The 144,179-nt window shown below is 39.3% G+C and overlaps 1 protein-coding gene across 1 annotated transcript; it reads right to left on the reverse strand.

Moving 5' to 3' along the window:
* Nucleotides 1-7,338: 7,338 nt before the first annotated feature.
* LOC131245655 (callose synthase 7) lies at nucleotides 7,339-115,963 on the reverse strand. Its single transcript, XM_058245251.1, has 42 exons — nucleotides 115,415-115,963; nucleotides 90,292-90,392; nucleotides 86,002-86,114; nucleotides 85,780-85,864; nucleotides 85,544-85,654; nucleotides 85,283-85,450; nucleotides 85,012-85,101; nucleotides 84,816-84,907; nucleotides 84,558-84,681; nucleotides 56,442-56,576; nucleotides 56,271-56,347; nucleotides 56,103-56,184; nucleotides 54,705-54,827; nucleotides 54,500-54,617; nucleotides 53,936-54,267; nucleotides 53,794-53,846; nucleotides 53,641-53,701; nucleotides 53,000-53,081; nucleotides 52,868-52,917; nucleotides 52,693-52,779; nucleotides 52,379-52,483; nucleotides 52,068-52,159; nucleotides 51,900-51,981; nucleotides 51,621-51,784; nucleotides 51,327-51,450; nucleotides 51,095-51,213; nucleotides 50,883-50,988; nucleotides 50,651-50,802; nucleotides 23,123-23,232; nucleotides 22,893-23,009; nucleotides 22,737-22,802; nucleotides 22,418-22,589; nucleotides 22,206-22,317; nucleotides 11,743-11,865; nucleotides 11,549-11,667; nucleotides 11,288-11,371; nucleotides 10,563-10,675; nucleotides 10,260-10,489; nucleotides 8,531-9,328; nucleotides 8,390-8,440; nucleotides 8,058-8,243; nucleotides 7,339-7,938 (listed from the first exon to the last, which is right to left on the reverse strand). The coding sequence occupies exons 1-42, from the start codon at nucleotides 115,626-115,628 to the stop codon at nucleotides 7,699-7,701; spliced, it is 5,763 nt and encodes a 1,920-aa protein (XP_058101234.1). The 5' UTR covers nucleotides 115,629-115,963; the 3' UTR covers nucleotides 7,339-7,698.
* Between the last annotated feature and the right edge of the window lie 28,216 nt (nucleotides 115,964-144,179).

Below are 144,179 nucleotides of genomic sequence, written 5' to 3' on the forward strand. Positions count from 1 at the left end.
AGAATAAAGGTGCTTTTCTCCTTGTTAATCTTCTGTCCCGATGATTTCTCGTGAAAATTCAGAGACTGAAGCAGCGCGGTAATTGAGGAGATACTGCCATTAAAAAACAGAATTGTATAGTCAGCGAAAAGAAGATGGGATATGAGAGGGTAGCCTCGGGGTAAACTGAAAGGCTGGCATGCTCCCGAGAGGAGAAGCTTGTGTAAAACCCTGCTAAGAGCTTTGGAAGCAATGATGAATATGGAAGGCGATAAGGGGTCACCCTGCCGTAGACACCTAGTCGATTGCAAAAAAAAAAAAAAAAAAAAACAATTTTTCATTCAAAAGAATTGAGAACCAGCACCATTTCCAGCATCTTTGGGCTAATTCAATCCACCTTTGATCAAATCCAAACTTCAGGAGGACTCCAACGATAAAATTCCAATCAACGCAGTCGTAGGCCATTTCCATATCAAGCTTAATAATCATATTTTTCCCTCTAAATTTTTCTATCAATGTAATGCTCCAGATTTCATAACTCAAGTTATAGTATTCATTTCCCTTTGAAGATAGCCCATGTTTCACCATATAATAAACTTTTTTTTTTCCTTCTTAAGATTGAGCGTTGCAACGGAAGAGAAATAAATCAAGCATGAAGGGAAAGTCCAAATATACATTCCAAATACGTAAGATATACAATTGATTGCCCATAAGACACCAATGTCTCAAGATTTACAAATATAGGGAAGTACCAAATCGATATAAGTAAAATCTAAAATCTAGAACCACAAGATCACAAGATCGTTCAGCTCCCCATGCTTCTCATGAGCACCAAACTGTACACCATTTACGTATCTTGCAACAACTGGATATGGTTTGATAGCGTTAATGGTTATCCCAGTGAGATATACCCCTCAAGATTTACAAAACCATCATAATAGTTAAGCATAGTTTGTTAAGATAGGTCTACACTAAACCATTAATAATGATCATAATAAATAATATTACAATCCATCACATTAGCCAATGATAATTTTAAAATAAAAATCATACAAACAATTTATGATGCGATCTTATTTAAATGCATGATTATATGCACATCAATTTAGGAATGCTCATCCAGCTGGCTTTGGACAAAACCCACGAGTAGGGTGAAACTCACATGCAATCTCAAGTGGCTAGTCATCAACAAAAGTACATCAAGTACAGGCTTAAGTGACAAGCTCACACAAATTGGGTCGATCGACAGTGGTCTGGGATGCATGATTAGTCCAATCGTTATTAGTCCAATTATAAACAACCATTTAAAAAAAAACTCAAAGGTCACTATAGGGGGGCTCATCACCCAGTATAGGTCAACTGATAGGGCATAATGTCTCATACCACCATCCCCAGCTCATAAGACTCTAGCAAGTAAGATTTTAATGGTAACTTCTAGAACTAGTGGCTTATCATAATATAACAAGTAAAACTTACCATTACAAGTTTGTACAAAAATAGTCTATCAAAAGCCACATATGGCAAAAATGATCCAGAAATGGTAAGTCTACGACAAAATTCCATCTAATCCATTATACAAAAATGTCCACTAGTCTGGTGACCTTAAAAAAAATACTATCCAATGAACCCAAGTGGCAAAACAGGCCATGTACAATATTGGTAACAAATACACATATAAAGTGCTTATCTTCAACTAGAATAGAGATATTTGAGATCTATAACATATTTGAATACTTGAATTGAAATCCAATCTTCATAGCAATGTCCTATTACAGATGAAGAAAAATAGGTTATGTCTCGTGTGCCATATTCGAGCGCGATTGACAATTTGATGTATGTCATGATCTCTACAAGATCAAATATTTTACATGTAGTAAGTGTTATGAGCAGATATATGTCAAACCTTGACAAGCAACATTGTGAGGTAGTGAAATGACTACTTCGTTATCTATGAGATATATCATACTACATCTTGACATTTTAGAAATCAGAGGGAAAGTAGGTTATGTATATTTAAATTACGTAAAAAAAATATGGATAATAGAAAGTCGACTTCCGATTACTCGTTCGTATTAGCGGGTGAAGCATTTAGTTTGATGTCGAAGCTTAGTCTGTAGTTGCTCTTTCTACAATAAAAGCTGAGTATATGTCAGTAATGGAGGCATTTAATGAAGGTGTTTGGTTGTGTAGAATGATAAACGAACTTGGGCTTCAACAGGAGGTCATGTTAGTTAATTATAATAGTGAAAGTGCGATCAATTTGACAAAGAATTTGGTTTACCATTATAGAATTAAACATATTATGTTTGTCATTATTTTATCCGACAGGTGCTCGAGAAATGTGGTGTCACTCTTGAGAAGATCTATGCGAGCGTAAATCCAACGGATATGCTTACTAAGGTGGTTCCTACAGAGAAGTTTCGATTTTGTTCGACTTCTCTGGGTTTGACGAAAGGTTGATGAAGATGGATTGTGCACGAGAAACAACGATGAAGTTATGATGGAAGACAATTAGAGATAGAGCTTGGAGTAATAAAGAATGAAGATTGAATTCATGGTAGAAATTGTTATAAGATGTCTTATATTTATACATGGAATATGGGCTCAATCAATCGATCACCCTAGTTGATCAATCGAGAGCATCCCAAATTATACAAATTAGTCTCTCCTAGTTGATTAATCAAGAGCACCTCAAATTATACAAATTAGTCTCTGGACAGTTTGGGACATTGTTGATCAATTGAACTGTCGCATCGATTAACCGACATAATTTAAAAAAAATTCTCGTAAACTCTTTAGAGACTTTTGAACTTGTTCGAGCGATCGAACATGTGGAGCTCGATTGATCAAGGATTGCTTCATCAATGTCGATTGATGGTTAGATCAATGGCATGCATAGTTTTGCATAATTACATGATTTGTTTCCTATTTTGATTATAACACTATATATTGGGTCTAATCAGGATTAGGATATTCCAATGCATCATTAAGGATTCTAGAGAGGAAAAGCTAGGGTCTTGAGAAATCTGAATGAGTTCTCATTAGTGTCAGTGCATCCATCTCTTGTAATATTATTTTCGCATTGGATTTACCTGTTATTTTGTGCCATGGTTTTTTTTTTTTTTTTTTAATGAGGGTTTTTCACGTAAGTTCATTTGTTCTGTGTTGTGTCTACGTTTGTTTTCCTCGTGTTTGATTCAAATTCGGGTTTGCTTCCGCCCAATCCCTAACACATCACGCACCGGCCTATCAAACATACAAATGATCAATAGATCCTCACCATCCATAATATTCTTAATTGTAAGAAAGAATAGTACAGAACGACAGTTTCTAACCCCGCTTTCTGTGAATGGTTATCATTCATGGATGGGATTTTCACCATGTGGCCCATCAAGAACAGGACCTCAAGATGATTGGATGAACGGTCTTGACCATCACATGGTGAGGGAGGTTGCAAGCAGCTAAGTTGAGATTTGAGAGCCTCTGCATTTCTCGTTAAAGGGATTGTGGCACAACTTGGAAGCATGCACCAGGTGCGGACTGACCATGGCCCAGCCTTTGGGAACTGGATTGCGTCTGAACCCTGGTTGGACAGTAAGACGTCCGACCAGAGCTCCTGTGGGGCCCACCATGATGTATCTGTTTATCCACGCCATCCATCCATTTTCTCAAATCATTTTAACATAAAAGCCCAAAAATGAAGCAGATCCAACATTCAAGTTGACCACACCAAATAAAGAGCTTGGGTTGCATTAAATGCACAAAGAATTAAATGCAAGAATCATCTCTGGTGTGGTTCACTTGAGAGTTGGATCTGCTTCACTTTTGGGCTCATACCTTGAAATGATCTGAGAAAATGGATGGACAACATGGATAAACAGATAATCACAGTAGGGCCCATAGGAGCTCTGGTTGGACGACTTTCTGTCTGACTGGGTTTGGTTGCAATCCGCTTCCCAGCCCTTGAGGGCCTCGTACTCATGGAGGCCATCATGCAATTGCCCTCCACATGTACATACTTGTACCTAGTCTCAACATGATTATTCATTCATTAGGCTGAGTTTGCCTTTGGCTCCACAACTGAACTGCAAACAATTCAGTTTTACTAAAGATGGAAATGTCTAGAATGCAAATGCAATGTGGAGCCCAGTTACTCAGTAGAATGCTAAGGACATTACAAATCTGGTAATTTCCATGCTGTTAGTGTAAGACTTGTGACAGAAAATAGTTGTAAGACCCGTGACCCCGAAATCTGGTGGATAGTCGTTGACTATAGATCCATTGGCCTCGAGAATGTTTTGACTTGATCATAATGTTGTTCTGTTATCTAGCCGCAAGCCGTATTTCAACCCGATGTCCGAATTTAAGATATGGACTTAAAATTAAATAATCTGAGAAATGACAGTTATGTCCTTATTTTATTTGGCGGAGCCCCACCATTGAGTTTTCAAAATCCGTTAGGTCCGAGAGCCTAACCGTTCTAACCGTAGTCGAGTTACGGAGTTAATGGCGAAAACGGCATGTCAATAGGACACCCGGATTGTAAGTTAAGTATAGATATGTACATATATATTTTGAGAAAATATACTTAAATGACCTCGATGTTTTTAAACTCCTTGGAATACGTTAGTTTCAACTACTTAAATAACATTGTTATATTGCTACTATACGCTTAAATTTTTCAAAATCATCACAAAACATCCCATAACCCTTTAAAACCAATTTCAAGTCTACACATATGAAAACCCTCTTGCAGGATTTTATTTTTCAGCACTCTTTCTTCTTGAATCTGAAGTTGAGAAGAAGAAGAATAAGAAAAGGAAATAGAAGTTGAGATTGCAAGTCACTCATTTGATAGTTCCAGGTGAGTGTATAGATTAAGAGCACGTATATGTGTACGTTGAGGTTTTCTTCAAAACCCTATCGCTGGAATTTCTATTTTAAGGTTAGAGAATTGCTGGATTTTCTGTTTTAGGGTTAGGGTTTCGCTGGATTTTCATTTAGGGCTAGAAAATTGCTGAAATTTCTGTTTTAAAGTTAAATAATTGCTGAATTTTCTGTTTTAAGGTTAGGGTTTCGCTGGATTTTCATTTAGGGTTAGAAGATTGCTGAAATTTCTGTTTTAAAGTTAAATAATTGCTGGATTTTCTGTTTTAGGGTTAGGTTTTCGCTGGATTTTCATGAAATTTCTGTTTTAAGGTTAAATAATTGCTGGATTGTCTGCTTTAGGGTTAGGTTTTCGCTGGATTTGTATTTAGGGTTAATAGATTGTTGGATTTTCTTTCAAAACCCTATAGAAGACTAGCTTTGTTGATTTAAATTCGTTAGGTTATTGCTGAACTTTCTTAAGGTTATGGCTAATTAGATGAAAGTGGATTTTCTACGTTAGTTGATTAGGTTATTAATGGCTGATTAGATGAAAGTCATACGTATTTCTAATGGGTTCTCTCTTTGTCCCTTACATCCGCCCACTATCTGTTTGACAAATTGTTTCAACGAAATATCCTACATCTTTTTAATGTAGTTACTTCTTGAGAAAAAGCATGCTTGTAGCATGAAGTCTTATAACAGAATAAATCCAGGATTGGAATTAGATTGGCTAAGTCATGTGCATATCATATGTATGACTCATAGTTGTTCTATCATTGCATGCTTGAGAGTGAATGATTCATATCATAATATGGTGATCATAGTGGGTTGTGGTACAACACACGATGTGTCTATGATGAGTATGTAAACCATCTAGATATATGATGTATTACATAAGACCCTTATGAGGAATTTAAATGTGAAACTTAGATGTATGAGGAGACCATATGAGGAAGGTCGTCCTATGTTTGTCCTGAAAACCATGACATATTGTGCTTGTATGTGGACTTATGCATATGGTAATTGTAAATGCGATGAAACATACTTTGTTATAACTTTAGTTAGACACCACACTGGAAATATGTAATTTGACAGGACATGATTAGAGGGTCCGTGGGTGAAAGTCCCTAAACCCCGATTGGTACCATTGGGAGCGACTAATGCTTAGACCAGGTGGAAGAACAGAGCGCTGGAATGCTGAAATACCAAAGTAGGCAGCGACTCCCACCGACGCGTGTCGATTGGTTGAGAGGTTTGACCTGACCTGCTTATGGGTAAGCAAATATAGGTTGTGTGTGATGAGCTCGTAAATTATCCACTATTGTTTTGCCGGGCGACTTATTACTTCTCGCTGTTAAGCAGATAGTGACGTTTAACACAAGTGGGTTAGACTAGTTCGGTCCGTGAACTATGTAGTCCCACCTCTGTAGTTGACCACGGTGGAAAAGTCTACATAAGTGGGTAGTAATCATATGCGAGTCCCACCTCTGTTTTAAACCCTGGTGATCCAATTGAGAAATGTAGAAAGTTGTGGAAACGTTGAAAGATTAGGTATTGTATCTTTATTTTATTGTTATCGAGCCAGAAAGCATGTGCATTAGAGGAGCATAATATGAAACATACATTTTCACTGCACACACGCACTCACTGGGCTTAGTAGCTCAAGCTTTCCTTTCTATTTTTTTTTTTTTTTTGTTACAGGTGAGAGTAGAGAGTTGCAGGAGTAGAGGCTACAGTCTCCAATTGTCCTTTTTGTTTTATACATATCAGTGTATATTGTTTTTTTGTAATACCCTGAATATATACATTAGGTATAGTAAATATGACATGGTTTATGTTTTGTTTTTGCCTTGATGTGCTCAGTTGTACACAATAATATATGTTGAATATGATAAAATTTTGAGACATACATGCTTGTTGTCTTTACTTTAAGAAATCCTCCTTGTGGAGCCCCACTTATGGGACTTAGGATGTGATAGTTGGAAGTCCCAAAATCGGAGTTCTACGAAGGCTGTCAACCAAAATTTGGTGTCCCGTAATCATGGATTACCAACACTAGATTTAGGGTCGTGACAGTTAGGCTAGTGATTAAAATTCAATTCAATAGCGCATCCAAATTCACCCCGAATTTGATTTTGCACATTCCCTTCTCTGGGTACAAAGCATACATCAGCTGACATACATGACAAGGGCAGTAAAATTCATTTGTATTTCCTCCCAAGAGATCATGGAATTGGAAGCTAGCAATTGCTAGTTTGGTGTAAGTGAGTAGACCTCTGTCATACAAATATAAATCATGGCAAAACTAGTTGAATGACATGTAGAGACTAATAGATTATTGAGGCCAGATCTTCTACAAACATTTGTAAATTATTGAGGCCAGAAAAGACCAAAATGCCCTCGTTGTAGGGATCCGGCCTCATTCAGTTTTATTCAAGACGGAAATGTCTAGAATACAAATGCAATGCCAAGCCCAAATACTCGGTACAATGCCAAGAATATTACAATTCTGGTCATTTCTATGCTGTTAGACTAATGATTTAAATTCAATTCAGTAGCACACCCAAATTCAACCTGAATCTGATTTTACACATTCCCTTCTCTTGGTTCAAAGCATACATCAGCTGACACACATACAAGGGCATTTCAGTAAAAATCATTTGTATTTCCTCACAAGAGACCGCGTTGGAATTGGAAGGTAGCAATTCCTAGTTAGGTGTATGTGAATAGACTACTGTCCTACATGCATAAATGAATGAAGAAACTGATAGATTATTAATAGCAACTGTTCAAAGAATGAAGTTAATCCTGTGACAGGAGGATAAAGGATCAAACAATAGCTTTGAAATCTCAATTGAAAGCGGGACTATCTTTCTTCCCAGCAAGAATCCTGGAGATCTGAAGGCCTCTACTGAAAGCTTGATTGAAGAGCAAGCGCGTCTGAAACTCCGAAACAAAAGGGAACCATGAGAGTACGACTACGGGCATGAAGAGTATGAGTCCCATCACGTACTCGTATGCTCTTGCTAGCTCCTTTATTGAGTCCCAGAATCCCACAGCCCTCATCAGAGGTCTGCATGCTTGCCCAATCTTGGGAAAAGATGCAAAGAAGGAATCCATGTTAGCGACGATTCGGTAGAAAACAAAATAAATGCAGTACATGTAGCCTTCAGATGATACTCAAGTCAGAAGAAGGCAGAGGGTCTTACAAGAATAAAGGCCCACCCCGTGGGCATGAAGGCAAGTATACCAGAAAATACATCCGCTATAGTGAGGCCACAGACAACAAATAAGACAGTAATGACAGACACAAAACCGAGGAAGAGAAGCCCTTTGAGGATTCTGAACATCAGTTGAAAATCAATGCCAAATTTCCGTCTACCCATCGATACCATCTGAAACCAACAGGTGAAACTGGCCTTGTCAGATCAAAGCGACAAGATCCATGTCACTGGTAAATGGTAATAGAATAACTATGGCTCTATGAGAGAAGCGGAAAGGAGAATGATCTTTTCTACTATCGTGAGTTTAAGGTAAATACCTTTAAAACCACTAGAACAGTTGCCATAACTAACCACGATAGACCATATACCTAAGAAGGAAACAACAGTATATGTGGGTCAGCGTGTAGTCATCAGAAAGAAACAGAAAAAGATATGTTTCTGATGGAAGGAAATAATACCAGCACACTCTTGCTGTGATGGGCTATGTTAAGGTGGTAAACAATTCCATACTGGTAGATCAAGAAGCGCAATGATAGGAGTATCTCAAGCACTCGTCCTCGGATGCCAGTGTGTATCAGGTGCTCCTGTTCTCCATCCCACCAAGATTCCCAACTTCTGTCAGGTTGGATGCCAATCCCACCACGATTACCCATCCACCTTTTCCAGTCTGTCCAGTCATCCACCGTCTTCTGCCACTCAAATCCCGAAGGATTGAAGATAAAAGGTGCAAATAACCATGAAGCAACCAAGAACCACATGGAGAATGTAACAAATAGATACACACTCGAACTGCGGTATGAGTGACCATAAACTTCATATACAACCAACAGTATCATCAACTCCAATCCCTTCACAAAGTGACTGCGTGAGTACAACCTGTAGTTATCAGCGAACTTTGCATGAAACACCACGAACCCACGACCAGTAGCTCTGTATTTAGCACCACCATGAAGTATTGTTCTCCCATAATAATGGGCTTTCGTTCCAAGTTGAAAGGTGAAAAAAACAGAGGCCAGCTGCAGCTGCATGATTATGAATTCACCCAGGGCTCTGCGGAAGCCTTTCTCTAGGCCAATTTCCATCACCATAGGCAGCACCAGTAACAGGCCAAGCTGAAAGGCGGATTGCGAAGCCAAAGCAGTTTCAAGAGACTTGCTCTGCTGAATGCTTGGATTATCTAGAATGGCTTTTTCCAGACCACTCAGAACCAGATATAAGCGTCCATATAAGAATACATAAACAGTAAGTACAGTGACCTGAAAGCCAGAGGAAATGAAGCTCTAAACTCGTCCTTCCTAAATCGAAGTATGCATTGTTCTTCAAAAAGCAGGCCAGAAACACTCCTGTGCTTATGATCCTAACATGGGTACCTTGCTACTAACCCTAGTCACAAGATCAAGGGCCTCTTTGGGATCAAGGAAATATCATGAATTTGGTAAATCCATTAACTTGTCAAATTCATGGATTTGAATTGGATACGGATTTGGCAAATTCTTGGGGATCAAACTACAAATCCATGGATTTGGGGAGCATTTATTGCAATGGTAGAGCATTTACCGTGAAGGAATTGCTTCTTTTTTTTTTTTTTTTGCTTTTATTGGGCTTTCCTTTTGAAGATTTGCCAAGTCTTTTGTTTTGGGGGGGATTGAATTTCCCCCAAATCCAAGGATTTATGGAGGCATGGATTTGGGAAATCGACGGATTTGGCAAATCCCCAACAAAAACAAACAGGGGAGATATGAAATCGTGTATTTCACAAATCCCTGCCTCAAATCCCTCATCCCAAACAGCCACCAAGCATGTGGTGGTGTGGGGAGGGGTAGGAAAGATGCTGTGATGCAGTTCAACCAATATAAGAGAACCAGAATTCAAATTTCAAACTTTTGATCATGCTTTCACAATTTTCTGAAATAATTAGGAGGGAGATGGTACAAAATATGAAAACCATGCTAACAAGAAATATAACCTTAAATTTCAGGAATAAAATAGTAAATTCATAAAACCATATAATGCATGGAGCCACATGGGATCCAAACCTATCTTAAAAAAGTGCCTAGCTGACTAAGATCCAGTCAAGCCAAGTCCTTTGATAGAAGCCTAGTAATTAGACCAGCATGCTACTGTTACTTTTCTGGTTATCGTAATCCTAGAAGCATAGAAGCACACCCATTAGAAAGATATACATACCATGCTACTGACGTAGAAACCAACTGTTGTGAAATAGAAAGATAACATTCTGTAGAAGTCAAATCTGCGCCCTAACCGGTAAACATCACGACTCAGTGTCTGTTCTCCATTTCCATTTGATACCTTAGCTTCAAAGAGTGATATTTGATTCATTCCCACATCACGTCCCTTTCCGACTTGCATATATTCATGATGCGTTACAATTCCTCCACGTAGAGTTGAATTGAACCCTACAGAGATTCATGCAGTTAACTGCTTGATGACATGTTGTAATCTTTTAGTAGATCAGTTATATAGACTTACCTGAAAATATATCCTCGCTTAAATTAATGAGTTTTGAAGCTTTGCTTATGCCACCTCTTGTCATGTGAAAGATTCTATCAAATATATCAGGATGCCCATAGTGAAAGCGGACCCTGTAATTTATTTTTTTTAAATTTTGCAATAAACAATGATCAGCAAATTCACGCAATAATACTAAAAAAATAAAATATCTTTATCCACACAAATAGAATCGAAAACAGTGAGATTTTGAGAAATATATTGATGTATTAAAAGCACATCACAAACGCCAACTGAAGTCACTTTCAATAGGAAAAAGAATGCCATATTGAAGATTACTCCAGACTTTCACTTAATAAATTTACCTGGTTCAGTTGACTCAACAGTAACATATTTTCCAGATGGTGTTTGATTCTTCGTTTTCTTTTAATTTACAAAAGCACATAAGGCAGTGGAATAAAATAAACACATGCCAACAGCATGAACTTGGCCACGAAGGAGTCTCTGGAAATCTTGCAGTTCACTACAAGATTCCAAGACATCATAGGAACCTGCGATCTTAGGAGTCTCTTACAAAGGTGCATGCTGAATAGGTCAAATTTAAGGGCAATGATGGGGGAAAAAAACAGCTTCAAAATACTTGACAGCAATGATCAAATTGTTAAAATGTTTCTAGTTTAATGCAAACCTTTTTTTTTTCTTTTTTTTTCTTTTTTTTAAATTTTGGAAATGAATCAAATCCTTACTTGAGAGGGTTTGCCAGAATTCGCTGCCCAATAGTTACAAAACTTGTCTCTTGATTGGACATGAACCAAGCTAGTGATGAAACACTGCAAAATGAAAATGAGTTTATTGGCCAATCATTAATTGTATACTTTACAGTGCTATGACTATAATTTATGATATGTTTTGCATCTACGAAATCTACTTCTTGAGAAATTTTCAAATAAGACTAGTAAACTCATTAAGAAAAATGGAAATTCACTAGGATATATGTTAAAACTAGCCTTCCAGTAAAAATGTGTTCCCGGAGACCCAATATTGTAGGCTTTCGATGCCCACCACGAGATTTCAAGAACTCCTCCAAGATATTCCTCAGTTTGAAAGCTTCTTCAAGGTAATTATCCTGAAAATATGGTGTAAGAAAACAGTGTAACTTGATAACCACATTTCTGATGGAATGATCTGGGATGGTTGGTACCTGATTCATGTCTATGGTCTGAAGTGCTTCCCCACGTGTGAAAATTATAGCATGATTTTGATTTTCAGGCTTTCCTTCACCAATAGCAATTGGAGAGCCAGGGAGTTTGATTCGGTAAATTTCCTGAGATTACAAGGAAATAGACATTTACAAGGATGAGATAAAGGTTATCATTTGACAATTATAGATGTAAAAGGATGCATCGCTATCTATTATTTACTTCATGAGTTGAGGAATAGCACAACTAAAACAACTAACATTAATACTCAACACCTGATCAATAACAATATCTATTGTGAAATTGCAAATCCATAATTTATCAAGCCCTTTCGTCGTACGCAATTTGATAAAGTCAGTTCAAACACAAATAAAACTAAAAGAAATAAAAGGACAAAACAAAAACATTGCAAATATTAGTACTAAAGAGCTCGTATTCAAATTTATAAATAATTCAAATGCTGCATATATTGGCACCAATTCCAATGAAACCAAGAGAGGACTGCTGAAAAAACTAGCAGTGGCCTTGCATAAGGCAATCCAGGTAGAAAGTTGGTTTTAGCCTATTTTTCATAAAATACACAAACTGAGTAGCTATTTTTTATACATGAATGGCACATGTGCCGCATGATCCCCACGTGTCAATGTGCCACAAGTGAGATCCTGCATCTACAAACACCTCACATTTTCCCCATCCAACCTTCAAGTATCCCACATGTGCCACATGTGCCAACGCCCGAATGTACATACGCCACATGCGCCACCGTGCATGTTCAAGCAACCCACATATGCCACCATGTGTTTTCAAGTGACCCACATGTGCTACATGTGCAGTCTTGATCTACGAGTGTGCCATAGTCCATGTGTCACTGTGTAAAATGGGTACAAGAGCCACATATGCTTGTTCAGTGGGACATTTGTCAAACAACAATCAGTACCTGTTGAACAGCAAAATAGTCTATCCCTTCAAGCCCATTTAGACAAGCCTTAGCTAGACAAATGTGCCCAAATTAGCGTATCCAAACAAAACTTTGATGGTAACCAAACGGGACCTAAGGTACTACATATCCTAGTTTAAAAACTCAGTTTCCTCAAGCTTCAATCAAGTTGCATTCAGGTTCTGTCAACTTTTCTCAGGTGGATCAAATACTTTACTAGATTTGCTAGGTTTTCTCAGTTTGCTTTTATATTTTTTCCTCCTATCTTTTACATTTTTATTAATTTACATATTTAGTAATATATTGTTTATATTTATTAAATATCTTACTTTCAGGTTGATGAGAAGGGATTTTTGTGGCGAGGAGCCAAAGAAAATCAAATATATGTTTTTAGGTTATTAAATATTTATTAAGGTTGTTATTAAATATCATGCTTTTAGGTCAATGAAAAGGGACTTTTGTGGCAAGCAGCCAAAGAAAATCAAAAGTTTTACTTCCTAAGATGGGAAGAAGTGCAAACCTTATGAAGGGAGAGCAGATGTTGGGAAGGTGGGGCACATGAATCTAGTATTGGCAGGCAAGTGGTTGTGGAGATTTGACATGGGAGATGGGAGACTATAGTATAGAGAGATGTGATTGCTTTGAAATACGGGGGAAGGAGGCAGATTGTTGACTAAAGATTCATCTCTATACAGGGCTTCATCATTGTGGAAAAGGGGTTGCTAGGTTGGTAACCAAGTTTAAGGAGGGCATCGGGTTCTTTCTAGGGATGCTAGGAGGATCATATTTTGGAAGGACACTTGGATCTAGGATAGGGTGCTTGAGGTTGAGTTTCCGAGGCTAGCTAGATTATGCACGGAAGCTAACCTCCCCATTGCTAGTTGCTTTTCGTGTTCCAGCAATGAGATGGCTTGGGCTCCCCATGCTAAAGAAATTTGTTAGATGAGGAAGCGGAGGAGTACATTCAGCTTTTGGAGTGGCTTCATCATCATCGTCCTTCTTCAAATGAAAGAGATGTGATGGTTTGGAAAAGGGAAGTGTTGGGCTGGTTTTCGATTCAGTCTGTCTATCAACTAATTCAAGGGCCTCGCCTCGAGATCGCTGCAATCATACCTCCCAAGTTTCACATTATGACACCCCACCTATGGTGGTGGTCTTTGCTTGCTTGGTGGGTAGGAAAAAGGTGCTCACTATTAATAATCCCAAAGAGGAAGATGACGATTCCCAATATTTGTAAAATGTGTGCAAGAGGCGGAGTTGATTGACCATCTATTTACCCACTGTCCATTTGCTAGTGGGATGTGGGCAAATTTCCTTGAGGCAGTTGGAACTTCATGGGTGATGTTGGGGTTTATTCAAGGCCTCCTTTTAGTGTGGCATGGGTGTAGGGTTAGGAAAAGGGGGAGGTTGCTTTGGAGGTTAGCCCTTTTGGCTAGATTCTAGGCAGTATAAGGAGAGAAATAATTGGTGTTTCCGAAATAGGAGTGGTCAATGATGGAAGTGTTTGAAAGGGTTAAATATGATGTTTTATGTATAAAGACCCTTGCACTTGTTGTCGTGCCTCGGTGGTAGACTCTTAGGAGTTTCAACACGAGGTCAGGATAATCCAGGGGCATTTTCATACCGTGCTCAAGTGGGGTAGCCTGTGGGATGCGGGGACACACTCGGGGTGGGCGGCCTGTGTGAGGCGGTACCCATGTGATGTGGGGCCCACGAGGGGGGTTCAGCCAAGGTCCTAACCCATGCGATGTGGGGCCTGGGCCATGAGATAAAGGGATTAATTCGCCATGCTCTATCAGCTCGAGCTTTTAGAGCACGTGGTTAATTGTCCTACATCATTAGGCGGGCCCTACCCATGTGAGGTGATACCCATGTGATGTGGGGCCCATGAGGGGGATTTTGCCGAGGTCCTAACCCATGCGATGTGGGCCATGGGCTAAGAGATAAAGGGATTAATTCTCTATGCTCTATCAGTTCGAGCTTTTAGAGCAAGTGGTTAATTGTCCTGCATCAAAGTGGTATCAGAGCAGGAGGTCTCATGTTCCAGACTCCCCACCGGTGGTGATTAATGTAGCGGTATTTTCACACCGGGCTCGAGTGGAGTAGCCTGTGGGATGCAGAGACACACTCGGGGTGGGCGGTCTATGTGAGGTAGGCAGCTCGTGTGAGGCGGTACACATGTGATGTGGGGCCCACAAGGGGTGTTCGCCATGCTCTATCAGTTCAAGCTTTTAGGGCAAGTGGTTAATTGTCTTGCATCACACGGGTTTGAGCATCCCCTGTGGTGCAAGTACGCAAGTGTGTAGGGTGTGAGTGCATGAGTGTGTAAAAAAAAAGACCCTTGTTGAGGGTTCCCTTTTCTTCCTTACTTTAGTTTTCGTGGTTGTATCTTGCGTTAGTTTCCTTTTTTGGCTTTGCCTCTAATAAAAATTTATCATCTTTCAAAAAAAAAAAAATCGAGCTTTTAAGTTCGACTTCTTTATGATATTTTTTGCCTAGTTTTCAATTCTATTCATCTCAAAGGATTTTCTAGTCAAATCAAGTTTCTGAGTTTTCCAACCATATTGCATGTAGCATGGCATGTCTATAGTGTTTCTTTATTTAATACATGACAACTTATTAAGAACAAGGAACAATTACAAAAGCAAAGCATTCCCAGTACATAAAACCACTCGGCAAAGTCCTTTCTTGGTGTTAGGACATTTTTCTCATTATGTAGGTGTTTATTTGTAAATATGCAAGTAGGGTCATATGTGTAATTTTGTGGTTATTGGGATGTTATTTGTAAATAGAAGAAACCCTACATATAAAAAGATAATAAGACAGAATAAGGCTCTCATGTTTTTGAGCTCAATTTCCCATCTCTCTCTCTCCACAATCTTTTTACATTCTCTACAAAAACTCAATGGTATCAAAGCTAAGTTGCAATCAAGGTTAAAAGAGGATCTCAAGGAGCTGAAGAGGAGAAGGTTTTCCATCCCAGACCCCTGCTGACGTAATTGGTACGGCCACTGAAGCCAGCCGTACGGTCATGTTTTGTCAAATCCCATACCCCCTGGTGCAGGCAAATGAGAGGAGATTAATGGTGATTTTCCTCTCCTTTTTTTTTTTTTTTTTTTTTGTTGTTGAGATCGTTTGATATTTTTCCTGCATTTTCTTAGTTTTTCTGAAAACCAGCCACCTATCGTTCATTCTTCAAATTTCTTCTTACTCAAAGGGTTTTTTATGTGCAAAACCTATATTGTTTGGACCGTTTTTGGATGATCTGCACATTGGAAGTGGTTTCGGGCAGATCTGACGCATATACATGATGGTTTGGTCAAAAATAGGGGCCGGCTGGACTGTTTTTCCTTTTTTGGGCGCTGCACATACACCATCTGTTCGGTGTATAATCCTGCGACCCTTTTATGATTTGTACATCTTGTTACTGATGTTTCATCCGTGATTTCATATATCTATGGATCCCAAGGCTGTTGGACATCATTCTGAAGGACCACTCTACATTACTCCCACCAAGTTCAATGGTAGTAACTTTGTTTTATAGTCCTGAGCTGTCCGAATGTATGTTGTTGGAAAGGAAAAGCTTGGATTTCTCACTGGCAATTCCAAAAGACCTTCCACTTCATCATCTATTGATTCTACAAAGATATATGCGTGAGATTCTTCGAATGCCATCATGATGGGCTGGATTCTCAATTCTATGGAGCCCAGTGTTGCTTCTGCTTACTTCTTTTATCAGACTGCATCTGATCTGTGGAAGTCTCTAAATGATACTTATGGGACTGTTTCCAATAAGCATCGCAAATTCTAGTTGACTACAGAACTTTACTCTCTCACTCAGGAGAATATGTCTGTTACTGAGCATTTTGGGGCCTTGAAAGGCCGTTGGGAGTAGTTAAGTCACCTACAACCTCTAAGTGAACTACCAAACAGTTGTAGTGCAAAAATCGTGAAGACACGAGAAAATGAATCCAAAACTTATAAGTTCTTGGTAGGCTTGAGTAGTGAGTATGAGGCACTGCGAACTCAGTTGGTTGCTACACATCCATTTCCTTCACTACAGACAGCCTATTCCATCGTTCATACTGAGGAGGCACACAAACAAGTGATGAGAACACCAGTTTTCACTCAGGAGAGGACTGCCTTTACATCTGCCACTATTCTATCTGATAGTCGTAATGGTGGCTTGGACACTCAAGGGGCCTTCAACAGAGGACGTGGTAGTGGTTGCGGGAGATTTCGTGCACTTATTGCAATCGATCTGGACACACTCGGGACAAGTGTTTTAAATTACATGGTCGCCCTGTTGCGACTTCTAATGAGGTTGGAGCCACATCTGATATATTTGGTGGCCTTTCTCTTGATCCATCTCTTGCTTCAAATCAGACAAATATTGTCACCATGACTCAAGTTGATGTTCTCGATCTTCAACAACTCCAGACACTTCAGGCCCAGTTAGCACCTTCTGCCTCCTCCTTCATTATGACTACAGGTACTGCATTTCATGCCTCTTCATCTCCTGCGACCTAAATTATTGATTTGGGAGCCTCAGATCATATGATTAGTGAGCATAGTTGTCTTATCCCTTACAGTTCAGCTGATTTCCATTGTCTAGTTCGTCTTGTTGACAGAACCTCTAAACCAGTGGAATATATTGATTGTCTCTTTTTCTCCTTCTCTCACCTTATCCAATGTCCTCTATGTCCCTAAATTTAGTGCACATTTGATCTCTGTTAGTTGTCTCACTAAAGCCTTAAACTACTGTGTGATTTTCTTTCCATCTTATTCTCTTTCAGGACTTGAGTACGATGAGGACTATTGATGTGGGCTATGAGTGTGGTAGTCTCTACTTTTTACGTCAAGGGGAGCTTTCTACTAATAGTGTTTCTGCTCCCTCTTCTCCGTTTATTTCTGCTTATAGTATTTTAGAGTCTCGAAAGGCGTTTGTTGCATTATGGCACGCACATCTTAGTCATGTGTCCTTTCGGACTTTACGTTTTTTAGTTCCTGCATTTAATAAGTTGGATGATGTGTCTCTTCGCTGTGAAGCATGTCAGTTTAGTAAACATGTTTGAACTACTTTTCCTACTGTTGCACAACATACTAGTAAAATATTTACTTTAATACATTCTATGTTTGGGGTCCTAATCCAATTATGTCTCTTGATAGTTTTTTTTTTTTTGGTTACCTTTATTGACGATTTTTATTGTGTTACTTGTGTATACTTGATGAAGTGGCGTGATGAACTTCCACACTTGTTTCGATCATTCCATCAAATGATCAAAACACAGTATGATTGTAATATTATCGAAATTTTTTACCTCTTATCTTCAAAAACATGGCATTCTTCACAGTTCTCTTGTGCCTACACACCCCAGCAAAATGGGGTGGATGGGGTGGTTGAGCGCAAGAATCGCCATCTTCCTAAAGTGACTCACTCACCTTTGACTGATATGAAGATTCCCAAGTCATACTAGTCTACTGCTCCTTTGACCTCATGCTACTTAATCAATCATATGCCTTCGTGTTTTAAATGGTAAAACTCCGTTTTGTACACTCAAACCCGATTGTCCTCTCTTTCTTATTCCTCCTAAGGTTTTTGGTTGTGTTTGTTTTGTTTAGTCACTGGGCCCCAAGAGAGACAAGTTTGATAACCAGTCAATCAAGTGTGTATTTCTTGGTTACTCTCTTCATAACAAAGGCTATAGGTGTTATGATCCATGTTCTCAAAAAATTTATGTTTCCATGGATGTCACCTTTTTTTAAGAATGTCCATTCTTCTCTGTATCAGATTCCATGGATGTTGCTAATATGCAAGTCTCTTTGCATATGCCTTTGGTTGATGCTCCACCTATTACTTCTGCGGCAACACCTAAGCAAATACTCACCTATGTCAGCCGGAAGTCGAGGCCACCACCAATAGTTTCTCTTCCTAACTCAGGTAACTCCCTCATTCCTATTTCTCCATCATCACATGCGGCTTCTCGCACTCATAGTCATCATCCAACCTTACATCCTATCTCTATTTTTCTTTCTTATGCCACTGTGTCTCTATCGTATTGTGCTTTCCTTGTTGTTATTTCTTCTTCTTCTATTCCTAAGTTTGTTCTTGAGGCTATTGTAGTCCCTGAGTGGAAGCATACAATGGAGGCCGAAATGACTGCGTTGGATAAGAATGGCACCTGGGACCTTGTCCCTTTACCCATGGGAAAGCATACCATTGGATGCAAATGGGTATATTCTATAAAGTATCAGCCGGATGGTTCAATTGAAAGGTATAAGGCTCCCCTGGTTGCTAAGAGTTACACTCAGAACTATGGTGTGGATTATACTGAGACATTCTCTCCCGGCCAAGTTAAATTATGTTCATCTGATCATTTCCTTAGCGGCGAATCTCTCCTCGCCGTTATTTCAGGTAGACGTCAAGAATGCCTTTCTTCATGGTGACCTTATTGAAGAGGTGTATATGGATCTTCCGCCTGGTTTTCAGCTTAAGGGGGAGATAGGGAAAATGTGTAAGCTGAAAAAGGCCCTATATGGCCTTAAGCAATCTCCAATAGCGTGGTTTGCACGGTTTAGTTCTGCGGTTCTCTCGTTTGGATTCAAGTGATGTCAGTTAGATCACACTATGTTTATTCATACTCGGTAAGAGGGTCACCATCATACTCATGTATGTGGATGATAGTGTCATCATTGGGGATGACTTGGAATTTATTGAACATACCAAGCAGATGATGGGCAAGGAGTTTGACATTAAGGATCTTGTTCCTCTTCGATACTTCTTAGGGATTGAAGTTGCTCGTTCATCCAAGGGCATCTTCATATCTCAAAGGAAATATATTCTTGATCTACTAAGTGAGACTGGCAAACTTGGAGCCCATCCTACTTCATCTCCAATGGATCAAAAGCACTCATTACATGCATCTGAATATGATATTTTGACTGAGCAAGTTGATCTATTTAACTATCACAAGACTAGACATTACTCAAGCAGTTGGCATTGTCAACAGATTCATGCATTCACCAAGGTCATCTCATCTTAGATGCAATGTATCATATTCTGAGATATTTAAAGTCATGTCCAGGACGTGGCATTATCTATGCTAATCATGACATGTTGATATTATTGGGTACTCTGAAGCTGACTAGGCAGGTTGCCCAACGGATAGAAAATCTACCTCTGGCTATTGTACATTCGTTAGAGGGAACTTGGTGACTTGGAGAAGCAAAAAGCAGTCTGTTGTATCTAGATCCATTGCAGAAGCATAATATCGGGCTATGGCCCATGGGGCATGTGAAATTTTGAGGTTGAGATCCATAATGGTAGACATGGATTCTTCATTTCCTCTGCTAGCCCACTTTATTGTGATAATCAAGCTACTATACATATTGCCTCTAATTTAGTTCTCCACAAGAGGATCAAGCACATTGAGGTCGATATTCACTTCATTTAGGAGAAGATTTCTTCTGGCGTGTTCAGTACACCATTTGTCAAATCAACAGAACAACTAGCAGATATCTTTACAATGGCTCTCAGTTCTCATATGCTACAAGACGTATCTGGCAAGTTGGGTATGATAGATATTCATACACTAACTTGAGGGGAAGTGTTGGAACATTTTTCTCATTATGTAGGGGTTTATCTTTAAATATGCAAAGTAGAGTCTTATGTGTAATTTTGTGTTTATTAGGAAGTTATTTGTAGATAGGGGAAACCCTACATATGAAAAGATAATAAGACAGAATACGGCTCTCATGTTTTTGAAATCCTTAATTCCCCATCTCTCTCTCTGCAACCTTTCTACATTCTCTGTAAAAACTTCACTTGGCACCCAAAAGGAACCATCAACACCTCCAACAAATCTGAAATACCCAAAGCTGTAAATGGGTCAGGTTTAGGCCGAGAAAATACAATTTTTGAATAACAGGCCCATCCAAGCAGGTCAAAATCTGGACCCAATCTAACATAGCCCAGCCCTTTTACAGCCATAGAAAAAAACATAGATAACATGGGCCAATTGCTAGGGGACTCCAGTCCTCTTCAGTGTCCAAGAAATGACACTACAAAAATTGCATTAAACAAGATGGACAAAATAAAGGAAGCTTAGGAGAAACTAAATGACGAAAAACAAGAAAAGCAAAAGCAACAACTGTTCGTTGAAACTAATAGGCCGAGGAGAAGAAGCTAAAACATCCACGGCTTTTGAACCATTACACTAGGAGAGGAGAGAAATAAGAATGACAGTTCACATTGTGCAAAACAAGTTGGAAAAAATCTTCAAAGAACACAAACATGAAACATCAGGAAACTCATGGCAAAAAATCACAAGGGACGTGGAGGAAAAACAATGGAGAATATGAAGTAATCAAATCCATGACACGAGGGAAACTGAGAGAGAAAAAAACATGGAAAATGTAGAAGAAGCACAACAGAGATGGGTAAAAGCAAAATGAAGCATAAGGAATGGTAAGATAAATGACAAAGGAGATACGAGGAGAATGCTAAGGTTTTCCTAACTGTTTCAAAACATTATCTGCTTTTTCTATGCTGGACTATTGTATCTAAACTACTTCAATACAATTCTCTAACAATGTCTTAACGATAGAAAGACAATTTTCCTAGGCATTTCTCAGCTATTGGAAACCATTTCCCATGATGCTCGTTGTTCCCTTGTTTCAGGGAAATTGGATTGCATAGGTTTGTTAATTCTGTTTCCCAGAAATTCCTGCAACAATGAAGCAAGAAACACATTTATTTAATGACACAGTCAAAATTACGAGGAACAACTGATCATCATTGGAAGTGCATTGCGTCAAGGGGGTTTGAGAAGGTAGGGTTTTTAAGCCTTACTATGACACAATGAGGAAAACTAAAATATAAGGGTCCTGTTTCTATTCATTAAAATGATCATTGGCCTTCAGCACATGAACAGACACATAAATGCACGAATATTCACATATATATATCTCTATATATATTGGCTTGAGATTCCAATGGAAGAAGACTCATAGAAGAAGATGAAGAGAGAGAGAGAGAGAGAGAGAGAGAGAGAGTTTTCTAATGTCACATGAAATGAATTTCCAGAAAATGATTATACTTTAATACTGAAGAGGTCTGAGAATAGTTAAATATGTATAATGAAACAAAGAAACAGATCCGTCCTATCACAAAAGATTTCCAAATGAAAACTCTAAGGTGCTGAAAATCAAAGCATGACAATCAGATAAAAGACTCATTTGGTACAGGTAAAATACAGTTCGATTAGGGATAGATTCTCTTAACTTCACACATTCGAACTTCGAAGTAGTCAAGCTGTTTCAAATGGAAGGTTACCACCACATGAAATCAACAATTGATCAATTAAATTCACATTCATGCTCAAACACTTTATCAATTATCCTCTGTTAATATGCATCCTTTTCAGCTTTCAATTAAGACATAGGATACAAGGTCATACTTCCATAACATTCTATACAGGATTTCATAAATATCAACTCAAATTTATTCATAGCTTTGCTGTGTTGTACCTCATCCAATTTTTCGCCTCCTTTAAGAAGAACAGAATAATATACTTTTACAACTTTTTCATTCACCGTCTCCTCTCTCTCGTCTATATATGCGACACGCAAAGACGGGTACCTGTGTGTGTTTATTTTTGGACCAAGAATAGTTCAAAATCAATCAACAGGGTTACATTAAAGCTGATTAGTAAAATCACAAAAGAAATTGCAAATTGTACTTTAACATGAGATTCAGAATGTTCTGATAACAACTTCGATCCCGCATTTCGCTGGATTTTTTCTGTGCTCCATAAACCTGACAGGAAACAACATAGGTGAACTTCATATCTGCAACAGCTTGTGAATGTACGGTGAACTCCTGTTTGCCATGATAATGGCCATCGAACATAACTGCAGAGTAAAAAATGAGAATTATGAGACAGCTCTTGGTCCATTTATTTGTGGGTTGAATAAGCTTTGTGCTGATTAGTGAGTGCAGATTGCAGAGTGATATAAAAGCTGAAGATTGTACAGAGTGGTTGCAAGAATGCCACTTACCATCTCCTGGCATATCCAGGGAGCATTGAAGTTCTAGTGCCTGCCTATAATACATCATCCCTCTCACTGGTAGAAGCAGAATGGACAAGCATAAATAAAGAAGCATAACATGCTATTAAGGCAAGATATAATGCAAAAATTGCTTATAGCCAAAACCTGTTCTAGAAAGTGTTTGTGCTCTATATGATACCCACTGACGAACTCCATCCATAAAAACGGTCTCATTTCCTTGAGCAGAAGCATGTATTCGTTCCAAGAAATTCCCCCATTCATCTAATATATATATATATATAGAGAGAGAGAGAGAGAGAGAGCAATTATTCCAGTTTATACTAATACCAGAAAAAGAAGAATGTAGTGCAAATTTACAACATCAATTGAGTTACCTGGATATATCTTCTGTAGATAGAACAAAACCGATATTCCATCCTCATTGTCCTTGTTAAGTTCCTCGTCTGAATAGAGAACTTCTTCTTTGTAATATGGAGTCAAAACACTAAAACATCCAAATGGAGAAAGTAAAAGTGAGAATCAGAAGGTACTGACCATCTTGATTACTCATATCCATGGTTAGAAAATAACAAGCATGGAGATGTAAAGTTAGAAGCACAAAAAGCACAAATCAAATTAATTTTATTGGTGCAGGGAGTAGAATAATGAGAAGAAAAGAGAAGGGCAAGCAGAAGATTGAAGAAGAAGAAGATGAATGAAGAGGAGAAGGGAAGAAGGAGAGAGAGTTTAGGGCAACAAACTTGTGATAGCCAACAAACTGAGTGAAAGATACCTCGTTTCAACACTTGAGGTCTTGGTATCGATCCCTAGTGGGGGTGGCTAACAGTGAAGTGTCAACTGACAGTGGGGTGTAGTAACAAGCTAAAAAAAACAAAAAACAAAAATTTATGAAATAAAAGAAAAAGTACTCAACAGGATTACAAAGATACCATGCACATGCACACACATCATCCTACACTCCCCCTCAATCTGGAGCATGTATGTCAATCATGCCTAGCTTGGAACACATATGGCGCAAATGATGGTGACCAGTCCCCTTAGTTAAAAGACCAGCCAGTTGATAATCAGACTTCCGAAATGACATAAATATCCCTTTGATGCAACCTTTTCACAAAGAAAACGAAATCAAACTCAAAATGCTTGGTGCGCATGATAAGTAGGTTTGAGGATATGTGAATAGCGGCAAGATTATCACAATGACAAGTCAAAGGAGAGGAAACAGAAAGGCCAAAAGACCTAATTCAACTAGGTTTTTGACCAAAGGAGTTCACGCACACCACAAGCCATAGCCCGATATTTACCTTTAGCACTAAATCAGGCCACAACTGACTGTTTTCCAGATCACCAGATTTTCACCAACCATGGTGCAATAACTAGAGGTAGAGCAGTGATCAGAAAGAGAGCCAGCCCAGTCCACATCCATTAAGGCTTCAAAATGAAGATGATTATGCTTGGAATAAAGAATGCCCCGACCAAGTGAGTCTTTTAAAATTTTCAAGACAAGATAAACTGTGTCTAAGCGATTGGCACATGGTGCATACATGAACTAACTGACTATGTTCACTAAGCAATATTGGGCTAGGTAAAACTAACTCACTATGCTCACTGAGCAATATTGGGCTAGGTAATGATCAAACCGATGAATTTGCAAACTAATCGTTCATAAATGACAATATCATATAACAGTTCATGATGCAAGGACATGAGATGGCCTAACCGTAGATGCATGTATAATCAGGTTGAAGAGATTCAAGAGATTCAAATAATAAAATTAATTAACAAACTGTTTTCAATCAAAGGGATTATGCAAATCTCAACACAAAGATGAAATCATTCCGTCAGGATTATGCCCCTTAGCATAAAATCACGTAAACAGTAAAAAGAAAATGGAGGGGATAGGAATATGAGAATATCCCAGATCTATCATAAGCCAGTCCACCGTCAAGTTTGGATCTGATTCTCCTAACTAGCCATCCATCTTTTCCATTCAAATGAAAAAGGGAATATCCAGAGAGGAATGAAAGATATGAAGAAGAGATGGGTTCGAGATGAAAGAGAGTACGGATTCTAGGGCATCATAGAAAAGAAGATGGTTGATTCTTACATTTTCTTGCACCTCAAAGATCTAGAAAGAAAGAAAATCTGAAACTAGGATGGAAGCCTTAATACCAAAGGGCTAATCCTGAAACCCTAATTTCTTTGGTAAAAGAGGAAGAAAGCATACAAATTTTCATTCATTCAATAATAAAAATATGGTTTCTCACAGTGTATATATAAGCCACCGAAAAAATAAAAAGTGCACTAAAGCCCTTGAAAACAAGGAAAAAAACAAAAAGACGCCTAAAACTAAAACACCCGTGCGACAGGGTGTGAAATCTGCCCCATGGGCCTACGGTCAGGGTGCAGTCATGCCACTCCTGCACTCATAGTGCATCAGAAAATGGGTCTGATGGACCCGACGTCCATCCACATCAACTCCTCCGCTCTAGTACTATGTCGATGACATCTCTTCCTCTGGTACACTCTAAAGGGTGCACCACTGATGTCCGCATCAGTTCACTACTATCAAGTTGCTTGGAGGAAGTGTCAACAGACCGAGCACCAAGAAATCCACTCTCCGGAAGAAGATCAAGAGTGCATTTCCATTGGGAGATCATGTAGCACTATTGCATCTTGTAACCAGTGTATCAAATAGCGTTCGTAGCATACGCTACGTAGCGTAGCGATTTCGCTACGTAGCGTTCGAAATAGCGTTTTTCCCCTGTAGCGCAGCGTACGCTACGGATATGTAGCGTATAGCGCAGGTAGCATACGCTACTTGTTTGGTTTGTTTTTTTTTTTTTCCAGTGCAGGAAACAGTGGTGAACTCACACCACAAGTTAAACTTAAGTTAAAAAACAAAAAACCTAATTCTAAAGGGCTTTCACCCCTAAACCGCAACAGCCGATGCAGCTGCTCTCCCCACCCTTCCATTTGGAGACCCAAAATCTTCTCACAGTGCCAATCCGACGCTGCCGACGTTGCTTTTATCCCCCTTCAATGCTGTGGTCGAAAGTCAGCTGCCAGGCGCAAACTGACGCTGCTAACGTTGCTCGTCTTCCCACTTTTCAATCGTGAGTTGGAAAAACTACTTTCAGAGGCAAACTAATCGCTGTGTAGCTTCAATATTTACAGTTTTCAGCGATTCAATCTCATCTTGAGACAACAATAGGTATGCTCCTTTTTTTAAAAAAAATTCAATGTACAATGAAAATAACTTGGTATTTTCAATTTTTTTTCCTCATTTTTTCCCTTTTAAAATGCTAGTTACTGTCGGTTTGGTGTTCTTTATACTTTTTTCTTCTTTTTTTTCTATGGTATGGCCCACGTGGGCCCTGCTGAGGTGCGTGAAGGGGTGGGATGTGCGTTATTTTCTATGGTGTGGCACACGTGGGGCCCAATGAGGTGCATGACGGGGTGGATTTGCATTATTTTCTATGGTGGGCCCACTATATATATATATATTAAAAAATAGAAGTATTATGTAGCTTACGCTACACGCTACGCTTTTTCGCTACATGCTACAAAGGGTTGAACGCTACACAACACACTACCTCTATTTAAAACACTGCTTGTAACCTCAATGCCCACAAAATAGCGGAGAGAGTCAAGATCCTTATGTTACAATCCCAATGGTTTGAAGAGTCTAACTTGATACGTTCCATGAGTGATGGGGACATCACGCGCACACGCACGCCCCCCTAAAGCACGTACGCAAGGAGGAGGGCCCCACCATCGATCTGGATCGATGACAATGCTCAGGGAGGGCCTCCTAGTTAGAGGGTTGTGTTTTGATTCGTTAGTGGACCCAATAGTCATGTGAATCCCACCATGGGTTCTCATGATCGTGGCCCACTATTCTAATTAATCTAGTACTTTGAGTTTTGCTTATTATTGTTATTAGGAGTATCATGGACGGTTTAGATTGCTTTGATTAGTTGTTATTTTTTATTACTTCGTCGCTAAGTAATTGGTTGCGCACATGGCGCGAGTTTTGAAGTATAGGGTTTTATTATAAATAGGCACCCCTTGTAGTCTTTTTTATTCATTGAAAATTAATAAAATTATTGCGTTTTTCTGCTCCTCTAATTTCTAAGTTGTGGAGATTCAATTGGGTGTAAAACTCTCCCTTCCTCGAAGGGCTGACTACCGTGGTGTGAAGCCACACCTATCCCGATTCGTCCTCACCTTCTCTCCTCCATATTTCTTTTCTCCTACAATCAACTACGCTTCAAATCCATCCTCTATTGCAGCCTTTTTTCTCTCTACAGCAGATTTCCAGAATCTAGCTCTGCAGGAGGGTTGAAACTTCAGTGTAGCACCATGCACAAACCGTGCACTGGATTGAGCTAAAATTTGGAGGTTTTGGAGTCCACCCCTAGCCAACCAGGGACAAGCTGGCCTTTTTCTGAATAGTGGGCCCCACACACGTGCGGCCAGGATCGCACGCACATGCGTCTGGGCCATTGCTGTTGTCCGCACGATTCGCCCCCACCTTCTCTCCTCCATATTTCTTCTCCTACAATCATCTACACTTCAAATCCATCTTCTATTGCAGCCGTTTTTATCTCTACAGTAGATTTTCAGAATCTGGCCCTGCAGGAGGGCTGAAACTTCGGCGGAGCACCACGCACAAACTGTGCACCAGATTAAGCTAAAATTTAGGGGTTTTGGAGTCTACCCCTAGCCAACCAGGGCCAAGCTGGCCTTTTTCTGAATAGTGGGCCCCACACACGTGCGACAGGGATCGCATGCACGTGCGTCTAGGCCATTGCTGCTATCCACATGTGCAGTACTTCTCTGGTTCGTCTCTCTCCTCTCTTTCACTCCTCTTCACCCAAAATCCCTAAACCTAACCCTAAATTATTCAAATTCCCAATTTTATGCCCTTTCTTCAACCTTAGGGTTCCCCGAATGAAAATTTCTGAATCCCTTGGATTGGGGGAATTATTTTTGTGCATGTGTGGATGAATTTACTTCCCTTTGAGTATTGTTTGGTCCATAATTTTTATTGATCCAGCCCTAACATGTGTAGGCCTGGACCCGCATAGATTCCCCATGATTGAATGTTGGAACTTTTCTGTGGGATATGGAATTTTGTGTAATTATTTCTGACTAGTGTGATCTAAAGCCTGAAAATCTCGCATGTCATATTTGAATTTCATGTCCTGCATCAATGAGTCTTAAGGCTTCTAACATATTGATTAGGTTCTTAACAATTGGTATCAGAGCCAATAACACGTCATGTTTTCAAGTCATGGAAGGGGCAACCTGTGGAAAGGGCAACCTGGACCAAAGTGAAAGCCACCACGGGGTGGAAAGGGCTACCTAAGCAACTGAAGTGCACCTACCAAGTGGTAAGGGCTACCTAGATAACTAGAGTGCAACCACTATGTCGTGGAAAGGGCTACCTAGAAAAGAGGCCAAAGTGAGTACCGCCATAGAATGGACCACCATGAAAGTAGGCTACATAGCGTGGTGGAATGTTATGATCCCATTGGTTTAAAGAGCCTGGATTGACACGTTCCATCAATCCTAGGGCTTGCTTTTGGCGTATTGGTTAGGTTTGGTTAGTTTCTTAACACCTTATATCAAACTTTGTACTAAGGAGCGACTTTAGTGACTGGATGCTTTAATATCATCACCCATCACAATGGCATCATCCACATATACGAAGACAATAGAAAGGACTCACATCCCACTTGAAGAAGAGGGTATGATCAACACATAACTGGGAGATTGTTTGAGCCATAAATAGCTTTCCAAAGCTTACAAACAGTTTCCTTCCCAATAACCATAAGAAAGCCAGAAGGAGCCATATACACTTCTTTAAATAGGTCCCATGGAGAAAGGCGTTTTGGACATCAAGCGAATGAAGAAGCCAGGAGAACTTGGCAATTAAAGATAGCAATATATGCACTGAATTCGGTTTGGCAACAAGAGCAAATGTCTCATGAAAATCAACACTAGGGGTCTAAGCAAACCCTTTGGCCACAAGACGAGCTTTGTAGCATTCTACCTTGCCAGTAGGTTTATGCTTGATGGTGAAAAGCACTTACATCTAGAGGAAAGGTTAGAAAGTAAGGCACAATATGATGGTGAGAGAAATAAAAGATAAAATTACCAACAGGATGAGGAGAACATGAGCGCTTCCCTTTTTATAATGCAATAAGAATATCGAGGAAATTAGGGGGGGAAAAAAAACATAACTGGGTTTGGAGCAATAGATTGGAGGGAGCCGTGAAAAGAGACTATTATCCAAGGTATGCCAAATCGGTTACGTATCGGCCGATACGTAACGGTAACGGTGCGAACCATTACCCGTTTCGGGGCCGAATCGGCCGATACGATTTTTTGTACCCGTATCGGCCGATACGGGCCCGATACGGGCGTAACGGCTGATACGGGCGTAACGGTCAGCCGTAACGGTCGAAAAACGGGTATTTTTTTTTTGCATTTTAAGCTCCGTTTTTTATGTTTTTTCGAAACTTCTTGCTTCCAAACTGTTTCTCACTCCTTCTACTACTAATTTCGACCAACCTTGGCTGGATATTTAAGGAAAAAACACATTATATTGCGGATTTTGTTGAATCAAAGCTTGGTGGGCCATTTTTCATAAATTTGTCAAAAATAGGTATTTATACTTTTTTTAATATGTTTTGCTGTTTTAATCATCTCATATGATGTGTTAATCATAGTAGAACATGTTAATATGCATTTTACAGATTTGGGGTGCCATTTAATATTTTTTTAATATTTTTTTCTATTTACGCATGAATTTTGACCCTTTTTTTTAAATTCGAAAAATCAATTTTTAATGGTTGTTTTGTTGTTTTAATCATGCCATATGATGTGTTAATCATATTAGAACATGTTATTGTGCATTTTACAGATTTGGGGTGCCATTTTATATTTTTTAAATATTTTTTTCTATTTACGCATGAATTTTGCCCCTTTTTTTTTAAATTCAAAAAATCAATTTTTAATGATTATTTTGCTGTTTTAATCATGCCATATGATGTGTTAATCATAGTAGAACATGTTAATGTGCATTTTACAGATTTGGGGTGCCATTTTATATTTTTTAAATATTTTTTTCTATTTACGCATGAATTTTGCCCCTTTTTTTTTAAATTCAAAAAATCAATTTTTAATGATTGTTTTGCTGTTTTAATCATGCCATATGATGTGTTAATCATAGTAGAACATGTTAATGTGCATTTTACAGATTTGGGGTACCATTTTATATTTTTTAAATATTTTTTTCTATTTACGCATGAATTTTGCCCCTTTTTTTAAAAATTCAAAAAATCAATTTTTAATGATTGTTTTGCTGTTTTAATCATTCCATATGATGTGTTAATCATAGTAGAACATGTTAATGTGCATTTTACAGATTTGGGGTGCCATTTTATATTTTTTAAATATTTTTTTCTATTTACACATGAATTTTGCCCCTTTTTTTTAAAATTCGAAAAATCAATTTTTAATGGTTGTATTGCTGTTTTAATCATGCCATATGATGTGTTAATCATAGTAGAATATGTTAATGTGCATTTTACAGATTTGGGGTGCCATTTTATAATTTTTTAATATTTTTTTCTATTTACGCATTAATTATGACCCTTTCTTTTAAAATTTAAAAAATAATTTTTTAATGATTGTTTTACTGTTTTAATCATGCCATGTGATGTGTTAATCATAGTAGAACATGTTAATGTGTATTTTACAGATTTGGGGTGTCATTTTATAATTTTTTCCTATTTTCGAATTAGTGACTTTATGTTTTTATTTGCTTATATTGGACAGGTTTGCCTTGGAGCTTCTTAGGGTTTAGTTAGAATATAAAATCATCTTTATTAACATAGGTCATACACTCATACTCAAATCTAATTATCTAGTGTCTACCTAAGCCTAAAGAAATGTCTGGGTCTGGCCAACAACAAGTAAATGATGATATTGGATGGCAACATTGTAAGAGGGTTGGTGGTACTAGGCACCAAATGAAGTGCAAGTATTGTGATAGACTAGTGACTGGTGGAATTACCCGTCTCAAACAACATTTGGCACATCGAAAGGGTCAAGTTGCGCCATGTAGTAGAGTACCGAAAGAGATAATGCTTTTAATGCAAGCTAGTCTGGATGAGTCGAAGGGTAAACGTGCTGCTGTACAAAAGAAGAAAGATGATATTTTGGATGCAGCTCGACAGGAAGTGTTTGGTCCTGAATATATGGGCATTCGTGATGAAGATATTATTGATTCTGACGAAGATTCAGATCGAGAACTTACTATAGCTAGGAGAGAGAGCTTGCGTCTAGCTCGTGAAGAGGAAGAACTTCGCCGCATGTTTGGCACGTATGAGTCAGTGCGTGATACAGGGGGGGCAATGGGAGTGGGAGTGCAATTGCTTCTGCAGGTGGGGGTGGGTAGGTTTGGTGGGTTACGACGTATGTTTGGGAGCCGACGACAGACGTCTTCACATGATGCCCCTATACGTTTGGATGAAGAAGTAAATGAGCCTAGGAGACCCTCTATTGATCCAATCTTATTTAGGAAAGAATCAACTAAACAAAAGAAGATAAAACAAATGTGGAGTAGAACTTTCGTTGAGAAATTAGGTAGAGCAGCAGCAAAGTTATTTATACATGCCAACATACCTCCTAACGCAGCCAATTCTCCATATTGGCAGGTGGTAATTGATGCAGCAGCAGAAGCAGGTGAAGGAATAAAAGCTCCCACGGCTAAGGAGATTAGGGGGAAATGGACAGATGATGAATATGCGGATGTGAAAGCATACGTGGCTACCTTTAAACCTGTATGGCAAGCCAGAGGATGCACAATCATGTGTGATGGTTGGACTGGCCCAACCAGACGCAGCATGATCAACTTCATGATATACTGCCACTTAGGAACTATATACCACAAGTCAATTGATGCCTCAGAGGCAACAAAAAATTCTACTTATATTAATGGACTAATGGATAAAGTTATGGACGAGATTGGAGAGGAGAATATAGTGCAGATTGTGACAGATAATGAAGCAACATATAAGCTTGCAGGACATATGTTGATGGATAAGAGAAAACATCTTTTTTGGTCACCATGTGCTGCCCATTGTATTGATCTTATATTGGAAGATATTGGGAGGAAGAAAAATGTTAAGGAAATGGTCGAAAGGGCAAGGGAAGTGACAACGTTTATTTATAACCATAATCAAGTAGTTGCAATAATGAGAAAGTTCACGAAAGGACGAGAGTTGTTGAGGCCTGCGGCGACTAGATTCGCAACAAACTTTATAGCATTAGAGAGTTTATTCCAGCATAAGGAAGAGTTGAGTGAGATGTTCGCTTCCCGAGAATGGCTCAACACAAAACATGGGAAGAAGACCTCAGGAACACCGGTCGAAGTTGCGAATACCATACGGGACAACAAATATTGGAAGAAGGTCAAGGCGATCCTAAAGGTGATGGAGCCACTAATGAGGGTACTCCGTCTTGTTGAATCTGATGAAGCACCTACCATGGGGTTCCTATATGATGCCATGGATAAGGCAAAGTTTGTAATTCAACGTGATTGTAAAAGTTGGCAGACTTATTGGAAGATGATCGACAAGAGATGGACAAAACAACTCCATCACGATCTTCATGCAGCAGGTTACTACCTAAATCCTAGGTATAGATATGCCCAATCATTTGTTGCGGATGATGAAGTTCGTGTCGGGCTAAAAAATGTGATAAAGAGATTAGAGCCTGACTTAGATCTGTAAATAAAGGCATTAAATGAATTAGATACATTTGGAAATCGCCTTGGTAGCTTTGGAAATACTCTTGCACAGCATGCAGTATCTAGATTGCAACCGGCCGAATGGTGGATTAATTTCGGAGAGAGTACGAAGGCTCTCCAAAAAATTGCAGTAAAAGTTTTGAGCCAGACAACATCTTCCTCTAGCTGCGAAAGGAATTGGAGTTGTTTTGCGCTCATTCATTCAAAGAATAGGAATAGATTGCAGACTAGAACATTAAATAGACTTGTCTTCATGCACTACAATATAAAACTAAGAATGCGACGACATCATAGGAGCATTACAGCTGCTGATGACGGAGACTACTGTCCAATAAACTTGGATAATATTTATGATGAGGATGACCCACTTCTACCTTGGTTGGAAACAAGGGAAAAACAAATTGAAGAGGATAGTGAAGAATTGGAAATTGATGACCCAGAAATACGCAGAGCGCAACAAGAGAGTCGTGCAGATGTGTTGGACCCAGTAAGAGGGGCAGCGTTTATGCCACGTACAGATACGGCTCAAGATCAACAAAAGAGTACGAGCAGTGGTAGCGTGACCGTGTCGGATGAAGACGATGGACCCCCTGCCCCTGGTGCTGGCACTTCTGGTGTTGCTCAGTGCCCTATACAGCCATCTACAGATCACGATGTCGATGAACAGCGACGAGGTGGTACACGAGGTCGGACTTATGAGTGTACCGAGTCACGATATAGCCAGCAGGAGGTGAGTACATCTAGTGGTGCACCGGGTCCGAGAGGTTCGGAACATCAGCAGGCTCATAGTCTTGGTTATTATGATGGATATTCTTATGGTGAATTGAATTATGATGGTTATACTGAGCCTGTTCCATCACATTCATGTTGGAGTAGCCCTCCCGATCAATATCCATATGATTATAGATATCCAGATCCAAATCCAAGTTACTCATCACAGCAGACGCACTCTCAATCTCAAGATTCTCAACAGCCTGAGTATGGGCACCAGTATGGCTATTCGACGGGCACTAGTGGATATCCTTACTCCGGGTCAGAGTCGTTGCCTAATCAGGATCAGTCATCCTCTAGTTTCGTTGATCTAGTATTTCCTTCTGGCACTGGATATTATGGATATGCAGCACCTACACCTATTGGACAGCCTCAGCCTGATGGTGACGATGACGATGATGTGGAGGTCGAGCAACCACAAAAAAGCAGATTTTCATTTTGGTGGTGACTTGTGATTATGAGTATATATTTGTGTTAAGGTAAGTATTTGCAGCAGACAACTCACAACAGTATTATTGCAAGAAGCCATGCACACACTTGACACTACCGAACTTGTATTTAAAATAGCTCCCCTGACAACCAATCAAGTAATCCTTAATCAAGTTGCAGGGGAATATATCAAACACTACTAATTATTTTTTTTAATATTCTTAACTTGAGGATGACAGGTCATAGACAGGAATTACACTATCACAGTCACGTGCACCACACTGCACAGGACCACAGGTATGTTCGAGAAATTCCTCAAAAATAATTGCAAACACCTAATGTAAGATATTTTCATTTTACATTCATTCTAATATATCTATCAGTGATAGTAGATAGTTAGAAAATTAAATATATGAATTTTGTAGTCAAATTCAGATTATCTGGTTCATAAATTCATCAGACAGTCCGATACAACTTCTCACCAAAGAGTGGACCGTTACACCACCATAAACATGTTCCAATTTATAAATGAATGCATATTTAGAATGCTTAGAATATTCTGGATTTAATCCATATTTTTTCATAATTTTTTGGCAAAAAAAAAATTTTGCGCCGTTACGCCCCCGTATCCGTATCGGTTTTGGAGGACACCGTTACGCCAACCGATACCGATACGGGACACCTTGCTATTATCCCTTTTCTTGTGATGGACATGTCTTTAGGCCAACAACCAATTGAGCAAGAGGAGATTCAGATGGAGCTAAGGAAGCTAAAGAATCAACACAAGATGATGATGAAGATTCAAGCATAGGAATAGGTAAACAACGAGTCATGGAGGACTCCCCTAGAGAACGACAAAAATGAGACTACACTTAACACAAAGAAAATGGGCGATCTTCAAAATGGTGACATCCATCGAGACAAATTTTCTCGGAATACTAGGAGCGAAGCATTTGTATCCTTTTTTTGTTATAGAAATAACCTAAAGAAACATTTAATTTCCTCAGCATTGAGCTTATAAAGGTGGAGGGGAACATGGATAAACCACACAACTAAAAACTTTATAATGAAGGTGGACCCCACCTCTCTTTGATGAGGTTCGGGGGACACCATCCACCCCCATTTTGGGTTGTCCAAGTGGGTCTCACAGTCCAACAAGCTAGACCGTGTGTTAGCCCCAAGACATCCCTTGATCCAAGTGTATGTAATGTATTTCCTTACCGTCCGTCTATTTGTGCATGGGCCCCATATTTGCCCCCCCCCCCCCCCCCTCAAATGTATTTTAAATATGTAAAATTATCTATTAACTCAGAAAAGTTCCCCCTAATTTATTATATATTTTTACATTTTTTATTTATTTTTCTCTTAGTTTTCATTTTAAAAAAAAAAAATTTGAAAAAAATAAATAATAAATAAATATGTGGTTGCATATGTGATCGCAAATGATCATGTGCGATTTAACAACATTGATGCCTACCATTGAAAACCAGCCCCTTAGGCCCAATGCTTTAAATATCGACGACATCAACCAATATATCCCACGATATATCTTGTATCTCACCTATGTGATATGGAACACACTAGTAGTGCCGATATATGCCACATGTTCAATCTGGTAAGTATTTTCAAGTTATGATTTTTTTTGTTGAAATTATGTTAAATCAGTGTCAAATGATTCTAAATCCATTAGATTTGCATGTTTTGCATGAAAAATCATGGAGTTGGAGCTTTGATTTCGATATCCATTGGTTCTTCATGTTCTCCATAATTATTATTTTTTGAAATTTTCCTCCAACCAGCAGTCGATTGAGACTAATTTCAAAGTATTTAGGAGTATTTTATGAAATGATCATCACATACACTCTAATTTCGAAATTTGAGAATAGGTGGTCCGATTTGGGGAATATTGGGATTTCTCCTAAATTGCTTGCAATGTTGCACTCCAAACATGAAATCAAGCATGCATGAGGGTTGATCTACTGATTTGTTAAGTCCTTATCAATTTTCAAAATATATAAATTATTTTTAAATTAAAAATTAATAAAAGCATATCCAAGGGTCAGGTGGAAAACCTAATGAACAAACTTGTTGTCCAGCTGGTTTTCCCACAGTGGGTCCCACCATTATGTCTGTTCAATAGAGATAATGTTTGTCTTTCTATTGATTGCTTCTTCTCAATGCTTTAAATATTGTTATCGTACCCTTGGGATACGGATATATATCAGTTATCGCATGGGATATATCGATTGTATCGCATAATGTATCGTTGTTGTTGGGAAACATGGGAATATTGGGAAATTGGTCAAATTTGTCAATGGAACTTTAGAATTTGTTGAAAAAGACATCGATACATACTTAGAAATCAAAACATTACAAAAAAAAAAAGTGCACATAATAGGAGTTACCTTTGTATGGGGTCCTAATATATGCGCTTTCCAACTAAACTGATGCAAATATATTCAAAATCTATTCATATAATTTATAAACGTAAGAAGACATGTATGGAAACACAAGCAATGCATTTAAAAGCAAAAGAAGAATCACTAGATCGGGTTACATACATGTTTAATTTTGTATTTGGATATAAAGATTGCAACTAATTTGTGAGAAATTGAAAATTTTCGATTTTTCTCAAATTTCTGCAACTTGACCCATCTCCCCTAGATCTTAAACTCAAAGCTCCAAATCCATGATTGTTCATGGAAAATATGAAGAATCATAAATTTATAACCATTTGACACTAGTTTAACATGATTTACAAGAAAAACATGGATCGAAAATCGAAAATGCTCACTGGATCGAATATGTGGGATATATCGGCACTACCTATGTGTTTCGTATCGCATTGGTGGGATAGAAGATATCGTGGGATATATCAGCCGATATCGTCAATATTTAAAACACTGCTTCTTCTATACGAATGCTCTATCATTCCCCTTCTTTGCACAAATGATGGAAGTTGTTATCACATTTGGAATGGGGTTAAAGTTTCCAAGTTATTATAAAGTGAGAAACAAGTTTTTAACGTTAAGGTTGAGAACATAAAGAAGGCAATTGACGTGTACAGCGCAAAAACATGATTTACGATCATGTCAAACTAGTAGACAGATGAGCAAATCGGTTTATTACTAACTTTTTAGTTAATAGTTTGAGTGATACAGCTTCTTTTTTTAAATGTAAATCTGTTATTTTTTTTTTAGAGGTTATCTGAATCTGTTAATAAATCTGACGCCAACAATTTATTAGCAATGCTTGAGTCCATCATTGATGAGGTTGGCGCGAAGAATGTGGCATAAGCTCTGTGGATAATGTATCCATGTATGTAAAAGCAAGTCAAATGATGATGGAGAAGAGAAAGAAGTTATTTTAGTCAACATGTGCACCCCATTGCATGAATCTTATGCTTATAAACATCGGTAAATTGCAGTTTATATGAAGATTGTGGTCAAGGCAAGGTGTTCCATATCCATTACGATACGCCCGTAAAGGCCAATACGTATAGATAACAACCATGACCGTTACGCGATACGGGGGTGAAATGGGGCAGTTGATTTTTTGGGACCGTATTGGCCGTTACCCCCGTAACGGTCGAAAAACGGCCACTTTTTTTCTATTTAAATCCATTCACGCCGCCCCCCTGCCCCCCTTTTTATTTTTTTGTTTTTCTCATTCCAAAAACTCTTCTAGATCATTTTGTAATAGATTTTGACCACTCTTACTATAGTTTTTAATATTAAAATCATAGATTGAAGTGATTTGAGCGAATAGAAGCTCTGATGGCCCTTTTTTTCAAAAAATTGAAAAAGTAGTATTTATGCAATTTTTATTATTTTTAATTTTAATGTTTGATTGTGATGTGTAAACATTAGATATATCTAATCATGTTCACAAATTCACTAGACAGCCTGATACAATACTCTCACCAAACAGTGGACTGTTACACTACCATAAACATGTTCAAAACAAAAAATGAATACATATTTGGAATATTTACACTATTCTTGGTTTTCTAAATATTTTTCAGAATTTTTTGGGCAAAAGATAATTTTTAACCGTTACGCCCCCATATCGGCCGTTACAGCCAATACCCTTATCGGTAATGGTGGTGACCGTTATGGCCACCGTTACCTATATAGAATACCTTGGGTGAAGGCAAGGGCTATAAATTTGTATATTCACATGCATTGTTGGGTCTTTAATTTGATGAAAAAGCATACAAAAGGTGAGGTGACTAAAGCAGTCGTGTCACAATTTGCAACATGTTATCTAAGACTGAAGAGCATACATGAGCATATGATTGGTTCGAGGTAGATGTTTACCTCAAAGGAATAGGAAGAGAACAATTTCTTCGAGACCCTAGAGGTTAAGCACGTGCATGATATAGTTTTAGTCAACGTAGACTTTTGGCAATTCATCAAGTATTGTTTAAAGACTATTGTCCCATCGGTTAAGGTCATGGCTCTAAATGTCAGTATTGAAGGGCGTATCAGCCCAGCCAAAAAATGATACGATATGTCATTGTGTATCAATATCGAGGTTGTATTGGTCCATATCGGCTTGTATCGGTAAGAATTTTTTTAAAGTTGAAAAAAAATGTGTAAAAATATTAGAAAAATATTTGAACAATAGAGATTGAATGCCCTCGTGTTTGTAAAATACAATCTTCAACTTGAAGTCTTTCATGCGAAGAGAGAAAAATCAAGGACTCAGTCCAATCTACTTATCGAATATGGAATCTGATGATGAATGGATCATTGAGAAGGAGATTCCTACCCTTACTACGAGAACGATTGAATGAATATAGGTGAATGTTTTGCTGAGGCATTAGAAGGCGTTCAAGGTGTAGGCTCTACCTCACGACTAGATGGACGATGTGGTATGATTGCAAGTTGTAGTATAGTTTTGTACTCCTAGTATATTCTTGTACTCTTGTAGATTTACACTTAATAGTGTCATTTAAGTATGCTAAACTGATAAGCATAAACTATTTTGTAGGTCCTAAAAAACTATCAATTAGAAGTAAAGCAAATGGAAAAGCAAAAGTGGGAAAAGAGGAGGAACATGATTTTGTTTCGACATCAAATTTTGCAGACCGAAATGATGCTATTACTAACATTGATGTTAATATTAGCCATGATGAGGATGATGGCACCGACTCAAATGGATAGAACAAGGGCCAAGAATGGATTTATTTCAAATTTTTTGGACATTTTGTTTTCTTTTTTTAATTATAGAAATGAATAGTGAATACATGTAAATGGGCAAAGCTTTTTTTTTTTTTTTTTTTGAATTATACGATGAATTCATGTATATGGGTAAAGGGTCAATGTTTTGAACTTGGTACACCTTTGATACACCGTATACAATTGATCACCTGATAATATCATGATTAGTATTGTTTTTTTTATGCATTTTCATGAGAAAAAGAATGATTGATGTATTTTTATTTTTCTGATTTATGTACAATTTGCTTTTTAATTTTTTTTAGAAAATTGGGAAAAAAATCTTATAATTTACTATACAATATGATTATCCTAGATTACGATTCATGATATAATAACAATTATGATAGCATTGCCTAGGACAGCCATAGTGAATAAAGTCAAGATTATTTCTGCAATCACTTGTTAAATTGTTGCAACCCTTACCCAGGTCATTACGACCAAAGCTGACATCAGCACAACCATGAACAAAATCACTACAACCCACACAATAGCCAGAGTCATCATGGCCCATACCATAACCAGAGTCTCCATTGCCCATATTATAACTATCAGATCCAAAGTCATCACCATTATTAAATCTACCTTTGCCACTATCATCTCTAGTTTCCACTACAGCCACTAATAATTAAACTGAGCAGGGCAGATTCAATCATGAGGCCCTGAGGCTGTGTCCATCATAACTTTTTGACGATTTTCTTTTTGTTGAATCAAAGAAAAGACCATCCCAAGAGAAGGTAGAGGCTCCTGACTATGAATTTATGTACAAATAGTTTCATACTCAAGATTAAGCCTGTTAAGAAGATCAAAGATTTGTTGCTCTTCAAGCTCAACCCATTGCTCCCAAGCACAATAGGAATGAAGTGGTCTATGGTGACTGAAGCTATATCCAGCAGAGAAACGAAAAAATGGGTTATCTGTTTCGATTACCTAGCGATGCCGAATTGTCCCCGATAATTTAAACACTGCTCGTGACAACCTACAATGACTGGCAGTCATATATTATTATGAAATAAAAGAAACGGTACCCACGGGATTACAAGGATAGCATGAACGCACGCACATTACCTCACATAGGGTGATGAGGATGCATTATGTGCATCAAACAGGAGACTTTTATGGTTGAGCTACATAATCTTATATTGATTTTCCTTCCTAGCAACAGGCTCAATGAGAACCTCATCCTTTATAACAAACAAAACATTTGTTGACGAAATAATGCAGGACATGAAATTTAAATATGATATGCAAGATTTCAGGCTTAGATCATACTAATTCAAAACAATTACATAATAATTCCACATCCCACACAAAAGCTCAAACATTCAAGTAAAGGGAAATTTGCATGAGTCCAGACCTACACAGGTTAGGACTGGATCAATAAAATTACGAACCAAACGATGCTCAAAGGGAAATAGAATTCAGCCACACATGCACAGTAATCAGTCCCTAATCCAAGGGATTCCCCAATTTCAATTCAAGGAACCCTAGGGTGAGAAAATGGGTAAATAAATTAAGAATAAAGCAATCTAGGGTTAGAGTTATGAAAATAGGTATGAAAAGGGGAAAATAGGAAGAAAAAACCTGAACCTGGGCAGCTCCCGCATGCGGACAGCGGGCCAGGGCCTGGCACACGTGCGCAGGTGGCTGGCCGCACATGCGATGGGGGCCCGAATCCCTAAACCGTTTCCTTGACCTTAGTCGGCCAGGGGGGGCCTTCAAACCCTCCAAATCTCATCGCAATTCGATATGCGGTCGAGGCGCGGTACTCTGTCGAAGTTTCAACCCTCCTGCAGGGCCAGATTCTGGAAACTGGCTGTAGGGAGGAGGACGGCTGCAAAAACAGATAGATTTGAAGCAAAGATGATGGTAGAAGGTGAGAGATATGGATGAAAGAAGATGAGGTCGGATTGGGATAGACGTGGCTTCGCACCACAATAGTTAGCCCTTCGAAAAGAGAGGGCTTCGCACCCACTTTGAATTTTTCCACAACTTAAAAACTCAAAGAGTAGAAAAAAAACACGCAGGAATTTTTATTCAACTTCAATGAATCAAAAGAACTACAAGGGATGCTTATTTATAGGAAAACTCTTTACTCCAAAACTCGTGTCATGTGCGCAACCTATTACTTGGTGATGAAGTAAACCAAAATAAAAACTAATCAAAGAAATCTAAAGCATTCATGAAGTTCTAAATAACATAAATAAGCAAAACCTAAAATATGAACTCCCCGATCATGACATCCCATGATGGGCTTTACTTGACTATCGGGTCCACTTCAATGAACCAAACTCCGTCTTCTAACGAGGAGGCCCTCCCTAGACGTCGTCATCGATCCAGATCGACGGTGGGGCCCTCGTTCTTCTGGTGTACATGCGTAGAGGGCGGCGTGCGTGCGTGATGTCCCCATCAACTCTCCCCGGCTGCAAAGATTTCGCCACTGGCAAAATAAAACTCCTGAACTGCTCTAGGATGTCAGGATCGAGTCTCTGAAGCTCCTCCTTAATGAGCCACGTGCTGTCTAAAGCTGGGCGTGACTTCTATTTAACCAAGTACTTCTAAAAACCGCCATCCGACGTTGAAACTATCTGATGGTTCAAGATATCCTCTATTTCCTCTCTGGGAGTGTGAAGGTTAGGTATGGGAGGTAGAGGCTGGGAAGAAAGATCGGGAAGAGACCATGGATCAAGGCTCAAATCTAGGGAATCAGGATGGGCGGGTGAAGGGCCGGACAAAGTATCAGTGGGTCCCTAAAAAGCAACTACATCCTCCACATTGAATATGGAACTAAGTCCCATGGAAGGTGGAAGATCTACCTCACACGCATTGAGACCGTTTCGTTTTATAATTTTGAAGGGTCCAGCACTACGAGCGTGTAACTTGCGAACGGCTCCGGGAGAATACCGCTCGGGCCTAATGCGGACGATCACGGAGTCCCCAATATTGAATTCTTTGAAACGTTTATGCTGGTCTGCAGAAAATTTGTAATGTTCATTACTAGTAGTGATCTTTCGCCTGATTTCTTGATGCAATGAATGAATGTGATGCGCAAAAGACTCTACAGTCTCAGATGGCATATGGGATAATGACATGGGGACAAGGTCAATAGGCTTCCTAGGCTTATAACCAGTAACGACTTCAAAAGGACTTAGACCTGTGGACCTATTGACAGAACTATTGAATGTAAACTCGGCTATAGGTAGTATGGCGTCCCATGTCTTGGTGTGCTCCCCCTCTAAACATCTGAGCAAACTCCTTAGGCTCCTATTAACCACCTCAGTCTGGCCACCGGCCCGAGGGTGGTAGGCAGAAAAAAATTGGAGCCTAGTATTCATCATATGCCATAGTGTCTTCCAAAAGTAACTCATGAATCGCACTTCACGGTCAGACACTATGGTTTTTGGTAACCCATGCAGTTTGACGACCTCACTAAAAAACAGCTTGGCAACATGAGATGCATCGGAGGTCTTAGAACAAGGAATGAAGTGGGCCATTTTAGAGAAACGGTCCACGACAACAAATATGGAATCATGTTTCCGAATAATCTTGGGAAGTCCAAGCACGAAGTCCATACTGATGTCCTACCAAGGGATAAATGGGACTGGCAAAGGTGTGTATAATCCTGTATTTTACTTCTTTTGCTTTGCCAGTTGACAAGTACGACACTGCCCTATAATTTTGGCCACGTCTCGCTTGAAGCTTGGCCAATAAAACATATCCTCCACTAGGGCAATGGTCTTGTCTCGACTGAAATGAGCCGCGACCCCTCCTGAATGTAACTCCCAAATAAGAAAATTGCGGAGGGAGGTGCGTGGTATGCACAAGCGGTCACTCCTAAACAAATATCCGTCTAAAATCAAATACTGTTAGCTCCTGACAGACCCTCTAATAACGACGCGTACACAATTCCGAAATCTGGACATTCAGAATACTCTTCTTTAATGCACTCAAGGCCCGTAACTTCAACGCTCATGGAGTTGAATAACACGACTCAACGCATCGGCAGGCTTATTCTCTACACCGGCCTGGTGTTTAAGCACAAAAGTGTACTCTTGAAGGAATTGAACCTACTTGGCATGCCTAGGGTTTAATTTCTTTTGAGAGTTCAGATATCTCAAGGCCTCATGATCTGAGAATAAGACGAATTCTTTCGGCAATAGGTAATGACGTCAATGGCACAGTAATTGCACTACCGCATAGAATTCTTATCATAGGTGGAGTATCTTTGTTTCGCCTCATTCAGTTTCTCATTAAAAAAAGCAACAGGGTGCCCTTCCTGACTAAGCACTCCTATGCCGACTCCTAATGCGTCACATGCGACTTCAAAGGGTTTTGAAAAATCTAGAAGTCGCGTGACTGGAGCTTCAGTCATCTTGACCTTTATCTCCTTGAAGGCTTTCGAGGAGGCCTTTGTCCATTGAAACTCTCCTTTTTTTATGCAATCCGTGATGAGAGCCACAATGGAACTGAAACTTCGAATGAACCACCTATAGAAGGTGGTTAGGCCGTGAAAGCTACGCACCTCATGAATATTGTGGGGTTCAGGCCAATTGACGATGGCCTTGACCTTCTCGGGATCCGCCGATACGCCCTCAGTTGACACAATAAAACCTAAGAAAATCACACTACTAGACAAAAACGCACACTTCTTTAGATTGGCGTACAACTTCTTGACCCTAAGAATCCCACAAACCTGCCTCAAATGGTTGAGGTGTTGCTCCTTGGTCATACTGTAAATCAAGATATCATTAAAGTATACGACCAGGAACTTCCCCATGAAGGGCTTCAACACTTGGGTCATCACACACATGAAAGTGCTTGGGGCGTTAGTTAATCCAAAAGGCATAACTAGCCACTAGTATAGCCCCTCCATCGTGAATGCCATTTTCCACTCATCACCTAGGCATACACGGATTTGGTGACAACTACTTTTGAGGTCAATTTTTAATAAAATAGTACCATTGGCCATCATATATAGCATGTCATCAAGACACGGTATGGGAAACCGATACTTAACTGTGATTTTGTTGATGACCCTACTACCAACACACATCTTCCATGTGTCATCCTTCTTAGGTGTAAGAAGGGCGGGCACGACACATGGGCTCATGCTCTCTCGAATGAAACCCTTCTCTAGGAGCTCATCAATCTGCCTCTTCAATTCAGCGTGTCCTTTGGGTTCATTCTGTAATGCGGGAGGTTTGGTAAAGTCGCCCCAAGGATTAAATCAATGGCATGTTGTATATCCCTCATAGGGAGAAGTTTATCCGGTAGATCCTCAGGAAAGACATCACGAAACTCATGCACTACCTGAATGGCCTCGATGGGTAGCTCTACACTAGCCTTTGGTACACTCTCCCTCGCCACAAGGGCAAATACCATGGCGTCCGCCTCCGTTTCTCGCTCAAAATCTTTGGCATTTAGAATATGGAGCAGTTTGGATTTGGACTTCGACTCTTTCACTTCTTTTGAGCTACTCACACCATTGTGTGATGGACTCCTTTCCAGTCGTATTCTTAGGTGGTAGAGGATTTAGTTTGACCTTCCTGCCCTCGAACCAAAATGTACACACATTTGAACGACCAAATATGGTGACATCCCTGTCATAGAGCCACGGTCTGCCCAGAACAATATGTCCAACATCCATAGGAACAACATCACACCAAAGTGTCTTTATAAGATCCAAACTGAATAGGAACAAGACATCGGTGTGACACTGGAATGGAAGTCTCATCAACCCAAGAGACTCTATAGGGTTGAGGATGGGCTTCCAGGTTTAAGCCCAAACGGCTCACAGTGCTAGTTGATGCCACGTTGGCACAACTACCACTATCCACAATCATCTTACAGCTCTTTTTCTCACACTTTGCATAAATATAGAAGTTTATGTTGTGGCGCCAATCGTCCGTATTCTTTGCTTGAGCAAAGGCACAACGCACAACTGCGAGGGTCGCAGACTCTTGCGGTCCCTCCTCATCGTCACTAGGGGTTTCTACTGGCTCATATTCCTCCTCCTCACCATCGCTCTCTGGGGGCACTACTTTTACTTGTCCATCAATAAGGAGTACTCTGGTGCCCTCTCTAGTGCCGCACTGGTGGGCAAAGTGACCAAACCCCTAACACCTAAAACACCTAGTGGCCCTACTTCTATGTGAACTAGACCCGGCAATTTCTTTACCCTTATCATCCTTGGACCTAGGCTGAAAATTGTTGGAAGGTTTGTTTTGGTATCCAGTGTTAGGTCTGCCCCAGAGGGGATTGGCCTTAGCTCTAGAATCGCGAAAGTCAAACCTCCTTCACACAGACACTTTGAGATATTGCTCGACGTCCAACACTACTTGATACAACTATTCAATAGTATCTGTCTTTGGCGGGCAACTCTCTCCTAATGTCAGGATGGAGGCCCGTTTTAAAACGAGCAAGGGTGAGTACGGGGTCTTCATCAACCTTGCAGCAGGTCAAGTACTCTTCGAATTTCTCAATATAGTCAGCAACACTAATGGAACCCTATTGAAGAGACTGTCACTCCTCAATCAACCGCAAGTGATAAGAGAAAGGGAGGTACTTCTCTTTAAGTGTTTCTTTCATTTCTCCCCAATGGACTATTTCGAGTTCTCTCGCACTTTCTTTCTTTCGCTCAACTGTTGCCCAAAACCTCTTTACTTGGCCCACAAGCTTTATCTTGGCGAATCGTACTCATCGAGTATCCAACATGTCATACCACTCAAAATAATGATCCATATCCGCCAACTAATCTAGAAAGGCTTTAGGATCCAAGTGGCCAGGGGCATCTACTCTAACTCCCTTGAGGAGTTGCGCATCTGGGTCATATTGATCATGATGTCCCTCGTGGGATGGGTGCACAGATGTGCACCCATGACCAACTCCTTGGCCGCCTCCATTCCTTGGTCTAACCTCCTGACCACCTGCTTGAGAATGAACATCTTCCCCAATGGTGGGGTTTGCCCCAAGGGAGGCCTCTAATTGAGTAACGCGATCATTAAATTGGTCAAGGTGTTGATCTATGCATTGTTCCAAGCGCTTACTCAGATAATCAACCTGCTTGGTTAACTTGGCCACTACTTCTTGCAGTTGCTCCATGTTTAGAGTATGGTGCAAACCAAAACTGCGACCCGTACGTGTGGGCATACACTTGCTAACTCAACCTAAGGACCTTCTACTACGACTATATGCGTCTAAAGAAACTAAATGACCCTATGAGACTCTATATGAAGGAAACTACGCGGTGCTACCAAAATCCAGCAATATAGCTGTTGAAATAAGGGATTAACGGGAAGTTACAGCAATGTGAATTGCTAACTTCCTGATAATCAGAAATTTCAGCAACTAATATCAGGAACTACGGGTTTCTAAATAGCTATATATGATGAACTAGGTGCATGATGGAATCAAACAAACTAACCCTAAACACGATGTATTCCCCCATAAGAACCCTAGGCTTTGATACCAAATTTGAAACAGGACATGAAATTTAAATATGACATGCAAGATTTCAGGCTTAGATCATACTAATTCAGAACAATCACATAATAATTCTACATCCCACACAAAAGCTTAAACATTCAAGGGGAATCTGCACGGGTCTAGGCCTACACAGGTTAGGACTGGATCAATAAAATTACGGACCAAACGATGCTCAAAGGGAAATAGAATTCAGCCACACATGCACAGTAATCAGTCCCCAATCCAAGGGATTCCCCAATTTCAATTCAAGGAACCTTAGGGTAAGAAAAGGGGCAAAGAAATTAAGGATAAAGCAATCTAGGGTTAGGGTTATGAAAACAGGTATGAAAAGGGAAAATAGGAAGGAAAAAACCTGAACCTGGGCCAGCTCCCGCGTGCGGACAGCGGGCTAGGGCCTGACACACGTGCACAGGTGGCTGGCCGCACGTGCGATGGGGGCCCGAATCCCCAAACTGCTTCCTTGACCTTGGTCGGCCAGGGGAGACTTCAAACCCTCCAAATCTCGTCGCAATCCAATGTGCGGTCAGGGCGCAGTGCTCCATCGAAGTTTCAGCCCTCCTACAAGGCCAGATTCTGGAAACTGGTTGTAGGGAGGAGGACGGCTGCAAAAACAAGCGGATTTGAAGCAAGGATGATTGTAGAAAGTGAGAGATATGGATGGAAGAAGATGGGGGCAGATTGAGATAGATGTGGCTTCGCACCACAGTAGTTACCCCTTTGAAAAGGGAGGGTTTCGCACCCACTTTGAATTTTTCCACAACTTAAAAACTCAGAGTAGAAAAAAAAAACACGCAGGAATTTTTATTCAACTTCAATTGATCAAAAGAAGTACAAGGGGTGCCTATTTATAGGAAAACCCTATACCCCAAAACTCGCGCCATGTGCATAACCTATTACTTGGCAATGAAGTAAACCAAAATAAAAACCAATCAAAGAAATCTAAAGCGTGCATGAAGTTCTAAATAACATAAATAAGCAAAACCTAAAATATGAACTTAATCCAACTAGCGGGGCCCCGATTATGAGATCCCATGATGGGCTTTACTTAACTATCGGGCCCACTTCAATGAACCAAACTCCGTCTTCTAACTAGGACGCCCTCCCTAGACATCGTCATCGATCCAGATCGACGGTGGGGCCCTCCTTCTGGCGTGAGTGTGCGTGCGTGTGTGATGTCCCCATCACGAAATATACCTACAGAAGCTTGTGGTGGATAGTGTTTATGGGATCTAATTCCAGAATTGTGTTTCATTAAATGGTTCCCATAGCCTCTTCATGCCAACAACACTTAAGTTTACTAAGAATAGAAAATTAGAGGCAACTGTAAAAAGGAGCAGATCTTGAGAAAAAGGAAAATGGCCACATATAAATCATCACTCTAAACCATGGTTTTCCTATATATCAGAAACTACATCTACCTCTTCATGTGTGCAAAACATCTATGGGTAGATAAATGTGATATGTAAAGACACAGGGAATCATGAAAGCATTACCGATGACCATGATAGAACGAGGAGATGAAAGAGGTGGTAAATTTTGCATACAAATGCCGTTGCAAAAGGGAATGGAGTTACAGAATGAATGGAGTCGTAACAAAAAGTATTGCACAATTGTCTTGGTGTTCCTTTCGATTCTTAACAAATTACCGATACCAATCTAAAAGAGCAAAAGCATGAGAAGAATAGACATTGGATCATGAAACAAAGGAAAGAGAAATAAGAAAAATGGGAACCACATGATAGATCATGCAGAGGAACTTTCACAGACTACAGCACATTCTTCGATGATGGAAAATACTCTGATATTCTAGGGCTTCTCATCCTGTGTTTTGGTACTATGAAAGAAAAGTTTACGAAGATTTTATAAAACATTTTAGTTATTTCACTTAGCTGTAAAACATTAAAAGCTGCGGTGGTAAAAGGGCTCTAATGATTGACCAGAATACCCTAAAGAGACAGTACTTCTGTAGATCAATCATATCCATCTTACCTTCACAAAACTTTTGATTGTGGACCTCCAGATAATTTCTTGTTGATTGCATTTTCTCATCATGTTCAGCAAAAAAATAGAAAGAAAGAAAGAAACATGTAATCCCATAGTGTGTATCTTCAATGGTTCACAAATTAATTCTTTGTACTTTTAAAGACTGTGAACTTGATATCTAATTTGTTTTAGTTATGCAATTGGCTTCTCTGCTTTGACAATCTTTCATTCATTTCCTTGTATTCATATCCAATTGCACAAATGGATGACTGGTTTGGTATTTTCAGATTAATGATATTATTAGACCTTCTGTTATTAATATTCAAAATCTACATTTTTTTAATCATTTATAATACTTTAGGGTCTATTTGGATCGCCCAGATCCGACGTACTGTATTGTTTTAAGTTAAATAAATACGATATACTGCGTTTGAATTGGATTTGAAATCCGATTCAGTACGTGGCATGTGAATACATCGCCGAACCAAGTAAGGGTGGACATGCAGTTTGATAGTACATCAACTAAACATCGGGCAGTGCAGCGATGTAATTGCACTGTACCGCCTCTCACAATAGAGAAGTCTCTCAAATCTCACCGTGCTTCACGCGTCCATCTCATCTTCTTGCGCCATCCTTCTCCCTCTCCATTATTTTCAACCCATTCGCCAAAGGAATGGATGGGTTTACAGCCACATCTTAGACGTAGACGCTAATTCTTGCTTCGTCTTCTTCGCGTACGTGGAAGGTGGGGTGTCCTCATATTATGGCCATCATTCCATAAGCATGGTTTCTGTTACAAACTAAAATTTCATACCATATGTTAGGCAGAAGTGAAAGAAGGTAATTTTTTCTCTTCCCAACATAGATTCTGGGACAAGAGCTGATCCTTCTTCTTAATGGATCGTATCCCTCCTTTCATTCATGGATACTTTGATTGACGGTTTGGATGAAATCCATATACTGTGATGGGGCCCACATAGACATGACCTGTGCTGAATGGTGTAATGAATGTAAGTGGTGAAGCCAAGGTCCACATAGAAGATTTCCAATCCAAACATTGACCATGCATACATCCCCTGAATACATATGCAAAGCTAGTCCTTCCCAAACAATCGGATCGAACTTGGAAAGGGCACTCGATACAGTGTACATCCTCCATTGTACATCTGCCATATTGAATTTACAATGCAATACAATCCTATACGCGAATCCAAACAGACCGTTAATGTTTTGAAAAAATGGTAGTCTTAAGCATTTTAAATTTCACAAATCACATTCATGTACTCTCTTTCTTAGAGGTTGGTTTTCTCTAGGTATGAGCATTGTTGTCAAATGCAATCGCATATGCGCATACTGTGGATCAAATCGCATATGCCATATGGCATATGCGATCCTGGCAAGTATCCCATGGCATACTTTTATATGCGACCAATATGCGATCGCATTCTGCATATGCGATCGCATATTTCCTAATAGCCATAGTGGAAGCAATTTTTTATTTTTTATTTTTTTGACAATTTAGAGAACTTTTGCCTATAAATAGGCACTCGTATCCCCTCCATTTTCACTATTCTTTACTCCAAAGCTCTAAATCTCTTACTCTAATCTCTCTACAATTATTTCAAGTATGTTTATTTTTTGTATTTTATAAGTTGTGCTTGCTTTTTGCAAATTAAGTTGAAAATTATAACTTGTAAGTTGTTTCAAGTTATCCATTTATCAGTAAAATTTCTTTGTTCAAAGTTTATAATAATTAGTTCTCTTTTAATGTAGCTTGATTGTTTTGTTAAAATTTATATAATATAATATAAGTAATTAAATATATAACTTAATGAAACACTCAAACTATAATAAAATAAGTAAAATAACCCAATCCAATCATGTGTACTAATTAGGCAAGTTTTCCTTTTTTTTTTAAAGAATTTTTTCATTTTTTTTTTAAATTTTTTATTATTTTATAAAAAATATGCCATGGCATATGCGATTGTGCGATCGCATATGCGAACAGCATATGCTGATCGCATATAATCGCATATGCTATTTGACAACATTGGGTATGAGTACCTGAATTGTAGCATGCCATTCAAAATGGTTGGGGGTATAAAAAATAAACTTCCAACAAGTTAATGGACAGCCAGCACAAAGCTGATTCAGAGGAGAAACTAAGAGATGCATGTTGAAGATCGAACCTGAAAGATAACATGTCACGGACTTTTGGAGCACTCGGCATGTTCATAAACAAAGAGTTCGTAAAGAAAGTAATGCGGCGGCGAGCATCCAAATTCATGGGTATGTTTATTGCAGACTCCTTCACAGTTAATAGCAAATGAAGCCTAACAACCTGCAAGAAAAATGAATATAAGCCAATAATAGAGAACGAAATCCAATGATTCAAACAAAACCAATAAAAAAAGGAAGTACCTTCTCACGCCAAGATCTACTTTTCACAAGGCTGAGGTTCAAAGTTGAAAACTTTGGTCTGGTTTTGTCATCCTGATTTTGATGTCTATGTTGATATGTCTCAATTCTATAAAGGAAACAATATTGGGTATGAAAGTTATAGGGGGTCACTATGTGGGCAGTAAGAGTCTCATTTAAAAAGAAGTAAGAAGATCATTTAAAAATCATCTTACACATCGCCCTTAACCATAACATCATGTATGATGATCTCCATTATATCCTGAAGGACGTTGATGATGTGTGGCTTATTTGCCTCAAGATTTGCCTCAAGATCGTCTACATAATCAGGTTTCTGTCAACACAAGGAACTCAGTTTGCAGATGATAACAATAAATCTAGACCTTCCCCCTGTAGGTCAGTGCCTAAGACATTTTTAAATGTGGATATCTGAAGTGAGAAGATTACCAAAAAGTTTAGAAGCTTCTCCAACTTACTGCTGAGCTGAGGCAGTTCACTCATCCTGAACTCACTCAGAAATCTGCTCTGCCCTATGCTATTTTTGACCTCTCGACATATTTGATGGACAACCCTGGACAGTAAGCATCAAATGGAAAATTTTCATGTAATTGCAAATAGATATACACCTAGAACAAAACAAGACATAGCTATAGATAAAGAAGTGCAATATAAGGACAAAGGTACCATAGTTTTACTATCTAAAAATATGCAGGAAACATTAATAAATAAAGTTTTCCTCACAATTTATCCTCTTCATCATCCCAAAGGCCCAGAAGTATATCTCTCAGCGTCTCATAGAATTCTATCACGGCAGAATACATGTAATCATCGATTTTTATCTTTCTAAATAAATCTGCATCCTCTCTCCCCCGGAAATCTTTTGCCATGTCCAATGCTATCGGTATCTGTTATCAATAAGGACGGATGCAGGTTAATGCAATAGTAGAACACTTGAGGTCAAACACGGGATAAAAATATTGACTGCTTGGATAAATATGAGAAATGAGAGATGATGGGTACCTTACTTGCAAGCAGGAAAGGAGGCCACTGAACAACAGATACATCACCTGAAGAATATGGTACAAGCAGCAGATCCTTCTCCCTGAACAATGCAGAAAATAACAGAGATAATGACGGAATATAGTAGAAGGCTGTTGACTTTTGAAGTTTTTAAGTAGTGGTCTCAACTTATTGCTGATCAAGTCCTCCTCCCGCATACTACTGATGAACCCATTCCACACCTGAGAGAACTTTGCAATGTTCTTCCGTTCGTCCTCCTCCTGATTCAGAACCCGCACTTTTAGGAAAAAGAGAATTAATCTTTTAGCATCCTAGCATGCATATGATGATTGTCTTGTATTATTTTTCCCAGTGTAAAACACATCTGCACAACTGTACAGATAAATTCACATATAAAGAGTAGTCAACGTCATCAAGACATGTTCCCATCAGTAAGTTCAACCATTTCAAGTTCAAAATAACCACAAAAGAAGCATTACGGTATGATTCCTTCTGGATCCCTCTTTAGAGGATGGCACTAGTCGTTCACTAAAAGCATTTGGCACGGCTTCAAATCTGGAGCGTAGCATCCCGAGCGTCCGAATCTGTGTAAAATCAGGAGGCATAACTGATGGTCATAATGGACATAAAACTAATACCCTTCTGGTTGCTTCATTGTACAACATAAGAAGCTGTTGAACAGATTCTTTGCAAAAAGTAGGACACTGATGGAATTCATTAGGCTCATTAAATGCCATTAAAATTCTCTTTGCAACTAGTTTCCAACGGGACTAGAACAAAAATGGCCACTAACCTCACCCAGGTGGCTGAAGGCTCCAATAATGCCTCCAACGATAGTGGAGAAAATAGCATACCATATCTGTGCATCCATGAAATACACCTATATGCCAAAGGAACCACATGAAAATTTGAGAATTCCAAAAGGAGATTCAAAGTCCAGGTCAAAGGTTCTCCTAAAGTTTTCTTACCAGGACAATTGGGGCCCATATGGAAATAACAACACCGATATTGTGCTCAACTGTATCATTTACAGCATGCCACTCAATACAGGTCAATGCAAAACAGAAAAAGAGAAACCTTTCAAAAACTGAAAATCATACCATTAGGAAAAAATTCATGCCATTCATAGCTGGTGATTCTCATTCCCATGATCAGCTTTGTTGGCTCAATCAAAGGCAATATCTATTAACAGGAAGAATACCGTCAGAAAATCAGAAATTTAAGATGGGTTAATTAGATTGTTAATGGGAAGAATAGCATGTGGGGCCCACCATGGTGTTTGTATGACATCTTGCACATCCAGCAAGGTTGTCCCACCATGAAAATGGGATGCCCCAAAATTAAGGCGATCCAACTATCAGGTGGGGCGCACATAGAAAACCATGAACAACCACCCAAAAAACTCCACATTCACGTGGGGCATCCCATTTTCATGGTTGGATCAATCTGATTTTTCGGGCATCCCTCCATCCCTAAGATGATTTTCTTTATGAATATCAATATTTCGTAATTACCAATAAAACATCTCAAGTACAAATAACACCACTACCTGTAGGGATTATTTCACTGTCAACGAGGCCAGTATGATTGTGATTGCTTGCAATGGCATCTCTCAACAACAGATTAAATATCCATATAATGCAAATCTAATGCATTAATAATCTCTAATTCATAGCAATTACTAATCTGAATCCCTGATGATGATAAATTCAAGTAAGAGATAGTGAAGAAATAAAATCACCTCAACATAGTAGCTGAATGCTAGCTTGCTGATTAGCAGCAGGATCCAAAATAGAGTATATCTGATGAATCAAGAGCATTTGAAATAGCAACTGGTTAATCAGAGAAGCACGTGGCTCCTGACATTGAAAACTAAGCATATTAGCATACTTACTTGAGAAGCGAGAACAGGCCCTCATGCATGCCTCTTCCAACATATAACTTTGGCTGTTTTTGAAACACATGTAGGTAAAAAAACACTCCGACTAAAAAAAAAAAAAATCATCATAAAGAAATCAACCCAAATAAATGCTTGCCTGAGCCCACCACATTAAAAGAATAACAATCCGCCAGTTTGAACGCTCCATGGATCTTCGCAGTGGAGGAAGCATGAATAACAAGGCAGCCAATACATTGGGTATCATATATATTACAACTGCATAACTATACAACGACTGATTTTGCCAATTTCTGGCCCAGTTGCTAAAAAATTTTACAAGTCCAGTGGGATTCTGCACAGAGCTAGAATAACCAATAGGCAGGACTATTACCCATACAGCTGCAACTGCAAATTTCAGGAGATACCGAATTATTTGGGTATATTTCATGCTTCCCCAAGCTTTCCAGCTAAGAATAATATCCAGAGTAGCTGCACCATTAAAGATGGCATCAAATAAAAGAAATCACCAGCCAACAAAAATAAGTATGGAAACCGGCACGTTGATTTACAGTGTATGCAATGGTCATATTGTACACCTATGAGGTGCAAAACAAAATGCAAACACAAACATATTGTCTAACTGATGTCGACATGCATTGCCAACATAACTGACAAGAGAATCCAAAAATCCAAGCAATTTAGAAAAATCAAACCATTGTACCTTGCAGGAAATTGAGTAAAGCAGCAGTTATAAAGATGCTCAAAACATCTTTAAATACATCCGGATCAAAGAAGGCAATAACAGAGCCAGTAGGACTCCATGCAATAATTACCATAGCCTGCAAACCAAATAAGTGAGATTACAACCATGTTTACAGTAGAAAAGGCTGACACCCACATAATCAATATTGAACAATAGAGATTACCTGGAAAGCCAATATAAAGAATATCCACATCCTATCAAAACTTCTGAAAAGGTGCCAAAAGGTACGGACTTCGACAAAATTAGTTTTAGGCTTTGTCCGGCCACTTACAACTTGGTGACGATGCTGCAGGGAAGTGTACATTGTGGGATGATATTTTTTTATTTTTTTATGCATAAGAAAACTTATATTCAGAAAGAATAAAGTATATCAACAGGAAAAATGCCCCTAAGACAACGGAATTAGTGAATTACAAATGGCATATACATTTGAACTTTATCTTTTAAACTGTATGATAAGATGATCTTCAAAACTGTAACGCGGTGAATGCAGAAGATATACATTGCAAATGAAAGGAAGCAAACTGAAAAGGCTAAAAACCTAATGTTGGGTGGACAAATCTCATACCATATAGATCGTTCTAAAGCAATTGGCTAGGAAATGATTTGGGAATAGCACAGAAGATATATTGTATCTATTTAACACTGAAGATATATCGTTTGTAGAAAATAAAACCAGAAATCACAATTCACAACACAAATCATGATGCCATCTTAGAGTACCCAACTACTCGAGCCACAGATGACTGATTTTCTTCAAACCACAATCATCACTGCCAACAATCAAAACACAGTAACTCCAATAAGCCATGCACTATGAAAACATTTCCCAAGTTTGCTTGGTTAGGTATAAAAAGCGAAACTATTCCTCTCATGAATACTATCCAGATGTTGCATAAATTATTCTAGAAGTGTAAGTATCCTTGTTGGATTTATTCAAATGGTGACAATCTAGGTATTCTAACATGATAATTCTAGCTCTTTCCATTCACTTCTAACTAAAATTCACATAAAATTAATAAATATTTACCACAACTTTTATGTTTACCTCCCAATAAAAATGTTTATATAAATTGTGATATAAAATATATATGACTCACAAAGGTCTCATTAGAGAAGCCACTATGTAACCAAAAGATAATATAAAAATATAGACTTTCTAAAACTTATTAATGAACCCTATTTCTTGGGGTTTGTTAAAACTTACACTGTGATCTTGTCAGATGCCAATAATCCTACCCATATCTGCACAGTAGCAGCACAATAGCATTGACATGATCTGGGTTCTATTTTCGCGTGAATAGATCTTATCCAGTACTGTGTGTATCCTAGATCCTGTAGAGACCATATTGTCAGAGTATATGCCTGTTACAGTTATATACATCACTGTTCTTATTCTTCTCATACACCATTATCACCACTTGAAAACAAATAATAAAAGGTCCTACCTACTCCAGCTTAGCACATCTGAGACAAGTTGAGCATGACATCAGAGCTAGACATGAGAATGACATTAAATAAGTCCTTTCAGTTAATCATTAGAATAAGCTTGGGAGTAAACCTCATCTGTATGGGTCACCTCCTCAACAAAAAAATCTGCCTCGTAATTCATTGGCCACCCTAATTTAAAGCATTCTCTCGTCCTGCAAAAAGGAACAAAATTTGCTGTTATGAATTTGCTCATGGAAGAATAATAGAAGAAATGACATAATTTTCAAGAAACTCATACCAAAAATATTCATTTAAATCATCATAATTTCTCCATTTTGAATGGCTTGCAGTGCCACCCTTGTTTCTTCGAGCTTCCTTTTTCACCAACAAATATCAATATCAAATGCAGACTAAAGAAATGCAAGCAGATGGAATGGGTGAAAAGAGAATGACTTTGAAAGAATTCTACCTTGAGCATGACTTGATATATAGGAGTTATAACTTCTCGCAGAAATGATTCCTCGCCATGGTGTGCTGCTTGGATATGATCTCCACTAACCGGATGTACATTACCATATAAAATTCCATGGAGCTCCTTTGCCATCTTATTTTGGAATAACAGAAGATATACATTAATTCTTATACATCAAAATTTTAAAACTAGATCAATTAAGATACTTAACAAGGCTCAAAGGTGACATGAAAGCTTTTCATAAAGATAAAATGTGATACTTGTTAAACCACAAGAGACTACATTGTGGGGGGAAAAAGACTACATTGTGGAAATTGTACATTGCTTATTTCGCTGAGAATAACAGGAATATATAGAAGAAGTGGGAGATCTATGGGATATCTATAGAGATCAGGGTGTCCCGTATCCGTTATGATACAGCCATATCGGCCGATACGTAACGGTAACGGCCGATACCGTTACGCGACCCCCCCCCCCCGGCGATTCTATGCCGTAACCTGTTACGGGCCTAAAGAAAATAGGAAAAAAAAAACTTTTTTTCTTTCTCTTCTTCTCCTCTCTCTCTCTCTCTCTTCTTTCCCTCTTTTCTTTTCGGTTTCCCTCTCTCTCTTCTTTTTCATTTCCGGCAACAAAAATGGAATGGACTGCATGGCTGTAAAACAACCACGCACTTTCTTTCCTTTTTTTTCTATTCTGCGGTGCACGCTGAACAGTGCACGTGCACTGTTTTGTTACACGGGTCTGCTGTAATGTTTATTTTCCATCTAACCTGTTAATTGGGTCACATTGACGTGGATGAAGGGAAAACACACATGTCAACTTGATCTAAAACTTTTGTAGCCCCCAATAAATTTTTAATGGTGTACGTTTAATTATTGTTGTTTCTTATGGTGCGGTCCACCTGAGCTTTGGATCTGCCTCATTTTTGGGCTCATGCCCTAAAATTATTTGGCAAAATGGATGGACGGTGTGGATATAACACATTCATCACGGTGGGGCCCAAAAAACTTTGACACTCATGTGCTACACTTCACAATCTGAGTCCCGCCTAATTCGGGCCCTTAAAAAATTGTACACGAGACATGTATTAACTTAAAATTTACCAATTAAATTATGAACTATAGTTGCTAACTCACAATGCCAAAATCAAATTGTTTTAATAGTTTTAATTGTTAATTTGTGGACGCTTATTTTTTAAAATAGGGCCTTTTGATTTTTTTTATTGATTCACTATCCAATAAATATCCACCAATTCATAAGTGGGATAATGCCAATAAATTGCATGAATTTGAGGCTGATTTGGGGCATGGATTGGTCGTCCAAGTCAGCCCCAAATTGGCAACGCCATCTACCTGAATTTAATTTCATTTTTTTAAAGAACTATTGGGAGAAATGATATCAAATTGTTAAGTATATAAATTATATATTGAGAAAATTAAATATATGAATTTTGTAGTCAAATTCAAGTTATCTAGTTCATAAACTCATCAGATGGTCTGATACAACTTCTCACCAGAGAGTAGACTGTTACACCACCATAAAAATGTTCCAATTTATAAATGAATGCATATTTGGAATGCTTAGAATATTCCGGATTTAATCCATATTTTTTCATATTTTTTAGGCAAAAAAAAAATTTGCACCGTTACACCCCCGTATCGCCGCTACACCCCCGTATCCGTATCGGTATCGAAGGGCACCATTACGCCAACCGATACCGATAAGGGATACCTTGATAGAGATCTTAATAGATATGCATCTTAACAAAAACGGAAATATCCTAATTTAGTAAGATTATTCTAATTTACTCTAACATCACCCCTCAAACTGAAGGTGTTTTAAAGAAAAGAAACTTGAGGTTGAAATGTAAAGAAAAAATGTGATACTTATTAAATCACAAGAGACTATATTGTGGAAACTATACCTTGTTTATTTCGCTGAGAATAACATGAATATATAGAAGTAGATCTATGAGATATATGTAGAGATCTTAATAGATATGCATCTTAACAAAAAAGGAAATATCCTAATTTAGTAAGATTATTCTAATTTACTCTAACATCACCCCTCATACTGAAGGTGCTTTAAAGAAAAGAAACTTGAGGTTGAAAGGTATGGTTAACATTTATTCAAAAGCAAAAGAAAAATTCAACAATAACGTGGCAACGTAACAACAAGTAGCATGAGGTAAGCAAACACTTTTGATGTCCTTTTGGATGTGAACCATTAGCAATTTTAGCGACTGGCAAATGATCTAATGATACTTTTAGTGATAGGGATTTCAACCATTACTCTTCCAATGGATACACACTTTCGGTGGTTGGGAGTTCAATCGTTGCTCTTCTGAAGGCTCTAAATGTTCGAACAGTAAAGCAAAAAACAGGTTTGGCCATAAGGATGACAGCCCGGAACAATAACAAGTCTTATTCAAAAGCCCAGCACAACAACAAGTCTAGTCTGAAAGCTCTTCACAATAGCAAGTCCACTCCGAAAGCTCAACATAATAAGAAGTCCAGTCCAAACGCCTAGCACAAGTGAAAAACACTTGTCAAAAGGCCCAGGAAAGATACATCTTCAAAGGTGTATGGAGAAGATGATTGGAGGTGTGATTAACAGATCTGGTGCAACAAAGGTTTTTAAGAAATTTTGTCGAGAACCGATGGCCAAATCTAGATTATGGCAATGGATGAAGATGATAAAATCAGATTGCCAACAAATCCTGCGGTGCTAGCTATATAAAACAAAGATATATCAAAGTAATGGGCGGTCTAGGTGGTTTTGGAGTATTGATGGTGAAGATTGATGGCATCAAACTTGCACCACAAGTATGGTTATATTGTGGTCAAATCACCATTTCTTTTATCTTTTCTTTCCTCTTTACTTTCTCTCCTTACCTTCCAAGTTCCAACAGAAGGAACGAAGAAGCCTGTGGTAGTGGATGGTGGTGATCCCAAGCAAGGATGGATGTGGGCAACAGTGGTTGCAACACCAATAATGGCTATTGTAAAAACCAGTGAGGCCATCGATGAGATGATGATGGCAACTGCTTGGTGATGATGGAGGCTAGATATGATGAGACCGTTGCTGGCAACGGAGATGGATGGCAATGGAGGCAGTAGTCAAAGAAGATGGTGGTTGATGCAAAAGATGAAGATGGTGGGGTGATGAGGACATCTGAGCACCTTACAAAGTATACCAGAGGAGGAGATCATCTCCAGTTTCACTTTGGCTTGGTGACAACTACATGGGCCGAGGTGGGCCACATTAAAGACCCCACATGCATGATCGTGCATCTTCGAAGACCCTACACTAGGAAGATGCATGTGGGGTTGCTTATTGAGGAGTTTGAACCGTTAGATTGCTAGGACACATCGATCGGACGGTTGGATCGTGAGGACACTTTGATCGGACGGTTGGATATTGTGGACTTTAGGATGTTTAGATTTATTTCTTTTATTTAGTTAATTAGTCATGTTGGATTTATTTTGATATTTAGTTGAGATTAGAGTGTTAGGAACAACTTTTATTTCATTGAGCGTATTTACGATGAAAATTGTATCTGAGAGCGTCTTTTTGTAAAAAGTCTTTTGTGCCAGCCCTATAGATGGGTTTTTTTTTAACGAAATTTCTTTGCTTCACTTGAAGCTTTTTCTTCCTATGAATGGATTCTCTTGTGAATGGAAATTGATGGTGTGATGCCAAGGTATGAAGCCTAATCTTTCATCTCTTATCTCTCTTTTACAATGTACTTCTCCCTTGTCTTCCTCATCTTCTTCTCAAATCCCTCTTTTCTTCTCCAAACCTAAATCCCTTTACTCTTCTCCACCAAAACCAAAACCCATCTTCTCCTATCCCTCCCTCCACCAAAACCCAACCCATCCCATTTCTATCAAGCCGCACACGTACGAACAGGGCGGTACAACCATACGGCCAGCCACCTAACTTCCTTTCTTCCCTCTCTTCGATTCTTCTTCCTATCCCTAGCCTAAACCCTAGTTCCCATTCACCTCCAAACCCTAGTCTTTTAAAATTTTCCCAAGCCCTAATCCCTAATTCCCTATGAAATGCTAATCCCTTATGAAGTCACTGGGTTCGAGAGTTTAAAGGACGAATGTCCCACGTGTCCAGACTTCAGGAAAGTATATACATCACTTTTGAATGGTTAGAGGAATGATAGTGGGTTTGTCCTGATTGATAGCTTTCTATTCAAAGGAGACAGACTCTGTGTTCCCCGCACATCCCTATGGGAATTCCATGTTTGGGAGCTTCACTTGTAGAGAACAGGTTTTATCGGTCGTGACAAGACTATTGCCCTTCTAGAGAACAAGTTTTATTGGCCAAGTCCCAAGTGAGATGTAGCCAAAATTATAGGGCAACGTCAAAGATTTCAGTTGGCAAAGCAGAAGAGGCAAAACACAGATTTATACACACCTTTGTCAGTGCCACATGCTTCATGGCAAGACCTCAATATGGACTTCATGCTTGGGCTTCCCAAGACAATCAAGAAGTACGATTCCATTTTCGTGGTAGTGGACCGTTTTTCTAAAATGGCCCATTTCCTACCATGCTTTAAGTCGTCCGATGCCTCCAACATCACGAATCTATTCTTTGTGGAGGTGGTTCATTTACATGGTTTGCCAAAACCCATCGTGTTTGACAGAGATGTGAGGTTTATGAGTAATTTTTTAAGACACTTTGGAACATGCTGGGCACAAGATTACAATTTTCATCAGCATACCGTTCTCAGACTGACGGTCAGACAAAAGTGGTCAATAGGAGTTTAGGGAACCTGTTACAGTGTCTTGTGAGTGACCATACCAAGACTGAGGACGCAGTATTACCTGTACCCGAGTTTGCATATAATAGTTCAATCAATAGGCATGAGTCCCTTTGAAGTTGTGTGTGGCTATAAGGCTAGAAAACCTATTGTAACACCCTGAACATTTCAATAACTGAATACTTAAGTGTTAACATAGGACGTAACCTATCACGTACATGTGCCTGGTACTAATCTAACCTTATGACAAATTCCCAAATGGAAGGCTAACTATTAGGAAAAGTTTTCTTTTCTCAGCCAAGTCATCTAACCATTGGACTTGAAACAAGATCAACCAATAGCTCTCTAACTATAAAGAATCAGAAATGGGTTTATTTGTAAAAAAAAACGTACAGGAAGGTACATACAAATATGAGAAACCATCAGATCTCACAAAACTCTTAGATTGGTAATAATTACGAAAACGCCACTAGTGTGGACTAGAAATCCCAAATCACATAGTTCTCCTAATCTGTTTCATGCAAAATCTCGAAACAGACTTAGTTAGTAAACATTGACCGTACAAACAAGAACTCGGCAGTTGGATCAACGAGATCGGCAATTTAACAGACTTTCAATCAGGATGGCCCATCTAGGGCTAGCACCACTGCTTGCTTCGAACACTGACCCTAATAACAGCCAGACAAAGCCAACAGACGGTACGGATCTACACCAAAACACCCACGGACCCCACCTATAAATCGTGTGCATACACAGGCCACAAACATCCGCACCACACTATACTTGGAAGTCAATCAGGGAGTCCATGACCCGACAAAATACACAAGAATCCGGAACCGACCACGGCCATTATTGTCATTTTTATGAACGATCCGGACCGTTCATCACAACCAGTAGGAAAAACCGATCAGACCCTAGGGTTCTCTGCATGCTAGCCAGACTCCCACGTGCAAGCGCAATCCGTCGTGGATCAACAGGCTGTGACGAACCGCAAACTGTCGATCCAAGTGGGCCACCATTTCTCCTAATCTGGGGAATCTAAACCATTCATCAAGTCGGGCTCTCGGTCCCGACCAAGAACAGGTGATCTGTGAGGACCCATGCAAACAGTTGCGTACACAATCTGTTCTCATGGAAACCTACAAACCATAAGAAAAAAGACAGCACCATGATCAACCGGTCGACCCCGCATGCAATCCAGACCATTCAAGGTCATCCGTAGGAGTTTTCGACCGCACCCACAGAGGCCGTTTGGGAAAATACCACGCACATGGATCACTGGCCGAATCGTTCTTCATGCAACCGACTCCTTACGCAGCGAACGGAGCTATGTAAGTTACAACTCAACACGCCTTGCGTAAGGGCTACGCACGGAAGTTTCGAGAACTTCCACACCTATAAAAACCCTCCTACCCCACCGTCATGAGATCATAGTAAAGGGGGGGGGGAGAGAGAGAGAGAGAGAGAGAGAGCACCAGCGGCAGCAGGGAGAGAAGCTCTACTCGCTGGAATTGCAGCCGTCCAGCAAGGAGAGAAGGAGAAAGGAAGGAAGAAAGAAAGAAAGGAAAAGGAAAAGAAAAGAGAAAGAGAAGGAGGAAGAAAGAACGAAAGAAAGAGAAAGGAAGAAAGGAAAAAGAAAAGGAAAGAGAAGGAAGAGGTCACGCCAAGATCCATTCAATCCAGAGAGTGAGGGTTTTATCCTTTAGGCTTACATTAATTTAAGTCATTATATTTACCTTACCTTTACATGCCATCCTGTTATTCCATCTTACCTTTACAAGCCTTGCGTATTTCTATCTACCTTTAACATGCCTTCGTGTTATTTCTATCTTGCCTTTAACATGCCTTTGTGTTACTTTGAATTCTTCCTGCAATTATATGTTTTACCATCAATTATTTCCCCTTTGAAATTATAAGTGTCATGTTGTTACAAGCGATCTTTATGAATTTATATGGGGCAATGAATACAAGCCCTGCCCTTGCCTTTATCAATTTATTGAGTTGGTTATTACCACTCTCCTCATATTTGAGTTGGCCATTGCCACTCGTCTATTTGTTGAGTTAGCTATTGCTACTCTTCTTTTATTGAGTGGACCATCATCACTCTCCTCTTTATTACATTGGCCATTGCCACTTTTACCTTTGCTGAGTTGGCCATTGCCACTCTTCTCTATGTTAGTGGCCTTGTGCTACCTATTTTTAAAAGGCTTAGGCTGGTGTCTTGATATTCCTGAACTCCCATGATTCACCGGATTTCCTTTTCTTTTTTATTTTGCAAGTACTATATTGGGTATCCCTCTTCTAGTGATCGAATCGATCTCGTGGACGTAATGCGTTTTCGGTAGCGGCCTTGGGGCGACACGTAATTCCATGTTTCATGGGTGATGGTTGTAAGACCCAACCCGAGTTCCTGTGTGTGCATGTGTGTGTAAATATGCATTTCATTTCCCTTGGCTCCGCGGTCCTACCGGTCGAATTCCGGCGACCCGTGACCCTCGGATAGTGTTTGCAATCATCCTTAAGTCCAATCACGTTGACCCTACTCGGATCGACCCGAAACTTATGTCATCTTGTTCGCATCGTCGTTGCGGTTCTGGTGACACGTCTTGTGTGTCCATCTGATGTATAGATCATAAGTTATGTACATTTCATTCTATGGCCCTTGATTCTGTGGCCCACCTAGGGTAGTGCATGTGACCCCACTCTTGGCACAAGTTCCAATGCAACACTACACACACCACCCAAAAACTCCATAGTTAACACTACCCAACCCCACACACCACCGAAAGCCTACCCTGACCTATGACTTTGGTTTCTCCTCCCATAGGTAATCATTTCTTTTTCTTACAAACTCATCATTTCATTGCTAGAAAATCTCTCTCTCTCTCTCTCTCTCTCTCTCTCTCTCTCTCATTTCTCTCCTTCTTTCTCTCTTGCAAGGGTGGAACGTCCACCTCCCTCCCAAAAATCCAGCAAGCTTCTCATCTTCTTCCTTCCAATCTAGCCTTCCTAACACCATCACCACCATTAGAATCCCACCTTTGGAGCTAGGGAGTCTATGACTTGAATTGGAAGGTGGATCTTGAAGGTGGGTGCCTACAACTTGCTAATTTCTTTTCTATACCTTGATCCTCTTATTTCTTTATAAATGGAACATGTGGGACCCACCAATCCATGGTGGGGATCCCATTTGATCCCACGGATGTGGCCCTTGGCCCATCCTACATGCATGCATTGTTCCATGATGAGGCCATTCTCCATGGACCCCATCATGATGTATCTCATGATCTACAACATTCTAAGGTCATCTAGACCTTAACATCACGTTGGGATGGCATCCCAACCATCCATTGTCATAATAGACCATGCATGTGTTAGTTTTATATTGTAAGTACAAATCAATGGGGATGTATGGGTGTGATTGTTCTTGGGAGGGCTTATTAGTGGCGGAGCCCTATCCCCATGGCCGGATTGTCCTTCTCTCTCTCTTTTCTCTTATGTTGGATCATGATATGTGTGACCCACTTGGTGGGCCTGAGACGTCCAGAAAATCCAGCAATGGTGGGACGCCCCTACCACTCATTTCATGATTTTGGGTACTTTGTTTAATCCATGCAAGTGTCTTGGCTTGAGGCCTTGATCTGAACATGTGTGGGGCCCATTAAGGAAGGCCACACCACCCTTGATTTGATGGATATTTCCAGAGATGGGCTAGTATGTCCAGCCATATATAGCTATCCAGAAATTTGGACTGTTTGCATAGACTGTTGTAGTTGATGTTTGTCATGAGATTGGTCCATGATTTCCACTATTTTTCTTCTTGTTGTGGGGTGCCTTTTGAGGGAGTGGACCCCACCTTGAAGTATGATGGACCACACCTCCATCGGTCTATCCAAAATACCCAAAAGGGCAGGCCCATAGGGGGTGGGCGGTCCACCTTGCTGGACCGTCCAGCCCTATAGAATGAGGGGAAAACACAAAAATCAGTTTGATTTTCTGAGGGGTGGGCCACTTTTGTAGACCCCACCTTGCTGTATTTTATGGGAAAAATATCAACCATTCATCCCTTCCCTCCTAGACAAAGTTTGGGCCCACCTTATTGGGTGAACATTGTATGGACAGCAACATTTTGTATAACAGAATTTTAATTCCTACCTTGCTATACATGAAATTCCTTCATGATTTGCTTGGGTTTATGACTTCCCAAATAGCCCATCTTGTGACCCATCATGTTGGGACCCATCCTGGGGATGTGGGCCACCACTTTCACCTCAAAAAAATAAAGTATGGCTGCTGGAATGGCAGCCCATAGCTGGACGTTCCAGCAGGGCTGGCGTCCAGCCATGGGCTGACCGTCCACCCTCCTAAGGCCCACTATGATGTATGTTTTATCCATGCCATCCTCCACATTGTGGACCCCTTGTGTGTGGCCCATCTCCCATGTGGGACCCACTTTAATGTATTTATGGGGCAGCCGTCCCAGCCCCATGGACCGCCCACCATAGGACGCCCAGCCTATGGGCTACTGCTGGACATCCAGTCCAGCAGCTGGCCCACCTGATTTATGTATTTTATTCACTCCTTTCATCTGGTGGGACCCTCTGTGACATGTATGAGTCACCAGGGATTAAAATGATTGTATAAATTAATTATTATTGAATTTCCAGAAAGCCCAGATAGAGGGTGGGCTAGAATTTCAGCAATAGGCCCAAAGTTGCTGCCCATAAATGCATGTTTTGGGGCAGCATGGCCCACCAGATTTGGGGATATTTTTATACACGTCTTGCCCCATATCTAATCAGGTTTTGGGCTTAATTAATGTACATTTGAGGCCCACCCCAATTGGGTTTTATTGGGCCCATATTTCTAGCCAATTGTTGGACTATTTAGCCTTTTTTGGGCTGGAACTTTCTTGATAGGCCCATTGGACCTTTGGGCCTATAATTACCATGCTATTGTGATGGGTTTTATGGGCCAAAATACTCAAGTAGTTGGGCCCTTGGCTGCCCACTAAATTAACCCCATACTTGGGCCAAGATGTGAGGCCCAACTCACTTGTTTCAAATATAAGGATTTGCCCATATGGTTGGAATACCGGGCTGCCCATTAAGGCTACCACATTGTATGGGTTTGTAATCTTATGGTTGGGCCCAAAACCCTTGCTTGAGGGCCTACCATGTTGCCTATGTGTTGCGCTTGGTGTATAGCCCACTAGGTCATGGATTGCTTAGGCCTTGGGCCTTGTTTCATATTCGTGTAGTAGCGGACTACCTTTTGGGACCCAGTTGAGGTTGGATGTCCTCCTTGGTGGCCCTAAGGTAGGCCCATAGGATTGTTATAGGTGGTTGAAGGCTCACCTTAGACCCTTGTTAGGACCGCATCTTCCTTGGGTTTTTATGACCATCTTAGCTTGTGGGCTACCCCAAAGTATTGGGCCCCCAGTAGAGGACTTCTCCTTAGAGTACATGTCTATATATCTAGACCTTGTCCCTCCTTGGGAAGGAGTATGTCCCACGTCATCATCGCTAAGTAGCGTACTTACACCCTTATGACCCATATGCATCATTTGCGTGAATGGATTGCATTGTGTGTGGTCATTGGGTTGATATGATAGAGGGATGGAGTTTCTCCCCTTGTGCACATCGAGTGCTCGGAGCTAGTACATGATTTGTATGCGTGACTCATGCATTAGCATCGCATTTCATGATAATACCACCCTTACTTCATCACGGCCTTGCCTCCACAGGGACATTCATGGATGGCCGTATGTGTGGACACCGGAAATGTTACTTGAGCATGTCGGGTGCATAGGATGCCCATGGGTGAAATTCCCAAAACTTCCATGGTACCAAGGATATGCCCCAACGCCGTGACCAAGTAGAAACTATGAGCGCACAAGGGTCTTATACCGTTAGGCCACAACTCCCACTGTCGTGTAGTCGGTTGGGTAGGGATGTGACCTTACCTGCTTGATGTAAGAAGGCATTGCTAGGCTGAGTCTGACCAGCTCGTAAATGGGTCCGTTGCCGACGAACCTTGTTGGTGATTGGCTATCCACAGGCGGGTAGTGAGGTCCCTTACGCTCGTTTGACTATGTGGGTCTAGAGAGCGGCAGTTATCCAGCAGTGTACTTGACCCCGGTGATTTCCTTATGATGGAAATGTATTGATATGTGGATTAGATATGAGGACTAGCATCACTTCGCATTGCATTCGCATCGGCTGTATAAGCCCCTTTATGCATCACCTTGGTATGGCGCCCAGTACTCATTACATTGTATTCATGATAAGACCCGGTAAGACTAATGATAATGTCATTGATCATGTTTCCCTTCCTGTATCTCCTATTATTCTTCTGCGCACCATTACCACACACTTTCACCACCCTCTAAGCTTTTATAAGCTTATGCACGATTGATGCGTGCAGGAGATCCTCGGTCAGCGTCGTAGTGGCAGAGCTTGGATTAGAGTTGAGCCGACGACCCCAGTGTTGCAAACCTTCTTCCTCCTTCCTTGTTATCAGATGTATTTCCTTTCAGCTATGTATCTAAAGTTCAAATTTATAGTGGATTTTGTAATGTGTCCCTTAGTTAGATTTACTAGTTGTGATCTTGGGTATGCTCTCATTTGGAATGAATATACGATTAAGGAAATCCTCCTTGTAGGATCCCAAGATCGGAACCTGCCTTAGGAGCCGAGAATGGGGAACTACGGAGGCTGTTGTGGCCAGAACAGGCCATCGGGTTCCTTATGAGTCCCGTTACCAAGTCTGAGGCGTGACAATGGTGCACAAATTGGTGTATGTAAATCATTATATATGTGTGATACATCAATTTTTTCTTTTGGGGGTTGGATGTCGCATTTAGTCGCTCCAATCCAGTCTTTTCTTTTAGGAGTTGGATGTCGCAATTAGTCTCTCCAATCTGGGTTGTGTGATTCACCTAGTCATGTGTTGTGTTTATCTTGGGATAACCGCATAAATCCATGTTAAACGTGGGACACGCTACCGAATCTCCGTAGTATGGGATGCGGGGTGAGCCAAATAACTCTAATCATATTCCACATTGTGGCGATCGCTAAGTGTGATAAATAGCATATACTTTGCTAGGCATGCATCTCATATAGATTGCTTGCGCATTGATACCTCCTGTAGTTGTGGAGTACAGGACGTATCAGAACCTTTACATTGTTTTTATGAACCTCTTGAATTACTGTTAATCTTAAAGGATAACCATCACTATGAGTAGGGCATTGACCTTCTCCCAACCGTACAGATGTTGTAGGTGACGTACAGGTTGAGGACACAGAAGACCAGACCCTAACAAAAGACTCGAATAGGCTAGGAAAAATTAGTTTGTGGTATATTTTCTTTACAATTCCACTACGCAACTCAGAACTTGTAATAAGCTCCCATTGTGAGAGCATTTGACAATTTATTTGATTTGGAATAAGAAATATAGTTAATATTATTCTTGTGAATGCTACCTTCTTGAATGTATCTGGACGTGATCTATAGAAATTATAAGATGCAATTTCTAGAGCATCCAAGTTTTGCATTATTAACACCCGACTTTCTCGGGCACGAGTATAAACTCTGGCCGTGAAAGTTCAGGATGTTACACTTATAGACCTTAATCCCATGTCAGTCTCCCATAGGCCATCAGAGTCTACAAAAGCATTTGCACGCCACATTCATGACTTGCATACAGAGATTAGAAAATGAATTAAGAAATGAAAAATATAATAAACTTGTTGACTCTCACCGTAGGTTCAAAGAACATCCAATAGGTGGTAAAGTGATGATAAGGCCTGAACAGTTTCCACAGGGGACCTTCAAAAATTACAAGCCCGCAGTGCTGGACCATACAAGATTTTGAAACGATTAGGTCTCAATGTGCAATTAGTAGATCTTCCGCCTAATATAGGTATTAGTGCTACATTCAATGTGGAAAATCTTGTGCCTTTCCAGGACCCCTCTTTAGACCCAGATGATGACACACCCGATTTGTCTTATCACCCATGGACCTTACCTAACCCCTCTTTTCAACATCTACCACATTTACCATCCATACCTTTGAGCAGAGAGGAGATAGAGGATATTTTGGACGAACAAGTGGTTTCCACTCGACATGGGGGCTTTCAGAAATATTTATTCAAGTGGAAACATTGACCAGTCTCAGATTACATATGAATCACGGATGCGGATCTTCAGTGACTTGACCCGGATCTTCTGGAGCCGCATCGCAGCTTTATTTCGCCAGAGGCGAAACTTTTTAGTCGAGAAGAGTTAATGAGGACATCCGACCATTTACAGTGTACCAAAGGAGGAGGAGATCGGCCCAACCTTCACTTTGGCTCAATGACTTGTACATGGGCCCAAGTGGGCTGCACTAAGGCCTTGAAGACGCAACATGCATGATCATGCATCTTCGAAGACCATATACTAGGAAGATGCATATGGGCTGCTTGGTTAAGGAGTCTTGACCGTTGGATAACAAGGACACGACAATCAGACTGTTGGATCGTGTGGATCCTTCGATCAGACGGTTGGATCATTGTGATCCATGATCGTGATCCATGATCACTTTGATCATGAGTGTTTGGATTAGCATATTTTATGTTTTTGTTTATTATTTATAGCTTACGATTATCAATTTTATTTTTTATGGCCTCATAGGACATGTAAGACATTTTTATTTGAGTGGCATTATTCTAAAAACGCATTATTAAGACTATAAAGGGAGAGACGTCCAGCCCTAGCCCTTAGATTTTGGAATGAAAAACTCTCTTTTGCTTAGAAAAAGCATCCTCTCTCATGTGAAGTGAGAATCACTTGTGAAAAGAGGTTATTTTGGTGTGAATCCAAGGGTGTGAAGCCTGTTATCTTATTCTTCTCTCATTCTCTACAATCAAGGTATTGTCTTGTACTTTCTCATTTTCCATCTCTCTTTCCCTCCTAATCCTTTTCTCATTTTTCCCTTTAAGATCCCTAACCTTGAGCCTAAAACCCTAGCTCTCAAACCCAATTTCTCCACAAACCCTAATTCTCCCTAGCCCTAATTCCAATCCCTAATTCCCAAATCCCCAAATTTCCTAACTCTAGAATTGGGCCAAATCTGCCCATTGAATTAGAACCATGCCAATGCTAATGTGAGATTTCCAATCTCTCATTGGCTCTTAGGTTTTGATGCTTGCATGATTCATGCTTGTGTGGGATTGTGAATTTAACATAAATATGAATTTTATTGCCTCTTTGGTACTCTTTTAATCATGGTAGGATAGCACATTATATATTTGATTTACTTTGATTAATCTATTAATAATCTCCAACATTCAAATAGTTAGATCACACGTCCTGCATCACCTTATTTCCTATAAGATCTTAAATTCCCTAATCCTTCCAAAGCCCCAATTCCTTTCAAATCCCTAACCTTACATACTCAAACCCTAATCCTAGATTCTTATATCCTTAACCCTAGAGAGACCAAATCAGCCCCTTTGAATTAGGCCTAAGCCTATGCTAAAGTGGAATTTCTACCTTCCATTGATCCTTTGAAATTCATATTTTATACGATTTAGTTTATTGTGAAATTGTGATTTAGCTTGAAATATGAATTTTATTGTTTATTTGATTTCTTAGATTTGTGGTAGATGAGTATATTTTATGCTTTGAATTGCTCTTTAATCTGTCTATAATTCTTTACATCATATTTAGTCTAGACCATTCGTCCCGCATCATGAGGGTGTGTGCATGTAGGAGAAGAAGAAGATCTGGTGGATGATGGACTTAAGAACGAAGGTGTGGGTAATCTGTTGCAATCAATGACTGATGACTAGTGACGGACCATCTAGCGAACCATGAAATTGTCGGCGAAGAGGCATAACAGAAATGGGTATATCAAATCCAGTGGGTAATAGTGGTGCAGAAAACAGTGATGAACTGCAAGATTGACAACGACGGTGGATGATCGATGGGTTGATGGCAGTTGTGACATCATCCAATGAGAAAATGATTAATGGGAACGGATGATAGTGGGGACACAATAGATCATAACCATGGCTGAGATACCATGTTAAACCACAAGAGACTGCATTATGGAAACTGTAACTTGTTTATTTCAGTGATAATAACAGGAATATATAGAAGATGAGAGAGATTTATAAAGATCTTAACAGATACACGTTTTAACAGAAAAAGAAAATATCCCAATCTAGTAACATTACTTTACATATTTTGGAGCTAAGACATTGCCATGTTCTTTAATGATATACTCGATTGAAAGAATTGTATACACCTATATCCAAGTTGTCTCGAATTTTTTATTGAGAGCTTTTAATTCCTAGATTGTACATGCCTTGGGATCATGCCATCCCTACATTTACTGCCTCACATTATCACCTAGAAAAGAGTGTTTTGGGAACTCACAAACCAAGAACACACCCACAAGAAACTAGAACTGGAAGAAGGAAACTTACTACCGAGGTTTTCCATATCCATTACGATGTGGCCATTAAGGGCGATATTTATAGGTAACAGTCATGACTATTATTATGCAATGTGGGGATGAAACGAGGTAGTTCATTTTTTTGGACCTTACCGGCCGTTACGGGCCATAGCGACCATTACCCCTGTAACAGTAAAAAAACTGCCCCTTTTTTTCTATTTTAATCCATTTTTCCACTTTTCTTATTACAAAAACTTTCCTAGATTATTTGCCATCAGATTTTGACCGCTCTTACAATAGTTTTTAGGATTAAAACCATAGATTGAAGCGATTTGGGCGAATAGAAGCTCTGTGGGCCATTTTAAAATAATAATAATAAAAGGTGGTATTTGTGCCTTTTTTATCTATTTCTAATTCTAATGCTTAATTGTGATGTGTAAATATTAGAGACAACAATATTCATAAATTCACTAGACAATCAAATACAACATTCTCACCAAAGAGTGGACCATTACGCTACCATAAACATGTTCAAAACAAAAAATGAATACATATGTGGAACAGTGTTTTAAGTATCGGCAATATCAGCCGATATATCCCACATTATATCTTATATCCCACCTGTGCGATACGAAACACACAAGTAGTGGGATATATCCCACATTTTCGATCCGGTGAGCATTTTCAATTTTTTATCATTTTTTCTATAAATCATGTTAAATTAGTGTCAACTTGTTACAAATCCATGATTTTTCATGTTTTGTATGAAAAATCATGGATTAGGAGCTTCAATTTGGAGAATTGGAGGAGATGGGCCAAGTTGCGGAAAATTGAAAAAAAAATTCAAAAATTCTCAATTTGTCGCAAATCGGTTGCAATCTATGTCCAAACATAAAATCAAACATATATGTAACCTAATCTAGTGATTCTTCTTTTGCTTTTGAATGTTTTACTTGTGTTTCACACATCTTCTTACATTTATAAATTATATGAATAGACTTTGAATATACTTGCATCAATTCAGTTAAACAGCGCATAGATTAGGACTCCATACAAAGAAAACCTATCGTGTGCACTTGTTTTTTATAATGTTTTGATTTATAAGTGTGTATTGATGTCTTTTTATACAATCACTGAAGTTTCATTGAAAAATTCGACCAGTTTCCCGATGTTTCCCAATATTTCCAACAACAGCAATACATTGCATGACACAACTGATATATCCCATGTGATAATTGATACGTATCTGTACCCCAAAGGTGCAATATATAACACGATACTGATATTTTGAACACCGGTCCTAATTGCTTCTTATCAAATACATCATATGTCACGACCAGTCTTAATGGTAGAAGTCCTATTGTGATTCTTAAACCAAGAAAAGATTTGTTCATATTCCTCGCTTATTTGGTTGTGTTTTCTTTTCTAATATTCTTGATCAACAAAAGGATACATTAGGTCCTCAGTCCATTATGTCTTTCTTGGACAATAAGAACAAGAGGTATGAATGTTATAGTCCTCACCTTTAAAAAAAATTTTAAAAAAAATCTCATCTCCATGGATATCACTTTTCCTGAGTTTATACCATTATCTCCTCCCGATCAACAATTTGCATCTTCTTCTTTTGAGATGGTGCATTTTCCTGCCATTCACCCTGCTAATAGTTTGGTTGCTCCAGTGAAATCTCACTTTGCAACTAAAGAGTTGCAGAGGTAAACCTGACAGAGGAAGAAAGTTGAATTTACGACCGCTTCAACCAACCACCAGTCTCTTCCACAATTCTGAGTGATTCTCCTTCTAACGATTTGCCATCTCTTCTCCTCTTGATCATGATTTGCCAATTAATGTTCATATAGGTGTTTGTTCTTGTCTTATAAGGAATCCTTCTCATCCTAGCACCTCTCATCCCCTCATTAATTTCATTTTCAATATTTCTCTCTCTCCTTCTTTCCGGTCATTTGTTGCTTTGTAGTCCTCTTTTGAAATTCCTTCCAGTGATGCAGATGCTCTTGCTCATTCAAAGTGGATAAGGCAATGCAAGAAGAAATGTAAGCTCAAAATCAAACTTGAATTTTAATATATCATCCCCAAGTGGTTTGGATAAGGCTTAGATGATGATGATGATGATGATGATCCTGAAGGAAAATAGCCGATTGATTGCAAGAGGGTGTTCATTGTCAATTACCATCCAAATGGCTCCATTGAGAAGTATAAAGCATGTTTGTTGCAACGAGCTTTACGCAAACATTTGATCTGGACCTTCATTGTTAGCTATAATCTCTTTGCGGTTTCTATAATGTGTTGCTCAACAATTAGCATCGCCATCACCTATTAGAGTTCATGTTTGTCAAACTCGCCAAACAATGCCATCTGATTGATAGCTCAATCCATTTGAGCAACACAATCTTGTCGGATCTACATCATTATCAATGGTCTTCTATCAACTTCACCATCTACGACACTGACCACCTCTGGCACCATTGCCGAATCTATCAATGACAATGTCTCATCAAACCTCTAATTCTCTTTGGTCATCATACTACGTCCCCATCAACCTACACTTCTAAACCAATTTGAGCCCTTCATCTTCCATCATTGTTGCTTCCATGTTCTGACTCTTCGTTAGACCAGATCCATTCCTTGTCGCCTACTTTTATTATGTTGTACTCCTCAACAACCAACCATCAGCAACCTCCCAAACCCATTAATTCCATTATGGACATCCGCAAAACACCATCTCAACCATCACGCATCCATCATAGCAACTTGGTCAACGGTGGAAGCCTCATGAACTTAGCATAATCCTCTTTACGAACTGTAAATCTATTTGCCCAAATCATGTCATCATTTTAATCCATGCCAGGTCGTAGAACTAGAGGGCTTTTCTATATCCATGCTAGAACTAAAAGAGAGAATGCGCAAAATTTGTGTTTCAAGTGATGCCCCGAACCAGACTCGCCGTTGATGCATTTGATGTAGTGACAATTTGTCTAGTCTCTCCCTTGGTACTTTTTGGCTTCTTCTGCCTCTTTTACTCAGCTCTTCCGTTCTTGGATCTAAATACAAGGATTTCTTCAACTCGGTTATTTTTAATGGTCTGTGGATCAAACGGCTCATGCTCATCGTAATTGCAATTTGTTGGAATTTGGAGGAGATTGTTTGATCTCTTAGACGTTCAGTGTTCCTTTGGTGCATCAGCTTCAGTGCTTCACAAAAATACCTTCATTTATGAGTACTTAACTCTGTACACCTATGACAATGTATCTTCTCATTACCAGGCATTTTGACAAGATGCATTTTTCATTATTCTATAGGGCATATGGACCGGACTTGTTATTGTGTTGGGCGTATGGACTGGAATTACCATTGTGCGGGGTATTTGGACCAGACTTGTTATTGTGTTGGGCGTATGGACCGGACTTATTATTGTGCGGGGTATTTGGACTGGACTTGTGTTTGTGTTGGGCATTTGGATTGGACTTGTGTTTGGGCAAGCTTTTGGACCCAACTTGTTATTATGTTAGGCATATGGACCAGATCTCGTTACCATGTCACCCTTCTAGCTACACCTTTTTTCCTATTGAAACAACGACAGTTAAACTCTCGGCCATCAAAATAGCAATTGTTGAAATCTCAACCACCGGAAGTGCCATTAAATCAATTATCAGTAATTGGAGTGCCACTGTGCCAGTGGTTTGCATCCCAAAAGTCATCAAAAGTGCTTGCTCGCTTCATGCAACTCGTCGTTTCGTTGCCTCATGCTACTCGTCGTTTAAATGTCATGTCACTGTTGAATTTGTTCTTTTGCTCGTGTAAATGTTCACCATACTTTTCAAACTCAAGTTACTCCTTTTGGAGCACCTTGAGTTTGAGGGGAATATTAGAGTGGATTAGGACAATCTTCCTATATTAGGAAATTTCCATTTTCTATTAAAATGTAGATCTCTACATATCTCTCTCCTCTTTCATATATTTCCATTATTCCAATCAAAATGAACAAGTTACAGTTTCCAATGTAGTTTCTTACGGTTTAACATATTCGTTTCTAATTCTATCACTCCTTATCTTGTTACTAATCCATCTCAAGATCCTCATTGCAGCTACACTCATCCTATGAACATATTGTCACTTAACTACTCAACATTTTATCCCATAAAGCGTGGTTGGTCTTAGAGTTATCCTGCAAAACGTCCCATTTAGTTTGAGTGGTACAAGACAATTACATAAAACTCTAGAGGTTTGCTTTAGATGAAAAGCTAAATTCCACATGATGTGAAGAATGCATCCCTACATATGCCTACGAGGACCATCAAAAGGAAGTTTGGATTTCAACCTACAGGGAGAGTGGAAGATCTATAGGTTGAAAAGGGCTTTCAACAGACTAAAACAATCTCCCAATCTGAGGGTATGGTTTGATAGATTCAGTAATGACATGCTAGAGATAGGGTATTAGAGAAGCTTGGCATATCATACACTCTTTTGTGTGGAGAAAGGAAGAGAAAATTGCTATCCCAAATATGTAGGCAGATGACATAATTGTTAAACGTGCTTAATGAGTGAGATTGAGATGTACAAGATGCCCTTACATCAGGAGTCGAACATTAAAGATTTTGGGGCCACTTAAATACTTCTTGGGAATTGAAATTGCTCAAAGTGTCAGATTTTTGTATTTATGAGAAAATACTCATTGGATCTATTCAAAGACACAGGTATGTTGGCAGCAGGGCCATTTGATACTCCAATAGAACAAAATCATGGGCTTCATGACCATGGCTCACAACATCCGTATTGTATTGGCCAATATACTTGTATCAACCTGATATGATACATGGTACAAGTCCGTATCGGCATGTTCCCAAAATAATGCATGTATCAGGCCCTAATATCATATATCAGCTACCATAGACTATATGTCAGTGTTGATACATTCTATATCAGTGACATGGCCATACATGCACTTTTTTTCTTTTCAATTTCTCTCATTTTCCTCTCCTTCTTTATTTCAACTAAAGAGGAAGTTTAGAAAGTCATTTTAGAGTCTTAGACTATATCTAGATCTATATTGGGAAACAAAAGACAACGGGATTCGATGAATCAAAGTGAAATGAACCATTAAAAAATGGAAAAAAGGGTAAATCATCACTCTTTTTTTCATATTTTCATCTACTTCTAGGTGTATTTCAATGTAATGGGCTTTAATCCATGAAATCAAGCTTGATTTATGTTCAATTAGAGCTCATTTGGTTGGCTTTTAGCAAGTTACGTCGACAAACAGCATATCAAAAAATGGATGGATACGCTATTATATATTATTCAAAACACACACAAAAATGATATATTCTTGAATTTCTCTTTTTCTCATTTTCTGATATTTTACACTAATTTTTTGCTCAAAATTTTCCAGCTGATGCAGGCTGAAACTGATAAAATAGCCAGATTTCGGTCAAACCAATGCACCCAACGATACTGATATTCAAAGCCATGTTTATGACAATCAAGATGAGGTTATTACATATCCAGCGTGTTGCAAAAGGCGTGTGGGAAAACTCATTTACCTAACAACAACTAGACCAGATATTACAAATGCAATCAATGTTGTTAGTCAATTCATGCATGTTCCTCAATCATCTCATATGACAGTCATCTATAGAATCCTGAAATATCTGATGTCAACACCTAGTAAAGGCAATGTAATAAGTATCAACGATATCAGCCAATATATCCCATAATATATCTTGTATCCCACCTGTGCGATACAATACATACAAGTATGGGATATATCTGATGCAGGACATGAAAATTAAATATCATATGCGAGATTTCAAGCTTAAGATCACATTAGTTCAGAAACAATTACACAAATTCCATATCCTACATGAAAGTCGTAACATTCAATTAGGGGGAATCTATGCAGGTCCAGGCCTACACATGCTAAGGCTGGATTAATAAAAATTATGAACCAAATGATACTCAAAGATAAGAAATAATCATCCACACATGCATAGTAATCAGTCCCTAATCCAAGGGATTCAAAAATTCCAATTCGAGGAACCCTAGGGTAAGAAAAAGGGCATAAAATTAGAGATTTGAGTAATTTAGGGTTAGGTTTAGGGATTTTGGGTGAAAGCGGAGTGAAAGAAAAGAAAGAGACAAACCAGAGAAGTATCGCACGCGTGAACAACAACAATGGCCCAAACGCACGTGCGTGTGATCCCGGCCGCACGTGTGTGGGGCCCACTATTCAGAAAAAGGCTACCTTGACCCTAGTCAGCTAGGGATGGACTCCAAAACCCCCAAATCTCAGCTCGATCTGATATACAGTTTGTGCGTGGTGCTCCGCCGAAGTTTCAGCCCTCCTGTAGGGCCAGATTCTGAAATTCTACTGTGGGGAGGAGAATTGCTGCAATAGATGATTAATTCAAAGTATAGATGATGGGGTGAGATGAGAAGAAGGGATGGTAGAAGATGGGTAGTAGAGATGGCGATGGATGGGGGCAAATCAACATAAATGTGGCTTCGCAACACGGTAGTTAACCTTTCGATGAAGAGAGGGCTTCGCACCCAATTAGGCTTCACAACTCCGAGAGTAGGAACACGCAGAATTTTTATTATTCTTCAATGAATCAAAAAAGCTACAAGGGGTGCCTATTTATAGGAAAACCCTATACCCAAAAACTCGCGCCATGTGCGCAACCTACTACTTGGCGATGAAGTAAACTAAAATAAAAACCAAACAAAGAAATCTAAAGCGTTAATGATGTTTTAAATAATATCAATGAGCAAGACCTAAAGTATGAGATCAATCCGACTAGTGGGCCGAGATCATGAGATCCCATGATGGGCTTTACTTGACTATCGGGCCCACTCTTTTGAGCCAAACTTCGTCTTCTAACGAGGAGGCCCTCCCTGGACATCGTCATCGAGCTAGATCGACGGTGGGGCCCTCCTTCGTAAGTACGTGCGTAGGGGGTGGCGCACGTGCACATGTGCGCATGATGTCCCCATTAATTCTCCCCGGCTGCGAAGATTTCATAACTGGCGAAATAAAACTCCTGAACCGCTCGGAGATGTAAGGATCAAGTTTCTAAAGCTCTTCCTTAGTGAGTCACGTGCTGTCTGAAGCTAGGCGTGACTTCCATTTAACCAAGTACTTCTGAAACCGCCGTCCGACGTTGAAACTATCTGATGGTCCAGGATATCCTCTATTTCCTCTTTGGGTGTGTGAAGTTTAGGTATGGGAGGTAGTGGCTGAGAAAATGGGTCGGGAAAGATAGGTATGGGAGGTAGAGGCTGGGAAGATGGGTCGGGACCGGTAGGTATGGGAGGTAGAGGCTGGAAAAATGGGTTGGGAAGGGTAGGTATGGGAGGTAGAGGCTGGGAAGAAAGGTCATGAAGAGTAGGTATGGGAGGTAGAGGCTGGAAAAATGAGTCGGGAGGGAGCCATGGATCAAGGGAAAGGTCTAATGAATCAGGATGGTTAGGCGAAAGGCTGGACAATGCATCAATGGCCCCTTGAAATGCAACTAGATCTTCCACATTGAATGTGGAACTAATTCCTATGGAGGGTGGAAGATTTAACACATACGTATTGAGATCGTTTCGTTTTATAATTTTGATGGGTCCAGCGCTACGCGCATGTAACTTACGAACGGACCCCGAAGGATACCGTTCAGGCCTGATGCGGACCATCACAGAGTCCTTTACATTGAATTTCTTGAAACATTTATGCTGATCTGCAAAAAATTTGTAATGTTCATTACTAGTAGTGATCTTCTACCTGATTTCTTGATGTCATGAATGAATGTAATGCACAAAAGACTCTGCAGGCTCTAATGGCTTATGAGACAGTGACATAGGGACAAGATCAATAGGTTTCTCAGGTTTATAACCAGTAACGACTTCATAAGAACTGAGACTTGTGGACCTATCGACAGAACTATTAAACGCAAACTCGACTGTAGCTATTACGGTATCTCATGTTCTGGTGTGCTTTATATCCCTCCTAAGGGGAGACTCATCCGGTAGATCATCAGGAAAGACATCATGAAACTCATCCACTACCGGAATGGTCTCAGTAAGTAACTCTACACTAGCCTCTGGTGCACTCTCTCTAGCCATGAGGCCGCACATGTTGTACCCCTCAAAATAATGGTCTTGATGTCCCTCATGGGGTGGGGGTACGGGTGCACGCCCATGACTTATTCCTTGGCCACCTCCATTCATTGGTCTATCCTCCTGGCCACCTGCCTGAGATTGGCCATCTTCCGTAATGGTGGGGTTTGTCCTAAGGGAGGCCTCTATTTAGTCAAGGCATTGATCTATGTCTTGTTCCAAGCGCTTACCCCAAGACTCGATGTGCTGGGACAACTTGTCTAGTGACTCTAGCTGTTGTTCCATGTTTAGTGTAGGGTGCTAACCAAAACCATGACCCGTAAGTGTGGGCGTACAACTTGCAACTCCACCTAAGGACTTTCTACGACGACTATATGGGACTAAATGATCCTATGAGAGAAACTATGCAGTGCTACTAAAATCCAACAATATAGTTGTCAAAATAAAGGAATAACAGAAAGTTACAGCAATGTAAATTGCTAACTTCCTGCTAACAGAAATTTCAGCAACTAATATCAGAGACTATGGACTCCTAAAAGCTACATGTGATGAACTGAATGCATGATGGACTCAAACAAACTAACCATAAACATGCAATGTATTCCCTTATAAGAACCCTAAGCTCTGATACCAAATTTGATGGACATGAAAATTAAATATGATATGAGAGATTTCAGGCTTAAGATCACATTAGTTCAGAAACAATTACACAAATTCCATATCCCACATGAAAGTCTAAATATTCAATTAAGGGGAATCTATGTGGGTCCAGGCCTACACATGATAAGGCCGGATCAATAAAAATTATGAACCAAATGATACTCAAAGATAAGAAATAATCATCTACACATGCATAGTAATCAGTTCCTAATCCAAGGAATTCAGAAATTCCAATTCGGAGAACCCTAGGGTAAGAAAAATGGCATAAAATTGGAGATTTGAGTAATTTAGGATTAGGTTTAGGAATTTTGGGTGAAAGCGGAGTGAAAGAAAAGAAAGAGACAAACCAAAGAAGTACCGCACACGTGGACAACAACAATGGCCCAAACGCACGTGCGTGTGATCTCAGCCGCACATGTGTGGGGCCCACTATTCAGAAAAAGGCCACCTTGGCCCTAGTCGGCTAGGGATGGACTCCAAAACTCCCAAATCTCAACTCGATCCGATGTACAATTTGTGCGTGGTGCTCCACCGAAGTTTCAGCCCTCCTGTAGGGCCAGATTCTGAAATTCTACTGTAGGGAAGAGAATTGCTGCAATAGATGATTAATTCAAAGTGTAGATGATGGGGTGAGATGAGAAGAATGGATGGTAGAAGATGGGTAGTAGAGATGGCGATGGATGGGAGCAAATCGGGATAGATGTGACTTCGCACCACGGTAGTTAACCCTTCAATGAAGGGAGGCCTTCACACCCAATTAGGCTTCACAACTCTGAGAGTAGGAAAACGTAGAATTTTTATTAATCTTCAATGAATCAAAAAAGCTACAAGGGATGCCTATTTATAAGGAAAACCCTATACTCCAAAACTCATACCATGTGCGCAACCTATTACTTAGCGATGAAGTAAACTAAAATAAAAACCAAACAAAGAAATCTAAAGCGTTCATGATGTTTTAAATAATATCAATAAGCAAGACCTAAAGTATGAGATCAATCCGACTAGTGGGCCACGATCGTGAGATCCCATGATGGGCTTTACTTGACTATCGAGCCCACTCTTTTGAACCAAACTTCGTCTTCTAACTAGGAGGCCCTCCTTGGACGTCGTCATCGAGCTAGATCAACGGTGGGGCCCTCCTTTGTACGTACGTGTGTAGGTGGGTGGCGTGCGTGCGCATTTGCGCATGATGTCCCCATCAATATCCCACATTTTCGATCTAGTGAGCATTTTTTTTTTTTTTATCCTTTTTTCTGTAAATCATGTTAATTAGTGTCGAATTGTTACAAATCCATGAAAATCATGGATTGGGAGCTTCAATTTTGAGCTTTGGAGGAGATGGGCCAAGTTGTGGAAATTTGAAAAAAAAAAATCAAAATTTTCCAATTTCTCGCAAATTGGTTGCAATATTTGTGTCCAAATATAAAATCAAATATGTATGTAACCGGATCTAATGATTCTTCTTTTGCTTTTGAATGTATTGCTTATTTTTCCACACGTCTTCTTACATTTATAAATTATATGAATAGACTTCGAATATACTTGCATCAATTCAGTTAAACAATGCATAAATTAGGACCCCAGACAAAGAAAACCTATCATGTGCACTTGTTTTTTGTAATGCTTTGATTTATAAGTGTGTATTGATGTCTTTTTTAACAATCACTGAAGTTTTATTGAAAATTTCAACCAATTTCCCAATGTTTCCCCATGTTTCCAACAACAGTGATACATTACGTGATACAACCGATATATCACTTGCGATAACCAATATGACGTACCCCAAAAGTGTGATACATAACGCAATACCGATATTTCGAACACTGATTTGGAATATTTACATTACTCTACATTTTCGAAATATTTTTCCAAAATTTTTCAGGCAAAAAAAAAAAAAAAAAAAAAAATCATCCATTACGGGGGTCATAACAGTCGTTACGCCCCCATATCGTTAATAGTGGTGACCTTTATGGCAACCATTTCCGATATGGAATACCTTGCTTACTTCATGATCTAACTAGTTAGAAAAAGTTTAGTAGGACTACAATACCTTATCTTCTCTCTAACTCTAAATAATTTTTGCAGTGAACCAGGTATACCTGTCATACATCAACCACATATGATTCATGCAGAAGATGTTAAAAGAAATCACTAACATCATCATCATCATCATCATCATAGCCTAGTGCCTGTTTTATGTATCCTATTTCACCAATCATTCCTCTCCATTATGCTTGGTTAGTGAATGAGCCTTTATATCCCTTCTCATCATCTCAATCTAATGCATCTTAGGTCATACCCCCGCCCTCCGTTCTAGCCCTTCAACCCTAATCTCAATGGATTCTCCATCAATTTATCTCCTACTTGGGCCACTCATAGATTCCTTCAAATGACATCATTCTTCTTTTCGTGGATTTTTGCTTAAAAGTGGTTAATTTGATTCTTAATGATCAGGACAGGTCCAAGATACTCAATATGGCGAAAAATAGGTTAAGAAATATTGGCATTGCTTCCCAATCCCAACCTTGAACTAAAGCCCATATTGGATGACATTTTAATGAAAATACCCTGAGGTAGACTTTGATAGGTCTAAACTAAAACTTAAACCCATCCTTAGGAATGCCATGAGATTCATGAGAGGAGATGAATTGCGGCACACATGAGAAATATTGTAACTGTGTGAGAAATCCGAGTCGTTCCTTATGCGGGAGTGGGACATACCTAGGCCCATAAATCAAGCCAATCTAATCATGAACTTAGCAACCCTTTATGAGGAAAATTGATAATTAGAATGAACATCCACAATGGCCTGCATGTTCAGCATACATGTGTTGACACATGATCGCCAGATCCTGGATTTGGAGTGGCACGTTCCTATGGAGCCCTAGCCGGCACACAACTCGAATCTCAATCTATCCCAAAGTCATTGTTGTCTACAGATGATTAGTGTCATCTACGTTTCCTAGAACCCAGTGCATTATGCCTAGAAAAAGCACATAGAAATAGAGTATCACTTAATGGCAGGAAGTGTAGTTATTCAATGGCTATTATATATTCCTTAGTGCCATAAACATAAAGAGTGAACTTAGCCATGAACACATGAGAATATTCTCGTGGCACACACAAGAAAATTGAAACCATGTAAGAGATCTAGGCCATTCCTTATGTGGTACATGCCATGAACATGCCAGGGCCCATAAATTAGCCCAATCTAGTCATGAACTTAGCCACTCTTTTATGAGGAATATTGACAATTGGAAAGGTCATCAACACTGGCCTACATGTTCTGCATACATGTGTGAACACACGACTTCAGCATACATGTGTGAACACGACTACATGATCCTGGATTTTGGAGTGGCATGTTCAAGTTAAGCCCTAACTGGTACACAACTCAGATTTCACTCTATCCCAAAGTCACTGTTGTCTTGAGATAATAAGGGACGTCTACATTTCCTAGACCCAGTGCTTTATGCTTAGAAAAGCATGTTGAGATAGAGTATCACTTAACGGCAGAAACTGTAGATGTTGATTAGACATGATAGACTCGTTATGTGCATTGAAGGGTAAAGTTGCATATATTCTCACAAAATCCCTGTCCAAAAGTACAATATTAATAGGTATAACTAGCTTTAGATGCAAATTACAAGCAAATTAGCTTGAGGGATGATTGTTAGAGAATAACTAACAGCATATTAAATTTTGTTGGCAGAATAAAGACAGATTGGTCAGTTACAATTTATTTTAATGTTGTTCCCTTCATTTGGAATATTAGAGCACAAGAGTAGTATCACCCAACCTAAGTATCTTATTTAATCAATGAAAAGGGTTTACTACCAACACGAATGCAGATGTAAAGTGAAAAGTTATTACAGTAGACTGCCAAAAGAAAAGCAGTCCATAAAAATTCAATTTTTAAAAGGGAAAGGATTAATTTTAACCTACATTGATAATGTCATTCAGCTACAAGAAAAATCCTTTACTATAACAGGAAAAGGTAACATGAAATTAGAGAATCAATTTTTGTCAATAACGGAAGAAGCAAAAATTAGTGCAACTCAAAAGCAATAAAAGCTAGAGAAATTTCTCAATACTTCATTGGAGATAAGAGAGAACCTACATTATGGAAGATATAGCAAATACATTCAGGCATGAACCGAACATTTGAAGCTTCGCCCCAGATAAGAAGGTAAAGTCCAATATAAAGGAGCTCCAACTGTTGCATCTCAGCATTACTTGGAAACCTGCATAGAAAGCAGAGAGAGGTCCGTTAGATGCAGGAAGCAATTATTATGGTTGAGAAAACAGTTAGAGAGTAACAATTCCCCTCAATCACTATCTGAAGACGTTGGCTTATTTTGGTTATGTAACTGCTTACTTGATGTTCGAATGGATATGCAAATAAGCACACCATGAATGGTAGTTCTTGAAAATCTTGTCCATCAGAAGCTGTATGGTTTCACTATTCAGCTGCAAGTTCAAAGTATCTACATCAATATTCTCAGTTTGAACAGCTAAACAGCCTACTTCAGATTACCAAAAACATTGAAGCTCCATAATAAAGGATAAATTACATGGCTATATTCCCCATGGAGCCTATTCCTTGTGTCAATGTTTGCAAGTAGCAAAATTAAGTGCTCCCTCTGATTCGCCACATTTCCTTTCTGCATGCCAAGAAATTGAACACAGCAAGTACAATCAGATAGTCTGAGCTTTTTCTCATATGAGTATTCCAAGTATATACATAGGAACATCCGTTTGTATCTAAATGATAAAAATAAAAAATAAAATAAAACAGAGAGAGAGAAATTACAGGAGCAGTAAATGCAGACTGACACCTAATACCTGAAATCCAAAGGTTAACCACAGCCAGTCAAGCAAATCATGGATAGATTTATCCCCATGTCCAGGCATTAAAAAATCATCACTTTTACTGGGAGCACTCTCTGTTGATTGGATCCTGGGCTTTGGAAGATTATCCAGCCTACGCAGAGCACTTACTGCAGCTTTGATCTAAAATATATATATATATGGTGTTGAAGGAAAACAAGAGATAACTGGTAGAAAAAGAAATGGTTGAGTGCAATCAGGAGGCCACTATCTGACCTCAGGAAGTTCCATGATTGGTGAAGTTGCACCAGATGTATGTAGAGGAAGAATATTATACTGGGCATAATGCTCTTTCTTACGCTCAACTTCTTCAGCATATCGTTCTATCTGCAAATGCAAGATGCAGTTTAGTTTCCTATCTTAGATGTAAATTAGCTGCCAAATGCAAAAGAAGCCATACTAAGAACTTGTATGTGCCATCACAACTCATAGTAATACTGTACTAAACAAACCTCATCGACTTTCTCTGAAGGTGCCACAGTTTTCAGTACATCATATAGAATGGATGCCATCTGATAGTTCTTGGCCATCTCCTCACTACATTTAGTTTCATGAATCAGCAAGAGTGAAGAAAATATAGTAACTACGGAATGTGCTCAAACCTTGCAGTATCAGTTATCAATGAAGTCTCAATCAAAATATGAGCAAGTCCACAATTCAGTGTAAAGCCTCACGGTTTTCTTTTGGTGGGGCCTTCTTTGACGTTTTCTTCATAGAACCATTGGTAAAACTTTTGCATTTCTCTGCTGTCATTCTTGGCAAGCATCCGTTTTGTCTCTACTTCTTCCTGCCACCAAGAGAATCATACACATGTTTTAAATGATAAAGAGATTCATTATTTATTCATTCATCTTTCATCCCGAGCTCAAACCATTGCAGAGAAATATCAAACCTGATGACCCATTGACTTCACAAGATTCGCTTCCAGAAAGGAAAAGGTCAAGGTCCTTTCAAAAGACAAAATAAAAGTAACTCTACAAAGCAATGACCTTAAATTGGGGGATAGTGGCAGCTTATAGAACTTCCTTCGAGATCAGTATATTAGATATGATGGGTACATGATCCATAACTGCAAACAGTAACATCAGCACATGTATGTCTATGAGGCAACATGGTTTCCTCTCACAAATTATTTACATAGAAGAGACATTGGGCTCTAGCCAAATTGTTGGGATAGGGGTTAGATGAAGATGTTGATGATGAGATTTTGGGCTCTATCCCATGCTCAAGTTGCATGGAACAAAGACAGTGTATTGGTTAGGATTGTCAATGGGATACACTGGCCCCAGTCACACCTTTAGGCCCGAACTGTTTTTGGCAAGGCTTGGATTGCTTTACCAGGCCTGAGGTGGCCAGACTCAGGCTGTGTTCCAAAGCCCATAAAGCCCCATCCAAAATTACAGAGCCTGAGAACCAGTCCATCACTTTATTGGTTTTAACTTTAAATATATTATATGCAGCCAATGTTCGATAACACATTACGTATCACATCCTTGGGATACAGATATGTATCGGTTATCGCACAAGATATATCGTTTGTATTGGTTAATTTATCACACTTTTTGGGAAACATCAGGAAACATTGGAAAAATGGTTGAATTTTTCAATGAAACTTCAGGAATTGTTAAAAACGACCTTAATACACTTTTAAATCATAACATCTCAAAAAAGAATTGCACATAATGGGTTTTCTTTGTATAGGGTCCTAAGCTATGCACTGCCTGACTGAAGTAATGCAACTATATTCAAATTGAATGCATAACATTTAGAGAGTACATGATGATCATTTCATCAAACACTTCTAAATACTTCGAAATTAATCTCAATTGACAGCTGGTTGAAGGGAAATTTCGAATATATATATATATATATATATATATATATATATATATATATATATAAATTTTTAATTAAAAATGATTTTTATTTTTCGAAAATTGACAAGGACATAACAAATTAGTAGATCATCCCTCATGCCTGCTTGATTTCATGTTTGGAGTGCAACATTGCAAGCAATTTGGGAGAAATTTCGATTTTTTCTCAAATTGGACCACCTACACTCAAATTTCAAAATTAGAGTGTATGTGATGAACTGATGATCATTTTATCAAATACTCTAAACACTGCAAAATTAGTCTTAATTGATAGCTGGTTGAAGAAAATTTTCAAAAAAAAAAAACATGGAGAACTTGAAGAACCAATGGATATCAAAATCAAAGCTCCAACTCCATGATTTTTCATGCAAAACATGAAGAACCAATGGATTTAAAACCATTTGACGTTGATTTAACATAATTTCAACAAAAAAAGGGATCGGAAATTGAAAATTTCCACCGGATCGATCATGTGGGATATATTGGCACTACCTATGCGTCTCGTATCGCGCATGTGGGATACAAGATATATCGTGGGATATATCGGCCGATATCATCGATATTTAAAACATTGTATGCAGCAATAAGGGATATTTTTGAATCACTACACTATATATTTAACGAAGAAATCCCAATTCTTTAACAACCCTTATCCTCTCCAATGAATTAATTCAGATTTACTTCAAATATAGCATACATACTACAACATAGTTGCAAATCTGGACTCAACTCAGCTCAACTTGGGCTGGGCAGTTCGACCAGGTGGGTCAAAAAATTAATTATTTAATTACATAATTATTATAAATAATATTCTTCTCCTTCTCCTTCTCCTTCTTTCTTCTTCATTCCTCTTTTCCTTTTTACTTCTTCTCTTCCACCTCCCTTCTCCTTCTCCTTCTGCTCCTCCTCCCCCTTATTGGGCCGAGTGGACTCGGCCCGAGCCCTGATCAACTCAAGAAGTCAGATCCTAGTTGATACAATCTGGGTGCATCTCGGCCATGTCACCTAGTTGGTGACCGGGCTGATTTGACACACAAAAGTGGGGCCCATAAGATTACATGAACTGTGCAGCAAAAAATAAGGGCCTTTTGTAATTTAATTACATTATACTTATGGAACAGACCCTAATTCCATTGAATGTGAACTTTTGTTCCACCATCTTCTTAACCATCTACTTACAGGCCATAAATCAAATGGTTACGATCTCTAAGTCTAGCTGATTTCAAGGGAAATCACTTTCTGTAGTTTGGCCCATAAGATCAACAGTTTGGATCACCAAACCAGTTCTAAATGTACAAATTCTTGCAAGAACATTTTTGGCTGGGCTCTGGATAGGCTCAGACACAAACTTTATCCTGACATGGGCTTCGGCCAAGCTCAGCCATGCTGCCTAGTTGACAAGCCTAGCACTGGCTTTTTTAGATTCTCTGTAGGATCAGGGCTTCTAACCCTCTCTGAGGCTCTGTGCATAGTGTCGCACTTTGACCAGTCCTAACCTCAACTACTTATATGGCCAAATTTAACAGATTTGACATGCTTTGATCGGGAAGGAATGATTGTACCTTGGGTGATAAGATTCAACTGGAGTAACACAGAAATGACATGATTTGATTGAATATAGCAATTTCAACACCCACTATTTGACCAAATCTGACCCATTGTGACTGGCTTTGCCAATTTGACCAGGTTTGACCAACTTCAAGATGAACGCACATAAATGAGCATCAATAGTTTTGTCACTTTTCCTTTTATAGAGTGGAATGGTGTAAAATGATTCTGTAGACGACCCCAATTAGTTGGGATAAGGCTACGATGATGATGATGAACATTATGGTCACTTTTTATGTCAATTTTGGGGCTTAAAAGCTTTCACTCAGCTTAAAATGATCCAAGATATATCCACGGATGAGCAGAAAGCAATAATATCTCTATGCTGGAACAGAATTTATATGTATACTGATTAAAATTATTTATGCAGTTTCAGAATTATTTTCACTTTCCTGTCTTAAAATTTTCTACTTTCTTCCTTGTGAGCCTACAGTTTTCAGCGTACATGCATTGCAATATATTTGAGTGTGAGAGCACACATATCAGTCGTCCTGTGGGTCGTAAGTTAGATTTTGGGAAGATTGGTGGTGTGGGGAGGCAATGCTTCAATTTTCTTTTGGTAGGCTCTACAACTTAGCCACACATAAGGAGGCAAACAGTCATGGACTACAATGAAGAAGTTGAGAACAGGACTGTTTGGACTCCTATTTTCAGAATGAATCTATTCAACATAGAGGAGACAAGCTCCTTTATCTATTGGGGGTTCTATCGGCTGTGGCAATTGAGTAAACTAGGGAGGACAAGCTTCTTTGGTTATGGAATGCCTAGAAAACACATTACACTAGCAATTCATGAATATGACAATGATCTATAATATAAAGTCATTCAACTAGTGTCAAAAAAGCAAAAAGAAATGAGGATTGATAACATCTACCAAACACAAAAATACGTGATACATCTAGGGTCCATTTGGGTACGGGATCCTGCGTTATCGGGATTAAGTCTAATCCCCTTTTTTTTTGGGCCCCATGCCCTCCACATCAGATTCGCCAGGCTAAAGTGGCAGTTCCTCCACATAATTGCAATTAACAGTGTTTTAAGTTTTTCTTTCTAAAACTTCCGTGATTGCATTTATGAGGAAAGGACCACTTTTGTGCAGTGATCCGACAAAGAGTACATAGCGCTACCAAAATCAGGATTAGTATTTATCCCAATTTCATGGGATCCGCTACCCAAATGGACCACTAGTAATTCCTGAATATAACAGTAATCTATAATTCGAGGTCACTCAGCCAATTTTAAAAAAAAAACAAAAACAAAAAGAAATGAAGAACGAAGCATTACATCTACCAAACACTAAAATATGCAATAGATCTTAATTAGTTCCTAAGAAACACGACAATGGGAAAAAACATGCACCAAAACAATTTTACACTAGTAATTCTTGAATCTGAAAGAGATCAACCATTCAAGGCCAAAAGGACGAAAGACAAAAGAAATTTCTTTGTGGAGAACAATCAAGGAAGCTAACATCTCTTCTACCTTTTCCAATCTATGTAAAAGATATGTTTTGAACTGACGAACACCTCGTCCACTTGATGTAGGATCCAAATAGTGAGCCTTCTCAAATGCATGGAAGCGACCTATTTGAACAGAAGCAAGCAGTAAAAAGTTTAGGGGTTAGTGGAAGACTAAAGCCAAAAACCGCAAGAATTAGGAAGGAACTTTCTGGCTATGGCCAATGGGTAATTACACTCCTAGTGTCCTTCAAAATATTTAAAAAGACAATCAATGCAAATAAACATTTAGGTCAGTATAAAAAATAAAGAACACTTTGATGAGCAACAACAATTAATTTCAAAAAGAAAACCTGCAAAAGGAACTTTTGTTAAAAATTGATTTTACTAAAACACAACAGTTGTAGACAACTATACCAACATGGTGAATTTCTTAGGTTTGTACTCCCTAGAAGGGATTGAGTCCAAGTTAATCACTATAAAACGGCTACATTGTACTAATCTTGAGGGCCTATGAGAAGCTACAATGAGGAGGAGAAAGATGGAAGAGAGAAAAAATGTGTGTGTGTGTGTGTGTGTGTGTGAGAGAGAGAGAGAGAGAGAGAGAGAGAGACAAAAGAGAGACAGCAAGAACTTGAGATGCTTAGGATCTATTGAAACCCTAGCCCTCTACTGTTATTTATAATAGTAAAAATATGAATGGCCCTATGGCCCTTATTTCATGAACTTGTGAGTGGGCCCCATGGGCCTTATTAATGGACTTGGGCCCAATGGGCCTTATTCAACTTTCAACACTCCCCCTCAAGTTGGAGCATCATAGTGAGGCCCAGCTTGGAATAGGGGCTGACATAATCAAACCTATGAAAGAAAGAAATTCTTTTCTAACAATCACAAAGTAGGGATGGTCCCTGTCTAGGCTATTGTCCAGAGCATTAGCGTACCTCGCATAGGTACCTGGAGGCCAATGACTTTCGCTAAGGGAGCATCAAGTGGGGAGAATGAATTTATGGAAAATGGCTAGACTCCTATGTTAATTGTGCACCATTACAAAAATGGTGGTGACTCATCCTCTCACATGTGGCACAGATGTACAGATGTCCAGATCATCCAAATTATGGGTCCTGTGTAGATGAAGCACATATCTAAATGTCTAAACCACTTTGATAAATCACTCCTAACCATCCATCTATGGCTACAAAATGGATGGTTAAAAGTAAAATAGCGAATGCTCCAAATTTAACAAGAAAACTTAGATGGTTCATGTTTTCTTCTCAGTGCAATTTTTGGGTTGTGTAAGAGATGGACGGTCTGGATTATCATACAACTATGCCATGCGTACGTTTGAAGTGCAATCCACCATTTTATTAAATGGTGCATAACTAACATTGGAGTCTACACAAGTCATCCCCTACATAGTGCTTAGCTATCGAAAGTTACCCTACTCCCCAAATATATGCAAGTCATGCTGGCATTTTCACTAAACTTTCTCTAAATATTAGAATCTCCTATTGGTTTAAAGATAGCTTTGCACGATCTAATAGAGAACCAATACTAGGAAAGAGACAAGAGACATGGTCGCAAGGAAGAGCAAACCTAGCCAAAGAAGAGGTATCTCTACAAAGGTTGGTACCAGAGGGGCGGTTGGAGTGACAGAGTTAGATCCCTATCAAGAGGTGGTAGGGGATTGCACCTCTCTGCCAGTGTTGTCTAGGAAAATGGCTGCAAGGAAAAGGCTGCTCCAAAGTCAAAGGAAGCCAAGTGGGTGCAGAAGGTAATGACAAATGATGGCCTAGAGGTGTGAGTGCATCCGAGGGTAGTGGCGAAGGCCTAGAATGTGTTGCAATGGAATTTAGTGCCTGCGGTCAAGGCCAGACGTTTTGTTGACAGGCTTGGTGACTGGCTAAACCAATGATGCAGTCTAGAGAAGGAAGAAAGGGTAGTGAAGCCCCCCAACAATGAAGAGGTGTGAATTTCCCTCTAGTCAAACGAGAACTTGGAGAGGATCATCCTCTTCAATGCACTTTTCAAGGAAGGCCAGTAGTGTCAATCTATAAATGAGTAGATAGGTCACTTTTTGGCGGGAGGATGCATGGTTTCAGCTGTAGGAGTCACCTTTGGAGCTTTGGTTTTCGAAGGGATTCATGGAGGTTAGATCATGTATCGGGGAGGTCATCGCTATCAACCTGGCGTCGGAAGGCTTCAAGGAGTTGTAGGCTATCAAAGTTTGCATTAAGAAGAAGAAGTTAGTAAAAGCCCCGGAGCAAATCTCCATTTTAGTCGACAAAGAAAGGGTTCAATATGGGTGGTTGGGAGGCTCCAAGGGAAGGTCATAACAAGCTGAGGCCCGGAGGAGGCCAGGAGGACCAAAACAGTGGAAGATGGGCGGTGAGGAGCAGTGTAGTAGAGGCGGAGGAAGACAGAGTACATGCTTGGTGGTTCGACGGAGCACTAGTTGTTGGACAAGCTACGTGTACTGAGGTGATTGGTTCGCGATCAGTTGGTGGCGAGGCAAAGTGATACAAGGACATGTGATGACCTAATCCTAGATGCATGTATAATCAGGTTACAGAATGTTCAAAAAAATACACCAATTAACTAACCGTTTCCAGTCAAAGGGATTCGGTAAATTTCAAAACAAAGATGAGGTCAGTCCATCAGGATTATGCCCCTTAGTATAAAATTGCGTAAACAGTAAAAAGGGAGGACCAAGGGATATAAGGATATCCCAAATCTAGCATAAGTCAGTCCACAGTCAAGTTTGGATCTGATCCTACTAATTAATCATCCCTCTTTTCCAAACTAGAAAGGGAATATCCAAAGAGGAAGGAAAGGGGTGAAGAATGAAGGGTTCGAGATGAAGAAGGTACAGGTCCTTTTGTCGTCAAAAGAAAAGGAGGATGATTCTTACCTTTTCTTGCACCTCGAAGATCTAAAAAGAAGGAAACCTGAAATCGGAGTGGAATCCTCAACACCCAAGGGCCAATCCTGAAACCCTAATCTCTTGAATAAAGAGGGAAAAAAAAACGAATTTCTATTCATTCAATAATAACGAAAATAGGGTTTCTCACAACGTATATATAAGCTATGGAAAAAGTAAAAGTGCACTAACACCCCTGGAAACAAGAAAAATAACAAAAAGATGAAAAATAAAGAAAGTTACAATAAAGCCCCTGAAATAAGGAAAAGAACAAAAACGCCTAAAACTAAAACATCTGTGTGGTAGGGTGTGAAATCTGACTCATGAATCTATGATCGAGGTGCGGTCATGCCACTCCTATACTCGTAGCGCATCAGAAAGTGGGTCCGATGGACCCATCGTCCATCCACATCAACTCCTCTGCTCTGGTACTCTGTCGACGACGACGCCTCCTCTAGTATACTCTAAAGGGTGAACCACTTATGTCCGCATCACAAAGGAGGATGCAATGACACATGTCCGGACGGATGTCCGAATTGGTGGTATGACAGATATGTACTCATGTCGTCAGGCAACAATTAGGTTCCAAGATCGAAGGTTGGAGGGTCTATCATGTGTCCTAAGCAGTGGCCATGTCAGAAGAGAGGCACAGGTGGTTCAGGACATGTGGGAGGAGTTGGGTGAGATAGGGTTGTGGCATCTCAATCGAGGATTCTTTTACACACGGTCAAGCAGCCCAGAGGATTGGTGTGACCGAGGCATCGTCTGGGGCCACATGTATAGAGGCGGGTGGGTCGAGGTGGGTAGGAGGTGAAACACTGTTGGAGGGGACACCATGTGTCCTTGGCCATGATAAGAACCCAACACGTGTCTTCTCTCATTTGTTCGGAGGATTTGAATAAAGTTTTGCATGTGGTTGATGACTTATCTAGTCACACGTGCATAGGGCCCCCTCCATATTCTGGCACCTATGAAGAAATCTTCCTTCCGGTACTAAGAGGGCATTGCGAAGAGGTGTAGCAGTTCTAATGGGATGACGGTCCAAAGTCAGTTAATTATTAAAGCCGGTGAAGTGGGTGCTTTGGTCGTGTTCTCTTAAGGCGACGATTTTGGGAATGGAGCCAGCAGTAATGAGTTGACTCTTCCAGAAGCCCTTTCAGTGTACATGCCAGAGGCTCTACATATCCTTCCGTTGTGAGTGACTATTGATGTTAGTTCAGAGCAGTGTTATAGGAGAAGCTTTCCAATTAGGTTGATGTTTCAGCAGCAAGGAGGGATGGTGATCGCGTTTCAATGGCTCAGGGTATGCACTAGATCAAGAAAGCCATTGGTCATGTGGTGAAGATAGCCAGGGTCTCGTTCGATGATCGCAATGAGGACTTCATCACGTTATTCTAGTTCGGAGGAGAGAGAGGCATCCAAAAATCACAATATGTTTCTTAGAGGAAGAGCATGAAATCTTCTATGGGGAGAAGGGAGTAGGCGAACCTTGAGGATTCAGATGGTTGTGGCTCTGGGGCTTCTTCCAGATGCGACAAAAGGGGCAAGGGGGCATAGGTGGTGTCTCAATAAAGGTCCACGGTTAGAATGTAACGGGTTTGGGATGCCTGCAAAAGAGTCTTTAGATCAAAGACATATAAATCCACTACAAAGCCTAACAAATCTCTCTTCAGGAAACCATGCTTCAATTTGTTGACCAATAGGTGATTAAATCTATATGGAGAAGTGGGAACAAAGATTAGGTGACGCTCGATGCAGTGGCTGTTGCGGGCGGCATTCTGATCATGTGAGATACAAAGACTTGGATTAAGGAGGAATGGTGGACATGCACGTTCTCAATTTTAGAGTTGTTAAAGGACTTGGATCAAGTGGGTTTTCACATCAATGAATGGGTCGAATCAGTCAACACTTCAACCCTTTTTTGGGAGGAACTAGGCTCCATTCGGAATAAGCAGTAGGAGTCGTGGTGCATGGGAGGAGACCTTACTGTGGTCAGATTCTCGTATGAGAAATTGAACGATAGACATGTGACACAGTGTGAGGGGTTTCTCGGATTTGGTGGTTAGAAATGAGCTAGTAGACGTTCCTATGGGTAGCATTAAGTTTACCCGATCTAAAGGGCAAGAAGGGGCAGTGACGTCTAAACTCAACAAATTTCTGATTTCCTTGACGTGAGTGGAGAGGTTTCCATTAGTGCAACAAAGGGGTCTCCCAAGGCCAATTTCCAATCATTACCTAATCATCCTAGAAGTTGATGAAGAAAATTGGGGTCCCAAACCATTTAAATTCGAGTTGATGTGACTTGAAGTTGAGGGGTTTTATGGGTTAATGAATGAATGGTGGATGCCATTTGAGGTGGTAGGCAATCCAAGGTTCCAAGTTATTTCAAAAGCTGAAATTAGTAAAAGGGAAGATCAATGAGTGGAAGGAGGTTATAGGGAAGCAAGCTTCAGAAGCAGAAGTCACCCTCTAAGCTATTCAAACGTTGGATGTTAAGGAGGGAGGAGAGCTAACAGTGGAAGAGAGAGCAAAGAGGAATAAACTCTCTTGAATACAAGAAACAACCAAAGGAAGAGGAGATCAAGTGGAGGCAAAGGTTTAACCGTTTAAGACTACGTGGCTCAAAAAAGGGGATAAGAACACATTTTTTCATGGCAATGGTAGAGCCTGGGCAAGGAATAACATGATTCAAAGCATAACGTTTGAAGGCAACAGGGTCGATGAAAATTTTCAGATATGTGATTCTATAGTCCAGTTTTACAAGAACCTTTTTACGAGTGAGAGGTGGGAGAGACTGAGTCTCGATAACTTGTATTTCAACCAACTCACAACCATTGTTTTGAGTATTGGTATCAACGCATGCATCACACCCTTGGGTTATGGAAACGTATCCAGTATCACATTGGAATTATCACATATATTAGGTCGCGAATCATCATTTTTGGGAAACATTATAAAATATTGGGAAATTGGTCAAATTTTTCAATGGAACTTCAAAGGCAGTTAAAAAAGGCATTAGTACATACTTAGAACTCAAAATATCACTAAAAAGCAAATACACATAATAAGTTTCCTTTATATAGAGTCGTAAACTATGCACTATCTGACAAAAGTGATATGACTAATAAATCATAAAAGACATGTATGAAAACACAACCAATACATTCAAAAGTCAAATCTTATGAAAACACAACCAATACATTCAAAAGTCAAATATATTGTGCATTGATTTTAAAAAATATATTTTTAAATTACTTTTTATAATTTAAAGAAAGGTTACTTTTGAAAACCAATAAATGTGTGTCTAATGTTAAGATCAACATAAACTCATAAATACACAAATATAAGGCATATATAACATCTAGTCACTGTTATTTTTTTCAAAAAAAAAAATCGTTATTTTCAATATTTTAATTAAAAATATTTTCTTTCAAAAATTCCAATAACTTTCGCCAATCTGTAGATCAACCTTCAAGCACCCTCACATGATTTTTTTTTTCAAGCTTTAATTGCAAGTTAAATAGGTGAAATCGGGAAATTTTTTTAATTTCCGCAAATTCCCCCATTTTTCCCAGATTCGAAAACTGGAGGTCAAAATCCATGATTAAGCATGGAAAACGTGCAAAATCATGGATTACTAACTTTGTTCCCTAGATTTTAAGCAATGTAAACAAGAGATAATAGCTTAAATTAACAAAAATTCATCGATTGGGTTTTTGGTACTACGCTCTCTGATCTCGATTTTCGCACCAAAATCTCATGTTCTCTCTAAAAGAATGAAATGGATGGTCAAAATCCCCTTAGCAATGTAATCCCCACAGAGAGAGAGAGAGAGAGAGAGAGAGAGAGAATCATTATGTTGTGGATTTTTTGTGAATTCTCCAAATTCTTCAGCAGGAGACCAACGCAAGTGCAATATTGTCGATATGTGCAATATGTATCGGCGATATCAGGAACTTGTAACAGCAATATTTTTGGAATATCACAATGTATCGATATATCATTGATACATTATGAATCGATCAATATTAGAAAGTTTAACGTCTCGGAAAAATCCGTACAGGGACCCGAGTACCACCTCAGACAGAAATCACCCAGGACCGAGACCTTTAGAAATTAGGTTAATATTAGCAAGTGCTAAACTAGAGTACTTATGAAATTAGCACTAATCACTTTAAATATGATCTGCAAGACCCAAACCGTGCAGAATCATTGACGCTACATTACCCTGAAATCTAAAATCTATCCCTAAACCCGGTTACTCTCGGGAGCACACAGAAACTCCGTATCGGACCTGGACCGCACGTCGAAAGTCCGATAACCGCAAAACTACACAGTTATGACCGCATTACTGGACTTAACAACCCCCTCGGAAATCAATTCTTAATTGTGTCTAGAAATGCACAGCTTGAGCCCGGAGCAAAGTCTGTGAGAAACGTGAATATCTTTAGAAATAAAATCCGAATTTAAGTAATCTGAGTCGTGTTGCTGGCGGGACAAATATAAGGATTCAGACCGTCAGAATCTGACCCAAATACACCCTTGGATCAAGGGAAATGTCCCATACATGGCAATGCACTTGTGGCCCTGATCGAGTACCCGTGACCGTTGAACTGAAACTGGTCCGCCACGGTCGATCTGTAAACCCGATCGGAGCGAAAACTCAGCCTGACCTAGATCCAATGTCAGGGAGCTTAAGTCCGACCGCACGCAGAAAAGGGGCCACCAGAAGTGCTCCGTTGGGCTGAAATAGACACCCTTTGGATATAACCTAAGTATACCTTGGCCCTGGGCCATTTCCATCAAACATGGGCCTATATAAGGGCCTTAAACCCCCTCTCTAATATTCCATACGAATTTTTAAACCCTAGGGAAGAGAGAAAAGGAAAAGGAAAGGAAAACGAGAGAAAGTGAGAATGAGAGTTGGAGATTTCATCCTGGGATTCGATCCCGTTGCTCCATGCACTTAGCCGCCCTATCTGTATCGCTATACAGGCGATTCCAATTCCGTTCTTAGATAAGAAAACCTAACCCTAACCTGTTATAGGGTTTCAAACATTGTAAGTAATGGAATAGCTAACCTATTTCATACTGTAGGTCGCCAATCCGCCGTTGACAAAGGCTAAGTGTTTAAAACGAATCCGTTACGCATTTATCGGCGTAAGGTGCGGACTATAAATGTTTAGGTTATCGTTTTCAAGGCTTTCAATGTCAGTTAATGATTTATGACTGACTTGAATTGCTATCACATGCTTAGACATGATGTTTCCTGCACTTTACACATATATACGAACTATGTTGAATATAGTGTATTCTTGTGTTTGTTGATATGATTGTATGAGTATGAAATTTGGATTCGCGCTTGCCATGATTATCCGTCGTGGATATATGGTTGTTGTATATGTGACAACTCCGTGGTGAAAGGGTTTGCCCTAACACCTGTTATAACCAACATATGTCATGTATGTTGAAGTGTGTAGACTAAATGTTTGTTAAAATGCCTGAATGAATATGAAATTATGATTAGTATATGTTATGATGGATGTTTGGTAATACATGATCGTTGTAGGTGTTGCAACTCCTATGTGAAAGGATTTGCTATAATATACGTTTTAAGTAAATTAATCTATGTATGTGATATGTGTAGTGTAAGTGTTTGATAAAATGCCTGTATAAGGAAATGCTCGTTTAAATGTTTGAAATGAGGGTGTTGAGATAGGATTCTCAATCCCCTTCTCTATAACTATAGTTTCCTTTATGTAACCTATCTTCCTACTATGTGATTTATGAAAGTAATGCCTAGGTAAGATAACATGTGTACTATATGTTTCATGAAATGCTAAATGCTTGAAATGGTTGAACTGTTGTGTAATGCCATTATGCATATCATATGTGATATATAAACTGCAACTGAATGTGATTGGGACTATGACTTAGTCCAGGCAATCGGTAACAGATCTCGATTAGGTGGCTGAGGTTGTTTTCGCCACACAAGACGCGTTCGATGAACCCGAGTCGTACTTTGGTTGTCGGCAGTGGTTAGGCCACACGGAGTGCTTACGTCCTTCATGTCGATCAACTTGAGATGCGCTCGTACTAGTCGAGCTCGTCAAGTAACCCGATTGACCCGATGTATGTTCACCATGTATAGACGCTACTGCTTGAATCTAAGGTACCAAATTCACCAATGAAAACCCCTTTAACCTTGGTACCTCGATCCGCTAAGAATCATGAGCCGGGCATGGTGGTATGGGACACCGTGGTCGAGCTGTCAGCCTATGCTAGGGTGACGAGCCTCCCCGTGGTGACCAGTGAGCAACCTAGACTCGTGAGCCGAATACGGTGGTATGGGACACTGTATTCGAGCTGTCGGCCTACGTCTAGGTGACGAGCCATTCGTAGTGACCTCGAGCATACTCTAAGACTGCGCAGAGGCGACAAGTCTTTCCGTAACAATTAGAGTACAAACTAGGCCTGCACTGATAAGGTGACGAGCCCTTTGCAGCGACCTAGAACCGCAATATCGTATAAGATTTGCTAGGACTGACGACCCTAGAATGGATCATTGTTTGGGAATTGATATAAGGGAGGTACCTTAGCTTCCCAATCCTGCTATATGAAAAGGACTAATAATAACTTGGTAATCACGCTCATGCACAGCACTGCATGTGCCGTTTGGCGTTAAGTAGAGAGCACGAAGAAGTGACTGACATGCTCGACCGTTAGATGAAGATCGCAGAGAGAGTGCAAGCGAGGGCATGCATCATTTATACATACCATTCTTGCATTAATCAGAGTACTTAGGGATGTTTGATTGTATTGTATTATCATTACTGTTTGACTGAATTGAGAACATGTTAACCTTTGCTTTATTGTTCCACTAAGTTGATCACTCACTCCCACGTTACAGGACGGTGTTTTAAACACCAACCAGACTCTGTCTTAGTTGCAGATGGAGACCCGACTGATGAGGCAGAGACGGACTTCGCAGACGATGAGGATGCTTTCTCATATATGCAGTATTCAGGCGGGTTTATATAGACTGCTCTGATCGACGGGGCTTCAGGGTCATACTTGTGGACTATCACATTTTTTTTGAAAATTTGTATTTTGAAACAGTACTTGTAATTATTGACCTGGCAACGCATATATACTTTGGGGACCTATATTGGTTTATAAAGTTATACATATTCGTTTCAGTCTTCCGCTTACGTACTACAATTGTCCCTGGATTATGTTTTGTTGTTTTGGCTTAATCTCATTCATATTTTATGCACTAATACAGACAACATACAACCATCATTAAATATGTTGCATAAGTGATGCGTTGGAACTCGAGAGTTGGGTACCTGCTCGACCCTCGATTTTCAGAGCGTTACAGAAAGTTTCCTAACTACATCCCAGTTTCATACGAGCATGGTGCGATATTGTTGGTATCAGCCGATACTATCAATACTAAAATCACTGCCCATAGTAGTGGATGCAAATTACCTTGAGAGGCCAATTTTTGAGGAGGTCGAAGCTGCAGTGATCACCTTGGGTAGAGATAAGGCCTTGAGCCAAATGGCTTCCCTATGGAATTTTTAAAGTGTTTTAGGAGTTAGTGAAGGGTGATATGGTCAACTTTATATCTGATTTCTTTCTTTCGGCTAGTTATTGTTGAAGTTAGGTGATCCATTTATTTCCATTATTCCGAAGAAAGAAGCCATGGATTGCTTGAGGGACTTTAGGTCAACTGTCCTATTTGGGAGTCCATATAAGATATTGGCTAAAATTTTGACTTCGAGATTCCGAGTTGTACTTGTGAAGGTGATCTCAAATACTCAAGGTGCGTTCGTGGCTAATAGGTAGATCTTAGATATTATGCTAATTGCACATGAATATATTGAATTGTATCATAAGAAAGAAATATGGGTATCATTTGTAATGTAGGACAGATGGCCTAAATTAAGATGATGCAAATAAATTAACGGATTACCAGAGTAAATCAAACCATAAAATAAAGCCAATCTACCACAAATCTAAAGAAATCAAATATTCAATTAAACTTGAGTTCAAACCACATCACAATCTCTTAAAATAAATCCTTAAGGCTATTGATCGGAAATGGCCCAATGGAAGGTAGAACTTCCATCTAACATAAGATTCGTTCTAGATTCAAGGATTAAATTGCGCTTTGCTAAGATTTGAATGGATTAGGGTATGGGTTTGGAAATCAAAAATTGGGAATTTAGGGTTTTATAAAATAGAGAAAAAGAGAAAAGGATCAATGAGGGGGAGGCTGATCGGCTATACGGTCGTTGTACGGACAGATCCGTGCAGTGTACGGGCACGTCCATACAGTCGTACGGACAATGTGGTGGAGCTGGGTCGGTTTGGTCAATGATGGGTTGGATCGATGATGGTGGAGTTAGGATTTCAGAAAGAAGAAAGTGAAAATTTCAATGGAAAAAGAGGGTTTGAGAGATAAAAGAAAGAAATACCTAGATAGGAATAAGAAACATAACTTGGATTCACTCCAATGGCTTCACACCAAATTCCATTCACATAAAGTTTTCTTACTCAAAGAAGCAATGTAGAGAAATTTCATTCAATATGTCCATCATCCCGAGTCTCAAGTCTCAAGTCTCAAACAAATATATATATATATATATATATATATATATAAGAAAACCTAAGCAAACCCTAAGTCAAGAACTATTATTGACCATCTGAATCTATTACTGGCCAAGATCAAAACATAAATCTCTAATAACCTAAAATAAAACTTAAAAATAAAGCAAAAATAAAAATGTGCCACACGGCACAAGGGCAATCTCCAACGTGCAACGGGTACGTCCACACATGATCAACGACCTGGACGAATATGTTCCAATGCGTTCATGGCTCGGATGTGCATACTAGAGTGTTTGTACACCTAAACCCAAGTCTCCAAACATATCCAATGGTCTATATCACCAAATTGACGTGTCCAAGATATCTAAAGGCATGGTCTAACATTTGTAACGTCCAGATGTGGTTTAGGTCAGGCTAGGTTACATCCAAATAGTCCAAATATGTATCAATCAGTTCCAAATAGGCACCCCACATGCATCTTTCCAATGCAGGGTCTTCAAAGATGCACAACCATACATGTAGGGTCTTTAACACAGCTAAGAACTCAAATTGGGTCCACTGGGCCCCAGGTAATAATCATCCAACCATAATGAAGCTGAGGCTGAGGTCTCAATTCTCCTCCTCCGATAAACTTGTGAAGGTGCTCAAATGCCCTCATCAATTTGCAAACTCGATTTAAAGAGGTCCTATGATCATGTGGATTGGGACTTTCTTAACTACGTATTGGGAAAGTTGAGTTGCGAGCAGAGGTGGAGGAGATGGATCAAAGGTTGCATTCAGTCAATTAAGTTCTTTATTCCAGTAAATGGGTCCCCGAAAGGTTTTTTGAAGGCTTTAAGGTGTCTATGGCAAGGGGATGCGCTCTCCCCTTTTCTATTTGTGGTAGTAGAGGAAGCTCTTAGCAGAATGTTGGAAAGGGGTCGAGCTGTTATTCTCATCTGAGGTTTCAAGGTGGAGAACGTGGGGTTTCAGGTTTCTCACCTTCAATTTGGCGACAACACTATCGTCTTTTGTGTCTCAAAAGGAGTTATGGTAAATAATTTGAGGAATATTGTTAGATGCTTTGAAGTGATGTCGAGTTTGAAAGTTATCTGTAAAAGTGAAATGTTGGGGGTTCGTATAGCAAAGGAGGAGATAGCTAGTCTTGTGAAGATATTCCGGTGTAGTACAAGGTCCTTCTGTCTTCATATCTTGGCCCCCCATTATGTGTGCAATGTGCGAAGCATTTGTGGTCTTATGGGACAAGGTTATCGAGAGTGGAAATGAAACTTTCAAGATGGAAGGTATCCATGGGTGGTAAAATAACACTTATCAAAGAAGCTCTTTCAAACCTACCACTTTATTTCATGTCCAAAGTTTGTTTTGGACATATTGGAGAAGTTAAGGTGGGATTTTTTATGGAAAGAGGACAATGAAAAACAGAAATTTTATCTTTCAAGGTGGGAAGAGGTATGTAAGCCTTATTGATGAATGGGGAGTAGGAATAAGGAAGTTGGAAAGTATGAATCTCTCACTTCTAGGTAAATGGTTGTGGAGATTTGGTACGGACGAAGGAAGCTTGAGGAGGCTTTTGTAGGTGCTAATGTTTTACGCTCACAAGTAGATTGTCAAATTTCATAGATAAAATATATATTGTATGGAACTTCAGCTCAATTCAACATTTCAATACTAGAGTGCAGCTCAACATCTCAAGATCAGAAAGCTTGGAAGAATTTCAAGAGAAGAATCAATTGTATGCCAACCTACAGGTAAAGAAGACCTTAGGAATGACCCTAGGTTAAAGTACGTCTTAGTGGTTTTTCTAAGTTGTAACTTATTGTATTATTACGTTAAATTTCAAGGTAGTTCGGCTAGCCTAACCTTTTCTTCAACCAGCCGAATCATCTCGGGTCAGCCTGACAACAACCTGGGTTCAATTTTCAGCAATAGCTTGTTTTGATTTACATGAATCTCAGGCCAGCCAAACCCTGTCTCAGGCCAGCTAAAGGAATCTCAAGCCAGCCGAATTCTATCTCGAGCTGCCTATGATTGATTCAAACCAAATCCCGCAAAATCTACTAACCGTTAAAACAGAATCATGAAACTCCGGCTAGCCGAAGGGATTCTTAGGCTAAACGAAGCTCTAATCCTTTTGCTATAAATATGGCTCATTTCTTACTATTTCAACACAGAAAAAATATAGAAAACAAAATCGAAAAATCTTCTTCTTTTCAAGCTATTTGCATTGTATTTCATATATTATATTTTAGCTTATTCAACTCTCTTCTCAAGCCTTGTTAAATTCAAATAGAGAGTGGCATATACTCAACTTGAGAATAGAGGATTGAATCTACAGGATTTAGGGTTTTTCTTTTTGAAAAATTATCTATCCCTATATCCTTCTTGGTTGTGCATACATTGATTTATCTTCATCTGAGAAAATAAATGATTGTTGCATCCACCGAAGCTTCATCTTCAAAGGCTTCACCAATATCTTTGCTTCAACTCACGTCTTCAAGAAGATAACATTCTCATACAGTAAATTATTTTTACTTTAGGTTGAATGAGATTGCCTGAAAAAATCTCATCAGGTTGAGAAGTGATAAGCCCGTTAAAGTCACTTAAGATTAGTTGTGATAGCCTATGAAAATCACAAGTTGTAAGTAGTTGTTAAAGTTTACCTGTGAAAAAACTTTGTTATAGTGAAAAGCCAAAATTACATAGAGAAGTAATTTTAGGAGGGGAGTAGGGGTGTGTTAACACTGAACCACTATAATTTTGGTTGTCTTGTGGTGTTTAATAATCTTTTCCTCGTACTTATTATCTTGAAATATTGAGATCGAGAAAGTCGTGAAATAAGATTGTCCTACCTAAGAGATTGGGCAAAGGTTGTCCTACGACTCAATTGAAATCAATATTTCAATATTAGTTGTTGTTCTGAATTTGTTATCTGAGATTGTTTTAACAAAAAAATTGGCTAAGTCCTATTAATACACCCGGGACATTGATAGCTCCACTTAAAAGTGGTGTCAGAGCAGGTTACTCTTGATTGGATTCACTTCCTAGAGCTATATCCAGAGCTATAAGATGTTAAATTTCGAGAGCTTATCCATATCCAGACCACGTCCCTTTAATGGCTCCAACTATTCATATTAGAAAACCCAGATAAGGATCTTCCTCAAATCCATAGATGAAAGTGTATGGCAAGCCACTATGACACAATGGTCCTCTCCTATGATGGAAGTAATAGGCGAGGATAGAACCACAACCATAAAAGAAGTAGCCTACAACTTATGAACAAATACTCAGAAAAGTGAAAGTAATGCTAATGCAAAAGCCTTAAAGGCCATAACTTGTGCCCTCTCATTGGATGAATTCAAAAGAATCATTTCGTGCGAAACGGCAAAACAAGCATGGGACATACTTGAAATGACCCATGAGGGAACTAATATTGTGAAAAAATCTAAGATCCAAATCCTCACAACCAAATTTGAGGAAATTCATATGGAAGAAAATGAGACATTCATGGACTTCTATACAAAACTAAATGACATAGTTAATTTTATGTGGGGTCTTGGAGAAAGTATCCCTGAAAGCAAAGCTTGTGCAAAAATACTAAGATCACTACCTGAACGGTTCAACTCCAAGGTGAATGCTATACAAGAATTGAGGGATACCGACAAAATGAAGGTTGAGGAATTGGATGGATCTCTTCAAACATATGAGCTGAATTTCAAAGCTTCGAAGAACACGTCTATAGCACTGTCCAAATTAAAGGTAATTAATGAAAATTCAGAAATTGAGGAAAATGAGGATGATATGGCATTATTAGCAAAGAAATTTTATGAAATTTTCAAACATAAAGAAAATTGATTTTCAAAAAACTTTTGACAAGAAAATGGCAATTCTAGCTATTGGAAAGCTAAATCCAAAGACACCTAATGTTACAACTGCTCTGAGTTTGGGCATCTTGCTTCAAATGTCCTAAAAAGGATAAATTAAAAAGAAGAAGTATGACTGCCACTTGGGATGAATCATCAGAATCTGAAGAATCAGATCAAGGAGAAGTAAGAGATCAAAATGCATTCATGACAATAGCTAGAGTCACTACTCTAGAAGATAGTGAAACATCTTAATATAAAACTCCCGAGAGTGACTCTGAAAATGAAGAAGACCTTCAAGAAGCACATGATGCTCTCTTCAGAGAAAGTTGCAAAATTGCGTCGAAATTGAAAATGCAAAAGAAAAAGTGTAACGAATTGAAATTAGAACTTGAATAAGTTGTTTTGGAAAAATCTCACTTTTCTGATTGTTTTGAAAAATCCAAACTAGATTTAAGTTTGAAAAATGTAAAACTTCAAAATCTCAAGTCTAATTATGAGAAATTGAGGATTGAAGTTTCTTCACTTCAAAGTTCAAAGGATACTTGGAATTATACCCAAGGAGACAAAAAACTAAAAAATTATTAACCTCTTCTCGCCGGTATGGTGACAAGTCTAGCCTTGGCTATAACATTCGTAACAATCTAAAGCCTAAGACTTCTACTCCTACCTTTGTGAAAGGAGAATCCTCGAACTCTAAAGTGGAAACTCAAAAATGAACTAAGTTTGATCACAAGAAGACTATCTTCAAAATTTAAAAAAAAAAAAAAAAAAACTTTCAACAATTTTCTGAAGTGAAAAACTTTGCCAACAACCAGAGATATCAAATGAGAGAAATTAACAATCCTCCTATTGCTGATCAAATTGTGGACTTGCTTAAAAAGTTGTTGAAAGCCAACTCAAACAAGAAATGAGTAAACAAAAGAAAAAGGAGAAATCCTAACTCACAAAGACAACGAAAGGAAAGAGACCCTCCAAAGCCTATAACCATCATGAAGTGAGTTTCAGAGGTTAAATGTCTTGTCATCCACACAGCTTTCAAAGCAAGTAGCTATTCAAGATGGTACCTGGACAGTGGATGTTCTAAACATTTGACAGGTGATAAAGTCATTCTCTCAAATATCAAGGAAATTGATGGTGACTCAATTACATTCGGAGATGGTAGCAACTGCAAGATCATTGATCAAGGTAATGTACATCTTCCCAACTTACCTATATTTGAAGATGTTTTATATGTTAAAGGATTGAAACATAACCTTCTTAGTATATCTCAAATTTGCGACAATGATCGTAGTGTAAGATTTTCTGATCATGGATGTGAGATAATTAGTAAAGAAGGAAATGTGATATTAAATGGTCACAGAACCTCTGAAAATTGCTATATAATAGATGAAACTAGCTCAACAAACCTTTCATGTTACATGGTCCAAACAGACGAGACTAAATTATGGCACCAATGTCTTGGACATGTAAATTATAGATATGTTTACGAGTTAAGAAAAAGAGATCACTTGCAAGGCTTACCCAAGTTGAGTAAGAAATAAAATAAAGTATGTGGTGCTTGTCAAGTTGGCAAGCAAATTATTATAGATATCTTTACAAGTTGAGGAAAAGAGATCACTTGCGAGGCTTACCCAAGTTGAGTAAGAAAGAAAAAAGTATGTGGTGCTTGTCAAGTTGGCAAGAAAATTAGGAGTTATCATAAGAAAGTGAACTCCTTAGCCATTACTAGACCTCTTGAACTTCTCCACATGGACTTGGTTGGACCAACAAAAACGGAGAGTAAAGGAGGAAAGAAATATTTCTTAATTGTAGTTGATGACTACACAAGATATTCTTGGGTAGAATTCTTAAGAGAAAAGTCGGATGCTTTTGACGAGGTCAAAAGCCTTATTAAACGCATCCAAACTAGAAGAAAAAAAAAAAGTTGTTTGTAGTCAAAATAAGGAGTGATCATGGAACAGAATTTGAGAATAGCAATTTTGAGAAATACTGCAATGACCATAATATATTGCATGAATTTTCAGCTCATAAAACACCCTAGCAAAATCGTGTTGCCAGGAGGAAGAATATGGTGTTACAGGAGATGGAAAGTGTTATGTTAAATAGTATGAAATTGCCTAAATATCTATGGGCTGAAGCTGTGAATACTGCTTGTTATATAATCAACCGTGTTTTTATTAGAGCTGGGAAAAATAAAATAGCTTATGAAATGTGGTTTGAGAAAAAGCCCAGTGTAAAATATTTTCATACCTTCGAAAGCAAGTGTTACATTTTACGTGACCATGAAAATTTGGGAAACTTTGATGCAAAAAGTGATGAAGGCATATTCTTAAGATATGCAATAAATAGTCATGCATATTGTGTTCTAAACAAGAGAACTGGGGTAATACAAGAATCCATAAATGTTGTAATTGATGATCAATCGATCAATCCCAGTCCTCACCAAAATGATGGTGATGGTGACATCATTCTGATTAATTAAAGTGAACCATCATGCAAATCAGATATTGCTGATTTTAGGTTGGTAAAAGACCATCCAACAAATCAAATTCTTCATAACCCTCTTTCTGGTGTTCAAACCAAAAGGCAAATGAAAAATATTTGCAATTATGTTTGCTTTACTTCCCAAATTGAACCAGCCAACATAAATGAAGTGTTGGCTGATGAAAGTTGGATTTTGGCTATATAAGATGAACTGAATCAATTTATAAACCATCCAATAAAAATGTTGGAACAAAATGGATTTTTAAAAACAAATCAGATGAGCTTGGGAATATTATTAGAAACAAGGCACGACTGGTTGTGCAAGGTTATACTCAAATAGAAGGAATTGATTATGATGAAACCTTTGCACTAGTTGCTCACCTTGAATCAATCAGATTGTTTATCTCTATTGCTTGCTATAAGAATTTTAGAATATATCAAATGGACGTCAAGAGTGCTTTTCTAAACGGTAACTTAAATGAGGAAGTATATGTTGAACAACCTAAAGGTTTTAAAGATCCCAAACTTCCTGATCACGTATACAGTCTTAAGAAAGCTTTATATGGTTTGAAACAAACCCCTAGAGCATAATATGAAAAGCTAACTAAATTTTTGCTATTTTCGAATGGGAAGTGTAGACAAAACTCTATTTGTTAACAAATCCAATGATGATATCTTGATTGTTCAAATCTATGTTGATGATAGTATTTATGGATCTACATGTGCTAATCTATCGTCTAAGTTTGCAGAACTTATGAAGTCTGAATTTGAAATGAGCATGGTTGGTTAGTTAACATATTTTCTTGAACTTCAAGTAAAGCAGCTCGAAGATGAAATTTTCATTTCCCAACCCAAATATGCACAGAATTTGGTTAAGAGGTTTGGATTTGAAACTGGGAGAAAATTCAATACTCTCATAAGTACAACACTCAGATTATCCAAGGACGAATCAAGTAAAAGTGTTGATTCCCGTCTTTATCGAAGCATGATTGATAGCTTGCTATATCTAACTGCTAGTAGATCGGATAGTATCGGAATTTGTGCAAGGTATCAATTCGATCCTAAAGAATCACATCTCTCAACTGTCTAACACATAATTAGATATGTCACAAGCACTGCTATTGGTCCATGGTATCCTCATGATACATCAATTCAAATAGTAGGATATACTGATGCAGATTGGGTAGGAAATGTAGATGATAGAAAATCAACTAGTGGTGGATGTTTTTACATTTGAAACTGTCTAGTCTCCTGGATGAGCAAAAAGCAAAATCTAGTATCCTTATCTACTGCATAAGCATAATACATTACTGCAGGAAATGCATGCACTCAGATTATGTTGATGAAGCGAATGTTGGTTGATTACGACATAAATCAAGATACAATGAACCTGCATTGTGATAACACCATCGCAATCAATATATCCAAGGATCATATTCAACACTCTCAAACAAAACATATTGACATCAGATATCATTATATACGAGAGTTAGTTGAAGAGAAAACAATTGTGCTGGAATATATTCAGACAGAAAAGCAGCTTGCAAATATTCCAACCAAACCGCTTGACAGTATTAAAATTTTAAATTTAAGGTATAATATTGACTTATGTTTTATATAATCATCTCTTTAAAGCTACTATTTTTTGCTTGATTGTCTTTATTTTTGTGGTTAAAAATATTTCTGCTTTTTTTTTCAGCTAACCAAAGTGGAACCGGATTGTCCGGTCAACCGAAGGTCGGGTTGCCCCTTTTTTAAATACAAAAATCATTTTTCCCCCATTTTCTTCTTCTTCTTCAACTAGCAGGTGTCTCCTTCGGTCACCCCTTCTCCATTACTTGTTAGTAAGTACTTTTTGCTCCATTCTCTTGAAGTTGTGGTTTCTTATTGTCTTCTCCTTGTTATTCAACCCTTTCTCTTTAGATTTGAAACCCTTGTGTTGGTTTTTTTTATTAGAGTTGATTTTTTTTTTCAATCCTTGTGTTTCTCTCTCAATTGTGAGTTATGGAACGGTGAACTAAACGTGTTGTGAGGAAAGTTTAAGCCGGTTCTTCGTCTAGATCAGTTCCTCTCGAAATTCAGACCATCCGTGCACCGGAGGATGACCCCAAAAATCTTCAGGATTTTAGATCCAAAAATATTATTATTAAACGGATGGTAAATCTCAATCATATCGCTGAATATGGCTTGCATGAACTTTTGTCTAAGGTTAGTTGGGAAAAGGTTCTCCAATGGGGAGGAAATGCTTACTGATCAATAGTCCAATGAATGTATTCCTCCATCTCGAAATTTACATTAGAGGATGACATCTTCTTTAAAATCAAATTCTTAAAGGAGACTTTCAATTTCACCCTCCACCATTGCGACATTAATGAATATAGACTTGGAGGAGGATGGAATTCAAATTCCTCCTTTGATGGAAAAGATGTCCAACTCTGAAAAAGGATCTGTTACCCGAGCATTGTGTGGATTTGACGCAAACTAGAGATCCAATAATGCCCTACCAATTGGAAAACTTTTTCCTAAGTATCGTGTTCTTCGTCATATTTTTACGTCCAATGTATATCCTAAAGCCGGTAACAAAACTGATCTCACTCCATTTATGGTTCGTATCCTACATATTATTGCTATTGGAGTCCAATTTTGTTTTCCAACTCTTATTTGTTACTCCATTATCCACTATCAAATGCAACCAAAACATGGTTCTCTTCCTTTTGGATATCTCATGACATCTATATCATAATATTTCTGAGTCCAAATTCCTTCCATTGAGGCACCGAAATCCGAACTTCCTTTTACCTATTCTAATATGCATATGATGAATTTAAATCTTCTACCTGAGCAACATGGTGAATGTGACATTATGTAGGGAGAACAGGAAGATGTTAACATGGATGATATTTTCAATGCATTGGAGGAAGAATTAGCTAAAGATGAGGATGATTTTGATTATCATCCTTCAAATTTTGATGAGCGTTTGTTTGCTCTGGAGCATCGGATGGATGCTTTGCATATTTCTTAAGAAGCTCTTGTTTTAAACCAACAGCTTAATATGAAGTAAATGAAAAAGTACTTTCATCGTATGTGCAATAGCTTGAAAAGTATTAATCTGGAGATGCAAGCGCCATCTTCTTCTGAGTCCAAGTGATGTTTCAAGTTTGTTTCTTTGAATTGTTGATATTAGTATTTTGTTTAATATCTGTACCTTGAAACTCTTGCTTAATATCAGAACTTTGCTTCTCTTGCTTTACTCTATTCATGCTTCCTTTATGCTCAATGAACTTCACCTTCCTTTGTCAACTTATGACAAAAGGGGGGAGAGATGACTCATGTGAAAACAAGTTTTTTTAGTATATTTTCAGGGGGAGTAGCATATTTTTCATGGGAATTCTTGTTAAAAGTTCATGTTCAAGGCCTTCATTATTTTGAATATGCTTATTGAGTCTATGTAGTCTTGAGTACTTGCAATGTGATGAATGTGGATGAATGTGTAATAGGATGAATGAGTAATGTGTTATGTTTTGTCACAAAATTGACAAAGGGGGAGATTGTAAGTGCTAATATTTTACGCACACAGGTAGATTGTCGAATTTCGTATATAAAATATATATTGTGTGGAACTTCAGCTCAATTCAACATTTCAAGACTAGAGCGCAGCTCAACATCTCAAGATCAGAAGGCTCGGAAGAATTTCAAGAGAAGAATCAATTGTATGCCAACCTACAGGTAAAGAAGACCTTAGGAATGACCCTAGGTTAAAGTACATCTTAGTGGTTTTTCTAAGTTGTAACTTATTGTGTTATTACGTTAAATTTCAAGGTAATTCGGCTAGCTTAACCTTATCTTCGGCCAGCCGAACCATCTCAGGCTAGCCAAATTCTGTCTCGGGCCAACCTAAGATTGATTCAAATCGGATCCCACAAAATCTGCTAGTCGTTGAAACAGAATCGTGAAACTCCGGCCAGCCGAAGGGATTCTTAGGCTAACCGAAGCTCTAATCCTTTTGTTATAAATAAAGCTCATTTCTTACTGTTTCAACACAAAAAATGCAGGAAACAAAAGCAAAAAAATCTTCTTCCTTTCAAGCTATTTGCATTGTCTTTCATATATTATATTTTAGCTTATTCAATTCTCTTCTCAAACCTTGTTAAATTCAAATAGAGAGTGGCATATACTCAACTTGAGAATAGAAGATTGAATCTGCAGAATTTAGGATTTTTCTTTTTGAAAAATTATCTATCCATAGATCCTTCTTGGTTGTGCATACATTGATTTATTTTCATCTGAGAAAAGAAATGACCGTTGCATCTACCGAAGCTTCATCTTCAAAGGCTTCACCGATATCTTCACTTCGACTCACGTCTTAAAGAAGAGACATTCTCATACGGTAAATTATTTTTACTTTGGGTTAAATGAGATTGCCCAGAAAAATTTCATCGGGTTGAGAAGTGATAGGCCCGTTAAAATCACTTAAGGTTAGTTGTGATAGCCTATGAAAATCACAAACCGTAAGAGGTTATTAAGGTTAACCTGTGAAAACCTTTGTTATAGTGGAAAGCTAAAATTACATGGAGAAGTAATTTTGAGAGTGGGGTAGGTGTGTCACAGGAACAGGGTCATTAAAATTGACAGTCTCCAAAAGAGGTCGATGGTTATCCACAGTATATGTGTAATGTGCATGAAGGGGAGTCGGTAAACATTTGTTCATCCATTGCCATTTTGCTAGAGAAGTGTAGGAGAGGCTATTCGCCTTCCTCAAGGTGTCGTGGTTAATGATGACCCATGCAAGTCCGATCAAAATAGGCATACACTTTCTCTTGCTATTGCTGCTCACTGGCAGCTCAAGCAGTTGCCACCAAAAGAGCGAGCCAGGGTCAAAGGGAAGGCGCCTTTTGTGCATGATGATTTTCAGAAGGAAAATAGGCATGCCTCTAATGGTTTCATTGTCTGGTGCCATAGCTTCTTATGTTCAACCCATACCATCCAAGCTTTCCATACCTTTTCCACCACTGATATGACTAGTGCCCACACAACTGTTCTTCTAGAATTTAAGAGGAACAAAAATCTTCGTGGATTGAATAGAGAAAGAAGTAAGAGGACTCGATTTATTGGCGAAGAGGCAAAGAAATAGACTTATCATCCCATTCCAATATGATCAAGAACGAGAGAAAGAAGTTTCCACTATCGCTGACCATGACAACAGTCGCGACCATAAACAAACTCGCGAGTATGGTAGGGCAGTACGCTCTGCTCTCTCGCAACCCCTACTCTAATCAAAAGTTGAAGGAGGGGGAACGCGCTAGCGCGCGCATACATTTTGAAGCTTCATAAAAGTCGTGCCCTGCTCTCTTGTGACCCCTACTCTAATCAAAAGACTGAAGAAGGGGGGACGCGCTAGCGCGCATACTATTTGAAGCTTCAAAAAAAGCCATAGATGATTAATAAGGCACGTTAACCCATGCAACTACATCATTTTTAAGCAACTTGTGGTGGCTATCTTGTATCGAATGGTTTTTTGTGCTATACACCATGTTGTGAAACACCAACCCCCATTTTATCGTTTTATTTATTTATTAAAAATATTCATGTGTATGAAAGTGTCCTCATGCCCAGATTTTTGGAGTTTGCCATGATGCATACTTTGACACTTGGCACCAATGCCATGTGTCTAGGTAACACTACATCACGACTGAACCCCCCATATCAAAAGGTAATCTGAGGCATCATTGCGAAGCCTTCCAACTGTCCAACTCACTTCAACAACATATCAAGAGCTCCGATTGTGCTAATTGTCCAAGGACCTTCACCATTGTGTTCTAACTCCCCAATATGTAAGAACCTCTTTCCCAACAGCTAGCTCAAACCCAACTTCATTGGCACCTTCAAATCCAACATCAAATAAAACATAGCTACTTGATTGAAGAAACGGAGCAGACTTCAACAAGATCAATCAAGTCATCTAGAATTAGCGGCACAGAATGCAATCATGACAATTGTCGAGGCAAAGATGCTTGCTCTATGGCCAGTATAAGGCTTTATATTAAAATTCACATTAGTGATGGTTTGGATGAAAAGGGACTTCTTGGATTACATCAAATGGCTAAAAGGAATAATTGACCCCTCACTGGTTGCACATTAAGTTTCAGAAAATCTAGTGATTGCATTCTTCAAACTTGGCATGAAAGGAATCAAACTGTGCGTCTTGAAGCCAATGGGGAAAAAAAAAATCTTGGTATAGCACATTAATGACATTGAACTTAAGCCCACTGTTGTAATTTTTCATTTTGTTTTCCGTTAACACTAAAGTTTCTTTGATGTTGATTGTAAAGATTAATTGTAACTTGTAGTTGTAAGTTCAATGTCTATGTCTCAAGTTCCCGTCTTCCTTTGATATGAAGCCCCGCAACTTTTATACACTTAGTCTCCCTCAATCCCCACCAAATAGTGGTTGCTATGGTCCAAGATAAATGTCCACTAGCATGCATTTGAGTCCCACCTCCAGAAGCTTTAACATGCATGCACCAGTTGGGGGTGGCCAAATACTTTCTTTTTATGGATAGTTGGGAGACAAATACATTGTTAAAGTTGGTAGATGTGCCTCAATATTCAAAGTTTGTGTTCGTGGTTTTCTTATTGTGAAGTGACCTCTACCATGCTCTCATTGGTTATGATTTACTCAGTCATTTTCAAATAGTACCATCTGTTAATCCAATTTGTTTCATATAGTTTTCTTGTCCTTTGCAAGACGAATTTTAAGTAAGTAGACTTAGTATCATCTATAGAGATATCACCAAAATTAGGGTATGTTTGGATTCTTAATTGAATCGAACTGCAGTAAATCAATTCAAAAGCAGGGACAATCCCAACTTAATTCCTACTGATGACCCAAACCACAATTGCAATTAAAAGGAAATAAAAGAAGAAGAAGACAATCAAATTGGACTCAACAACTGAGTGGCACTAGCCCCACATTATCCATTTCCTCTTTTACTGATCTAATTCATCAGAATTCATTCAGTTGAGTGTCCAATATCATCCTTAAATCATCGAGTTAAAACAGAAACAACTGTGAATTCTGTTCATAATTTTGAAATACGCTTCAAACATGCATTGGGAGTTCTAAATAATAAATAATAGAATCCATAAAATAAAACAAACAGTATTCAAGTAAAGAACAAGACATCCTTCTTTTGCTATTTCTCATCGTGCATTTGGTGCGTGTATAGATTATTGAAATGCGTGCGTGCATGCATCAGAGCGGAGCTTACATAGATAGGCGACACGGGGATTAATGTGCTCCAACTCATTGGCAACACGAAGGATGGGGGTGATGAAGGAGAGGGATGAAGGAACGAGCTCGCTGTCGACAGCGGTGGGGTCGTCCTCGAGGGTATTGAGCATGGTCGGGGCCCTAGACATCCGCCTCGAGAAGGATCTCTGCGGAGTCTCGCTGGGATTCTTGGTCCCGCTGGAGCTCGCCATCCTGTGGCAATCAGTAGAGAGATTTCCCCCTTCTTCCTCTTCTTCTTCTTCTTCTTCTTCTTCTTCTTGTGTCTGTTGAGGTCAGTATGAAAGAGAGGGGATGGGGTGGTGAATGGAGAGAGAGTGCGCATTTTAGAGGGATTTCCTTCTTTTATATTTAGTTTATTCTCTTTTAGGACTCTTTTGCTTTCGGTTTCTCGGACGAACAAGCAAGGAATTAGAAAAAGCTAACATCTGATAGGGCTTTAGGGCTTCTCTCTCTGCTTTTGCTTTTCCTGCGACACGAGAAAGAAAGACAAACTCCCCCTTTGTCCTCTGAGAGTGCCCTTTTCGTATGTGCTTGGGGCGGGAAGGGGCTTTTATATATGCTGAGGAATACTCTCGCGACTCGAAATAGGATAGATCGGAGAGGGTGAATCGCGGCACATGTGCCAACGTGGCATAAGCGTGAGAGATCGGGGGTCAGTAATTGGGTCGTAGGAACCGTTGATTTACAATTATTATATACAATCAGCATGTGGGTGAAAGTAGGAGAAAAGTGAATGGTTACAGATACGACTTCGCTAGCCTGAATCCATTCATCCATCCATCCCGTGACGCCAATCTGGTGGTGTGTCGATGTGTTTCTCTCTGTGGAGCCGACCATGATGTATCTGTTTTACATCCACGCCCTCCATCCGTTTTTTCATGAAGTAGATAAAAAGCTCAAGTGGACCACACTATAAGAAACGGTGATGATTGAACACTGGCGGTTAAAACTTTCTGGAACCGTGAAAGTTTTGGATTTCGTTGATATCCGTGTTTTCCCTTAGTCTATCCAAGTCTGTCCGACCTTATCACCAGGTTGAAATAGCATATTAACACTACCATGAGCTTTGGGTCCGTTGGATAGAAGGAAATGGACGTAAATTAAGGAAATTGGAAGTAAATGAAATTAGTATTTAAAGTGTCTTTAGATGAAAGTAAATGTGCAAATGAAATGAAATGAAATCAAATCCTCTTATAAATGAAATCCTTCTCATGAGAGATAATTTGAAAGTAAATTAGGTGAAATATCTTTTTAATCTTCTTTAGAGGGTCACTTGAGTAAACAAATGTGGCACCACGCACATGTCCATCGTATCCCAGACATACCAGTGATGCTCCAAAACCATTCAAAATACCTAATACATCACCAAAATCACATCAATAAAATGATCCAAACCATCTAAAAGTTGGTCATCTAAATGAATGGTAAAAAAATGTTAGCAAGTTGCTTGTTTGTGATCTCTATGTTCGTGGCCTATTCAAGGCTCAATTTTTTTTATTTTTGGCTAAATTATATATTTCAATGGGCTTATGAGAGTCAATCTATTAAATATTACATATGTACACTAATTTGATATATTAAAACTAATTTGGGATATCATATATTTTACCAGGAATATATTGAAAATTTCCAATGCTTTCCAAATCCTTCCATTTACTCTTATCCAAACAAAATTTTAGATTTTAAATGCATTCCATTTAATCCCATCCAAACACATGCTAAGTGAGCCATTTACTCTCCATTCATTTACATCCAATTCTATTGCCCATTTACCTCAAGTACAAGCTCCCAATTGAGCCCTTAGGAAGGTTTCAACGGTGGGTGCCATTATCCCCACTATTTATGCTGGATGGTCCACTCGAGCTTAAATCTACTTCATTTTTGTGTCCATGCCCTAAAATAAGCAAAATAAGCTAGCAAATGGATGAATGGATGGGCCTTAGTGTTTACATTCATGTCCAATGCCCTGACGTAGGCTAATGAAAAATTACCATGTGTTGTCACTACGGTTTGATACTCACAGAAATCTTACTCGCACTCAAAGATATCTTCAATAGATTTTTCCTTTGACAATATACATTCAGTTATTAATGTGATGACACATACCCTTATGCATGCCTTTAAGGGGAGCAAATCAGTGCATGCCATGTGGCCACGATTAGCGATCCAATTAATGCAACAGTATGCCCAGCACATGTATGAAAACCCACCGAGAGAGAATGAATCCTATCATGGATCTAGTTATAATATATTCGGAAAAGCCATCTCTCCTAAAACAAAAGATTTTTTCCAAAGACGTGAAGAATTTGTGAAGGCTTCGTTTACCTCAAAGATTTGAAGATTGAACCAATATACAAGCAAATCCAGTTGTGGTTTGGACCCAAATTAGGAGAGAGCGGCATCAAGCAAATTGAGTCCTAAGCCATACAATATTAATCAAAATAAAGAGAATTAAAGAGTTCGATGAAAGATTTGACCCATCCAATAACATATCAGTATGAGGTGAATCCAATCCATCTAATCCCTCTAGCACTCCGAACCATCAAGGAATGAGAGTTAAGGTAAAATGCATGAAGTAGTTTGATTGGCCATCAAGATTCATGATTTTGATCAATTTGAGATTCAGGATCAACAACAGATATTCTCTTGACTAGCCCCGAATCCAATTAGTGGGCCATGAAAATCTCCCATAAAGGATCAACTAGAAGAAGAAGATTCGATAAGCCAGCAGTTTTAGATCTATCTAAAGACCTTCTTATTCAGAATGTATGTTGAATACGTGGAAGATCCAGGATCACCAAGGAAACCTGAAGAAGGTTTAGCCACCTCAACAAGCTATAAAAGGAGCACGCGAAGAAGAGCTCGAGGCCCCATGACAAACACATATATTAATTTTTTTTTACAATTTATCTTTCTTCCATCTTTACTTTTATCTTAGCATAGCCTAGCCTAGCTCTAACATAAATTGCTACTATCCAACATCCACCACTATAGTGTTGCTACTGTTGTAGGATTAGATTAAATGTCTACAACCCTAAGTTGTTGGATTCCGATCAATTGAATGTTTACTTAGGCAATCGATCTTATATAGTCACATCCTGCTGACCATTCGCTTCGATCATATGATCCCACAGACGGATTAGGTATTTATCTCTTGTTTGTTTATCTATCTTGATTATTTTTAATACTTTGTCGATTTTAATGAGACGCTTACCAAAGATTAGGCCGTCCAGACCTTAGGCGGACCACACTGCAAGGATCTTGTGGAGAATGAGACCCTTGGATTTGAACCTCTTTGGTTTTGAAAATCCTTTGGAATTCCCTTGGGTTTAAAATCCCTGGATTTGGGATCCCTGGATTTGGAATCCCCTGGCTATGTTTAACACCCTGGATTCAAAATCCCTATAATCCAAAGGTAACTATGCATAATATATTTACAATTATTTGAATTTAATTATTAGATCAACTTTAATATCTCTAATTAGTGTACGTATGTAATACACCATGGTTGTAATAAAATATACACTTTGCTTGGACATGATGAAATCCCAAGTCTCAGATGGGCCATAAGTACTGGATCACATCCGAGTAACTAACCAACGATTTGTAATTGTCGATTTACATTGTCAATGTTCAGACAATAGAGATCATCGTATTAAAGTATTTATTGTTATGTAGTTGATAATCTTATTATTTTGAGATATCATTGGTGGGCCATGTGCCCAATATATTAGTAGCCTAAGGTCACACTTGTTGCTCATGTAGGTGTCTATTCAAGCCGTCCCAAAAAGGTCCCGCTTTGGCATATATATTTTTATCCATGCCTTACATCTAGTTGTTAGACCTTCTTTTTGTACAAGTTGTATGATGAGTCGATGTTAGTCTAACATGGGCCACGCCACATAGACTTTTACATTGTTACTGAGGCCTTCCATTCGGGTCTGATTCTATGTATATATAGGACCAATTAAGGTCGGTTATCACATGATATGTTGGATAACATGCTAGTACACTTAGCCTAATAGGACACACTGGTAACATGCTTAGTGTAATGGATACCATGCACATTCATATGCCCATACGCACCATCTGTATACCTGTTGTAGATGGCGATTGATCATAGTATACGCCTTTCAGCGTGAGATATTTAGGGGACCCCATATGAGATAGGGTTGCCCTACACGATCGCGTGGTTTGCGCAAATTTAGTGTATGACTTCGATAGTATGACTCATGCATTTCGCATTCTTTATGTCACAACTACTTTCACACTCTAACGACATCAGGGTTGTGGCCTCCACAGACATACCATGGTTGGCCAGATTGGATACCAAAAATATATGTTTTAGCACTTGGGCACTATGGATGTCTTTGGGTGAAAGTCCTTAAACCCTATTGTACCAGTAAAATGCTCAAACGTTGAGATCGAGTGGATAACATGAGTGCCCAAGTGTCAAATACTAGTAGGCCGCATCTCCCACTGTGTCAAGGTCAGTTGGAAAGGGGTGTGACCTTATCCGCTCAGGTGTAGGGGGCTATAAGCTAGGTCGAGTCTAACCAGATTGTGAAATAAGTCCGCTATCAACAAACCGAGTGGGCATTGGTATATCACTAATGAGGCAGATAGTGAGGTCTTTTTTACTCACTTGGTCATACGCACGATGGGCGGCAACCAATGTTGGAGTGTACTAGACCCCAGTGATGTTTCCAATTACTAAATGTTCTTATTCGTGAACTGGTTGAAGATTCGCATTTTTGCGTTGCATCTCTAGTATATGACTATAACGTCTCAGAAAAATCTGTACAAGGACCCGAGTACCACCTCAGATAGAAATCACCCAGGACCAGAACCTTTAACAATTAGGTTAAGATTAGTAAGTGCTAAACTAGAGTACTTGTGAAATTAGCACTAATCACTTTAAATATGATCTGCAAGACCCAAGCCATGCAGAATCGTTGACGCTACATTACCCTGAAACTTATAATCCATCCTTAAACCCGGTTGCTCTCGGGAGCACACCGAAACTCGGTATCGGACCTGGACCGCACGTCGAAAGTCCGATAACCGCAAAACTATACAGCTATGACCGCATTACTGGACTTGACAGCCCCCTCGAAAATCAAGTCTTAATTATCTCTAGAAATGCACAACTTGAGCCCGGAGCAAAGTGTGTGAGAAACATGAATATCTTTAGAAATAAAATCCAAATTTAAGTAATCTGAGTCGTGTCGCTGGTGGGCCAAATATAAGAATTCAGACCGTCAGAATCTGACCCAAATACACCCTTAGATCAGGGGAAATGTCCCATACATGGCAATGCACTTGTGGCCCTAATCGAGTGCCCGTGACCGTTGAATTGAAACTGGTCTGCCACGGTCGATCTGTAAACCCGATCAGAGCGAAAACTCAGCCTGACCTAGATCCAATGTCAGGGAGCTTAAGTCCGACTGTACGCAGAAAAGGGGCCACCAGAAGTACTCCGTTGGGCTGAAACAGACGTCCTTTGGATATAACCTAAGTATACTTTGGCCTTGGGGTCATTTCCATCAGACCTGAGCCTATATAAGGGCCTTAAACCCTCTCTCTAATATTCCATACGAATTTTTAAACCCTAAGGAAGAGAGAAAAAGAAAAGGAAAGGAAAAAAAAGAGAAAGTGAGAGTGAAAGTTGGAGATTCATCTTGGGATTTGATCTCGTTGCTCCATGCACTTAGCCACCATATCTGTATCGTGATATGGGCGATTCCAATTCCGTTCTTAGGTAAGAAAACCTAACCCTAACCTATTATAGGGTTTCAAACATTGTAAGTAATGAAATAACTAACCTATTTCATACTGTAGGTTGCCAATCCGCCGTTGACAAAGGCTACGTGTCTAAAACGAATCTGTTACGCGATTACTGGCGTAAGGTGCGGACTATAAATGTTTAGGTTATGGTTTTCAAAGCTTTCAATGTCAGTTAATGATTTATGACTGACTTGATTGCTATCACATGCTTAAATACGACGTTTCCCGCGCTTTACACATATATATGAAATTATATTGAATATAGTGTATTTCATATGTTTGTTGATATGATTGAATGAATATGGAATTTGGATCTATGCTTGCCATGATTATTAACCATGAATATATGCTCGTTGTGTATGTGACAACTCCTTTGTAAAAGGGCTTATCAGGATATATGTTATAACTAGTCTAATACGTGTATGTTAAAGTGTGTAGTCTATGTGTTTGTTGAAATGTCTGAATGGACATGGAATTATGATTTGTGTCAGCCATGTCTATGGAATGCAAATATATGAATTGTTATGTGCGTGACAACTCCTTATTGTGAGGATTTGTCCACATATATGTTATAATCAACATATGTTGTGTATGTTGATATGTGTAGTATAAGTGTGTGACAAATGACTGTATGTGAAATAGTTAGATGAATTGTACTTAATAGGGTTGTTGGGATAGGATTCCCAACTATCGTAGTTATATGCATAAATTCTTTCAAGTTGTTGTAATCTAAATAACGTGGTTTGTGTAGAATACGTATATATAGAATGGCATGTTATATGTGTTTCATTATACATTCAAATGCTTTCCATGTTTGCATTGATTGTTAAATGTTGTATGATTGTCATGTGTACATATTTCTCATATCCGAATGTGTTTGGGACTATGATATAGTCCAGGCAATCGGTAACAGGCCCTGTTTTGGTGGCTAAGGTTGTTTCGCCACGCAAAACGTGTTCAATGAGTCTGAGTCGTACTTCGGTTATCGATAGTGGTTAGGCTACACGGAGTGCTCGTGCACTTCATGTCGATCAATTCGAGGTACGCTCGTACCAGTCGAGCTCGTTAAGTAACCCGATTGACCCGATGTATGTTCACCATGTATGGACGCTACTGCTTGAATCTAAGGTACCAAACTCATCAGTGGAAGAACTCCTTTAACCTTGGTACCTCGATCCGCTAAGAATTATGAGCCGGGCATGGTAGTATGGGACATTGTGGTCGAGCTGTCGGCCTATGCTGGGGTGACGAGCATCCCCGTAGTGTCCAGTGAGCAACACAGCCTCGTGAGCCGAATACGGTGGTATGAGACACTGTATTCGAGCTGTCGGCCTACACTAAAAAGGTGATGAGCCCTTTTTAGTGACCTCGAGCATACTCTAAGGCCGCGTAGAGGCGACGAGCCTTTACGTAGCAACAAGAGTATATACTAGGCCTGCATTGATAAGGTGACGAGCCCTTTGCAGTGACCTAGAACCGTAACATCGTATGAGATTTACTAGGACTGACGACCCTAAAATGGATTATCGTTTGAGAATTGATATAAGGGAGGTACCTTAGCTTCCCAATCCCGCTCTATGAAAATGACTAATAAGAATTTGGTGATCACGCTCATGCACCGCATTACGTGTGCGTTTGGCGTAGTAGGTCAAGCACTGAGGAAGTATTACATGCGCAATCGTGAGATGAAGTTACTAAGGGAGCGCAGGCAAGGGCATGCATCATTATTTCATATCATTCTTGCATTAATCACAGTACTTTGGGATGTTTGCTTGTATTGTGTTATCATTACTGCTTGACTGAATTGATAACATGTTAACCTTTGCTTTATTATTCCATTGAGTTGATCACTCACTCCCACATTACGGGACAGTGTTGTACACACCAACCAGACCTTGTTGTAGGTTTAGATGAGGGCGTAGCCTGCGAGACAAGCCGGACTTTGAGGATGATGAGGAGGCATTATCATATATGCAGTATTCAGGCAGGTTCTCGTAGACCGTTTTGAATCGACGGGGCTTCAGGATTCATGCTTGTAGAGGACTACCACTCCTTTGACATTTTGTATTTTGAAACAATATTTGTAACTATTTGACCTGGCAATGCGTTCATACTTTGGGGACCTACAATGATTTATATATTTTATACTCTGATTACAATCTTTCACTTGCGTAAATTTAATTGTCCCTGGGGTATGATCTGCTGATTTAACTTAATCTCATTCATGTTTTATTACACTAACATGGGCAACATCAAATCATCATTATGTATGCTGCATAAGTGATGCGTTGGAACTCGGGAGTTGGGTACCTGCTCGACCCCCAATTTTCAAGGCATTACAATGACACTTGACCATGTAGGCCTTGCGCTGCATAATTTTGGTATAGCTAACAACATTCATAGACTTCACAACTTATCCCTTCATCATCTTCTACATACTCTGATATATGTATTTTTATCATGTGCAATGTGCACGCACACATGTACTATACTGAGCTTCGTAGGAGGCTTATGCGTGTTTGTTTTCGTTACAGGTGATGCTAGAACGTATCAATATCATTGAGCCTAGAGCATGAGCCTGATCTTTTGAGTTCTTGGTTATATTTTGTATTTCTTTTTCCAACATTGTATTCAAATATTATATTAGTAGATATGTGGTGATGATAATGTTTTTGTGACTTTGGTACACTTATAGTTATGCTCATATATATATATATATATATATATATATATATATATATATATATATATATATATATATATATATATATATATATATATATCACACTGAAAATCCTCCTTGTGGGATCTTAGGTTTAGAACTTGGCATATGAGAGCTAGGAGCCAAGAATGGGGTACTACAGAGGTTGTCGGCATTAAATTTAATGGTCGAGAATTTAGTGAGACCGGTTCCCGAGTTTGGGGCATGATAAAAAATTGACACTTATTGAAGGTAGCTAGATCTTTACTCACCCATATGGATATTCCCAAACGTTTCTGGGGGTATGCTGTTCTCGCTTTTTGTCATCTCATTAATTGTTTGCCTTCTACAGTATTGAATGGACAAACCTTATTTTCTACCCTACTTCCTACCTTTGATCTATTTTCATTACTTGCTCGTGTATTTGCGTGCATTTCTTTTGTTCATAAGTTGGGACCCGACAATGACAAACTTGATGCCAAAGCAGTTAAATGTGTATTTTTGGATATTCTTGTACATAAAAAGGATATAAGTGTTTTGACCTCGTTGCTCATCGTCTTTATGTCACGTTCTTGGAGAACTCTCCCTATTTTACCTCTCCTGATGGTAAGGGGGAGTTGCCCTCCTTAGACGTTTCATCTGTAGTCCCTTGCTCGATGGTTTATATTTCTAGATCTATTGACTCTGCAATTATATACCGTTAGAACCTGCTAGAGAAGTGGATGTCTCTTGTGATTCAGGAACCCCTCAATCTTCACCTTCACCTGTGGGTCAATCATCTACTTTGATTGATCTGAATCTACCTATTGCATTCAAGAAAGGTATTCAATGTTGCACCCATCATTCAATCTCTCATTTTATTTCTTATTATCGCTTAAGTTCTTCCTTTCGTACCTTTACTACGTCTCTGTCATATGCATCTGTGCCCTCAAATTACCATGATGCTCTGGCACATCTTGGTTGGTGTAAGGATATGGATGATAAGATGGTTGCTATGTACCAGACCCACACATGGGAGTTGGCCAATTTGCTTACAGATAAAAGGTTTTAGAGTGCCGATGGGTTTACACCATCAAGTATCGCATAGATGGATTCGCTGAGCAGTTGAAAGCCTATTTGGTAGCCAAGGGATACACACAAACCCAAGGAATTAATTATGAAGAGACGTTTTCTCCCGTGGTAAAACTCAACTCTGTTTGAGTATTGATTTCTATTGCGGCTATTAGGAACTAACCTTTTTATTTGCTGGATGTTAAAAATGCATTTCTTCATGGCGACTTACCCGAGAAAGTCTACATGGAACAACCGCCTAGTTTTGCTGCTTAGGAGGAGTCTAGGAGAGTATGTAGACTTCGAAAAGTGATTTACGGCTTAAAACAGTATCCAAGGGCGTGGTTTGATAAGTTCAGTAAGGTGCTGTCAACTTATGACTTCTATCCGATAAGGTAGATGACTCAAACTTCATGAAGACAATGATAAGGGTATGATAATATTAGTTGTATATATCGATGATATTGTCATTAAAGGGAGCAACACATTCAATGTCTTAGAGCTCAAGAAGCATCTTCTGAAGCATTTTATACTAAGGATTTGGAGTTGCGTCGTTATTTCTTGGATATTGAGGTCTCTAGATCAAAGCTGGGAATTAATCTCTCCTGAAGAAAATATGTTCTTGATTTATTAGAGGAGACCGGCATGCCTGAGTGTAAACTGGTTAGGATGCATATAGAGACTATTAAGAAGTTATTAGAAGAAAAATGAGAATTGTTTGATGACTTAGGTAGTTATAGAAGGATGGTAAGTAAATTGATATATCTTATTGTAACTCGATCATATATTGTATTCGTCGTCAATATTGTGAGGAGGTACATGCACCAACCGAGAGTTCCGCATTAGGAGGCAATTCTTAGGATTCTAAGATATCTGAAGAAAGCACTTGGCTAGGAGATCTTATATTGGGCTAACAATTATCTTCAGGTAAAGGTGTTTTCTTATGTTGACTAGGCATTTTCCATATAGGATAGGAGATCCACTTCACGATATTGTACTTTTGTTGGAGGAAACTTGGTCACTTGGAAAACTAAAAAGTAAAATGTGGTGGCCTGTTCCATTGTAGAGGCAGAGTACAGAGCTGATGGGTCATGCAGTGTGTGAGATGTTATGTCCTAAGTTCTTATTACCGGAGCTCCAATTGTTTTCAGGTGATCCTATGATGCTTTATTGTGACAATCAAGTAGCGTCCCGTTTCGCAAATAATCTAATATTCCATGAGAGGACTAAGCACATGGAGATCAATTGTCATTTCATCCTTGAGAAGATCACTTTTAAAGACATTACTACAGTTTATATTCAGTCCAAATCTCAGGTTGCAGAAATCTTCACTAAAGTGTTACCATGTGCACGATTTTTTTACTATATCCTAAGCAGGGCATAACAAATATCTATGATCTAACTTGAAAGAGAGTATTAAAGGAGAGACATTATATTTTAGATGATTTTACTGACTACCATATTTTATTAATTTATTAATATAAATTAGAGAGGAGTGTGACTTTTTTCCTAATCTTAATTAATTTAATAATAGACATCACCATTGTTAGAAATACTATAGATAGGTCATGGATGGCAATGAATGGCTGCATGTGCGTCTCTTAAGATCTCTCAGGGATTTACGCCCACGTGTACGTATACCTACCTGTTATTCTTAGTAGAATAGCACTAAGTTTCCATCATGTAATCTCTAAAATTGTCTTGGTACAAGCCATGGTTTAGCCTTGATTGTAGCCGTCCATCTCTGCCATGTCAGCAGTTAATCTCCACCATTTCTGATTATCGGATAACTTCGTTGTCCGCATCTCTGCATCGCCTGTCATCACTAGCTTTGAAATAACACATTAAAGAGGAGAGAGAGCGAGAGAGTGTGACTCTGTCTTCCTCTTCTTTGCACTTTTTCTTTTCCCTTTTATTTGGTACTTTGCGGGTGCACTGAAATACTTACCAATCATTACACCATTATTTTATTGCTAGTGTCCATCTAATTTCGAGCAAATCAATTATCATCTAATCCACCTTTGTACACCTGTTGACCTGCAATCATCACCACTTGATGGGATTTGCATATTTCTACCATCATTCGAACCATATCCTTCTATTTGGATGGACATGTGTATATTTGTCAAGATCTCTCGTTGATTTACTTCTTGTATTCGTAGTTGTTATTCTTAGTAGAATAACACTCAAGTTTCACCCATGTAGTCTCAGTAATTATCAATGATGTGACAAAAAATCGACATGGTTTGGTATCTGTTAAAAATAAAAGTCTATAATTGAATGGAGATTATTAACCTTTTGATCCAAATTCAATTTTAATTATACACGTGTGGCCTAGATCACTGGACAGATTTATGGGCCAGAATGGCTCTAGCCTGATGGGTGGCCTCTCTTGCCTAGAATTGCAGTCGCACTTTTCATTTCTAACATTTAATGAAATTACTGAACTATCCCTACTCTCCAAAAAGTATAAAATTCTGATAATATAGCATAATGTGATGAATGTCAAAAATGGAACCTAAAAATTATAAGGAAATTACATACATGAGATAAAAGTAAGTCAAATAGTCTAAATTATGGTTCCTAAATTAGGATTGATGGACATCTATTGGACAGTTGAAAATGAAATATATGGAATGGTCCTATTTCAACAAACTAGATGTTCAAGAATCATTTTGAACAAATTGATTTTAGGTCTACGACTTAGCTACAGTGACTTCAGTGAAATAGTCGGTTTAACATGAGTCACATGTGCGATCTGAATAATATTTTAGTGCCTGCTTGTCAAGTAACATACATTGCATCACATAACCCATGTTGGAAAATGATGGCAAGGTATTCCGTGTCTCCACCAGTGTCACATCTATAGTTAATAAAACATCAAGGAAAAAAAACTAATATAAGAGATTTTTGTATTATTTCAGTTCTGATTAAAAAAAAAAAAGAGTAATAGTCCATTTAAAGAAACAAAAAACACTTAAATTTTGGTGAATTAAAAGTTTATAATACGGTTTCAACTAAAAACTAGAGTGAATATGACTATACATGTATTGAAGAATGCTCACCTATCCACCATTTCTCACCGGTTGTCAAGAGAACTTTTTTAGAACTCATTTCCAGTGATATAAACCTAAAATTCATATGATACAACACTCGTAAAACCCACAGGCCCAAATTTTTACCATGATCCATAACCTCAATGAGCCATGACGAAAAAAAAAGAAGTTTTTTCTCTTGATTTGACTATCACTTCCGCCATGGCCCAGCCGAGTTTTGGATCAAGGTAATGATGTAGAGCGGGTCGCGGACAGTTACATGGCCAAGATGGATCAGAAAAGGCCCGGTTGACGACAGAAGTGATCCAGACCATCGAACCTTAAATCGGGCGTATCTTGCAATCCGGAATGAGTTATCTGACATAAAATATATGATTTTGGAGTAAAACGAGTTACTGAAGCCATTGCACAGCCCGAAATTACGAAAAATCCCTGAATCGACAGTCGTTTTCCTGTTTTAATTTCATTTTTACTATAAATAGTAAGTTTTAATTTGATTATAACTCTTCATCCGTCGGGCTTTAGGAGTTGTGCCCAACGTGAAAAGAGCTTAGAATAATTAGGAGAACGGTTTGGTGAAGCTAAATAGGACACTTACTATTTTTAGCTGAAAACCTTGCGCACTAGTAGACATCACGACCGTCTATAAATAGTAAGTTTACTATTTATAGTAAGTCGCGGATTCTAAGAGTTTGAGTTGTAGTTTGATTCTAATTTCTTTCCCATTGCTTGGTACCCCTATTTAAAGGGTTGTGAACTTGTTTTTATTCATTAATTAATCAATTTCGAATTTATTAGAATTTATTTCTATTTTCTTCTTTCTTTCCTCATGGATTCGAGAAGTCTCTGTGAGGAGTCCAGAGAAGCTCCGTGGATTCGGAGTAGTTATCCTCATCACGTTCATCCCTATGTCAATTGGTAAAGCGAGGATTTCCCTCGGGCCGATGACAAACAACGAAGGTATGAATCAAAATCCTGTGGATGGTGATCCAGGGATTCGTTATCTTTCGGAAAGAATGGAAGCTTTCCACCGGGAGAGTCAGTTGACCATGCAAGGGCTGCAGGCAACTCTCGACCGTCTTGCGGATGCGCTACTTCCGCCCCGAGCCCTACGTGGTGGCTCCACCACCCATGGTTGTTGTACGACACAACCCCGATTTTCATAGAGCACTACCAGTGGCAAACCGTAGGGCTACACCAGATGATTCAAGTTCTAGCGATGAGGACCTTAATGAGGATTTTGCCCGATGACCAATCCATGGAGGTGATCATCTATATCGTGCTGAAAGAGACTATCGAGGTAAGGCTGAACTTCCTAGTTTTAACGGTTTATTACGTATAGAAGATTTTCTCGATTGGCTAGCCAAAGTAGAGAGATATTTTGATTACATGGACGTGCCAGATCATAAAAGGGTAAAATTCGTAGCGTTTAAATTAAAATATGGTGCTTCTGCATGGTGGGAACAATTACAACTCTCACAAGCTCGCCAGAATAAGGCGCCCATCTCATCATGGCTACGGATGAGACATCTTCTTCGATCTCGATTTCTCCCCAGTGATTATGAGCAGATATTATTTCAGCAATATTAAAATTGCAGGCAAGAAAATCGAACAGTCATAGATTACACTGAAGAATTCTAACAGCTGGCTACACGAAACGATCTGTCAGAATCTGAGTCACAGAAGGTGGCACGATTTATAGGTGGGTTGCGACCGACAATTCATGATCGAGTTCAGAAGTACCCAGTCGGGACTGTGGATGAAGCAGTTCAATTGGCGGGTAGGGCAGAAACACAACTTGCAAGAGCTCCTGCTCGTCCATATCCTTCAACTCGACCCCTCATGACGGGTCCCACGCAGGATCCAGTGCTGCCACGGGGAAAAGACCTAGTACCTCAACTTCCTACAACCGCAAACTGTGATACGAGGATCGGCTCATCCAGGCCTCAACGTGCAGCACCTACAACAGCGAGTCCGAGTAGAATTCCAAATCCTTATGCTCGGCTAAGGTCGAACAATTGTTACCGCTATGGCCAACCAGGCCACTTATCAAACACTTGTCTTCAACGTCCCACAGCAAACTTGACTATAAACGAAGGGGGCACTGAAGATGAGGCCGCAGAAGAAGACTATCGCTTTGATGAACATGAACAAATCACTGAAGAAATAGCAGGGGGCGATGAAATGACGAGCGAGGATCGTGGCGAATTTCTAGTTGTGAGGCAATTGTTGTATGCCCTACGAAAGGAATTACATCCACAACGACACAATATATTTCGTACTCGGTGCACCGTCGATGGAAAGGTCTGTGATGTGATCATAGACAGCGATAGTAGCGAGAACATCGTCTCAAGAGTGATGGTGGACAAGTTGCGGCTACCAACGATGAAACATCATTCCCCGTACTCAATTGGTTGGATAAAAAAGGTGAATGAGACCAAGGTAATTGAACAATGCACTATCTCATTCTCAATTGGCAAAAATTATAAAGATCAAATACTTTGTGATGTGGTCGATATGAAAGCTTGTCATATGTTACTCGGTCGACCCTGGCAGTCGGACTGTGATGCGACCCATCGGGGATGAGATAATATTTACGTATTTGTCAAGGATAGTCGAAAAATAATCCTTGCCCCTATGGCACCAGAGAACCACCCTAAAACCTCTAAATTGGAGAGGAGTTCCCTTTTGACCATTCGAAATTTTATGGAAGAATCCAAAGAAACCGGCGAGGTATATGCTGTAGTGGTGAAGGGCGAGGAAGAGGAACCCTCAAACATCCCTCCAAATTTAAGATTGTTGCTAAACGAATTCAAAGAAGTCTTGCCTGAGGATTTACCTGATGGATTGCCCCCCATGAGAGACATCCAACATCATATAGACCTCATCCCTGGGGCTAGCCTGCCCAATTGCCTTCATTATCGGATGAGTCCGAAGGAGTGTGAGATACTTCAGGGGCAAGTAGAGGAATTGATCCGTAAGGGTCTCTTGAGAGAGAGCATGAATCCATGTGCCATACCAGCGTTATTAACGTCAAAAAAAGATGGAAGCTGGCGCATGTGTGCCGACAGCCGGGCAATCAACAAAATTACCATCAAATATAGGTTCCCAATACCACGGTTGGACGATATGCTGGATATGTTAGAAGGGGCCAAGGTGTTCTCTAAACTAGATCTAAGGAGCGGGTACCATCAAATTCGTATTCGACCCGGAGATGAGTGGAAAACGGCATTCAAGACCAATGAAGGGTTGTATGAGTGGCTGGTCATGCCCTTCGACCTATCGAACGCACCAAGTGCTTTTACGCGTTTGATGAATCAAGTTCTAAAACCGTTCACTGGCCGATTTGTGGTAGTATATTTTGATGATATATTGATATATAGCTAGGATGAGGCGGAGCACAGGAAACATCTCAGGCAGGTGCTGCAGGTCCTACAAATTAACAAGTTGTACCTTAACTTGAAGAAGTGTAGTTTTTTAACTGACAGCCTGTTGTTTCTAGGATTTGTTGTAACGTCCACAGGCATTCGTGTAGACGATGAAAATGTGCGAGCTATCAGGGAATGATTGATCCCGACAAACATTTATGAGGTGAGGAGTTTTCACGGGTTGGCGACTTTCTATCGTCGATTTGTGCGAGTTTTTAGTACCATAGTCGCGCCTATAGCAGATTGCATGAAAAAAGGACCGTTCTAGTGGACCGATAAAACTGACAAGAGCTTTCATGAGATCAAGCATCGTTTGTCTACAACACCGGTTTTGGTGCTTTCTAATTTCGACAAATTGTTTGAGGTTGAGTGTAATACTTCATACGTCGAAATTGGAGGAGTATTATCATAGGAAGGCAGGCCGGTAGCCTTCTACAGTGAGAAGCTCAGCGAAGCCCGAAAGAAGTGGTCGACTTATGAGCTTGAGTTGTACGCAGTTGTTCAGGTACTGCGACATTGGCGGCATTATCTGATTCAAAGAGAGTTTGTTTTGTACATTGACTATCAAGTATTAAAGTTTATTAATAGTCAGACTAACGTGAATCGTGTGCATGCTAGATGGGTTGCATTTTTACAGGAATTCACGTTCGTTCTGAAGCACAAGTCAGGGCAGCAGAATAAGGTGGCTGATGCACTTAGCCGTCGTGCATCATTACTTGTTACGATGAGCAACGAGGTGGTCGGCTTCGACTATCTCAAGGAGCTGTATGCCGAGGATGAGAACTTCAAAGATTCTTAGATGAAGTGCCAAGAAGGTCACCCTAGTGACCTTCATATACAGGACGATTTTCTCTTCAAAGGGAATCGATTGTGCATCCCCCAAAGTTCTCTGAGGGAGCAGATTATTCAAGAGCTACATGGAGGTGGCCTCGGTGGACACCTGGGGCGAGACAAGACACGAGCTCTTGTGGAAGAGCGGTATTACTGGCCGAAATTAGTACGCGATGTGAAAAAAGCCGTATAACGTTGCCATATTTGTCAGACCTCCAAGGGGCAATCTCAGAATACGGGCCTCTACACCCCGTTACCTATGTCTAACGGTCCTTGGGAGGATTTATCAATGGACTTCGTGCTTGGTCTCCCACGAACACAGCGCGGCATGGATTCGGTGTTCGTAGTGGTAAATTGTTTCTCCAAGATGGCGCACTTTATCCCATGCAAGAAGACCCTCGATGCAACACACGTGGAGAATCTGTTTTTCAGGGAGGTCGTACGGCTACACGGGGTCCTCAAGACCATTACTTCCGATCGTAACACGAAGTTCATTAGCCACTTTTGGCGGACTTTATGGAATCGATTCGATACATGACTTCAATTCAGTAGTGCTTACCACCCACAAACTGATAGGCAGACCGAAGTTGTGAATCGCATGTTAGGAAACCTCCTTCGCTGTATTTCAGGAGAAAAACTGAAGCAGTGAGATTTGGCTTTGTCTCAAGCAGAGTTTGCATTCAACAATATGGTGAGCCGCTCGATAGGGAGATCACCGTTCCAGATTATTTACGGATGAGTGCCTCGCCACACACTTGACTTGGTCCCTCTGCCCAAGCACCCAGGCACGACCATTGCAGCAGAACATATGGCAGACAAGATCATGGGCATCCATGCAGAAGTGCAGACCAAGCTACATGCCTCGAATGAGAAGTAAAAGGAACAAGTGGACAAGCATCGACGACAAAAAGTGTTCGAGGTAGGCGACCGCGTTATGGTCCATCTGCGCAAAAAGAGATTTCCGACCGAGACGTACAACAAGTTGAAAAATAAGAAGATTGGACTGGTACCAATCATCCGAAAGATCAATGACAACGGTTATGTTGTTGATCTCCCAGATGACATGGCAATCTCACGGACTTTCAATGTCACGGACCTAACCGAGTATCATGAACCAGAGCATGACGAGAACTCGAGGACGAGTTCTTTTAAAGTAGAGGAGACTGATGTAGAGCGGGTCACAGACAGTTACATGGCCAAGATGGATCAGAAAAGGCCCGGTCGATGACAGAAGTGATCCAGACCATCGAAATTTAAATCGGGCGTATCTTGCAATCTGGAATGGGTTATCTGACGTAAAATATATGATTTTAGGGTAGAACGAGCTACTAAAGCCAACCAACCCCGTTACGCCGGGTTGCGCAGCTCGGAATTGCGAAAAACCCTTCGATTGATGGTCGTTTCCTTGTTTTAATTTCGTTTTTACTATAAATAGTAAGTTTTAGTTTGATTATAACTCTTCATCCGTCGGGCTTTAGGAGTTGTGCCCAACGTGAAAAGAGCTTATAATAATTAAGAGAACGGTTTGGTGAAGCCAAATAGGACACTTACTATTTTTGGCCAAAAAACTTGTGCACTAGTAGACATCACGACCGTCTATAAATAGTAAGTTTACTATTTATAATAAGTCGCGGATTCTAAGAGTTTGAGTTGTAGTTTGATTCTAATTTCTTTCCCATTGCTTGGTACCCCTATTTAAAGGGTTGTGAACTTGTTTTTATTCATTAATTAATCAATTTCGAATTTATTAGAATTTATTTCTATTTTCTGCTTTCTTTCCTCGTGGATTCGAGAAGTCTCTGTGAGGAGTCCAGAGAAGCTCCGTGGATTCGGAGTAGTTATCCTCATCACGTTCATCCCTGTGTCAGGTAATAGTTGGGCCTTTGGTTTCTGGTGGTGCTACATCACGTGAATGATTCAGATTTTGTGCTCATATCACAGGGAGATGAGTTTTGAAAAAGTTTTTAGGAAAATTAGTGAGAATTGGTGCATAGGTGAGCATTGGGCTACATATGTATAGGGTGTATAAATTATATATAAATAAGATTAAAATAAAAAGAAGTTTAATCAACTTATTAAACTTTTTATATGCATGAGTAACATATACAAGTTATCAAGTAGTAAGTTAATATCATTCTACCTCTCTCAGTATTTTCATTTTCAGGTGTTCTTCATATAAGTTAATCGGCCTAGCTTTGTTAAAATATTTCACCTTATCAAATTTATCATTGCGGCACTAATCTATATACGGACAAATATGTTTAATTTGGCTTGCCTAAAAGAGTGAGTTGTCTACCAATCTCCTAACTTAAGGATTTTAAATGTTGATGCAACTATACTTGTTTTTATTATACGTGTGTAAGCGTGTGTGGAGTTTAAAATGGAGTTTTGCCAACTGAAGTGGTGTTTTTATGAAATCAGAGCCACGAAAAAAAGTGAACCTCAAGATCATATCACCCAACATGAAAATCAGGCTGATGACGGACAAAATGATGGTTTAACTTTCTAATACGAGGGCATCTCATTTTCCTGCCAAAGTGACACTAGTAGAAAATTCAATCCGTGCAAGACTTAGGGCCCAGCATGAAGATCACCTCACCATAAAGTAAGATGATGCACTCAATGGCAAGTGTTCATATGGGACACATCTTGAATTGCAAAACATGGATTGATTGAGGCAGGAGAAACATTGAGTTCACTAAGGCCTGATGTGGTGAGATTTGAATGGGCTACTGACGCAGGGGAGGATGTGAGGTCGAGCACCGTCTTCCTCTAGAGGATAACTATTCTGAATCCATGGAACTTCTTTGGACTCCTCATAGAGACTTCTCGAATCCATGAAGAAAGAAAGCAGAAAATAGAAATAAATTCTAATAAATTTAAAATTGATTAATAAAATGAATAAAAATGAGTTCACAACCCTTTAAATAGGGGTATCAAGCAATGAGAAAGAAATCAGAATCAAACTACAACTAAAACTCCTAGAATTCGTGACTTACTATAAATTGTAAACTTACTAATTATAGACGGTCGTGATGTCTAATAGTGCGCAAGGTTTTCGGCCAAAAATAGTAAGTGTCTTATATGGCTTCACCAAACCGTTCTCCTAATTATTCTAAGCTCTTTTCACGTTGGGCGCAACTCCTAAAGCCCGACGGATGAAGAGTTATAATCAAACTAAAACTTACTATTTATAGTAAAAACGAAATTAAAACAAGGAAATGACCGTCGATCAAGGGATTTTTCGCAATTCTTGACTGTGCAACCCAGCATAGCTGGGTTGGCTGGCTAAAGTAGCTCGTTCTACTCCAAAATCATATATTTTACGTCAAATAACTCATTTCGAAATGCGAGATACTCCCGATCTAAGCTCCGATGGTCCGGATCACTTTTGTCGTCGACCGGGCCTTTTCTGATCCATCTTGGCCATGAAACTGTCCATGACCCGCTCTACATCAGCTACATGTAGGTTGCCATGTAAAGCTTATTTGAAAGCAATTTTGTATTAGGCAAAATAGAAAATACAAGGGTAGCAACCTTGTAAGTGAGGTCCACCTTGACACGTGTTGTATATCCGCGGCCATCCTTCTATTTTGCGGTCATTTTAGGCATGATCCAAAAAATGAGACAGAGCCAAATCTAAGGTAGGCCACACCACAAAGGAAACAATGGCGCCTATCATTAAAAACTTCCTCGTACCTATTGTAATGTTTATTTGCCATCTATTCCGTTGATAAGGTCACGACGACCTCAATGGGAAAACGAAATTAGCAGCTTGATCCAAAATTTTTGTGGTTCCTAAAAGGTTTTTAGGGTGCGAATTCAATCACTATTATATTGTTCACCTTATATTTGGACCTGCCTTGTTGTTGGAAGGATACCATAAAATAATCTTGCAAAATGCATGAACGGTGTTGATATACAACTTGGGCCCCACCCGCTAATCTGTTACCCCGGCCTCACCTGATCTGGGCACTACGCTTCGTATACTTGCTCAACCGATCGGAGATGGACCAATCAAATCTCACCATGTCAAGCCTCATCAAATCTCATCACGTCAAGCCTCGCCAGCTTTACTGAATCCAGTTCCGGGAAGGGAAGACCTGCTCCAGAGGGGTCATGTACGATAACATTTCCTGGGAAACGGATTGGGTACTCCCCCGTCAATGGCTGGTAGTCGGTGCTACGTGGGACTCACCATGATGTATGTGTTTCATCCATGCCGTCCATCTATTTTTCTAGATCATTTTATGCTACGAATACAAACATGAGCTATATCCCAATATCAAGTGGACCACATTAAAGGAAACAGTGTTGAATGAACATCGACCATTAAAATATTTTTTGGGGACCATCAAAGTTTTGGATCAAGCCTATCTTTGTTTTTTTCCCTTCATCTGGGCAGGTATGATCTAATCAACAGATTGGATGTCAAATAAACAGTACAGTTGGCTTTATGAGGATTTTAATGGTGGATGTCCAATCACCATTGTTTTCCTGTGGTGTGGTCCACTTGAGATTTATATCATTCTCATTTCTGGCATATAATTCTAAAATGATCTGTAAAAAAGGATGAATGGAATGGATGAAACACATACATCATGGCGGGACACACAGAGCACCGACCATCAGCCAACGGGCTGGTGGCAGGGGTAGTAGCCAATCCAATCCCACGTACTGTCCACGTATTTTGTAGGATAATATTTCCTGTCGCCTGGAGTAAAGGGGAAGGGAGATCCATTAGATACACCGCAAAGCTGTGATGGCTGATACGCGGACATTAGCCCAATTTAAACGACCACATTATGGGAACCACTGTAGAACTTCATCATCACAAAATCAGATCAATTGAAATATCCTAAACTTCTATTGATGCATTTACCTTTCATTGAATATGGACGATTGCATGTTTTCCATTCAGTCGTCCATTTATGATTGCATGTTTTCCATTCAGTCGTCCATTTAGTACTAACCAATCAAACATTCAGGAAATCAGATGACCGTAATTTTCAGCATCTAATCCATCTAAATTTAGTCCCGCAATTTGGACGGTTCAATTTGAGTTCTCTATATACAATTATGTACAAACTCTCTATTGCCTGTGTATCAACCATCACACTCTGCCATGGTATCAAAGTTTTTCTCAACGGACGTGGTCAATACTATGATATTCTTTGCATGATGCGCAAGTTGGGCATGTCGGCCCTTTTGTGCAGCTCCAGAAAACAAGGCAAGGATCTAATGCCCAGGAATCATATACCGTCGTAACCAGTGGATATACAGTGTATTGTTACAAAGGATTCTATACTTCGGTGATCCAGGACGTACAAGTATCATTGTTGATTGGGGCTGAAAATGGGAGTGGATTTTGTCTGGTTGCATACGAACACATGTCATTTTGTATTCAAAAGATATCGTGACGAGCTTACTGGTTGCAGGTTTAATGGTGGAAACAGAGAGAAAAGAATAAGAGAGAGGAAGAAAAGAAGAGGAAGAAAAACGGTGGTTCAGTTGGAGGAGAAGAAAGAAGAGAGGAAGAAAATTAGATTTTTCTTAATTTCTTCTTATAATCACGTACCTTTATAGGCTTCATTCTAAGATCCTTTATTTATTCAAATTATTAAAAAAAATGCTAAAATTTTGGTCTAAAAATAAATAAAGTTTGATTTTATTTTATTTTTTATAATTTTTTTTAATATATATTTTCATTCCAAAATGTTTTTTTGAAAAAAATTAAAGACCCATGGATAAAGTGGGGAAAAGTTCTTTTTATTTATAAGTTTTTGAGTGTAGAGTATTCTTACATGGAGAAATAGAGGAAGAAATGCTTGGTTTGCTAACACACGCACGGGCATGGCTAGTGTGGCTATACTAGTGCTAGATGGTGCACTACGTGTGCAATGTGTCACAAAGTGGTCGTTCTCTCACGACCTTATGCGAGATGGTGCAATCACACTACGAAAAGAGAAGTGCGAAATGGTCTAGGTTTTATAAGCTGCTGGAATATCTTTTCTTTTAAAGAAATTGCTAGTGACTTGAACATTGTTGGAGTTATTGAGTTTGACCACTCAACAAATTTGATAGATAGATTTTTAAATTGCATTAGCCAATTTTTTGAGTAGGTCCCTTCATGATTGTTGCACGCAAGACTCTAAAAAAAAAAAAAGAAGACATGTCTTATCCTAAAAGCAATTTACCTCTAATCCATCAGCAATCTCAATTTCAATTGAGATGGAGGCAAATCAAGCTTTAGGGCCCATTTGGCCGGGTGGATTGGAAGAGATTGAATGGTATTAAGGTGGATGGCATGGATTTCAAGGTAATGATGGTGTTGTCAGTGGATTGTCTTAAGATCCATGGGATTGCTATATCCCGGGATTGCTATATTGAGTTTGTTTGGCACGCTCGGTCAATCTCGGGATTAAACCTTCCCATCCCTTCCAATCCCTCGAACCAAACACGTCCCAGGCAAATTTGAATGGATTAATGTGGATTGGATGGGATTTAAAGGTAATGATAGTGTTGTCAGTGGATTGTCTTAAGATCCATGGGATTGCTATATCCCGGGATCAGATCACCTAGTTTGTTTGGCACGCCCAGCCAATCCTGAGATTTAACTTCCAATCCCTTCTAATACCATCCAATCCCTTCCAATCCGCCCTACCAAACGGGCCCTTAAAGACAACATATTACATATGTGATTCAACCTAATGTTAATTTTATTTTTATTTTTAACTTTCTAATATAATTTCTCAAAAAAAAGAAAAAAAAAAAAGAAAGAAAAAATAAACTTATCAAAATAGAAAAATAAATTGTACTTATTTTAGTAATCATTCCCGAGTAATCCCTGGAATCCAATCATCCCACCCTCCATAAGTACGACCTTGGCCTCAAGGTTGGAAATTTGGAAACCATTGAGAGAGCTCCAGCCACGATTCCCATTTGGCATCTTAGATTGCCACTCCAACCCATTTGACAAGACTTCTGTCATAAGTGCATTTCCTTCTTTTGACCTTGCGATGGTCCAAAACTGATTCGGTCTTGGCTTGAATAATACCGTCATCTGTTAAATATGGAAGATCATGAACTTGGATATTTTAGGCGCCGAGCTTCTTCTTGATTAATGAAACGTGAACGATCGGATATATCTATGAGCTGGGTGGTAAATCTAGCTTATAATCTACCGATCCAATCTTTTCAGTGATCTTTTAAGGTCCATAAAAACATGGAGAAAGCTCTAAGGATACCTGAGCTTGAATTAAGAGTCATATAATGAGCTGCTCCATGACAATCATGATGCACGTTTTTTCACTGGAACGTGGTAAGCCGTCGATAAAATCCACGGAGATGTCCATCGACACGGAGTCTAGAATAAGAAAATGTTGTAATAAATCTCGTGGAAAGACTGTGACAGACTTCACATTCTGCTAGAAAATGCCGAAGCATTCACTTGAGACCTTTTCAATAAAAAATTTAGCCGTCTTAAGATACCCAGAGTAGCCTACAATCGGAGAGGAATGTAGGTGGGGCATAATCTCAGTGCAGAAAGGTGATGAAGGTGTAAAGGCAATACAGAGGTTTAGAAGGAAATATTGCAAGCATTTGCATTCAATGGGGGAAAGGCTTACATGTCGGAAAGATTGGTCGCATTATGGGAAAGATTGGTCGCATTATGGTCCGAAATTACTAATAGGAGGTAATGGATTATATGTGGTGAAGTGTTGCGTAAAAATAACCTGAATTTGACTTCAAGAATTAGTAGACTCTCCGAAGATAGTTAAGTGAAATCCACCTTAATCACCACATGGGAAACTCTGATTTTTGTCATGGGGCCCAGAAATTAGCTCAATGCACGGTTAAAATAGGCCCCACAAAGGAAATGGTTGAGAGAGGGATGCCCACCCTTGATTTTTTTATTTTTTTTTTAAGGTTTCACCAAGATGATTATATGAAATCCACTCCAACTATTGGATGCAAGTTCAAATTTACACAAAGTTAATTTTTTTGTATTGGGATAAAAAAGTAGGCCCCTTCGTGATTCGGGTGAACCACACGAAGGGATGGCATTGCCCCATATACTATTTCCAATTGCGTGGTCCGTATGAATCATGAATCAAGCTGATTTTTGAGCCTTATGGATAAAATAGTATGACCCAACTGGTAATTGTGGTGGATTTCATATAAATGTCAGAGTGGACCACTTGTGAGTGTTCATGTTATGCATACTTCGAAAATAATGCAGTTTAGTTTCATTTCGATGTAAAATTTTAATTACACTAAATTACATCTATATAGCGCCAAATGTAATTGAGGATTCTAATTCACATGACTTTAATAGTAATTTTGATATGAATCCCTACTAATACCAAATACTCCTTAAGAAATTCTTCATCGATGATGCTGGGGTGATCTTATCACCAAATTACTTGTCCAAATGCTAGGATTGATCAATCATCATTCTAAATGCCCTTTTTGTCTTGGGGTAGCCTGTTATGTGACTTTGCTACAACTTAACTCCACCCATGGACGGACTTAAGTTTCCTCCTATTGACATGGAGTTACAGTGACCCAAGATATGTGGGGCCCACAATGATGTCTGTCCGAAATATACTGTCCATCAGTTTCACCAGATTAACTTAGGGTGAGATCCCATAAATGAAGCAGATACAAAACTCAGGTGGGCCACACCACAAGAAACATTAGGGGTTGAACGCCCACCATTGAAATCTTCTTGGGGCCATGAAAGGTGGTTTTTTTTTTCTTTGCTTCATCCCAGTGTAGATGAGCTTATGAGCGGGTTGAATGTCATGTAAACATCATGGTAAGGGCCGTTTTCATCACCAATGTTTCTTGTGATGCGGTCCACTAACATGAGCTGAAGAAATCGATGGATGGAGTAGATTCCATGCAGACATCTCGGAGGACCCAACAGAACTTTGGATTACAGGAACCACCTGTAACACCTGAAACTCGCCTCACATGCTACCTTAGCCAGATTAATCCTCTACATTGTCTACAATACCGGTTTTACGCACAACCAAGCTCTTTGAGATCCACCCATATCTGAGGACCCCACGTGCAATTCACATAGAAGGTTGGCCCCTAATGACAAATGACGCACAATCAAGGTGGGCCATGCTTGATGGACAGCCCCTTTGAAATTGGGCCTTGCATGATGGGCGGTCCACATTAAAGGCAGGTCGCATGATGGACGGCCTACATCCAAGGTGGGCCTCTCATGATGGATATCTCATCTTGAAGGTGGGCCTCACAAGGTAGATGGTCTACATTGAAGGTAGGATGAACGGTTCCAAAGTGGGCCGAACATAATGGACAGTCCACATTAAAGGTTAACCTCACATTATGAACTGTGGATATTGAAGGTGGACTGAACAAACTTGAAGGATAAGTACTTAGAAACCAAACTTACTTTTTTACTTTTTTGGCTTATAAGTATACTTATCCACTGAATAAGCAGAAACCAAGATAAGCTAGTCAAGGCATAAGTAGAATCCAAACGTTCCTTTAATATGAACGGTTGGCTGTTTTACATAGCCATTTGCTTGAAATCGCCATTTAGGATCTCATAAAGTATGCTAACCTTGGCCAATCCATGTAGAGGCCCACCTTCTGATTTTTCCACCCATCATCACTACTGAACGGCCCAAATTGACGGAAATTCTTGAGCTTCTTCGGTTATGACTGTCAATGGATCGGGCTGGCCCACGAGCTTTCAGGTCTGGTCCATTTTGTGTTAGAGTCGAGCTGAAATATTAGACCCAAGGGCTGGGACCGGCCTAAAAATAAAGCTCGTCAAGTAACTGGGCTGGGCTCGGGCTGACCTAGCTTGTCAGTCTAGCCCAGTCTATTTAGGGTTTCAAGAGTATTTTTATAACATTCCAGGTCATGCCTAATGAACGGCCCAGATTTTTCACAAAATCATATGGCCAAGCTCAAGCTCGGATTGGAATATAATGACAGATTGGGCTTGGGCCTGTTTGGGTTGTAGAACAATCAGAATGGGGCCCACCTGATGATGGGTCTTGTATGATAGCATCCAAAGAGTAGCAAGAGGTTTTATGAACTTTGAATATGACTCGCCCAACTCAAACCAAACCCAACCACCACAACCCACAAAAAAGCAAAAAATGCTAAGCAGTTGGAGCACCGTCACTTTCAACAGCAACCATGGTCTCTTTGCAAGCACGTGCTTTCTTAAAAGATACGTATGAAGGGGTGGATGTTTGCTAACTTCACACGCACACGTGTTTGATACTCCTGCCCTTCCGCAAGCAAGCACACGTTCCAATATGTAAGCTTGATTAGATGCTTTATTATTATTATTATTATTTAAATTATTATTATTATTTTTTAATTTTACACACGCACACACACCCCACACAGTAATGTGATTTCACCACCTACTCGAACCCTTGACCGGGTGTTGAAACTCCCGAGAGTCTACCACCGGAGCAAGAGTAACTCAATCGAGAGACGGTGTAGATCTTCTGATCTGAAAATCAGGATACTGACACCTAGGAGGGCCACCGCATACTGAACAAACGGATAGAAAAACTTGTTTTACCACCATTTTACAATTACACGGTATACTGTGACCGACGTGAGGAATGAAACTGTCTCTTTTTTTAAGACATATATCTAAACCAGATGGAAAGCTCAGATCTGGCACACGTGTTTCATATCAGCATGTGTGCCTGCGTGTGGATGGGCAGGGTTGCATACACGTGGAGTTAGGAAACCTCTACGGAAGGGGACGGGATTTGGCTGCGACCGAAACCAGATGCGGGTGGGACCCTGACCGTGGGGTCTACCTCGACGTATACGTTGTATATCTACACTGTCTATCCGTTCTGCTAGGTCATTTTAGTTCCTGGGCCAAAAAATGAAGTAGATCGAAATCTCAGGTGGACCACACCAAAAGAAACAGGGTTATTGACTATTAAAAACTTTTTGTGGGTCACAAAAGTTTTGGATCAATCTGATATTTGTTTTTTTACCTTCATCCAGGTCTGTGTGACCTTATCAACAGGTTGGATGACAAATAAACATTATGGTGTAACCTGAGAAGTTTTTAATGGTGAGGGTTTAATGAAGTGATGTGGTCCACGTGAGATTCGTATCTGTTTCATTCTTGAGTCCATGGCCTAAAATGAGCTGGCTCCGTGTTGCAGCTAAGTCAAGTCCACCAAAGGGATATGATCCCAGCACGTTGAGAGAGAGAGAGAAAAAAACAATACGATCGAAGAAGAAAATAATAAAATCAATTGGCTCATTACAACCACCCTGTCATGGCCTACAGATTGGGCAGTCAATATCATTGACGAAAGATGGGTCCAATTAGTAATTTAAAGCATCTGTTAGGTGGGACATCACCCATTTCTTACGCTTCTGAAATATCACTTGGATTAGACAACACTAGCCATCAATTCCATCGCTTGGAAAAGGGATGGTTAAATAAGAAATGACAGAACTTGGATGGGTGGGATCATATCTTATTGAAATGCTTTTTTCATGTGGCTCATAAATTGTGAGCTGGACCTAATTTCCACTTCAGATTGACCTTTGGACAGTCTACATTTCCTTAAGTAACCAGAAGCAATGTATATTTTACCTACATGTAAGCGCAAAACATGGGAAAAGTCTAAAGGTAGGGCTGCAATTGGATTCTGGCAAGCCCAGATAGAATTGACCCAACCTGAGTTTGGATTGAGCTATCAAGGTCCTCAGGTTATGTTCAGGAAAATCCCAATCCCATTTAAAGTTGGTTGGGTTTGAGTTAAGCATAGTTGGGTTGAGAGGCCCTACACAAGTCATGGCAAGGCTCCACAATTTTTTATTTCACTAAGTCATCCCCCCTAAATTATAGGT

This window comes from Magnolia sinica, chromosome 5, assembly GCF_029962835.1.
Source record: "Magnolia sinica isolate HGM2019 chromosome 5, MsV1, whole genome shotgun sequence".
Lineage (NCBI taxonomy): Eukaryota > Viridiplantae > Streptophyta > Magnoliopsida > Magnoliales > Magnoliaceae > Magnolia > Magnolia sinica.

Coding starts and splice junctions, on each gene's coding strand:
- LOC131245655 (XM_058245251.1), bottom strand. CDS start 115,628: ATGGCGAGCTCCAGCGGGACCAAGAATCCCAGCGAGACTCCGCAGAGA. Junction 53,702..53,793: donor GGCCTGTTCTCGCTTCTCAA/GTAAGTATGCTA, acceptor TTGATTCATCAG/ATATACTCTATTTTGGATCC. Junction 23,233..50,650: donor CGTGACATGTTATCTTTCAG/GTTCGATCTTCA, acceptor TGGATGTTTTAG/TGTTTTGACTCCATATTACA.